This window comes from Nuphar pumila, chromosome 17 (assembly GCF_984573655.1).
Source record: "Nuphar pumila chromosome 17, dmNupPumi1.hap1.1, whole genome shotgun sequence".
In the NCBI taxonomy this organism is placed as follows: Eukaryota; Viridiplantae; Streptophyta; class Magnoliopsida; order Nymphaeales; family Nymphaeaceae; genus Nuphar; species Nuphar pumila.
The window spans coordinates 64,642,868-64,787,046 of NC_143265.1; the positions used below are offsets into that span (position 1 = coordinate 64,642,868).

General features: G+C 37.4%; 1 protein-coding gene across 1 annotated transcript; it reads right to left on the bottom strand.

Moving 5' to 3' along the window:
- Nucleotides 1-46,801: 46,801 nt before the first annotated feature.
- LOC149812061 (E3 ubiquitin protein ligase RIE1-like) lies at nt 46,802-117,743 on the bottom strand. The gene is made up of 9 exons (XM_089992967.1): nt 117,208-117,743; nt 117,045-117,048; nt 110,467-110,607; nt 110,203-110,263; nt 108,742-108,832; nt 105,978-106,097; nt 90,667-90,799; nt 90,409-90,570; nt 46,802-47,183 (listed from the first exon to the last, which is right to left on the bottom strand). The coding sequence occupies exons 1-9, from the start codon at nt 117,741-117,743 to the stop codon at nt 47,022-47,024; spliced, it is 1,410 nt and encodes a 469-aa protein (XP_089849093.1). The 3' UTR covers nt 46,802-47,021.
- Between the last annotated feature and the right edge of the window lie 26,436 nt (nt 117,744-144,179).

A 144,179-nucleotide genomic window follows, 5' to 3' on the forward strand; every position in this document is an offset into this window, starting at 1 on the left:
AGGTGAAGGAGAGAACTCATGCGACGGGCAGCAGGCGACGACTGCATGCGAGGGATGAAACAAAAAGGGAAAGAAAGGGGCTCGCATTTGGATTTTATGGGGGAAATTAGTGACAGATTAGCGATGGAAAAATTCTCTCTCAAAATCCATCACCAAGTAGCGACAAAAAAATTTTGTCGCTCATCCGTCGCGAAGTTTGAGATAGAGTTTGAGACCGAATTTTTCTGTCGCTAATTCAACAACTAATTCTAATTTTAGAGACGGCTAGTTTTCTCTAGCTAATCCGTCGCAAATTTGTGATAAATTATTTCTGTCGTAAACTTTCGTCGCTAATTAATATTTTTCTTGTAGTGGAAGAATATCATAAATCTTTTGATAGACTCAAGCAATATCTTCTAAGCCTACCAATTTTGAAACCTCCAGTCATAAGAAAACCCTTACTTCTATACCTATATGTTAATGATGTGGCCCAAGGATGCCTACTTGCCCAATATAAGGATGTTGGAAAAACAAAATATGTCATTTATTATATCAACAAGACCATTGTGAATTGCAAAAAAAAAAACTATAGCAGATTGAAGAAAACATGTCTAGCTCTTGTTTGGGTGACTAAAAAAATTAAGGCATTATATGTTAGCATGTGAGGTTAGAATCTTGTCTAGGTTTGATCCGATCAAGTATGTTTTTAAGAAACTGGCCTTGACAAGAAGAATTGCAAGATGAAAAGTTTTGTTGATGGAATTTGATCTGAAATATATTTTCCAAAAATCAATCAAAGGGTAAGCAATAGCTAATTATCTAGCACACTTACCCATAGATGAAAAAACAGAGGTAAACAATCATTTTCCCAATGAAAATATCTTGAATATATATGAGAAAGAGCAAATCTGGCAATTATATTTTGATGAATCTCGAGATGTCAATGGATCTGAGATTGGTTTTGTTGTCATTACTCTTAATGATGGAAAGATTCTTAGGCTTTTAAATTGGACTTTCTATGCACCAATAATATGGCAAAACATGAAGCTTTGATTCAAGAGTTGAAATATTTGATCGAATTGGGAGCAAAAAAGGTCCAGATTCGAGGTGATTTGATACTGGTGAGTGTGGAAAACCAAGCATAACAAATTAAACCCCCATGCTGATATGGTTTTAGAGTTGACAAAAAATTTGAATCTTATGAATTCTCTCACATTGGAAGAGATAATAACCAATTTGATGATAGTCTGACGAACCTTGCTTCCATTGCCAGAATGGAACAAGGACATGACCAAACATCATCTTTAATTAAAAGGTTAGGATAGTCAGCCTATGATTTGCGAGAAAAGTCATAAGAAATCGATTATCAAGCTCTAAGAGATGAAAAATCTTGGTTTTATGACACCGAGAATACCTATTCCAGAGACAAGATAGCCATTAGAAGATTCTGCCAGAAGTATCACCTCCTTGGTGGTGTCCTTTATAAAGGTTTACATTAGTGAGCTCCTTAGGTGCATGGATAAAGAGAAAGCCAAGAAATTTCTTGACGAGTTTTATGATAGTCTTTTCAAAGGACATATAGGTGTTCAGATGATAACTAAGAAAATTTTAAGGGCAGAATACTACTGGTTAACCATGGAACACAATTTTCACTCTCATGTTAGAAAATATAGAGAATGTCAAGAGCATGTCAATGTCATTCATGCATCTTCATCTGCATTGCATTATGTTGCATCTCCTTGGTCATTTTTCATGTGGACATTTGATGTCATAGAAACCATTCATCCACATCCATCTAATGGTCATCATTACATCTTAGCTGCCACTGAATACTTTACTAAGTCGGTTGAAGCTATATCCTTGTCCCCTAGTAGAAGGTCAACATGTTGCATCATTCATCTATAAGAACATAGTGTGTCATTTTGGTATACCCAAAGACCTTGTCAGTGACTATGATTCTCATTTCAAGAACAAGAAAGTTAGGAAGATGTATAAGAAATTTGGCATAACCCAACATTTTTTAGCCCCCTATTACCCACAAGGTAATGGTGAGGCCAAAGCTACTAACAAAATCATCATCTACATCATTGAGAGAACCATAGAAACAAGTTGGGATTGACATAAAAAAATGTATAATATAATGTTTTCATATCGCATCAACATCCACACACCCACTAATGCCACTCTCTTTGAAATGATATTTGGAATTCAGCTTGTAGGTCCAGCTACCCTCACTCAGGATAACTGATGCTTTGGAGACGCCTTTAGAAGTTCACCAGGAGCTTAGATTGGCTGAACTAGGTCTCCTGAATGAGAAGAGACTTTTGGCCACTAAACACAATGAGAAATACCAAAGAAAAATTGAAAGATACTATGATAAACATGTGATTGAGTGATCTTTCTAAGTCAACGAAAGATGGCTCTGAAGTTCATTCACCATGATAGACTACATCCCTTGGGAAAGTGGCATCCAAATTGGGAATGACCTTACGTTGTTAAACAAGTCTTACCTAAAAATTCATATCGGTTGATCAACCATGATAGAGTTGAATTATTTGATCCTATCAATGCAATGTATTTGAAAATGTTTTATTGTTAGAAAAAGAAAGAGAGTTTTGAAAGGTGTTCTCTTTGCCTTATGATAAAAAGATGAGATCATGATAAAAACTAGGAAAGCTAAAACCCAATAATCACGTTACCTTAAGAAAAGGAAAACTGACAATGAAGCAGAGTTGCCCAAATAGTTTTGCCCTAATTTAGGCTTTTTAGGGACGAATCATGAAAACTTGCAATTAGATACTCAAAAGTTTTGGATATAAGACCATATAGGACTTCCTTAGATGACCTACTCTATAAGCCTAAATCTAGAAAATGTTAACTCCTACTTGATCATGTTTCTTAACACTTTGGTCAGTCCCAAGGAATACCTAGTCACTAGCCTTAGGTGCACTCCATCTAGTAACCAAACCAATTGAAAGGTGAATAAGGTCAAAGAGAGTGTCAATGCTAAAGAGAGAAAGTCTTGTTACACCCCTAGGCTTGGCGATTCCATGTAATGTTATCACCTGGTCATAAGTTCAGGAAGCATGATTCCTAGGAAAAAAAGAGCCCAAAGTGCCACATGTGGGAAAATCTGAAAGAGCTAAAAAAGATCCACACATGAAAAAAACACCATGATGTATCTAATAAAGAAAATGGGAAGGCCAATAGTTGGGAAAAGCCATAGAAAGGTGAACTGACCTAGGGTGAATCGGGACTTATCTCCAATGTACTCTTTTTCCAAGAGAACAAATTCCTGAGATACTCTTTCTGTTTGGCAACTCATTGAGTTTGAATATCTGAAAGACCAAATATGGGAAATCCTCTACCGTGTGCATGTGATTATAAATCCCTTTGACTAGTAATCGTTTAATCTTTGATAGGAGCCAATAAGAAAGGTGATGGTAAATGCTAAGCTATCTCTTTAACTTAGGATAACTAAAAAGGGAAGAAAAGAATGAATTCTGATATCTCATCATATTGAGGATACTTTGACTAAAGCAATAAGATACCCTTTTTTTGTGTGCGTGTGTATACGTGGGTTTTCCTAGTATAAGGAGGAGTTTTTAGAAAAAGATCATCTCATTTGAGCACATAAACTGTCCTAAACCCGATTCTTACCTTTTGAGCTGCATTTTAAAAACATAATAATTTCACATTACATATCATTCCATGTCTTTTCAAAAAGTTTAAAATATATCTCAAAAATGTCTCCTTGATGCTTTTGACCCAAAAGCTTGTCTTTGCAAAAAGAAATAGTTTTCCTTTGTGAAAATCATTAGCCATCTTTCATGCAATTTGCGAGTGACAAGGCACATGTTTCATCTTTGTTTGACCAAGTTCAACATTGACTTCTCTCTCATTGCACCAATTTTAAGGAAAAACCCTCGTGTGGGACAAGGTACTGGCTTAGTTTACTGGCCAACCTTGTTTGGCCAGACATCCCTGCCTATATAACAAGCATCACAGAGAGACCCTCACATTGAGCTATGTGCACGCCTTTGGCTTTCATCTTGCTCTGTCAATATGTTTTTATTTTTGTTTTCGTCTTTGTCTTTATCAAGATCTTCTTTTAACAAACTTTGTTAGAGCCAATCTTTTTTCCTTTATAGCATAGTGTATCTACTTCTTTGTTATCACTCAAGCTTCACACACTCAATAACAAAGAGAGACATTATGTAGACACCCAATTTCAAATCAAAATATTTGTCATACAAAAAAACTTTATTTTTTATCAATATTTATTTTAATTTGTTTTTTGACATTCAAAATCTCATTTTCAAGGTTTTTGACCAAAAAAAAGTCGAAGAGGATGCGTTTAGCTTTCCAATGCACCAAAAATTAGGTTGATCTGACACAAAGATCAAAAGTTATGGCCTTAGCTGGTTTTAAGGTTTAACCACAAAGTCATTTATCGTTAGCAGACCTTGATTTGTCATTAGTAAACCCGAACTACTGACTTTGAACTCAAAATTATCGTTAAACCTTCCATGATGTGTCATCTTTGTCTTTCCTTTTTTAGTTATGTTGTTAGAGCATCTTTAATGGCACTACAATTACCATTATTGTATGGTCCGCCCACATATTGTCATTGACATGCAACTTTAATGATAAAATCATTTGTCGTTAACATCAAAATTGATGATAACATTCGTCCTTGTTGATAGACCCTGATCATTTAGAAAATGGCGCGCCCAAACTCTTCTTAAACCCTTGGACTTTCAAAAAAGTTTGAAAATATCCTCTCCCTTTAAATACCCTTACAAAATTAAAAAACTATCCTAGGAAACTCCTCCAAGATTAAATCCTAGCCCCTCATTGAAATCTCTTTGAATGAGAGTCATCCATCCTACCTTGGATATCGAATACATAAAAAATATATCCACATTCATATAACTCTATAAATAGGGGTGCTCCCCCTATTGAGGATCCACTCTCTAAATTCCTAAGCATTGTTACACTATCAAAACACTGTCAGAGATTAAACCTAGATTAGGAACCCTGATCCCTCATATCTCACACTACCTCTCAGAACCCACACCCACTCATGACGTTCGTGTTCTTGTGTTCATCGATCGTAGGAGGGCTACCCATATTCCATGGTGAGATTCATGTACTTTCTTATGTATTTTATTTATTTTTCTCATTTTTATAAGTTTGAATTTGATTAGCGTTAGTACTTTTGTCGATTTTGGTGTCCTTTTTGAGTTTCAGTTATTCCCACCACCAAAACTTATTTTTTTCTAGGTTTTCTCCTGAAGTATGCCTCCTTTTGGTGATGCAGCCCCAATAATGAAGAATTTACATCCCTGATTTGACTGTTCCCTCCTCAACAAAAGAGGAAATGTGTGAGGTCTTGAAGAACAGTTCCCATTATCTTCTCAAGTTTGGATCCAGATCTCAGATTTATTTTATAAAATATTTTTTGGTAGAAAAACTTTATTTATACTTTTAAAATCGAGGATCCACGTAGTCCACCTCTATCAACCTTCATAACTCTACCTTCAATTGAATACCTACATCCATTTTCATTAAGAGTACCTAACGAGATGTTCTTTTCTAAGTTTGGAACATGCCTGATCTATCAACGTTCTAATCATATCATCATGTATCTTAATTCGAATTGTGCCATTGCCAATGATTTTACATGCTACATATTGCCCATCAATACAAAACCAATATCAATGGCTTCATATGAAGAAAATCACTTTTGATTCGGACACGTGGAAAAAACACCCCAAATCAAGAATCCACTCATTACTAGATCTGATCCCATCGCTAGTTGCAACAAAGATATCAACATTAACTTGAGCGATACTAGTTTCTATAGTGGGTTGTTTCTTTTTCTGATCTTTGTTGTTGTCTTTTGGTAGCATATTTTTTAGTTTAAAGCACTCAGACTTGACGTGCCCTTTCTTGTGACAGTAGTTGCAAGTCAAGTTCTTAAGTGCATCCTCTAACAACAAAGCTTACTCAACGATCACCACCTTTGCCAATAGTCAATTCTTTTTCCATTTGTTCTTTAATCACAAACTTGGTTTTGACCTCATCTATGGTGAGAGATTCTCGACCATAAATCATGGCATCCTTGAGGTACTTATGCGAGAACGATAAAGAGCATAATAGCAAGAGAGCTTGATCTTCATCCTTAATCTTTATATTTTATGCTTTTTAACTCCATACTAATAGACATAAATTGACATATATGAGATTTGATAAGTGTACCTTTTGACACTGGAAAGGTGTACAAACGTTGTTTCATGACCAATCAATTTATAAGAGACTTAGTCAAATATAACTCTGTTAACTTCTCTCAGAGTTGAATAATTATCTTCTCCGCGAGGACTTCTTAGAGGATATCATTGTTCAGGCAAAGTTGAATAGCAGTCATGGCTTTTTTGTCCAACTCGTTCCAGTCATCATCAGTCAGGGTGAAAGACTTTTTCACTTTCCCAAACAAGGCCTTCTTCAATCTGTGCCATGTCAATACGGCAAGCATCCTCACTTGCCATATGTTGAAGCTCATGACACCATCACATTTCTCAATATTAAACTTCAATATTGAAGTTATCAACATTGAAAAAGGATCAGATGAAGCTCTGATATTAGTTTGTTAGGAAAGTTGAGAGCAAAACAAAATAAACCACAACAATAATAAGAATAACAAAGAAAAAAAAAACATGGTTCAGTTTATGACCTAAGTCCACGAGCAAAGAGAAGCAAAGATTCACTATGATTAACAAAATAGGAGATACACCAAAACATTCAATGCCAAAGACCCTCAAGTAAGCTTCCTCAAAAGGCTATTACACATCCCACCAAAAACCTCATTTTTATAGCCAGGTTATTCTACTTTACTTGACTCTCTCACCCCCATTCATATTACTTTAAAGAAGGCAAAAAAAGGACTGACACAATTTTTCATGGTCTGAAAAGTCAAAGTAATATTCTTAGATTAGATCTTTACATGAGATTAGGAAACTGAGCTGCCATGGATTTCCTATCTCAATTGAAACAGGCCATGGTGCAAAGCAAGTCCAAAATTCAAGGCACACATAACAAAAACATCTTCCAGTCACCATACCAAATTTTTGAAAACGGCAAGATCTAAGCTTAACAAAGTAGTTTTTCTGTTGCAATGGCTAAAGTTAATTGTAGAAGACCTGTTTTTCTACTACCTAACGATGCATGGCCCTAATAACCACATTTTAGAACTAGAGATTTAGCTATGGATTAGCTTTTGGATAATATAATTGAAGATCAATATCCTCAAGTAGCCTTATGTAAAACCGGTTCCTATTCATTTAAAAGCTCACTACCAAACCTAACGCACTTCCCTAAGCACTAAAGTAAATCAGCACCTAGCTCATTTTGGCAGCATTGAGGTATCCTACCTCGCCAAACCATGCCTTCGCAAATGAGGAAATCCGTTTAGGGTGATCAAAGTTTTATTAATGATAAGCTGATAACGTGTTTTGAGAAAGATTTTGTCTTCTACACATCTTCTCAAGCAAGAAATATAACTCTTACGTACATCATATGCAAGTAACATTTTCTGAGATATCCTTCAACACACCAAAACCCTTGATCTCCTTGGTAGCTCATTTATCTTTAGCCACATATAGAGACAAATATAGGCGATATTTTGAAATGTCGACAAAATGTGGTATTTTTGTTGCCATGATAACTGGCTAATGTATCGTCATAGTACTTTTTTCATGAAATGATTTTATCATGATAATTCACTTTTTTAACAACTATTTTGTAGGAAAAATGAGCTTCTTTGCTTTTATGTATTTTTAATTTTAATTGTCATTTTTTAATATTTTTATTTTTATTTTTATTTGGCTTATTTTTGCTGATAGTTTGGCGGTTAAAACATGGACGCAAATAAAAATCTTCAATTTCTCAAAAGATTTTCACTTCATTTATTTTCTTGTTTTAAACTTTTGTTACTATGCCTTCAGCATGTCAACATCATCACACATCCTTTTGAAGGTCATGTTCATAATCTTGTCTCGTCCAATTGAAAGCTTCCACATGGTTGGTAAAAGAATTGCTAACAAGGGGCCTTTTTCTTTATTCCATGTGGGCAAAGGGTAAGCACATGGAATTTTAGGCTGTCAGACAATGATCGTAGGTATGAGACAGGCAAAACCAGAGTGGTTACGTCTCTGATCCTGGGGGGCAATTTCTCCGTGTAAATAAAAAAAAAAAAAATGGTCCGCAATAATAATAAGTTATGCCACATCAACGAGTCCGGATCAGGTGTAAGGACATCGCATTATCCAGACGACACCTGTCCAACATATATAGCCTGGGCGCCCCCACATTTGCTGACTGGTTCATGGCCTATTCTGTGGGGCCCGCAGACATGCTGTCTGACCAGGTGCAGTAGCACATTCTTTTTTAGCATGTTTGGAAGTGAAAAAAACTCTAATAAGAAAAGAAAGTTTTGCCTATGGCAGTTTTTGATATGAAAAGTTTTTCAAAATAAAATTTTTACTTGTTTGTGTAGCATGAGAAAAACAGTAGGAAAATAGTCGGAGTACTTGACAGAGATGGTGAGATGAATGATGGTGGTCATGGCGAGATAGTGGGTGATGGTGGTGAGATGTGATGAGCTGAGTGGTGAAGAGTGTAAAAATATTTTTTTCTCTTGGTCCATCCTCCCCTCCTAGAAGAATGTTTTCTATCAAAATGTTTTCTATCCAAAAATGTACCTTTTAGAAAAAACTCTTTCAGCAAAAAGCTCTCTTGTTTAGAAGGGTCAAAACATTAGTACAAATTTTCTATTTTTCATCACTTTTCTTACATCTTTCTCTCTTCCAAAGGTTCCCTTTGCACATGATCAGGACTGTGGAGTCACTATTATAGGTTAGCCATGAATGCCATTACTGTAGCTACAAATTTATGTTTAGTTTTTTTGACAGAAAAATGATGGGGGATTGTTGTCCTGTCCACTATACTAACCAGTAGAATGTTACATCAGGGACATTGTTCATCATTCCAAGCATAGTAACAAATGTCGCTGAGATTTTGAAAATCTCATGATACAATCACTAAACCTGATCATCTTGATAATTTCACAAGATTTTCAAAATCTCGCTGTTTTTAAATATTTTGGGATAATATCGTGAGTTTATCACGTTAATATCATGAGTTTATCGTGTATTTATCGCAATTGCCACAATCCTTTAAAGAAAACAAAACATTACTTGAAGCAAAGGCATTTATGCCTCACTTGAAAATTAACTTAAAGGCTGCTGACGTGGATTCCACCCACGTGAATAGCTGCCCTTGTTTAACCGAAGCAGGTTAAAACAAAACATTACTTGGAGCCTGATTCAGAGTTTTTGCCCTTACAAGAGGGGGGTTTGGGGGCTCCTCCCGATGCGGGTCCCGCTGCGTGGTCAGCAGGCAGGGGTCTAGGGGGCAGCGCCCCCTAGAACAAATTTTTTGGGGGGCCATGTATAAATTCTTTCTTTTCTTTCTCTCTTGTAACTGTCGAAAAAGATCAATAAAGTGTTTTGTTTGATCATGACGCTCATATGTTTCCTTCAGTTGTTTCTTGCTCGAGGTTTTTGTAACACCCTTTCCCGCGATTTTCTGTTTTTTTTTTGCTACGCGATTTTCGTAAATTGAAACTCGATTTAGCGATTTGCCATTTTTTTTGCTATGAAATTTTCGTAAATCGCTACTCGATATAGCGATTTACGAAAATCGCATAGCGATTTGCCATTTTTTTTTGCTACGTGATTTTCATAAATCGCTACTCGATTTTGCGATTTGCTATTTTTTTTGTGCTACGCGATTTTCGTAAATCGCGATGCCGAACACCACACCCTTGAGCACGATCTTCGTCATGATCAGGTTGTAGTCGCCAGTCATCTAGATGGCAGTCTTGAGGTCCGTGATGGGGAAGACGAAGGGAAATATGTCATTCCTGATGCTCGTGTTGGGCAATGTCTGGGTGGCCTAGAAGGTATAGCCCTGATCGAAAGTATTGTCGACGTAAGGGGTAGACAGATTGTACTTTGAAAGACCCTGTTGTAGGTGTATTGCAGAAAGATTTTGTTGTAAGTGTCCCTCGAAGGCAGAGGAGGGGCCACCGTAGTCGGTTGCCCGCTGGACAAGGGCAGCATTCTGACCACTGCTAGCAGAAAGAGGATGATGATCACCATCGGATCGCCGACTCTTTGCCTCCCTTAATTTCTTCTCTAGAGAGAGAGAGATAGGGTTTTACAGTGTTTCATGGAGAAAGAAGAAGAAGAAGATGACAATGAAAAGTTTAAACAGAAAAGAAAGAGAGAGTGCTTCAGGTTCGTTTCACTGTTTAGACTTTAAAGAGTCAACATCATCCTCGACTTTTTGGATGGAGGACATTTTTGTCCTTTTTTTAAACCATTGTTTCCCTTTTTTTGAATGGACATTTTTGTCATTTTCTCAAACCGTCGTTTCATGGCAAGAATACCAAGAAAAGGTACTTAAGTCTTTGGCACTGGACTCCGATGCTAAGTGATGCCGACACACACAGGAATACTAGCCCCATGTGCTTACATATGTGGTGCTCATTCGGATCCCCCAAACATGCATTGTGGCATTCAGTCTTCAAGGGAGCACACACACCACCCTCTCTTGTTTAAAGCACCATAAAAAGAGGAAAAGACCCACTTAATAGAGGTGGGAGGGAAGCTTTTTCCCCTCTTCATATGGGACTATATTTTGTCGTTTTGCATTGCCCTTACTCAACGTGAGACCTAGTGCTTCTTATTTATGTGTTCATAAACCTAAAATCTTATAACCCGGACATAAATATTTATATTATCTTATATTATATATTTGTTTATAAATTTTTAATAGACCGATATTTTTCTGATAAGAACAGATCGAATTTTTTAAAATCCCCCCAAATAATTAATTGCTGAAAATTTTCCGAGAACAAAATTTGTGACTATGATTCCAAGTAGTTCTCCAATCTGGTCCTTCATCTCTACAAGGCACTACTTTACATATCAATTTAACAATGCGGCAGTACTTTACAAAGCTCAATACATGGGGTATGGATTCCATATTAGCATCTTCTTGAAAGCATGATGTCCTTGATTATCACATATGCTCCAGCAAATGTCATGATAACATTGAAGATTATCACGACACATGCAATATATCTATCAAGTTCTTCCTCTTCCTATTTACAAGTGATATGAGGATTGTATTGTAATTGATCCTTCTGTACTTGATTATCACTTACGCTCAGCAAGTTTTCTGCCAGTTTACATAAAGATCAAGGTTAGACCACCCTGTGAACTTCTTACTTGGTGCTTAATTCTTTTGTTTTGCAATAAAATTCAACATTCCTTCCAGACAAAAAAAAAAGACCACCACTTGATTCATTGCCCATGGTGATCTCCACCTACCAAACTTGTTAGCCACTAAACATGATATGAGGAGACGCTGTATGGTTTCCTCATCCTTGTTGCAGAGAGCATTCTGCTGGGAAAACACATAACCATCTATCAGGTTTAATGTCGATGCCGCTCTAGGCTGATGAAATTTAAACTAGACGAATTTTCTCCATAAATCTTTGCAGTGCTTAACTCTGAAATGATCTTTCAACTGCTAATTTTCTTGTAATTACAGTAGCTGCTTTGAACCTTCCCTTCTATTAAAAGCAAAAATTTATTCCTACATGTCCCAAAATTCCTTCTGAAGATGAAGATCTTAATGTGCTGCAACATGAAAGTAATCCATTAGCCACTATCATGCTTCTATTATTGCCCAGCATGCAGTTCGAATCAGATTTGTTAAAGGTTCACCAATCCATGGTTCAAGTAAGGACCTCACAGTCCTTCCATTATAGCCTATCTAAAAAGCTTATCCAATATATATGATGCTTGCAAGTTGTTACCATATCAAAAAACTCATAAATTATCGAAGACCACAAACTATCATGGTCTCCAGTTTGGTCCTTCAAAAGTCAACATGCTATCAAAATCCCAGAACTTTTTGGAACCCTATAATTTTTTTTTGCTAGAATAATGAATATATCATTAACAGGTTAGAGAGAATTAAACACAAGATATGGTGATGAGAAATCACGAAGGAGAATAGGAAAACAAAAAATTAATTTAAAGAAGAATACAATAAAGGTAGATGATCTGGATATGAAATTGATTCCGTGTGAAACTCTGATTATAAATTGTCATATGGAAATCATGTCAAACAGACATTGTAAGCTAGTTGGTTGTCATGTTACTGTTATAGCAGTATCTCGGACACATCATGTGGCAATTGTTCTACAGTAGGTGACAATTTAGCTGGACACCATACCATCCGCTTAAGGTAATTACTCGTGTGTTGGCCATGTGCCTCAAACAAGTGGTCCACCAAGTGGTGGGGGACTCGCAATGTGCATTCATACTAAAGAGAAGAATTCATATGATGGGTGTCTTCTTGTGCATGAAGAAGTTCACACGATGCACCACTTTAAGAATTAAGTATTTTTTTTCTTAAGCTGGACCTTCTTAAGGCTTTCGACTTTTTAAGTTGGGATTTTCTACTAAAAGTCTTGCAAAGGGTGGCGGTGAGGCCCAAGTGGGTGATATGGATTAAAAGGATATTGGACTCATCTTCCATATTTGTTTATATTAATGGCCAGCAAAGGCCTTTCTTCAAGATAAAGAGAGCTTTATAGTTTTGTGCTATTTAATGCCAAAAGGAGCTTTGTAGTTTTGAGCTAATCATGCCAAAAGTAGTTTTGTGCTATTTAATGATGACAATGAGAGCTTTCAGGCCATCGCTAGAAGATTTTTCCAATGGGTGAAGCAGGAGTTGCCCATGAAATATTTGGGGATACCGTTGCATAAAGGCGTAACGAAGGTCAATCTTTGGGCATCAGTGGAAGACAAGATCCAAATCAAAGCTGAATCATCAAAGGCTAAGGTGCTATCGAAAGCAGGTAGGGACACCTTGGTCAAGGATACCTTAGCCACTGTAACAAAACATTTTATGGGGATCTTCTCCATCCCAAAGTCTGTTTTACAAAAAATAAACAAGATTCTAAGCAACTTCCTTTGGGGGAGAAGATGGTAGTAAGAAGGTAATGACACCCATTGGTTCGGTGGTTGTTACTTGTAGTTCTCTCATGGGGACTTAGGGACTAAAGACTCAAGGTGTTTCAATAACGCACTTTATGAAGTGGTGGTGGATGGGAGGGGGGAGGTATTGAGAAGCAATTATGGGCTTGGAGGATGGCCTTGAAATTAGGTTGCGAACACGAAGTGGAAGACCAGGTCCGGGTTCTGGAAGGGTATCCTGAAGGTGTTTGATATCTTTATATCGAGTGCTAAAGTGGTGGTAGGTGATGGGGGAAAAACATCTTTTTAAAGGGATGTTTGGGCCGTGGAAGAACCACTACAGAATAGATACCCGGACCTTTTTCGAATCACCACAGGAACAGGTGGTAAGGTGAGGGACAACTGGTCGGATGTGCAAAAAATGGCAGGTTCAGTTAGCTCGTCAACATAGTATCATTACCACAAAGAAGCTACAGGATTTGTTGCACATATTGGGCTGGGGTGCAGCTTTCGCACAGTGAGGACCGAATTTGATGAGAGCATGAGAAGTACAGAGAGTTCAGTGTGGCATCCTATTACCCAGTGTAGTGTAGGGTACTTTTTCCCATGCATCATACTTATCGCAGCTTCTACCAGATTTCTTTCTTTCTATTATTCTATTGTGTTGTGGAGTACTCATCCATGTGAACTGGTGCTGAATGCTTGCCTTTATGAATTTTAAGAATTCATCTCGTGTATGCGCTTGAGATCAAATGAGGGGCTACGTGACACTAGCCAATCACATGATAGCATTGTGTAGAGCCCACAGCTATAGACTGCAAGCCCTACGTGAAATGTTGTTATGTGATTGTCTGTGTTAAATAACCATGGCACTTAGCCGCTCTACGGATCCCTGCTCCTCTACCATTGTTGGTTAATAGACATCGAATCTTTCTTCATACTTCACTTTCAACCTTGTCTTTAAATTTCTTAAACTTTTGAAAAACCTCTAATTTCTTTTCAAAATATAATTCTACGCGCATCTTGAATAATCATCAATTAAGGTGGGCATATATCTTTAACAATTAATAGATAAAGGGTTGATTGGACTAAATATGTCAAAGTGAATAAACTCTAGTGGTCTTCTTGCTCGGTACTTAGCTTTTTTATATGGAAGTTGATGAGGATTTCCATACTGACAACCTACACGTACAATGTTTTTTTGGACTTCTAACTTGGGAAGTCCCCTCAACATCAACTTTTTTCATCATTACTTGTAGCCTACTAAAACCAACATGTCCAAGTAGGGCATGCTAGAGATGGACAGTTTCATTCTTGCAGGTCTTTACGTAAGCTGGCTAAGCCGATATAACATATACTGATTGTAGCTTACGATTCATTGTCATTGGCTTATTAAGTAATTTGAGACTTTTATACACATTGATTGCATTTGGCATAAATACTATGGAATTACTAGATGAAGTTAATTGAACAACTAAAATTAAATATTTCTTCATGCCTGGCACATGGTGCACATGTTGGAACTCTGCCCCATCATCACTCAATCTGGTCATGCACATCCCCTTGTCAACATAAGCGATTTGCAACTATGCATTATGTCATTGGTCGTCACTATAACCTTTCCTTGTTCATATTTGGCCATTCTCTCATGCTTTCGTTGATCTCACATTATATGGTCGGAGCATCCTGAGTTTATGATCCAGTCACAACATTTTCCATACCGATGCTATCTAATCTTGCTTGACAACATTCTTTTCTGATTTCTCTAATATTACAACTGAGGCTTCAGTATCCTAGTCCTCTACTGTATGTTATCATTGAAGCTTCATTGCACAACTCCCCCTCTTTGGTTGCACTCTCTATACTATCTACATTCAAGATTTATTGGCTTCTTCACATTTTCAGCCACTCAAAGTCTCCTGCTTTACAAGAAGATTCTCCAACTTCACGATAGATTGCTGAATCGACCAACCTCGAACAACCATAATGAAGTTGCTATACTCTAGTCTTGGCCCTTTGATGATTATGTGTCTTATCCTCGCATCGCTGATCCTTGCTTCTGGATCTAGCTAAAATATAACGTCTTCACTTTCATAAAGTATTGGATAATCGACATCAGGGTTTGAGTGATTGTACTTGGCTCATTCTCCAGAAATTACAGCTAAGCATCATTCGTCTTAGCAATTAAAGTTGTTAAGGCATCCCATGCTATTTCGGGGGTTATGGTATTGTGGATATACCCAAACAACTCTTTTTCAATTGTCGTCTTTATGATGAATAAGGCTTTTCATGCCTTGACCTTCCACCAATGTAGTGCCTTTGCGTTTGTTGGTGCCAGTGCAGTATTGTCGCCACCGCCAACTTCTCATAAATATCGATTGACAAAATGCAATTCCATGCAGGAACATCAATAGTCATAGTTTGTAGTGGTTCAACTTTTCAATACTTGTGGTCATGCTAGTCATGTTTGTCATGGTGATTAGTATATCCCCTTCTTGACTCTCGACACCAAGAAGCTCAGTCTTTGAGCAATCAACTTCACAACTCCTACTGCAAACAATGGATTGGATTGGATGTACTCAAGGGGATCTGAGTAAACTAGATATATCCACAATCGAACTAGATATACCTATGATCCTTTCTGATTGACCCATGAACAATTTGGATGGGCCAGCGATCTGATCCAGTTGGTACCATTACTGAACCCGATAGACACACGATACCACTTGTTGAGTTGGTGGGCCCTACTCTGAGCATGCTCTAATACCACTTGCTGGATTTAGGTCATGCTCTAATTAATCTCTCATGCCACTTAATGGATGTGTGAGTCTCGCACACTGAAAAACCAGCAAAGCTTCCGTGCTCTAGTTGCTTATTTGGATCAGTTTCGACGATGATCCATTACTACACTATATAATTAATTAATAAAACAACTATTCAAAGTATATAGAACATACCCGAGGAGGACGATCAAACCAACACTCACTAAGGGAACTCAAACTTCACACTCTAAGTGTGATTAATTAACGGATAAATTGATTGAGTTACACAACAAGGGACCACACATATTGATAGATGCCTATTACCATCTTACAAAGACGGTTAACAAGACTATCAATGTTGTTTAACGAACCACATTTGACACACTAATAGAACAACACGATAATGACGTGGCATCATATTAAAAAACATTAACGTGGTCGATTAGTTGTTTAGACATGGTTATGCAAATGACCTACTGACAGCTTCATAAAAAGACAAAAAGTTGACACCATCAACATATAAAATTAATAATAGTCGGTCTTGACCAACAAGTTTAATAGTAGCATATCCATATCCAAAGGAGATTGAAGATGATTCAAAAACCAAAATGAAAATGTAATTTGTATATGCAACTTACCTAATTAGGTAAGTATTCAACATCTAATTAATAGCAATACCCTCTCCTAATTGGGAAAGTATAACCTAATTAAGAAATGAATCACCTTTAGTATAAAAAAGGGTTCTTTTATCACAATAAGAGGAGATTTTGGAGGTTAATGAAGGTAAATTAAAGGGAGTATAGATATCCTACTTTTAATTTTATCCAATTCTTTTTTGTGAATTTCTCTCCTTTTTAAATTTAGATAATAGAAGATTGGTTTGGGCAGATTGGAAGAAGATATTTCTCTTCTCCTAGTTTTGGATCACATATCGAATACGGAAATGTAATAAAGATTTAAGATGTTCACAAAGTTGAATGGAACAACTTCTAAACCTTTAGCTAGAAACAAATTTAGAAATGGCTATTTTTAAGAATTTTGTGGAGCATGCGCGGTTGAAGACTAGAAGTTCTCTAGCTAATTTTTTGCATTTGAATTCCATTTTTCATGTTTAGTTTGACGGGATACCATCTAGATCTTTCTTATTTTATTAATGATAAAATTCTGCATAATTTAGTAATTAGACTCTGATTAGTTTTAACCTTCATCTGATCTACTTAGGTTTTCAGTTTTTATTATAGCTACAAACCATTTTTTTATCTATATAAAATTTTTGCAATCCAAATAATATCCATCATCATTTCAAAGTTTGTAGATATTTCTCAGGATAGTCATTATTAGCTATTTATTAAGGTTAATCATCTTCTTATCTTCCACTATGTCCTCAATTTTGAGACATGAGTGTTAGCATAAATTGGATCACGAAGGAGCCACTTACCGGATGTGGCCTTAGACTATCTGAATAATGCTTTGGTGGATGTCGTTCTCCTCGGCCAATCCACGCATTCAATGAGCCCAGGCCAGAATGTCGAAAGGTGAGCAGAATCCTTTAACCTAGAGATAAAATACCTTTATGAATGGGTTGGTCTCTGACCCATTCTATTGGTCTTTTTTAATATTGTTATTCTGCTATTCTATCTTTACAAATGAGAGATACTTTATATAGAATCAATAATGTATAAAACCATAGATAATCAATTTAGTTTCATAAATGTGATCACATATAACTATAATGCATTATTATACATCAGAAGGAATCAAATAGACACATCCTTATTATATGTTGGAAATATAATCCTGGTGCTAACCTTTTAGTAAGAGGACTTGCAAACATTTTTTTGTACTGATTGTATCAATACATACTAAATGATTCTCAGTGATTTCTTTAATAATAATGTATTTTAACTCTATGTGTGAACATGAGGTGGAGCTCTTGTTGTTATTCGAGAAAGACACGACAACTTCATTATCACATAAGGTCTTCAGTGGCCTCTCAATAGAGTCCACAACACTAAGACCCGAAATGACACTTCTAATCCATACGACCTGAGATAAAATCTTGTTTAAATCAATAATTTTTGTCTCAATGGATTTCAAAAATTCGTTCACTGATCTGCAGTGAGAGATTATGCCTCTATTATTCTTAGTCACTCATGACTGCAACAACAAAATGCTAAGATTATTTTAGCACTACCACTTCTCATAGACAACCTTCTAAGCTTTTCCACTTCTCATAGACAACCTTCTGAGCTTTTCTAATTCTCATAGACAACCTTCTGATCGACTGTACTATAGTCTGCAGTAGTGGGTTAATCACTCTATACGAGATTCATATAAAAAAAGTAAACATGAGACCTTTCATTATTCACTTTTTCTAAGGCAAGTACACTAGAGTCATTATCATTTATCGTTCCACTTTGGTGAAAACAATAATACTCTGAGATGTTTCACCACCTCAATTCTCAAGGAACTGACTTCAATTAGTGAAACTAACAAGCAACATCTTCTTCATTCCTTTCCATATCGTACCTTTGGGTATGATCATGCTTCATGGGTTGTATACACATACTATTACACCCTTTGTGAATTTAGAACACATTGACCTATCTTTGGGTAGAATTATTGTTTCATAAAGTCACACACAATCGCAATATCGAATATCAATCTCAACATGATCGAATGAACCTGCAATCAATATAACTCAGATCACTTTTATGATTTTCAGAGTAAGTTAATTGAGATCGTTTATCGTAAGTATATATAAAACATGTCATAACACAAATAAAGTGCTTACATTCATAATGTCATACTTAAATAATCATGGATAACTAAAAAAAATATGAAACACACCTTATATCATTGACAAAGACATGCATTTATGAGTCATATCCGGAATTGAGGTCTTAAGATGCTCTAAACAGGTCCTTCAAGACCATGAACAGGTCACTAAGGGCCCTGAACTGATCCAAAAAACCTTGACTTGTTTAGGAAAACTCTCAAACCGGTCATAAGAGGCCCAAACTGGTCTCATAAACCATTGAATCATTCTTTGAAAGTATGAAGCAGTCTTAGGAACCCCTGAATCGGTCTTAGAAGGATCGTATCAATTCTTGGATCGATTCTGTTCTTAATGGGATAAAGGGTCCAATTCTGGACCTAATCTAACCCAAGGGTTTAACTCGATCCACCCTACAACAATAATAGGTTGGACTGGGTCTCAACGGGTCGGGCTTAGACCCAGTCCACTCGAAATCCAAATATCGAGTTCGAATTTCAGGATCGGGTCTGACAGAGTCAAACTCAGACCCAGTCCACCTGAAACCCCAAATGGGTTCAGGTCTTGGACCGGGTCTGACATAGATCCGGTCCATTCAGAACCCCCAATGGGTTCAAGTTCTGGATTGGGTCAAACCGGATCAGATATAGACCCGATATGAGCATATACCCAACCCACTCGGGACCCCGTAATGGGTTTGGGTTTGGATTGGGTCCCTTGGGTCAAGTACAAACCCAATCCACAAATAACCCATAATGGGTCTAGGTCTGGATCATGTTCTTGGGGTAGGTTTCAAACCCGATCCACCCAAACTCCCCATTGGGTCCAGGTCCGGGAATGGATTGGATGCCTCTAAAGCAAGCTCAAACCTGATCCACCCAGAAACCCTGAAATGGGTTCGGGTCTGACTAGGTTGGGCATGGATCTGATCCACCCATAACCCCTAATAGGTTTGGGTCATGGAGCGGATCCTATAGGGTCGAGAGAAAACCCTGTCCACTAGGAACCCCCAATAGGTTCGGGTCCTAGACCAGGTCGATCTCAGACCCAGTCAATCTAAAACCCCAACAGATCTGGGTCCTGGACTAGGTCCGATCTGATCCACCCAGAATCCCCAATAGGTACAAGTTCAGACCGGGTCAGGCATGGACCTGATCCACCTGGAACTTGCTAATGTGTTCGAAAATACTCTTCCCAAAATATAGCCTGCTAAACATCTCAAATGCTGATGAGGTTTGAACAAAAGTTTCTCAAAATTTAATTATAAACAACTTTCTTTTTTATATCATTATCGAATTTTGTGCCAATTCACCAAAAACTGTAAATCAAGGTGTTGGACTATGCTTGGACAGAGTTCTGTCAAAATTCTGTAGAGCCACTGGAAAACACGCTGGAATCCCTCCACACAACTCGAATGATGCTCAAATCACTCAAACATGATCCTCACATATCATTGAACTTAGTTCCACTAGAGGATTGTTAATCCTTTGTCGAAGATGGCCAAAATTTAAGGATGTACAGTAAAGGCTGCCTCAAGACTCATCGATGGATGACCAACTAAATAGTTGGTTGAAACACCTTTGTTTGTTCATAGTCGTAGTCGTCAGCCACAAAAGTGGTGTGGGTTGTGACTGCTATGCCCGGTTGGCCTCTCAGCGATGATGATCCATCTAAGGTAGCGGAGCAGGGGCAGCACCTTCTTGTCGATGGTGACCCACTTGCCGACGGTGATCATCGCTTTCTTCACGGGGGGCAACACCTTCTGCCAACCTGCAAGTGGTGGGTCACTTGTCAATGCTTCTTCTGTCGTCCTCCGACATCCCAAAATCAAATGGGAGTCCGACGAGGGAGAACAATACCAACAAAATTTTCGACGAGCATCGCACGGACGTCGGTACATACACACCCTGAATGCCCGCAACAGAAGTATGGTGTAGGCTCATAATACAATGCGACTTAAAATAGATCACAAAAGAGACACTTACCGGATGCGGCCTTGGACGATCTAAATGGTGCTTTGGTGGATGTGGGTGGTCGCCATTCTACTCAGCCAATCAATGCCTTCAATGAGCCCGGGTTAGAATGTCAAAAGGTAAGTAGGACCCTTTGAACCGATAAATAAAAAGCACACACGTATGTGGCACAAATGTGGCACTCGACAACCATGTATGCCCTCATGTTAGTCCCCATCAAGCTACCATGAATCTTTCCTATTTATAGGAAGATTTGGTCAAGGTTCATAATAGGTCCATAATGGGCATTAGTGGAGGTCCCTAATAGACATGAGTAGACAGTTACGAGTCTTGTCTGTAACCCCCAAATCTTAAGAGCCACACCCATGTATGTCTCTTGATGTGCCCATGTCAATATGGATTACATTCTTGTTGGATCTAATCCAATTCAAAATCCAACAATAAGAAACTTTAGGGGCTTTTGTGTTGTAAAAGAGGGCTCCACATGAAAGAGACTATCACTGTGAAGCATCCATAGCAAGCAAATTGGACCCCCATGGGTGGTCCATTTATTTTACTGGGCTCTTTCCACTAAGAAAGATGAACCTGTATTTGCATTGCTTCATTGGAAGTGCAGAACCACAAGGAACATCATGCTTTTCCACTGAAACCCCCTAATTTCTGGGTATGCAATCACACTTTTAATGTGAAATCTCAAACCGCCAGAATGAATTCTCGGGAGAAGGTGCTGACCCCTTCTCCCCATGTTTGACACCCCTCAAGTTGTGTGGATGCCTTTAACTAGTGAGCTCCGTAAGGGCTTACATGCCGGTGACCCCACCCAAAGTTTACCTGCTTCGGCAGGGGGGCAGGTTGTATGCCCCCCCCCCGAACACGTGACCCACGTGTTTGGGGGTCCAAATGAGCATCACGTTTGCACTCATTCAGCTTTCGTGTACGGAGAAATATCTTGGGACCCATGGTATTCCTCCGTACACACTCAAATAGCCGAATGAGCACCAACGCTCATTCGGACCCCGAACATGCACCCGCGTGTTTCGGGGGGAACAAACAACTTGCTCTCGCAGAGGGGGCAGGTTGTATGCCCCCCCCCCCCCCACCACCACCACCACCCCCGAACACACGACCCGTGTGTTCAGGGGTCCGAATGAGCGCCATGTTGGAACTCATTTGGCTTTAGTGTAGGGAGGAATATCTTGGGACCCACAACAATAAAGGGATGAATTCTCCTCTTTCAATAACTGGTCTACGGTTTACATCTCCAAGAATGCAACCCTAACTTCCTTCACAAGCTCACATAATAGGGCTAGTTTTACAACATTGAAAACAGCAGCCAATGCTCTAGAGGTCTTTAATGAAGTCTTCACAGGCATGACATGTTCTTTGTTATTACATCTACCAAATATAGGAGCCCACCACGGGTTGCCCAAGTGATTAGGGTTGTTCTTAAGAAGATGGTGGAACCCTATCTCCCAAGATCGATTCCTCCTAGGATCACACTGGTGGCTTGCCTACGAATTGGGATCAGGTGAAATCAGACTGATCAAATGCAATGTGATGCTCCACCTGAGCACCCTCCATCTGCTGTTGTAAACCTGTTAGACATGGGGCCCAACAACAGATGGAGGGTGATCAGGAGCCATGGCACAATGCATTTGTGAAATGTGATTGCACCTGATCAAGCCTCGTTACCTACTTGGTGTCCTTTATGGGCTAGGGCACTCACTCGGAGTATACTAACTAGGAGGGAGGGGCCCATTAAGTTACTCCCATTCCTAGGCAGGTCATGGTCATCAAGAAAAAAAAAACTACATAAGATACACATCCTCAGAAGATGCGGTCGTTTCTTTAATCAAAATGGTACTTGCGAATAACACTAATTCGTTTAATCTTCACCCGTCCAGCATCTGTCCTATTAGTGATATCTTCATCAAAAAATTTATCTTGTCCTAAATAGTTTTAAAGTGTTGAACACCTTTTCATTGTTTTATTGCAAGGTCATCTATCATGACTATAAAGTCTACCTAACTAGCCTTTTCAATCAACTTGTATGTTCTATCCTCATTTTTGTTGACACACTAACAGAATTTTGCAGAATTCTCGTGCACATCTACAGGAATAAATTTACTGCAATCATATTAACAAGGTGTCAACCAAAAGGTCCTTAATTTGCCCTAGATAGAAACTGGGGGTTCTTTTCAAACTGATGGAAAAGAGAGGGATTAGTGGAAGAGAACAAACTTTCTTGGTATTCTATTCATAAATTTTGCATCCAGCCTTGTACTAAAAGCACATTGCCATTCTATAGCCTTTTAAATAGATCCAGTCATGGTGCATTGCCTTTTTTTTTTTGAGAAATTAACGATAATTAAATATATTAAGATATGAGTAGGGGAACAGGGTGACGAGGGGTCACCACGGTTCCCATACAAATAAGGCAGTACAAATCAGAACAACAAGAAAAAATATACAATCAGACGAAGGATCAGCGGGTGTCATTATGCACCAAGCCCGCCCTTGCCAATTCGTTGTGATCCCCAGCCAAGTGCAACTCCGAATTCCATGCCACTTGAGCTGCAAACGCTCCAGCAACTGCCAACGAATAGCCTACAGCAATGTGAGGAGTAACAAAACCAATAGCTTCCAAGACTTTGGTAATTGATCCACTTTACTTTACCCCAACGTACATTAGAAGAATTTTTTTATGAGAATGGCAAGGAGGCACTAATAATTGAGAGCCTAGGTGGTAGAATTTTTTTATGGGAAGGGCTGATTACGGTACCTTTAATGGGAAGGGCTTCTCCCTTTGCCATAATTGGCATGGATGGCCGTTTGGTGTGCCCACGATGGGCCAAATGCTTCAATTATATATATGACATGAATCAAGGGATTGATACGGGTCAGATAGAAGGAAAGGTTGATTGTGGTGCCTTTCCCATATTTGTTTTTACATGCCAGAAAGTAACAAAGCCAATATCATACAAGGCTTTGGTAATTGTTCCACTTTACCTATGACCCCAACGTACATTAAAAGAAATTTTTGATGGGGAAGTTTGAGAATGGCAGGCACAAATAATTGAGAGCTTAGGTGGTAGTGCTGTCCTGCTTAGTGATTTTTTGTTTTTTTGCGGCTTTTTGTTTAGAAGCCATTCTAACTAGATAATTATTGGAGGCCTGGTCTCCTTTAATTTATTTTAGTTTAGACACCAATGATGAGATGAATCTAGTGGATACAATCTTTCCACGTATTAATGTCCAAAGACTTGTCGAACTTAGGTTTCATATCTTAGTACTCAGCCAAACACATCCCTTTCACCACATCAATCCTCGAGTGGATTCCACCTCGTTAACAAAAAAAAAAGGATATTCTTTACCTTTCATCTAGTGGGATTTCCCTGTCATGACATAAAACCAATGCTACACACACCATTGATCAAATTGAAAGTGCAGACAGTTTGATGTAATCTCTCTCTCCCATTTTTTTATTTCTTCAACACAACCAATCAGCCTTGTGTCCTTTTCTTATCTTCTAGGGTGCTTTGCCAAAAAGGACCTTTGATCTATACATGAAAGATACGAAGTGTCTTAAATCGTTTACAAAGATACGAAGGCTTTTCTTAGAAACAGTGGAAAAATAAAACACCCCCTCTCTCGCTCTCCCCTTTCTCTTTTTTCTCTTGATGAAGAAGATAACGTAACTGGATAAGCATTGGACGTGGACACCAAAGTTATCGATCTTGATAATGTATATCCCTTGATTTAGAGTTTTTAGACATGATAGACAGGCACAAAGTATGAAACTTAGGCAATCTATTTTTTATTGACTTGGCTATCTATTCCTCCATATGTTTGTGTAGGTTCGCGTTTGATATTCAGCTGCCGGTGGTTATTCTGGCTGAAGGTCTCTGGGACGTGCACATTCATATTCACATTGTGGTGCAATCAACTGGCATGAACTATCTGATCATTTTTTTCATCAAAACCATGCGATCGCTTTTATTATCATTTCTATTCTGTCATCATCATGAGATTCCCACTGTCAAGGGTATAGATTTTTTTGCAAACCCGCAATGTGCCAGACTGGGCAATGCATCAGACTACCCAGTCTGGCCACCCCAACTGCTAAAAGCAACTCAACAATACTTTTCCATTTCATTGGCTATGTACACTGCCTATTGCACAGCTGCCTAGCGGAAGCTGATTAAGTGCATCTTTAAATGTGAATTTTATCTAGTCCATGCACTACAAGAAACACACTAATTAGCAATGGACATTTGCGACTGACAAAATCCATAGCAAATTGACGACGGATTAGCGAGAGAAAGATATTTGTCGCTAAAATATCGTTTATTTTCGATTTTAGCGATGACAAATATTCTGTCGATAATTTGTCGCTACTTTGCGACAGATTAGCGATGAATTTCATTTCATCTCCATATCCGTCGCAACTTAGCGACGGATCAGTGGCAGAACTATTATGTCACTAAGTCATCGCTAAATAGCGGCTACTTAGTGACGAAATTTGGTCATCGCGAATCCATCGCTAATTTTCCCGTAAATCCTTAATTTTTTCCCTTTCTTTATCTTTTCTGTTTCATCTCCGTCACATTTTCCCGGACCGCTTCCCGTCGCCCCCGACCCGCTTCTCGACGCCCCCCGACCCGCTTCCCGTCCCCCCCCCCCCCCCCTGTCGCCCCCCAGCCTGACAACATCGTCACCGACCCTCCTACCTAACTCACTGTTACCCCCTCCCTCTCTGGCAGCCTTGCCGACCCCCTTCCACCGCGCACCCGACCTAGGCCGACACCCCGTCCAGACATCCCCTTTCCCCCTCTTTTTCGCTCATGTTTCGGACATCCCCGATGCCTTACCCCCGTCTCTGGCGACCTCGCAGGTAACTCCGCGGCCCGTCTCTCTGTATTGTACTGTATATTTATGCTTTGCAGGTACATTGCTGAGCTAATTGCACGATGCTTAGTGCTAAGCATCGTATCTGGCTAAAAATGTAATGCAAACAGAAATAAGAAAAAAATGCAAAGGCATAAACAATTTAAATCGAGTAAATACCTGTGGTGAGTAAGTGATCCAAGCGCATCACATATTATTTAATTTATTAGATGCAAAAAAAATGTGTTCACACACTCACTTAGTTGTGGATATCTAAGACTGCTTTAATGGAGTTTGAACATCATGTTGGGCAGTTGCAGGTACATGTTTGATATATGTTTTGATATGAATGTATTGCAATGTTTGATGTATCTGTATTCATGCTTGCACGAAGTTATTTTCTATTTGATTATGCCTTCCATGTAAAATTGTATCCTGAAAACATGCTTCAAATAAATATATCATTTTATGAAATATGATTTCATATTTCTAAATATCCTCATGATGTGTATAAATATGATATGATGGTGTTACACACAAAAATTACGCATTCAAAAAATTGCTCATGAACAATCACCAAACAAGAATTAATAGATAAATTAGATATTTTTTCATCATAGGATTATTAAGATTCTCTTTTAACTGGTGATGATAATATCTGTAATATTATAGGACAAAATGACTGCAAACCATGAATGAATGTATCGTAGGATAGTTGATAATGAGGTATCACATGAATATATGGATGGTGTTGACAGTTTTATTGAATTTGTAATGGAAAGTGTCAGTACAGTGGATCGCACCGGTCGTATCAGATGCCCCTACATGATGTATAAGAACAATCGATTTGCAGAACCTCGTGGCGTTAGACATCACCTATACAGGAAGGGTTTTGTTAAGGGTTATCAAAATTGGATGCTTCATGTTAAAGAATTTTGAAATAATTTTGACGCACGAGTAAATATGGTGCATGATAATCCATATGTGGATTTGATATTTGATGTCGTAGGACCAGAAATGAGTTCTGCTATAGGACATAGTGATGCACCAACTGGGGTAGAGGAAGAAGCAACATACGATATAGCTAGTATATTTTATGACTTACTTAGAAATGCTGATGAGACATTATGGAATGGTTGCGAAAGTCACACTATCTTGTCTGCAATTCTTCAACTACTAAATTTGAAGTCAGAGTATAATTTAAGTCAATCATATTTTGACCATCTATGCTCTATTCTGAAGAGTATGTTGCCCAAAGATGAGAAATTGCCACAAAATCTCTACTGTGTGAAGGTTATGGTCAATGCTTTAGGTATGGGGTATCAAAAGATAGATGTTTATCCCAATCACTGCATGTTGTATTTCAAAGATCAAGAAAATAGCAGATCATGTCCATCATGTAGGCATCCTTAGTTCAAGCCAAAGACAAAGGGAAATGGTAGCACAAGGTCAAAAGAAGTGTCATATAAGTCACTTCGCTACTTTCCTCTCACTCTTAGATTGCAACGACTTTATATGTCTTAGAGGACAGCTAAACAAATGATATGACATGCAAATAAAGTTCGACATGATGAAGACAAGATCACACATCTTGTTGACGTAGAAGCTTGGAGGCACTTTGATCGTACTCATCAGATTTTTGCTTTGGAAGTGAGAAATGTTAGGCTAAGTTTATATACAGATGGATTTAATCCATTAGGGGGTAGATCAACCCCATACTCGTGTTATCCGATATTTGTCACCCCATACAACCTTCCTCCAAGCTTGTGTATGAAGCGTCAAAATCTTTTCTTGTCTCTATTGATCCTTGGTCCGATGTCTTCGGGCCAAAATCTTGAAGTATATTTAAGGCCATTGATTGATGAACTGAAAATACTGTGGGATGACGGTGTTCTCACGTACGATGCCCATAAAAAATAAAACTTTAATATGAAGGTTGTTATTCTATGGACAATCAGTGACTTCCCTGCATATGATATGTTATCTAGTTGAAGCACACATGAGAGGTTGGCATGTTCGTACTGCATGAAGGATACAAAATCGTTTAGATTGACACATAGAAGAAAGCTATGCTGGTTTGATTGTCACCGTCGATTTCTACCTAGCGATCATCCGTTCCGACGATAAAAGACTGTGTTTCGAGCAAGCACAACTGAAACAGAAGGTCCACCTACAAGGTTGTCTTGCATAGAGATTTTAAGAAGATTGCGATACTTTTCATGTGGACTGATAGATGCCATAGGCCAATGCTCTTTATTGGATTTGGGAAGGATCACAATTGGACAAAGAAATTTATATTTTGGGAACTAACATATTGGCTGACCTTATTGATAAGACATAATTTGGATGTCATGCATGTGGAGAAAAATGTGTTTGATAATGTGTTCAATACAGTAATGAATGTTAAACGGAAAACAAAGGATAATCCAAAGCCTCATTTGGATTTAAAAGTAGTATGTAAAAGACCAGAATTGGAACTCAAAGAGTATAATCACAAAGTACTGAAACCAAAGGCAAGGTACATGCTTGGACCTGATCAAATAAAGCAGGTATGTCAATGGTTGAGGCAGTTGAGATTTCTAGATAGATATGTCTCTAACATTGCTCAGGCTGTGAAGATAGACGAGAGAGGGTTAAATGGGTTGAAGAACCATGATTTTCATGTCATTATACAATGATTGATACCTCTAGCATTCCATTATATATTAGACAAACCTATATGGGGGGTATTGTCGGAGTTGAGTAGATTTTTTAAAACATTGTGCGCATCAAAAGTCGTAGTATCTGAGGTAAAGAATCTCGAGAAATCTACCATAACTACTATTTGTCAGCTAGAGAAGATTTTTCCACCAGCATTTTTTGATGTTATAGAACATGTGATCATACATTTGCCATATGAACTTAGGGTTGGTGGACATGTGCAATATCGGTGGATGTACCCATTTGAAAGGTATATATTTTTAAAAAAAAATCTTTTTAATGCTATTGAGAAATTTATTGTAATCCGAGATGTATATTGTTGACAGAAGCATGTTTGACCTCAAAAAAAATGGTTCAGAATAAAGCAAGAGTAGAGGGCTCTATTTGTCAGGCGTACACTTTAGAAGAGATTTCAAATTTCTCATCTATGTACTTTGAACCTCATATTCCAACGCGTTACACATGACTACCTCGTAATGATGATGGAGAATAATTAACTGTAACTGACAAATTGTCTATGTTTCAACCACTTGGGCATGCATTTGGCAGTTGTCGGTCAAGACTCTTGGAAGATCGAGAGCAAGATGCAACACAAATCTATATCCTTTTTAATTGCTCAGCAATCGACCTATACATCCAGTAAGTATACTTAATATGTAACACTAAGTTCTATACGTGAGTACATGGTTTGGTAAAATAAGTTTTTGTTACGTGCAGACATTTTGATCTGGAGTTGCAATAAAAACTTTTATATCTCACTGATGCAAAAGTATAGAAAGAACGTGAAAATAAGTTTGTGGCATGGTTGAAAGAGTTGGTAAGGACGATTGTATACATTCTTTCCCTATAAACAATAATAAGATACTTAATTGGTCGTGATCACAATCATTGTTTATGCTTGTAGGTCCGCCATGGTGATATTAAAGATCAAGGAATATGTGATTTACAAAATGGTTCATCCAAAGTTGTGCAATGTTACAACAGGTACATCGTAAATGGTTATCGATTCTATACAAAAGATTACGGTGTCAACAAGTCAATGATGAATAATGGCATGTGCGTCAAGGGTATCAGATATGGTGAAAATGAATATGACTACTACGATGCTATAGAAGAAATAATGGAGTTAACTTACTTAGGCACAAATAATAGCTTAACTTTATTCACGTGTCATTGGTTTGATCCCACAACAACAAGAGTCGACAAAGCCTCAGGCATTGTGGAGGTGAATCATAAATCAAGGTTTGGAACATATGAACCATTCATATTAGCCTCGCAAGCTCTAAGTTTACTATACTTCATATTCGAGTACAAGGAAGTCAGATAGAAATGAATTGTGGGCAGTTTGTAAGGTGAATTCTAAACTATACCCTGAGTATGATCAGTTACAGGAAGACAAGATTGATGAAGAAGGTGATTACTATCAATCAGATGATATGTATGACTTCTCTTATGGTCACGATGTTGCACATGGTATGCATGTCATATCTCCATTGTCCGATGACACATGCATGAAAGAATGTGATTCAAATGATATACCAAGTGGATGGACGCTAAATGAAGAAGAATAAGATGATGATGAAGAGGAGAAGGGAGAATAAGAGTATGAAAGTCAAACAAGTGATGAGGAATCATTCTCGAGCTAGTGAAATACATCTTGTAATACATACCTGTATTTGATTTAAATGATTTGAATGATTTGAATATATTGAAATGTTTGAATGTATTGCATGAACTAATTTTCGATTTGATTATGTATCTTTGATAGGTTTCAACTACTCAATTGAGTGTATTGTAACGTGTTAGAATTATTTGAATGTATTGTAATATTTGAATGTCTTGCATGAAGTTTTTTTCGATTTGATTATGTATCCATGAAGATATAGAGTTATGTAACTTATCCAATTATATTGCAAGTTAAGGATAAGTATTGCAATATTTTATATCTTATGTTTTAATGTATTGCAATATTTGATGTGAATGATTTGAATATATTGAAATGTATTGCAATGTTTGAATGTATTACATGACGTTTTTTATTTGTTAGAATATGGTTGGTGGAGGTCAGAGTCGTTGAGCACCCAGTGGTAGCCAGTCTGATCCTTCATCTTCACGGGCTGCTTCGACAGGTATATCATTTAAATAATTATATACTTGATTAGTTTAAATATGCATTATGTGAATTTTTAACTCATTATTATGTAGGTGTTGTTTCACCTACACATGACCCACCTACACCGGATGCAGGGTCTTCTCAGTGTGACACACGATAAGTAATTCAAAGTGTATATCGATAATCGACAATAAGTATTTCATTGTCACTTGTTCAATACTTAACTTATAAAAAATGTATATCAACAATCGATTGTTAATGTGTATCAATTCATGTGCAGTGCGAGATTTGAGCAGCAAGAAGTAATACGAGAAATTATGAAGTCATTACTGCATCATCTTTCAGGATCGATAGCGCAATGAAAAGAGTACCCAAGAGAGGTGTTGGATAGATTAATGTCCTCATTCATGGTATGCAATCATTTATTATAACAAAAAGTGTTTCATATTTATATGTGGCAACTTTCTGAAAGTATTTGTAGGCTTCCCATTGCTTCGCGACTGCAAACAAGGAGAAAGACGCGAGGGCAGTGTGGCAGAAAGTGATTGTCAATCAATTTGTCGACATGCTGCACAATATGAAGACTGCAGCAAAAAAAGCAACTGGTGGGATAGATGATCCACTGCAGTGGAAGGGCCATGGGCTTTCTACTATCAGGAGAGATTATTGGGAGGGCATGTGCGACAAGTGGACGAGCAATGAATTTTGAAATCGCTCAACAAAGGTTGTACAAAACCGAGCGAAGATGCATAATATCCATCTACACACAGGTGGATGTAGGACTTTTGGGTGCCATCAGAAGAGAATGGTAACTCATCAACATATATATATATATATATATATATATATATTATCAAATTTGTAAGTATTTTAGCATACTTATTAACCGATTTTTTTATCATTTAACATTGCAGGAAGCAGAAAAAAGAGACATTGTGCCTTACAAGGATGTGTTTGTTGAAACACATAAACATAAGAGCATGGGAGATTTTGTATCAGAGAAGGCGAGAGCGACATTGGTGTGTATTTATTGTATTAATAAACATTGTAATATACAAGTTACTTTGAATTACGTTATCATAAGCATTATAATTTTAAATTATTAATTCATATTTTAATCATTACTTTGTAGAAGTCATACGAGCAACAAATGGTACAACGATATGGCGATGACTCCACTCAGCATCCGCCTTTTGAACCTGTAGCATGAGTGACTACAACTGGTGAACCTAAAAAGGGTCGGGTGTTCAGGTTTGGAAGTAACATGAACACCACACTAGTCGTTGCCTCCTGCAACCATGACTCTCAGAGTTCTCCCGCCAGCATCAACTCTCAACGTCTGATTGACCCTGCTATGTCTTAGGATGGTGTTTGTCAGCGTCTTGAGGACAAAATGCAATACTTTTTAAATGAAGTCATTCCCAACATTGTCCGTAATGAGTTGTGCAACTTTTTTCAGGACAGGAGAACTTTGTCTGCATTCAACATGAGCTTTGATGCCCGTCAGGTAGGAAGATTCATGTCATTTGTTTCATGTTGTTAGATTTCAAGCTAGTATATGCATGATTGAATATATATATGCATGATTGCCTCACTATGATTTTTTTTGACATCTTATAACACATATATTTATGATTGATTCACTATACAATTTTTTTGACACTCTTATAACACATATATGCATGATTGAATCACTATGAAAGTTTTTTTACAACCTTATAACACATATATGCATGAATTCATCACTATAAATTTTTTTTAGTGCCTTATAACATATATATGCATTATTTAATCACTATAAAATTTTTTTGACAACCTTAGAACACATACAAGCATGCTTTCATCACTATGACAACCTTAGAACACATATGAGCCTGATATTTGCATATATGAAAGTTTTTTAATGTCTTATAACACATATGAACCTGTTATTAACATATATGAAAGTTTTTTAATGCCTTATAACACATATATGCATGATTGAATAACTATAACATTTTTTGACTGCTTTAGAACATGATAGGAATGATTGAATCACATATACAGTTTTTTGACTGCCTCAGAACACATATAAGCATGATTTCATTACTATGAAAGTTTTTTTATTGTCTTTCAACACATATATACATGATTGTGATACATAACACATTTATTTGACAGCCTTATAAACTATATATACATGCGTGAATCACTGTGAAATTCTTTGACAAACTTAAAAACATATATGCATGATTGAGTCACTATACCTTTTTTTCAGTCTTAGAACACATATTTGAATTCTGTTAATGTCCTTCAGTTTATTGCTATTCTCCGTGTCATTCAGTCATTTACTTTGTTGCATTAGATTAGGTGCATTGCATATAATTTATTTCATTATATTTTGTTTATAAATACTAACATTTTTTTTCTCTTGTAGGATGCTGAAGATGATCAGTGTAGAGGAGTTGATGTAAGCATGGAGGAAGGCACAAATCGACAAAATAAAAAGGATGATGCCCAAAATCTTGACGAGGATTAGATTCATCTTTTTAATGTCTTTGACATACTTGTAACTAATTATAACTTGGCAATGACTGTATTTGGTTGTTAAAGTTCGCCTAACTTAGAACTTGTGTTACATTTGTTTCACTTGCATATGTATTTTTTATGTGTATTTGGTTTTTTATAAACAGGTTATATGATTTGTGTAACGAGAAATTTTTATCAAGTTTCAGAAAATTTCAAAAAAAAAAATAATTTTTTTTTAAAAACTTAGCAACGGATAATATTCGTCGCTACTCCGTCGCCAATTTGAAGCAGTCATTTGTTTGCGATGAAATTAAATTTGTCGCTAATGTTCATCGCCAAATTAGCTATGGACATTAACGATGGATACATATCCCTCACTAAATAGTAGTGACTGATTAGCGAAGGATTAAATTCTGTCGCATAACCAAATAGTCTCTATTTAACGACGGATTAATGACAGACATGATCCGTCGCCAATCTGTCGCTACTTAGCGACAGATTGGCAACAGATAAATTCTACCGCAATTTAGTGACTAGGGTTATGCGACAGACGCTATCCATCATAAAAGTCATCGCTAACATATTTAGTGACGGATTAGTGATGGCGTAGCGACGGATGGCGTCCATCGCTAATACGCATTTTTCTTGTAGTGATGCCGCTTAAATGTATACTTGTCCCATACCAGCTATCACTTTTGAAAGGGCACAAACTTGTCTTAGTCTTGCATGCCATGGAGCGTATTGCGACTCCATGTGCACGACATAACAAAACCTCACAACTGAAGGAACAAAACCTTGCGACACCGGGTCTGAAAACTAGTTGAAGATTGAACATCATAGTGAAGAGCACCACCCAGACTCATTAGTCGATGCCTAGGCATTAACTCATCTAGACCCGATTCACCATACTCAATTGGAACCACATAAGGTGATCCCTAGAGAATTAAACATAACCCACACACATCCCGTGCATCCAACCGCTATACGTGGAAAACTCTTGCAAGCTGAGAGGTCCTTAACCAAATCTTCAAAGGCAACATCCTTTGATCTCTTGGCACTGTTTAATCAAACAATGCTCCATGTTTGTGCTGCTACACAGTGATGCACTAACAACGATATCATTGCTTATCTCGTGTCGTGCTATCACCGCACATCATCGATCAAGTCAACACATACTGTGTATTCTTACACTCGATGCATTTTCTACTTCGTAAAGCTCTAAGCTTTGCACTTCCACTGCCCCATTTTAAAGGGTCGGTACTACACATTCTCCCCCACCCAAATCATTATCGTCATCGATAATGTCGGTATAGGTAAAAACACAGTCTTAACTGATATGTCAGTTTTCCTTTGAACTCATCTTTGATTTACTTTTTTTTTTTTACTCTACACAACTTGTTCTGGTTTCCATCTACCATCGTCACAACCTTTAATATGCTAAGTCATATTCCTTAACGTGCTTTTGATCACTTAGACACCGCTCTTTCTCTCCATCAACATTGAGTGTCATTTTCTCATGGAACCCCAGTGCACTCTCATATACAAGCAGGTCATCCTCGCCTGCACGACAAACTTATCGTCTTCAAGCTCATGACAGAGGTGCCTTCCAACCCTAGCAAAGGCGATTTCAAGCCCTTTGTGGTCCTTGCAGAGAAAGATGACCACCAACGCATGTTCCAGGGATATCAACTCCCTTAAGCACCAACTTGTAGTTTTTTAACAGTCTAAACTAGTCCTCAAGTGAGGGATGCCTACTTGTGTATCACCCTAAAGTGATCCTTCAAAGCATCTTTTTGGGCACTCGTCTACGCAAGGGGTAAAAAGGCCTAATGTTGTAACTCTCATTCAAGGCCAACAAAACACTTCTGTAGGAACCAAACCAACGAGCCATGAACAATAACTTTTTTTGCACACATAATTCATAGAGGAACTGCCAACTCAAGAGACCAAAACAATGAGTATTTTGCTCAACATGGGCATTCTGCTAACACAATATTGGGAGAGAATATAGAAGTTTAGTTGAGTCTCCCATACCCAAAAGTGATAATCCATACAGCTGAATCCAACATACATTATTTGCATACACAAGGCAAATGTCATGATCCACCTGCGACCCTAACGCACAACCGGTAGAAATTTTTTGCTTATCTATGTTCCCTTAACAAACTGAACAATAACCTTACACTTCTGCTTATCATCGACAAGATGACCCATACCAAGTTGCCAACATCTTGCTTATGTGCTTGGTCAACCACACTTCAGTTGCGCAAAATTGCGTATAAACCATCACTGTCCTTTTCAGTGTTGCATACAATGAACAACAAGGTGTTCATGAATCTTTCTACTATGATGTCAATTTATCACGAGCATAGAATTTTTTGCAAACTCGCAATGTGCCAGACTGCCCAGTTTGGCCAGCCCAACGGCCAAAGGTTGTGCACAAACATTTTTCTATATGTTGAATCATTTTCATTGGCCCTGCACACAGCCTCGTGCACAGCTGTCTAGTGAAAGCTAATCAAGCGCATTTTCAAATGCAAATTTCATCTAGTCTATGTTGCTTAGTGCATAGTTATTTCATACCAGCTATCACTTCTGAAAGGGAACAAACTTTCCTTGTGTGTCATGGAACGTATTGCGACTCCATGTGCACAACACAACAAAACCTCGTCACTGAAGGAGCAAGACCTTGCAGCCCCCAGTCTGAAGACTAGTTGATGATTGAACACCATAGTTAAGAGCACCACCCAGACTCAATCGCCGGTACCTAGGCATTCACTCGCCTAGCCTTGAGTTACCATAGTCGGTTGGAACCACCTAAGGTGATCCCTGAAGAATTAGCCCTAACCCACACGCACCCTATGCATCCAACCACTATGCGTGAAAAACTCTTGCAAGCCGAGAGGTCCTTAACCTAATCTCCAAAGGAATCATCCTCTGATCCGCTGGCACTGCTTAATCAAACAACGCTCCACATCTATGCCACCACACAACGATGTACTAACAATGATATTGTTGCTTATCGCGTGTCGTGCTATCACCTCATGTCACCGATCAAGCCAACGCATATTGCGTGTTCCTACACTCGGTGCATTTGCTACTCCGCAGAGCTCTGCACTGCCACTACCCCATTCTGAAGGTTCGATCCGGGACACCCACAATCCCTTCTTGAAAGCACTTCTCTCTCTCTCATCTAGATCAAAATTTATATTTGTCGATGCTTAGGTCGGCAAATCAATAAAAATAAAGCGGACATGTAAAGCAAACCTTTTAGTATGTGGCCAATTCAACTAAGGCTATGTTTGGGTGCTGGTATTGGGAGGGATATCGGAATAGTGATGAGAACTGTGATGGGAGTCCTCCAAAGGATGTAGTTAAAATCCAGATTTTACAGCGGACATGCCAAATTTGCTTTCATCTCCTCTCCTAATTCAACTACGCCACACTGAGCATGACTGTCACGAATTTTGAAAATCCTCAGCTCCGATCTCAACACCGTTCCCAATCAGAGTTTAAATGAGATAACATATAATTGTTCTCAAATGTGGCATTGTAGTCCATGCAGTTAGTGATGCAGTGCATCTAAAAGACACGTTCGGGAAAGATGTATCATCGGACCCTAATGTGTGAGCACGAATCATCACAAACATAAGATAGAGATTTTGGAAGTGTTGAACTTTTGGATTTTTTATATTAATTTTTATCGAGAAATGTTTCTCATTAGGACTTGGGAAATGTTTTTAATTTTAATTTAAGATTTTTTTCCTTTTGATTATATAATTGAATCTGGATCTATATCCAATAGCCCGTTAGGATCTTTTTAAGGTTATTGGACGGTTGTAAGAAAATTTGTTGTAGATTTTATTTTTTATTTGAATTAATTGGGTTTAGTGGGTGTCTCAAATCTACCCATTGAGCCCAAAATAACATCCATTGGTCTAGCAAAATAGCTGATGGACTCATCCCTGTATTTTCCCTCTGCCTGGTTTGTGAAGCTGTTAACAATTCATCCTACTGTTGTGTCCTTCACATTGAACAGTTTGACTTGCATTCACATTTTTGTGCAATCTGATTTTATTCTCTAAATCATGTGTGCGTCGCATATCTAAATTTGTGTTCGCCCAATTGTTTTACTGTGAAACTGTTTTAGAATTTACTGTGTTAAAGGATCATTCGTGTGTTCTATTTTTCTGTTTTATCTTGTTTGTTTCCTAGTGTTGGCATTATTAGTGTCTGTAATACTGAACTCATTAGGCATTTATTTTTTCTGTGATAATCGTGACTATGTGCAAACATTCTTCTTGGACGAGGACCAGTAAGCGTTCGTCTGAGTTCACGTATTTCTGAAATAACCCCTGTTAACACTGCCTCTGTATTAGCGTTAAAATGATCAAGGTCTGTTGTGGTGTTGACTGAATTGTTGTGTTGTCTTAACTCTGTTACGCCTGATAAACTGCACTGCATTGGTTAGCGTTAACTGAATATAAATTGTTGTCATCTTGGTTGTGTCCATTTTCCAGATTTTGTTTTGTTTGGAACTGATTATGCTACAGTTTGCATTAGAGTTGCTTCTATGGTTCGTATCCCTTTACTATGATTACTGATCATTTGCGTGAACCTGTTGGGGATTGTGACCTGCATCCAACTGATATACATATATAGATATTCCTTAACGTTGAGATTAAAAATTCTTGAATTCCTTACTGTTGTTCTCAGGGATTCGATGTTTATGGTTGGGCAATCCTCACAGTGTTGGTGACTCGTTCGGATCCTCTCCTCACTTGTTTCGTGAATCGTTCCAACCAAGCCAAGTGAACTGTCACCACTTTGGTTGCATACACATCACATTGCTTGATTTGAATGAGTGATTTTAAGCTTAGAAAAGACATGCTAAACTCTCATTTGAGCAGTCCTAAACTTCTAGCATCCGGTGATGCAAAATCCTTCCAAACCGGGTCCTCTTGTGACCCTTTCTGGAACCTTCATTAAAGTATTAAAACAGCCATTTAAACTTAATTATATTTAACATATTAAACTATTGTTTCATCGTAATTTTGCATGAAGAATATCTCTCTAGGAAGTCGTCTCACACTTGCCCTCTCGCAGGCCTTGGTGTCCTGGATCACTGATAGGGTGTTCCTTGGCATTACACCCTGGTAGTTCATGCCATTTAGGCTGCGGGATATACTAAAAAAAAAAAACTTATATCTAAGCCCGAGCCTAGAACCCACCAAAGCAAAGCAGGCTCCATGCTTTAAACTCATTAGGGTAAACTGCCCAATAGACTACCAAGCATACTTCGCCAGTGGCGTAGCTAGGATTCATGTGAGGGGGGGGGGGGGCAAACAGGGGTGTAGGAAAAAAAAAAACTGGTTTGATAGTCGGGGGTTCGGGGGCAGTACCCCCGAAAAAAAAATTGAGATAAAATAAAAAATGGCTACAATTATTAATAAAAATCTATTTCATACGGACAAATCAAACTATTTGCTGCAGTCAGGGCTGGGCTAGAACTGGGCTACAAAAATGGATAAAAATCTATTTCATATGGAATCAGGGCTGGGCTTTTAAAAAAAAAAATTAACTGTTTCGGGAGGCAGGACTGGGCTACAAGAAGGGGAAAATAAGTCCATAATATTTATTGGGTTGAAGCCCACATAATTAATTTAATTTGAAGAGTTGCATCGGGTAGGAAACAAGTTCTAAGCATGGAGAGAATATACACAGATTGCATTGTTAACTTTGGACGTCATTTTGAAGCAGTGAATAATTGGTGTTCATTGTGCCATGGTCTCCGGCTCGTGATAAGGAGGTCTTCTCCTACCCTGAGTTTGAATCCCCATACAGGCAACTCCTTCCACAAGCCAAAGCAGGAGGCTGCTTGGGAGTTGAGGAGAGCAGCCATGAAATTCTAATATTCTATGTTGCCGAGACAAAGATCATAGGTATGGTAGGCTAAGACCAGTGTGGCCAGATTCTAAATATGGATGCAGTTTTTTTTATGTAATAAACAAAAAAAAAATTATATGTACATGGTTGGATTGAGTGAAAAGGCTATAATTGACAATGCACCATGATTGAGGTTGCTGGGAAGGGAACGATGTGGAGGTAGCAGCTGATGAATGGAGGAGAGAGACCATTGGAAACGAGAAGTTTGTATGTAGGGAGGGAAGATATGTGTGCGCCTTTGTCCAACGAGCTCGCAAGGAAGGACAATGGTGGACGTGTTGGAAAACGGAGACTACCACCGTATACACACAAGAGATACTAAACTCAAATACCTCAATGCATTGACAAAAGAGTACAAGCAAATAATAAGAAGCAAAAGGAAAAAAAAAACTCACACAACACTCAAAAGAAGAATACACAAATGACACCCCTACAACACCACTAACTCATTAATACCACTAAGTTTTTAATTTCAACAATTACACTCTAACACACACGTTTTAACTTATATGACTTTTCAACTCACAAAAAAACCGTTCTCAAAAAGAGGACTTTACAATATCAACCACATTAATACATTAACTTTCATCACTCTCCTTTGAAGCAAAACTGTCTTTAAACTTGATGAACTCTGGATGTGAAATCACTTTGGTGAGACCATCAACTACTTGATCATTTGTAGAACAATGTTTCAACACAATTATATCCTCAACAACATTTTGAATAAATGATAGGGGAGCTCCATGTGCTTGGTTGTGCCATGAAAAACTGGATTTTTTGTCATTGCTATTATAGTCATATTGTCACTATAAATTTTTGTTGCAAAATGCTAAGTTAGCTTCTATAGCATAGGAATTTATTTTCCTAGCTTAGTAGAGTGGTCATACTATTGAGAACTCCCTTTCCCACATAGGATATCCGGTCAGAGAGGCGAAGCTCTACTGGATTATCAGCTCACGATTGGCTAAGGAAACTCTCCTGGTGCACGAGCAAAGGCTAGGGATTTCTGGAGCCTGAGTAAATATTCTCTTTCCCTTATTCTCTTGTAATTTTCTCTTGAATTATTTTTTCCACTCACTTATACTAACTTGCACATATTGTTTCTTTACTTGTTTGAGCCTTGGGTGGGTCCATAACTCTAAGCTTAATGTACAAGTTTTCAAGAAGGCTTCAGAAGCTCAACTTTATCATAAAATCTAAGCCTTGATTGGATTATCCCTCGCCACTTGGGGAGGAATGGTCTGGCCACATACCGAGTACCCACAACATTTTGAAAAAAAGTTGGTTGTAAAAAATATTTTTTAAATCTTTTCAATTTGCTATAGTGATGGATGAGCTTACGAGATCAATTCAAGAAAATGTGTCGTGGTGTATGTTGTTTGTTGATGATATTGTTTTGATTGATGAGTCTAGAGCTGGGGTTAATGCTAAGTTAGAATTATGGAGACAGACATTAGAAGCAAGAGGTTTTAAGTTGAGTAAGAGTAAGACAGAATACATGGAATGTCGATTTAGTAAGCAACGAAGTAGTGATGGGAGTGTAGTGAAGCTTGGTGAGCACGAAATACTGGTGGATGATTCTTTCAAATATTTGGGATCTATCATTCAAAAGTACGGAGAAATTGATGGAGATGTAAATCATAGGATAAAGGTTGGGTGGATGAAATGGAAGAGTGCAACTAGAGTGTTGTGTGATCGTAGAATGCCATTGCGGTTGAAGGAAAAGTTTTATAGGACGACTATTAGGCCCGCTTTACTATATAGTACGGAATGTTGGGCTGCCAAGAGACATCATATTCAAAAAATGAGTGTAGTTGAGATGTGTATGCTGAGATGGATATGTGGAAATACAATAAAAGATAAGATTCGGAACGAGGAGATACATAAGAAGGTAGGCATTGCACCCATTGAAAATTAGATGAGAGAGAATCGTTTACGGTGGTTTGGACATATTCGGCGAAGGCCTAATGATGCTCCAGTTAGAAGGATGGAGAAATGGAAAAATATATTAGTTAAAAGAGGTCAGGGTAGGCCTAAGAAGACTTGGATGGAGATGATAGGAAAGGATATGAATGCTTTGAACCTCACCGAGGACATGGCATTGGATAGAAATGAATGGAGGAGAAGGATTCATGTGGAAGACCCATAATGATTTTCTTTGTTGGTTCATATCGCCGACCCTAACTGTTTTGGGATGAAGGCGTAGTTGTTGTTGTTGTTAAATCTTTTCAAATAAAAAATCTCTTATTTTCAAAGGTAGGATTTTGGTCCTACAAACTCTTATTTTTTGCCTATTTCAACCCATGTTTTTCTATTTCATTTTTGCTTCTTTTTTAGAATAATTAAATGAAATGGGAAGAAAACGAGCAATAGTAGGTTTCTCTTATTTTTGTAATTTTGCAGATTTTTGTTTCTAACATGGATGATGACAAGGTTTGCCTAACTGACCATTTATCTTGTTACACTTTCTTTTTAATGTACTTACTCCAATATGAGGCCTTAGGCGGATCCAATCTAAAATGGGACCCTCTCTTTAGCATTTGGGTAGGGTCAAACATGAAGTAATCCTTATCCACCTATTTTCAATTATCACTAGGAGTGCAAATGAATTGGGTGGTTGAACCTTTATTGAGAATCCAACACTTTACTTCAAGATCTGGATATAATCATACATTATAGATTCTTACTGGGTCTAAACTTGGATTCAAATCTACTAACCAAATTAATATTTAATTTGGATCATCCATGACCGTACCCTCAGGTAACCTCCCTCCTATGTGCACATTTCATAGTTTCCATTTTTGTCATGTTTTATGCAAAGCAAATTTTGAACTTTCGTTAAGTACAATTATTTATTAAAAGTATTAATGTATGACTACACTCAATCACTAATTGGATCTTTTATACGCAGTGTTGAAGATGTACCTAACGGAAAAAGCAATTATCATGATGATTGTCTCAACATGGAAGGAACAAGTCATCAACAATCAATAGTGACACCAAAGCTTAATTTGTATTTTTAATTTGATTCACATGTTTAATAAAATTTTCTATTTGCATGCAGAGCTATTGTAGTGCTCGACCAGAAATGTGTGAGGAAAGACACACATATATGATACGGAACTAAGGATCAAACCTTGGATCATGTTTTTTCAATGGAAATATGACTTTGAATTGTGAAATTTTGATACATTGTGCGACATTGACTTTTGAAGCTCCTAAAAGACTTATTTATATGTTTCAATCACGACTAGAAACTTATTTTATACTAACCAAACCTTGTAGATATATACATTCATATGAGAAGGTGATTTATGCTCAATAGTTATATATGTTCGTTGAGACCAAATGTTAAACCTATATATAAATATATATAACCAGCCTTCAATGTGTGATCTTTTCCTCGGTCATAAAATCAAGATTTTTTATGAAAAAAAACACAATTCAAAAACTGGTTCCTACTATTTTGACATGCTAAGTCAATCTATGAGGTCTGATAGGATCAAAACAAGTTGTGCTATAGGGATCCAGACGTGTTTATAAATGTTTATAGTGAACTATAGAGAGAGAGAGCAATGGTAATATACCCGACCCCATCCCTGTTCGACCCATGCTCGACCCATACCTGGCTTTTTTTCAAAAATCTAACCTCACGTATGTGTTCTGCATGATCCATTCACTAAAAATCTACTCTTGGATCATGCATTTTGGATGAAAAAAAACAGTTTTTGGAGCCTCGAAAGTTTTAAAAAATTGTAGCCCGGTGATTTTAAAACCTTATAAAAACCTATTCACTCATCAGAAATGATCTAAGACCTGATTCCTATGAAAACAAGGTTGAACACATCTGTAAGGTTAGTTTCAAAAAAACACAAAAAAAAAAATTGAAAAAAACCCCATCTGGTATCGGTTCCGGTAGCTTCCCATTTTCATATATAAATTGTCTGACAAAAATCGGACAGTTTTTGTGTTACTGATCTCGCGCGCAATCATACGCACATATTGTTTTGCGGGTTTTCTGTTTTTAGCAGCGGTCTTGACCAATAAATGCCTGGACGTAAACCAAGTCTTCAGCGGATAAAAGTCATTTTTCCGAAAAAAGATTGATGTGAGGTTCTTGGCTGTGCATCCGAGCTGGTCCGATGCCCCTGGCGTCCGACGATATGCTGTTTCCTATATATATAGATAGATAATGGGATTGACTCAATCTGATTCTACAAATTTGCTCATTGTTTGGCTGGTAAGGGTCTCACATTAGATCCTTTTCTCCATGAAGATAAAATACTAGAATCAGTAAATTTTGGCCATCAAATTTTTAAATGGCTCATGATCTAAAGTTGTTTTATCCTAACAAGCCATGTAGATCACATCTGCAACACCAAGTCCACAAAAAAAAAAGAATTCAAAATTGTGCAGCATGAAAAATCTCTCTTGATTTTGTGGGAATCCACTTTTTGATCGTCTCATTCCAACACCAAGTTAGGTTTTTATAAGATTAAAAAATCAATGGTCTACAATTTCAAAAAATAATCAATGCTTAAAAAATCATTTTTTTTCTCAAAAATCATGATCATAGTATGATCTTCTAGTAAATCGATCTTGCAGATCCAAGCTCAGTAACCATGCGGTAGGCACAAAAAGGGTCAGACACCTACTCTCTCTCTCTCTCTCTCTCTCTCTCTCTATATATATATATATATATATATATATATATATATATAGAGAGAGAGAGAGAGAGAGAGAGATTGGTTTCCCCTGCATGTAAGAGGGCACAAATGGTTTTCATTTTTTGAATTTTCCATTTTCTCATTTATTTCTTTTGAATCTGGATTCTGACCCTATAAATGTGATCTACATGGTTTGTTTAATAAGAATCAACTTTCGGCTCATTTAATTACTACATATGAGTAGATTTTGATAAGGTTTCAAAAATCAATGTCCTTTGATTTGCATAAATTTCAAGACTTAAAACTCATGTTTTAGTCATAAAAATACAATTCAACAGCCGACTCCTAGCAAATGATCATGTTCGATACATCTATGGGGTTTCATTTGAGAAACAAGGCTTGGAAAACTAAAAATCTGCACTATTCTGATGGTAGCAGAAACCAACTCCTACCTCTCTCTCTTTTCTCATATATGAGTAATGCACTGGTTCTGCCTACTTTCTCATTCTGCCCTGTTCTGCTCCCTCGAGATTTTTTGTATTTTTTCTCACATCTAACACCATAGATGTGGTCTATAGGCTTTGTTTAGTAGGAACCGGCTTTTGGTTCACCGGAATTTGACCTGTATATAGTTTTTTCGGATGATCCAAAATCAATAACTATGAAGGCATCAATTTTTCCCAGCTCATAAAAATACATTTTTTCATTGAAAAAATATGATCCAAGAGTCAATTTCCACTAAATCGAGCATGCTAAACACATCTAACGGTTCATATCTATCATAAAACACTTCAAACTATAGGGCAGAATGAGAAAAGTGGGCCTAATATGTTCAGTTCTCATAATATAATATAGAATCACTAGAATATGAGAACTAATTGTGAGCCGCTATTTTCATGGATTTTTTATCCTTTTTTCTTCAATCTAACCGTACAGATGTGATCTACATGCTTGTATTTATAAGAACTCGCTCTTGAATCATCTGATTTTGATGCATAAGGGTGATTGTTTTATAGTTTTAAAATCAATAGCTCATAATCTTCATAAATATTCAAGCATTCAAAAATCATATTTTTTCATCGAAAATACATAATCCAATGGTTGATTCCTAGCAAATTCACCATGCCAAGCACATCTAGATGGTTGGATTTGCAAAAAAAGTGTTGAAAATGCCCATATTTCTAGTTCTCATATTCTAGTTTATATATATATATATATATATATATATATATATATATATATATATGTGTGTGTGTGTGTGTGTGTGTGTGTGTGTGTGTGTGGCTAAGTCGCCATGGTGTCCCAATGAGTTTTTTTCTTTTATTTCTATTATTGAAAGAAACCAGCTCTCGGGTCATCCAAATTATGAGACCATGGCAAGATTTTATTAGCCTTGAAAAGTCAATGACCAACAATGTACTATTTTTTTGGTCCTCTAAAGTCATGTTCTTTTTGTTGAGAAAACATAATCCTAGGGCCCATTCTTAGCATTTGGACCATGCTGAACCCATCTATGAGGTCCGATTGGGTTCAACAAAACTTGCGTCTATGATCTCAAGCTCACTCAAACAGTAAGGTCATCACCAAATTTTAACTGTGTGTGTGTGTGCACATGCAAAAACTCATCCATGTGAACAAAAAATATGAGAACTTTCTGTGCTCGAGCATTTTCATTTTTTCTTTTTTTTGCAAAAACCGACCTATAAATGTATTCAGCATGATTCATTAGGAAGATACTTGGATCATATTTTTACAACAAAAAAATTACTGAATGGTAAGAAATGCTACATTAATATTCTCCTTATATTCCAACTCCGCAGGGCTTCTCTAGCTATGCAACATCTTGAATCTGCCACCGCCCCAAGGGTGGTTGGCATAATGGGGTGGGAACTTGGCTGATAGATGGGCAGTCAAGGTTCAATTTTCATGGGCGTCACCCCTCTGCACAAGCCAATGCATAGCATAAGCCCTGGGGTCAGGGGTCCTAGCCTTGAAGTTTTACGCAGCCGGCACGACATAGGTATGGCAGGCTGAGCCAGTGCGACCAGATCTTTGTGCCGTGTGCAGTTTCTTTGGGTTATAAATTCAAAAGAAATTGACTTGGGGTCAAGTAACGTTTCATGCCATTAACAAGTGCTTTTTACCTTTCCCTCTTGGTATAAACCATAAAGCTTCCTTGAGATCTACCCACGTGAGCCATCTTGTTCCACATGCTTCATCACTATGTGGGCATAACCCACACCTCTCATGGTCCTCTTATTCTCGACGTTGTATGCTTAACGAGTTTTGATCCATAGCATGTTAACTCTGATCATCTGCCATCCTAGCATCTAATCGGGAAGTTGACTCATATTGCCATCTAAACCCTGGCGCTGGTCACTATTGGACCCTTTCCTGGTTGTCTTTAGCATGATTTGTGCCCGTCATGGGGCATGAAATCATACTCGAGCTGATGTTTAAGCCTCATGATGCATCAGGGTGACAAGATAATAATGAACCTACTTTGAAAATCCAGAAAAACTTTGAATATTTCAAAAACCATAACACGTTCAAATGTTCTTTTAAAGCACCCCAAAAATAACAAAATTTCTGAAAAGATGAAAAAAACGGTACCTAAGTGATTCAAACATATGAGCAGTTGGTGCATCGGACGATAACGCCCATGAATGAGATACACTGCAGATCAGGATGCTATGCGATCTTCATGAGGGAAATCATACCAGGGGATCATAGCATAACCAAGTTCCTAAACAAGTACCCTAAAACCTACAAGTAAAATCCATAAGAGCGTTTTATAGCCAGGGATCTTAGATCCTCGATCTGAGAAGGCATGGCTTGTGCTAATGTGGCATAGGCCCCATGCCGAGACCCATGGCCTGACAACTCAAAAATCCGCTAGACCAAGTATTTGAGATCCTCACTTTAGTGAGTAAAAAAGAGGTAAGATCTTAGAACCGACCTCCCCGGGCCCCCTCCTTTCTAAAATCCTTGGATTTCAGATATAGTAAATATCTGAGTATATCCCCCATCTAAAATCTGAAACTATCAAACGCCCGTAAGTTATAGAATTGGAAGAAATTTACCTCAAAACAGAACCAAGTACTTCTCCATGTATGCATGGATTTTGGTTGCGGCATCAGGGCCACAAAGCAAAGTTGTAAAGCAAGACTTTCAAACTTTTCAGCAGATACTAGTGATCTGAGACCGTTGCATCAATTACTGTATCGATAAACTGCAGTTGCTGTCACCTGTGATTTACCAAAAATCCTGCTGTTACATGTGATTTACCAAAAAATCTTTGAATAGGTCAAGATGACTTTACGCTTAATGCAATTAGTTCTTCAGCACCTCACTAAGAGAATTTTATTCTGATTGCTGGTAATGCAAAATTAAAATAATGAGCACACTACTACAAGCCTTGGCTGGATTTCTTTGTACAACAAGATAAAGTTAAGAGCTAAAAGAAAATCAACACAGAAGCAAAATGTTTCTGATTCATCAGAAGTGAGCCAAGCGATTTCAACACCAGTCATGCATTTGCTCTCCTCTATTTGACATTTTATGTAAAAGAAATACATACAAAATCAGAAAGTCAGACCTGCTCGTCGCCCTTGAGAATATTGTACTTACACAGTGGACAGGTTGCATTAATTCGAAGCCATTTAACAATGCATGCTGAGTGAAAATGATGTTTACAAGGAAGTGCATGGATCTCAACCCCATCTTCATACGCTGACAAGCAGATACAGCATTCCTGAAACAATAAAGAGCACGACCATTTAATTAATAAAACAAACATTTAACAAGAATAGAACAAATAATCCTTGCCATAAACAATAATTTGAACTGCTAATCCAATTCTCTAATCTGAAGTTCTAAAGACAATAGATAAACCCCATCATAACATTGAGAAGTGTTAAAAGAATAGATACTAGGTTTCCTATTTTGAATAGTGGCTCAAGACCCCGTGACCCAACATATCACGTTCTTTACAGTTTCAGTTGAACCTAGCCTAGCCGTATCATAGAAACCCACAAAGCATACCTACTGCCAAGATGAATCTAATATTTTTGTGAAGTATTACGTCTTTTGTACTGATCGACTGAAAAAATAAACTGTAATTAATGTGTATACTTGCTTGGTTTAATTTGCTGCAACATGTAATATTGAATATGCTTAGAATTGTATATGCATACAATGAATGCCATGAACATCTGGACTACTATTTGCTTCAATATTGTCTTAAGCATGGTTCTTAAGTCCAAGAACAAAAAATTCAATAGCTCTAAAAATAATCTTCACTTATCATGGGCTTAATCACCCTTGATCTTCCTATTATGTATTTGGCTGGTAATATGCCAGCACAATTATGACTTTCGTCTCTTCTGAGAAACCTCAAAATTTTAAAACAATAATTTGATGCGGAGTCACAAGATGACAACAGTACATCACAGCTGTAACAAACGTCCCATAATTACCAGGGTGGAATTCTACAAGATCCAATCCAAGTCCAAATCATATCCCTCCCCCCACATCCCCATGTCAACAAAACTGTTCTCCGCATACAAGCAACAAGTATTGCAAAGAGTGGTGTGAGACAGTCACTATTGTTGCTTCTCCTTCAAAAATTCCCTGGTTTCTCTCCTTATCAACCACCAGGCAAGAAATAAAACAGCATCCATATAAGCATCCACCCAGTGATGCATTTTGCAAATATATTAGAATTATTCAATCATGTAAAAAAACTATGTACGTGAAAGTTTTTCTACACAGAGAGCTCAATGAACTAGGCATAGGTGGAAGGTTTTCTACACATGGATCTTATGAAGAGATTTATACAGAACAACACAGAATTCTTCCTAGCTGAGTCTTCCAGATATGTTTGCAAACTTATAGCTTAAAACATGCCTAAAAAAGTTATTTGAAAGTTTTAGGGTAAACTTAGAAGGATGTATAAATTTATTTATCGAGGACTCTTTATTTACTAGGGAAATAAACATTGGGTGGCTATTTTGATTTATAAAATGATATTATTATTGGAAGCTCAAAAGAGTTGATTAACAAATATTAAGTTGTTCAGACATTAAAAGTTCAAAATGAAGGATCCAAAACACTTGAGAGATATTGAGACCTATACACAATGTGTATTACACTTTGTGTGCCCCCTGCCCCCCTCTCTGTATTTATGTGTGCATCGTATTGAAGAGTCAACTGTTTTTGTCCCGTAGTGGAATAGGAGGGGCATAATTCTTATATGGCTGTATTCTTTTATTTCCCACCTAATGAAGTTTCTTTTCTCATCTTCATTGTTATCTCATGGTTGAAACTCTATTGCTTTCATATAGCACCAGAACCATATAAAACCCTAGAGAGAGGTATTTGGTGATCATCTGGAAGGAAAGAGCAAGAAGAAACCCCATTTTGGTGCGTTGGGAGAGTCTCGTGTTCTGTGCCCCAAGAAGGACATCTGTACATTTTATGCTTTGGCTCGATTAAGTTGGGGCGTTGCTAGATCTTGATTTTAGATGATTTCTAAATCAAGAATCATTTCAATAGGAGGCATACTTGATTTTATACAGATTTTTTTCTGATTTTCTGAATAGTGACGTGAAGTGTTCGGATTTGAGAAATCGGCCGGTATTGTTCTCATCGGAGGGTTTTCAATGCTCTAGATTTGCATTATTTCGGTTATCTTTGAGTAAAAAGGCAGTTGATAGCATTCTTGGTGAGAGTTTTAATGTTTTGATTGGGTTTTAAAGAAACTTTTGGAGTATATCAAGAGGCAGTAGTTGAGTTTTGATATCGGAATCAAGTTTGGGTTGTGGAAATGCTTTAATAATGTTGTTCTTTGTAGTCTAAGGCTTGTTCCTTATTAATCGATATACATTGTAAAGTAATGAGGGCTATTGTGAGGCACTTGAGGTGTTTTTGTTGATGTTCTCATATCAGCTGAGCATGTGTGCTGGTCTGAGTTAGTATTGGCAGCATCTTTGTTCTTTGATTTGCTGTGTACAACTTGTTTGGTGCATATTTTGTTGATGTTCTACATATCAGCTGGGCACATACGTATGCTGGTGTGACTTGGTAGTATCGGCAAGATAGTGTGTGGTGTTCTATGGCTTCATTGCTATCAACAGCATAGTGTTTGTGGTGTTTGGTTTCATTGCAGTCAGCAACATAGTGTGTGCTATCTTCTGGTTTCATTATAGAGAGCATCTTGAAGTTGGTGATATCTGTTAAAATATATGTACTTTATATATATATATATATATATATATATATATATATATATATATATATATATATATATATATATATATATATATATATATATATATATATATATACCCGATAGGGGTATTTTAGTCTTTTTATATAGTTGTTTCTAGAAACAACTATTTTAATTAGGTAGATTCTTTTTCTTTTTTGTATTTTTCTTCTTACTTTTTACTTTTTTATATTATGCATTGGAGGGCCCAACATAGTCATTGGGGGCTCCCTGTAATGAAATGGTGGTCTTCAACAAATGCACAAATAACACACAAACAAGTGTCTATTGGAGACACTACAAGCATGACCCTTGAAAGGGTATAAAGGGAAGAACACTTGAAAAATAAATAATACTTTATTCATGAACAAAATGCTTAAGAAGCATAGTCATTTACATTGAAGGGGTTCACCCCTATATATACAAAAAAGTGGGAGAGAGAGAAGAGCTCATTTTGAGCTCTCCAAAAGACACGTTGGATTCCAACGTCTCTTAATATAGTTGTTGGACTACAGTCCAACAACATTTATTATTATAGCTGTTGGACTATAGTCCAACAACATTTATTATAGCTGTTGGACTACAGTCCAACAGTTATTTGCACAGTCAAGTTCCAACAGGAACTTGACTGGATCAAATATCTAGTTTCTATTGAACTAGATGCTAAAAAAGAAAATAAAGAAAAATAGAAAAAGAAAATAATAAAAGAAAATATAATATATATATATATATATATATATATATATATATATATATATATATATATATATATATTACAGTTTACATTTTAACACTCCCCCTCAAACTTACGGTACAATGAGCGAAAGTTTGTCTAAGAGGAAGTGAAATCTGGGAGCAGCGAGAGGCTTGGTGAAGAAGTCTGCTAATTGATATTCTGATGTAACATATGGCAGATCAATGGTTCCATGTAAGTATTCCTCTCTGACATAGTGACAGTCCATCTCAATGTGTTTAGTGCGCTCATGGAATGTCCGGTTGCTTACAATGTAGATCGCACTTTTGTTGTCACAACACATCTTTGAAGCTTGCGTTGCTTTAGCTCCCATATCCGCTAGCAATCGTCTGAGCCAAACAACCTCCATAGTGGTGGTTGCCATGGCTCTGTATTCAGTTTCGATGGAGGAAAGAGAGACTTTCTGCTGCTTCTTGCACCTCTACGAAATTAAGGTTTCACCTAGGAACACACAAAAACCAGTAGTTGAGTGTCTATTATTGGGATCACCTCCCCAGTCAGCATCAGTATATGCAATTAAATTTAATGAAGATGAAGCAGACAAGAAGAGTCCTCGTGAAAGAGAAGATTTTAAGTATCTGATAATACGCAAAATCGCTCCCATATGCACGGAGGTGGGAGCATGCTGAAACTGACTAACTGTATGAACCGCATGAGTTATATCTGGCCTAGTAATGGAAAGATAAGAAAGAGCTCCAACAAGCTGTCTATAAGGAGTAGGATCATCAAGAAGTTCTCCATCATCAATTTTCATTTTTACATTGACAACTTCTGGAGTGTCTACTTTCTTATCATCTGTAATTCCAGACCTGGAAATGATATCAAGAGCAAATTTAGATTGAGATATCAAATACCTCGGAGGGGAATAAGCAACTTCAATGCCTAAAAAATATCTTAATAAACCTAAGTCAGTCATTTCAAAGTGAGTTTTAAGAAGAGATTTGATATTTGCAACTCTCTGTTTGTCGCCTCCGGTGATGATCATATCGTCCACATAGAGAAGAAGAATAATGATGCCTGCATCAGATTTCTTAACAAACAAAGCAGTGTCAGTTAAACAAGGTTGAAAACCAATATCAAGCATAACATGACTAAATCGGTCATACCAGGCTTTTGGAGCCTGTTTAATACCATAAAGAGCTTTTTCCTAGACGAAGAGCTTTACCCTTAGGGATACTAATACCAGGTGGGGCTTCCATGTATACTTCTTCAACGAGATTCCCATTCAGAAAAGCATTTTTGACATCTAATTGAAAGATAGGCCATGTTCTAATGGAGGTCAAGGCTATTAAAGTTCTAACAGTGGTCATACGGGCCACAGGAGCAAATGTTTCTTCATAATCGATGCCATACTCTTGAGCATATCCTTTTGCTACTAAACGGGCCTTATATCTTTTCAGGGTCCCATCACTTTTGGTTTTGACTTTGTATACCCACCTACAACCTATAGGTTTCTTACCCGGAGGAATATCTTGTATCGTCCAAGTATTGGCCTTTTCTAGTGCATCCAATTCTATTTTCATGGCTTCTATCCATTCTATATGATTTTTTGCTTGAGAATAGGATGATGGTTCAACATATGATTGTATTAAGGTAATGATGGCCCTATACGTGGGTGAAAAAGATTCATAAGACACAATTTTTTCTGGAGGTTTAGAGATTCTAGACGTTCTTCTAGGTGAGACTTCAGAGTATTTTTGTAATGCACATGGAAGATTTTGCTCTCTACATCTTGAATATTGTAGACTAACATCCCTATGGATTTGCTCTTCATTAGCATCATTTTCAACAACAATAGGACTTTGATCATTGTCAAGGTCACATCCAACATCACATTCATTGGATTTTGAAGTTGGATCAATTAAAAACGAGTATTCAGTGACATCCTTGGATTTTTCAAATTCAAAGAAGCTTTCTTTTTCCAAAAAAGATACATTTCTTGACACATATAATTTGTCATTTTGAAAATCGAAACACCTGTAGCCTTTTTTTATTATCAGCATATCCTAAAAAGGCACATGGGATTGCACGATGAGAGAGTTTGTCATTTCTGTTGGTGAAAATAAAACATTTGCATCCAAAGACTCTTAATCTAGAATAATCTGGAGTTAAATTAACAAGCTTTTCTATTGGAGTTGTATTCTTTAATGAGGAAGATGGCATCCTATTAATGAGGAAGGTGGCAGTTAGGACCGCTTCAGCCCAAAAACTTTTTGGAACTTGATTTGTAATTAGCAATGTCCTAGTAGTTTCCATAATGTTCCGATGTTTGCATTCGGCTAGGTCATTTTGTTGTGGACTGTGTGGACATGATCTTTGATGTGTAATACCATGTAAATTGAGATAGTCTTTGAATTCGTTGGACATAAATTCTCCCCCTGAATCAGTGCGAAAAACAGAAATATCATTTTGAAACTTATTTTTAACCATTTTATGAAATATTTGGAAGTTAGAAAAGACATCAGATTTATGTTTAAGAAAATAAATCCAAGTATGTCTAGAAAAGTCATCAACAAAAATGATATAATATGTATAACCACCTTTGGAAATAACTGGTGCGGGGCCCCAAACATCCGAATGTATTAACTCAAGTGGTCGTGAGGAAATAAAAGTTCTAATAAGAAATGGTAACCTTTTCATTTTGCCAAGAATGCAGTCTTTACAAGAAAAATTTTCAGAATTACAAAATTTTTCCAAACTTGGAAAATATTGAATTTTAGACATATGAGGATGGCCAAGCCTTTTGTGCCATAAATCCAATTCTAATTTCTGAATATTATAACAAAATGCATTCTTGGGTAATTCCAAAAAGTCCATGTAATAAAGTCTTCCTTCTCTATGGCCTTCCCCAATCAGCTTCCCTGACTGACGATCCTGTACCCAACAACCATGAGAAGAGAAGGAGATATTACATCCATAATCAGATATTTGCGAGACAGATAAGAGATTCAAATTAAGTTTAGGGATATATCTAACTTCTGGGATAAAAAATCTTTTGGATTTTTGAAGATTTTCAAAACATCCTATTCCTTTTACTATGAGAGATGTGCCATCGGCTGTAAAAACCTTTGACACACTTGAGTTATTTTTCAGACATTCGGATAGACTATTAACATTTGGGGTCATATGAAAAGAAGCACCAGAATCTAAAAGCCAAGGAAAGTTACCTGGACCGAAGAAAGATGCAACTGCCGCTCCAGTTGAGGCTTCGGTTGAGGAGGATACCCCTTTGAGAAGAAGTTGAAGGATTTCCATCAGTTGAGCCATAGACACAGGTGCATCTTGATCTTTTGACTCAGATGCAACTCTTTTTTCTTCTCTTCTTTTTAACTTTGGACATTGAGGCCTATAGTGCCCCGGTTCATGACAATGATGACAAATAACTTTTCTTTTATAAAAGTCGTCGTTTTGCCTTCCAAAATGAGGCGGCTTGTAAGTACGAGTATGATTCTCCGGTCTAGATACAGCTAAAACAGAGTCATCATCAACTTTTGGAGTACTTTTTCTAAGTCTATTTTCCTCCATAGTGAGCTCTTCTATAGTATCAACAATAGAAGGAATTTTTCCACGATGTAAAAGGGCCGATTTGGTGGATTCAAACTCCGGCCTTAGACCATTCACAAATTGATAGAAATGTTCCATATCGAGTTGCTTTTGGCGAAGCTCGATGTCTTCGGCACAATGCCATTTGGGCTCAAGAAGAGCCAACTCTTCCCAAAGTTTGGACAACTCATTACAATATTCTTGAATAGTTTTATCTTTTTGAGTCATTGTCCGAACTTTATCTTGTAAATTGCATACATTTGCAATATCTTTAAGGGAATACATGTTTTTGAGGTATTCCCAAGCCTTATCGGCATGCTCAAACTTAGCTAGACTAGAGCATTTTTTAATGTCTATGCTATTGATGAGTCATGACATAATTTTTGCATGCCCTATCCTCCATTCTTTTCATTTCTTTTCATAAGTGGCCAACGCCTTACTCTTCTCTTCTTCCGTTAGAGGAACCTCTTTATCACCCTCTTTCTTGGTAAGAGATAGTTTAGGTTCCAAATCGGAACCATCCACTATACCTCATAAACCTTTTCCCCAAATGTGGTGCTTCATAATCGAAGCCCACATTACATAGTTAGTATTATTTAGCTTCATAGGAATGATGGTGATCTTATCATTGTCATCCATCTTTTACAAGGGTAAGAGAGGAATAAATAGGAGGAGAGAGAGAGAAAAATAAAAAGAAAAGAAAAAGAGTAGACAAAGGAATAAGAGAGGATACAAAACCAAAATTTTTTGTAGCACAAGTTCGCCTTTCTTTAAACAAATCTTCTTGAGCCAAGAACAAGGTGATGAAACACCTTTTGTAAATGTGGCACGGAAATCGAGGCGGAAGCACTTCAAGATCTAAGGATTTCGTAGTTCTGATGCCATGTAATGAAATGGTGGCCTTCAACAAATGCACAAATAACTCACAAACAAGTGTCTATTGGAGACACTACAAGCATGACCCTTGAAAGGGTATAAAGGGAGGAACACTTGAAAAATAAATAATACTTTATTCATGAACAAAATGCTTAAGAAGCATAGTCATTTACATTGAAGGGGTTCACCCCTATATATATAAAAAAGTGGGAGAGAGAGGAGAGCTCATTTTGAGCTCTCCAAAAGGGACGTTGGATTCCAACGTCTCTTAATATAGCTGTTGGACTACAGTCCAACAACATTTATTATTATAGCTGTTGGACTATAGTCCAACAACATTTATTATAGTTGTTGGACAGCTATTTGCACAGTCAAGTTCCAACAGGAACTTGACTGGATCAAATATCTAGTTTCTATTGAACTAGATGCCAAAAAAGAAAATAAAGAAAAATAGAAAAAGAAAATAATAAAAGAAAATATAATAATATTAAATAATATATATATATATTACAGTTTACATTTTAACACTCCCAACGACTCCATGTGGGAGCCCCCAATGGCCTCTCATGTCTTCACTTTTTGTATAAATAAGGGGACCTCTCCCCTTGTATTTCTTATGTCTTTCAAGGCTCTTTCTAATAAATATTTCATTGTTTTTTATACTTGTGTAGCCTTTTTAGGCTTTTGTATTGTCCCTTGTGGACTTCTTACTTGTATGCCTTAGTGCTTGTCCATTATTGGACTTGGTGATCAAGCTAAAATTATTTTTGGTGCATCGGGAAACATGCCACTCAAAGTTTGGGAAAGTAAAGTTCCTTTCAAAATCATGATAGTTGTGTGGCTTGGAATAAAGGGAAATATTGACCCGGTATGTATCTCATATTTTTTAAGTATTTCCTGTATTATTTATTTCATGCATTATGCATGAGAAAAAACTTTTTTTTATCATTACATATATATATATATATATATAATATATACTTTTGTTAGTTTTTAAATGTTTTTTTAATCATCGTTGGACTTGTTTTTTTATTAAAACTTATTTGGTTACTTTTTGAGCAAACTAGATATATGTATTTTTTTGGATTCTCTACTTTAAATATTATGGTATGCATTTGAAAATGTATTTGAAATGTAGTAGCTTCTTGCTAAATATGTTAAAAATGAATAGGTTTTCAAATTAATTATTAGAACTTGTTTGTAAGCATGTTTCCATAAAATATTTGTTTTAATTATGCATATCGTCATAAAAATTATATTTTACAAGAATATGTTTTTCCTTTAAAATCTTAAATATTATGCTTATATGTTTTTTATGTTGCTAATTCCCTTGTTATATGTATTTGGTTTTATTGTAACGATCATTGGTGATTCTAGGCATGTGTTAAAACATGATTTTTAGGTATATTATATGAATTGTATGTTTTCCTTAAAACTTTAAAATCTTGTATGATGTATACCTCAAGTCATCATGTTTTAAACTCTTTGGTAATACCGTGGATATTTTGTATATTGACATGTTCATGTCCCATATTTTATGTGATTTCAATGGTTGACTTTAAGATGTTTCTCTCATTGTGCAAAACTAATTCTTTAAAAAACATACTCGATTAATTATGCTTGAGAATGATCTTAGATATTTGTGTTCATCTCTATTTGACATTCATATAGAAAATGAATCTTGCATTGGATGCTTTGAATGCATTTTATATGACACAATGTTAACTCGTTTTCTCTAAAAAATGTGTCATAGTCATACAAAATAGATTGTATTTTGCCCCCTAGTGGGTTCTAGTGTTTGTGCCCCTTAGAAGGTTTATGTTTGATGCATTATGAATGATGTTTGGTATATTAAATTTCATAGCTTCTGTATAGCCTATGTGGCTATGAGTTATTAGATTATCTTATTTTTTTAGGTATTCATGGTTGGTAGTAATTATGTTTACTTTTGGGATTATAAAAGATTCTTCTAAAATCTCTATATGTGTTATCTCCTTAATGTTACATGTTTTGTTTGTCTCATAGTAGACTTTTGATTTAAAAGACTTCCTTTTAAGATAATATGTTCTTGTCTTCTCTTTAAGAGTTATTAGATCCTTTGTATGTAATGTGCCTTAATGCATTTATTCCTTGATTGGTGAATTTATGACTTCAATTTGAAGAATTGATTATGTCAAGCATGATTCTTGTTTAAAAAAAAAATTGTCATGAGACATATTGTTGTGCATATGATTGCACTTTATTCATCCTAAGGTTGGTCATTTATCTTTATTGTATTTGATTTGAAACTTGTTTTTACAAATCAGTTTTTTGATATAAACTCATCCATTTAGAAATTGATTTCCGTATGTATTGCCTTTTTATGGCATTTAGATTGTCCATCACAGAATTTTATATAATGCATTCTTTTCTCTTGGCCTTGTTATTGTTGAATCAGAGATGTTTGTTAGGGTGAGTTGTGTGCACCTCGTTTTATGTTATTTTATATTTTCAACTTGTAGTTTGACTCTAACTAGCAGTTATGTGATCTCTAATTGTGAGTGTGTTAAATCACTCATTTGTTAATGGCCATTGTCTTTATTATGGATACTTATAATTATGTGTATCTATAATGGCTATTTATTTTTGAAACCATGGTGTTTCAAAATATGGTTAAAATTGATATTTTTTATTGCATTAGCGTGTTTCCATTACAAGCTTTCTTACCTCGGATGTTTTCTCCTTCTTTTGCCTCTTATCTAAGTGTCATTATATGTAAACAAGAGATATTTGCTCACACTTTCTTGTATGTTTTTAGCCCTTAGTCGGATTTAAGACTATACTCTTGATCTAGTATCTGATACAATTGTTTTTTGAGTGTCATTATATGTAGACAATAGATGTTTGTTCACACCTTCGGGCGTATTTTTAGCCCATTATTGGCATTATACTCTTGTTCTAATCGTTGATACACTAGTTTTAAGTGTCATTATATGTAGACAAGAGATGTTTGTTCACACCTTCGTGTGTGTTTTTAACTCATTGTTGGCATTATATTGTTGATCTAGTCGTTGATGCACTTGATCTTTAGCGTCATTATATATATACAAGAAATGTTTATACACACATTCGTGTATGTCTTTGGCCCTTTAGTGGCATTGTGTTTATGCTTTTGTTCTTGTAAAAACCAGTTAAAAAAAAATATTAAAAAAGATCGGACCCGGGTCGGGTCTGGACCCGACCCGGATCCAACCTGTGCCAGCCCCTCGAAAAGGGTTTTCGAGGGGACTGGCAGCCCATGGCAGGGGGCCTCTCCGGCGACACAGGGGGCGGGCCCTGTGTGCGCCCCCTCCCTATTAAAAGACGAGAGGGGAGAGGGGAGGGCCTACGAGCCTCCCCCGACCCCCCCCCCCCCCCCCGACTCTCTCTCTCATCTCTCGTCTCTCTCCCCTCTGCTCTCTCTTCCCCCGACTCCATCTCCCTCTCCCTTTGCCGACGCAGGCCAACCCCCCCCCCCCCCCTTCACGGCGCCACCCTCTCCGGCGAGCTCCCTCCTTGGCAACCACCTCCCCGGCATCCTCCCTTCTCTCCGGCAGCCGCAGGTGAGCCACCTCCCTCACTGCCTCCTCTCCTGTTACGGCAGGCAGGGGCCAAAGGCCCCTACGACTGCCCCCCCCCCCCCCCTCCTTCTGTTCACCTTCCGGCAGGGGCCATCGGCCCCTGCCCCCCTTTTTTTTCAGTCCCGCAGGGGGCAATGGCCCCTGCCCCCCCCCTTTTTTTCTCCACGAACGACAGGGGCCATTGGCCCCTGCCGCCTCTTAGATAGCCGCAGGGGGTCTTTGGCCCCTGCGCTCTCTCCCTTCTCTTTTGGCAGGGGCTGATAGGCCCCTGCCCTTCTCTTTTGGTAGGGGCCGATGGCCCCTACTCTTCTCCTTAAAAGAGAAGCAGGAGCCACTTTGGCTCCTGCCTCCCTTCTTTTGGAAAAAAACCCAACAGGGGCCATTTGGCCCTTGCTCCTCTTTTAACCGACAAGGGCCAGAGGCCCTTGTCTCTTTTCTGGTGAGCAAGGGCTCGGCAGGGGCCTTTGGCCCCTGCACTCTCCCCCACCCTATTCATTTCATTGGTAGGGGCCATCGGCCCCCTTTCTTTTAAAGAAAAGCTGGCAGGAGCCGAAGGCTCTTGCCCCACCTTCTTTTAACACCCAGCAAGGGCCTCGAAGGCCCTTGCCCTTCTTTAGAAATCTGGCAGGGGCCGATGGCCCCTGCACCCATCTCCTTTAACGACATGGGTCATTGGACCCTACCCCGTTCTCTTTCGCAACGGTAGGGGCCAATGACCCCTGCATTGGATTGCGGAGAAACTGAGTTTTCTCCCTATATATATTTATTTTATGCGTGCTAAACTACGTACTTTTGCAGTGTTACGCAACGGAGCCCGTTCGCGCCCCGCGAACTAAACCGACGATCACTTACGTTCGTAGACGGCTTCATTCTCGCAATACTCCAAGGTAGGAGAAGTTGCACAAGGACTTAAATAATTAAATCAAGCTTAAATAATTGATAATCGAAAGGACTTAATGATATATTTATATACTTATATGTATATAAGTACACTTTTAAATCAAGGATGCAGTTTCGCGATCCTTGTCCTTTGCTTTCGCATTTCAGTTTGTCGTCGCGCTTTGCGCCCAGGCTTTTACTTTCATATTTACTGCTTATTGTCTTTTAATTAAAGGACGCGGTTTCGCGGTCCTTGTCCTTTGCTTACGCACTTTCTGTTTCTGTTGTCGTCGCGCTTTGCGCCCAGGCTTTTGCTCTCATAGTTACTACTTACTGTCTTTTAATTCAAGGACGCAGTTTCGCGATCCTTGTCCCTTGCTTTCGCAGTTCCTGTTTGTCGTCGCGCTTCGCGCCCAGGCACTTCCTTTTCGCATTATTATCTTTTGTTTCTTTTCATTGCCATAGACTCAGAGTATTCGAGAGGAATACCTATTCCTCTTTCCACCCGATACGTTTTGGGAAAACCCTTGATCTGGAGCAAGACCAAGTTGTTGGGTGATAGGTTCCTTTGTGAAACCCATCTACCAAAACCAGTGTCGTGACTTACATAGCACCCAGACACTGCGTCATCGGATGTCAGATTCGAGAAAATCACATGCCTTATGTTGGCAAGATTGTGTATAGTTTCGAAAGATTTGATATGTTAAAATAGTTTTTAAAAAAAACATTATATCTTTGCGAAACACACTCTCGAGGCTCCTATTAAGGACTTGTATCCCTTTTCTCGTAAGTGTACTTCTTAAACATGCGAGACATGTTAGTACTACGACGATTGGATGAGAGAGTCTTATGACCTCGATTAATGCTTAGTGCAGGTTGTTGAAAACACATATAAGAGTGGGATCGCCTTCATAGGCAAGATGCTCGTTTCGGTCTAATGGACCAGAGCATGAAGAATGAGGCAACGGCAAAGAAACCCCGTCGCGCTCAATTCAACCTTGCTTCGTCAAGAGAGAGGACGAAGGGTACCAACTCTGATAGACAGTCCATTTATGGCTTTCAAAAAGGGCAAAAGACCCATTTTTCCACAGTCATCGGAGGTTAGGGGGAGGGATAGGGGCTACATAAGTTAGCCTAACACTTCTGTAGAAGTTGGATGCATCCCTATCAGGCCTTGGGGACTTACTCTCTCGACCATCGGTCGTCTCCATAGGAATAGGATTCAGTCAGACAACCGAGGTATATTAAAATACTTAACATAATGAACACTCGGCTTGGACTCGACTGTTTCGACTCACGTGCCATGTATGTACCCGCATGGTTGGTTATCAAGTAATAACTAAATTGAGCATGCACACCCTTTTCAGTTTGTTGTACTTAGCTTATTCCTCCAGTCTATCTGCTTAGTTCGCTCGTTACTACCTGCTGCATAAATTATCTATGCCTAATTTAGTTCTTTCTGTCTTTGTACTCTCCTGCTAGTTTTTCGCAAAACTAACCCATCTCATGGGTACAGGTGACGATTAGGTGCATCAGGAGATGGCGCGACTGCGAGATGATTTAAGGATCCACTGTTTCTGCTCGTAGTGCTTCTCCTGGACATTTTTGGTTTTTGATACGGTTTTCCCTTGAGGAAACCCAAATTTTGTACAAACTTGATACTCTCTTTAAATAGAAGGAATGGGTTTCTAAGTATTATTACAGATCGTCCATGGTAAATCTTTGTTTCCTCGCTAACGTGCCCAAGGTTGTCAAACCTGTCCTTTTTCCTTTAAAAGAAATCGTTTCCGCTGATTTAGAAATAAACTCTGTAAAGAAAAGGAATTTTTCAACTATTTCAAGGAATTTATAAGGTTCGAAATTTTGGGGCGTTACAGTTCTAGTCGCTTATACATTTAATTTTTGAGGTTTGGAGGTCTAATGAGGTGATTGCTTGTGATGGTCGAACTATTGTTGAGATTTGCAAAATATCATTTCTTGATATTTATGAGATTTTTTAAATCTGTTATCTTCCACAAATTGGTTTTAATTTGCATATATCATTCTCTTTGTCACGTGGGATTTTTTAAATTTTTTCATGAATTTTTTAAACATTTACTACTTGTTTTTTCCTTGTATGGAAAAATATTTATCGATAAAAGTTTATGCATTTCATTGGTAACATATATGTTGAGATTAAGAGGTTTTATGGTTAAGTTTTTACTAAACTAGAGGTTATTTGAATTTTTAGTTTAATGAGGGACTTATGTGTAATTTCTCTTTTTGGCCTCTCTCTATTTAACATAGAGATTAGCCCTAATCAAAGTATAACAAGGTCTCTTTTGTGCAGCCGTCTCTCTCTCTCTCTCTCTCTCTCTCTCTCTCTCTCTCTCCCTAGGGTTCGGTGCATCTTATCGAATCTTCAACATGGTATCAGAGTGGGTCTCCCTTCTGGGATGACGCTGCTGCTGAGGTTGCCCAAGGATGATGTTGGTCGTGAAGGGTGAAGCAGGAGTGGTGTCGCTGGATCGTGATCAGCCTGCAACCTGTGTATCGTGATTTGTTTGTGATCGTGACTGTATTGCGTGAGTGGTGTCGCTGGATCATTGATTCAGGAGCATCCAGACACTTGTTTGGGAATTCGTGTAACTTTTTAAATTTAAAACCTGTTTCAGATCAAAAAAAGGGTAGTCCTTGCTGATGGCAGTTCTTCCCCAAATGTAGGGCAGGGAAACATGTCTATTTCCCCTACCCTTCAATTGTCAAATGTTCTTCATGCTCCTTTTCCACAGAATCTATTATCGGTCAGTCAAATGACAAAAGAGCTGAATTGTAGGGTAATTTTTGACCCTATGGGTTGCACTTTTCAGGACTTGCTTACGGGGAAGAGTATCGATGGCGGCTATGAGGAAGGTGGTGTGTATTATCTACATCAACCAGTGGGTTCTGTCTATTATGTTGTTACGTCTTTCTCGAGTCCTTTATTGTGGCATCATCGTCTGGGTCATCTTCCAGTGCCAAAACTTCGTCGAGTTATTCCTCATATACCTCCCTCAGTTTCTTTTCAATGTGAAACATGTCAATTGGGAAAACATTGCCGAAGCTCTTTTCCCTCTAGTCAAAGTCCATCGAGTCAAAGATTGTTTGACCTTCTTCATGTCGATGTATGGGGTCCGAGTAGGATTCCTAGTAGGTCTCAGTGTCCTTATTATTTGGTCATTGTTGATGACTTCTCAAGGTTATCGTGGGTGTTCTTGTTAAAAGATCAGTCTCAAGGCCCTGTCATTCTTAAATCTTTGATTGTTGAAATAAAAACTCAATTTGACGTGTGTGTTGGAATTGTTCGCACCGATAATGCTCTTGAGTTCAAATCCAAAGACTTGCTTCAATTCTATTCTGATAAAGGGATTCAACCTCAATTTACATGTCCTCGTACATCCCAACAAAATGGTGTGGCTAAGAGGAAACATAGACAAATTCTCAATGTTGCTCGGTGCCTAATGATTCAATCCAATATGCCTGCGTCATACTGGGGAGATGCAGTTTTGACTGCTGGTTTTCTTATAAACCGCATGCTTTCAAGTTCTGTAGAAGAACAGATCCCAATCCAAATTTTTCATCCTGAGGTTCCTCTTTTTTCTATCCCCCTTGAAGTTTTTGGATGTGTGCTTTGTGCATAAGCTGGGACGTGAACGAGATAAACTTGCTTCACAGTCCATTAAATGTGTGTTCCTTGGGTATCCAAAGAATAAAAAAGGATATCGTTGCTATGACCCTATATCTCATAAAGAGTATGTCAGTGCGGATGTTACCTTCTTTGAGTCTACTCCATATTTCACGAGTACTACCCCAAGGTTACAGGAGAGTCAGGGTGATGTCTTTCCTCTGCCAATTCCTCCTTTTCCTTTAGAGTCGGTCACTCCACAGCCTGTGGCTCCATCCTCTGGGGAGTCTCGATACAGAAATCCTCCTATAGTGTATACTCACAGGTTGCCACCTACCTCCATGCCCCCATTATTTCCCTCTCCTGAGGTATCTCTGAGCATACTGAAGTTTCTGCTCTTGATGAGGATCTTCCTATTGCTCTGAGAAAAGGAAAAAGACAGTGCACCCTTCATCCCATTTCTCAGTTTGTTTCTGAAGTTGATCTTGGGGCATCTATGAAGAATTTTATCTCGGCTTTGTCTGCCTCCTCTGTTCCGCTTCATCATAGTCAAGCTCTATTCGACCCCAAACGGATGCAGGCTATGCAGGATGAGATGAATGCCCTATGCTCTAGGGGCACTTGGGACTTGGTTGATCCTTCAACTGATGCAGATATTGTTGGCTACAAATGGGTACATACCATTAAATATAACTCGGATGGGTCAATTGAACGGTACAAAGCCTGGTTGGTTGCAAAAGGCTATACTCAGACTTATGGTGTTGACTTTTTTGAAACTTTTTCCCCAGTCGCTTGTCTTGGTACTATTCGTCTCGTTCTCTCTGTTGCAGTGCACTATGGATGGCCCTTGTCTCAGTTGGATGTCAAGAATGCCTTTTTGTACGGAGATTTACATGAAACAGTCTATATGCAACAACCCCTAGGCTTTGAGGTTCAGAGGGAGTGTCAGAAAGTGTGCAAGTTGAAGAAGGCTATTTATGGCCTGAAGAAGAGTCCTCGAGCATGGTTTCAAAAATTATTTGAGGTAATGTCGGACTTTGGACTTGTCAGGTTAGCCTCAGACCACTCCTTGTTTATCAAGAAAACTATTTCTAGAATTGTAGTTATGGTGGTATATGTCGATGACATCATATTAATAGGAAGCAGTGCCCAAGATATTTCCGCAACAAAGGATCATCTTCAGAAACATTTTGTTACTAAAGATCTTGGTTCCCTTCGATATTTTTTGGGTATTGAGGCTGCAAGAAACAAAGAGGGCTTAGTTTTGTCACAAAGAAAGTATGTGATGGACTTATTAAAAGGGACTGGAATGCTAGGAGCGAAGCCAGCTAACATTCCTATGGATCCCAAAACTCATATGTTCGATGAGAAATCTGAACATGTGGATAGTACTAGTTTTAGATCCTTGGTGGGTAAGTTGTTATATGTAACCGTTACTAGACCTGACATTTCATTAGCCGTGAGTAAAATTAGTCAATTCATGGATAAACCTACCAAAGCTCACTGGGATGCAGCTATGATGGTTCTCAGGTACTTAAAGTCATCTCCTGGTAAATGACTGTTGTTTAAACAAAATTCTTCCTTGGACGTTGTTGCTTACATTGACGCAGATTGTGCGGGGTCTATCGAAGATAGAAAGTCAACTGGATTCTGTGTTTTTGTGGGAGGAAATCTTGTTACCTGGAGGAGTAAGAAACAAACTGTTGTAGCCAGGTCGAGTGCTGAATCAGAATACAGAGCTATGGCTCAGACCGCAGCTGAGATCATGTGGGTAAAATCAGTTTTGACCGAACTTCAGGTGAAAGTATCCCTACCTATGGTGATGGTGTGTGACAATAAGGCTGCTACATATATTGCCAACGACCCAGTTTTTCATGAAAGGACTAAACATATTGAAGTTGATTGTCACTATGTACGTGACTTGATTCAGGCTAGTCATATTTGCACAGATCATGTATCTTCCGAAGATCAAGTTGTTGATGTCTTTACCAAGGCCCTTGCGAGGCCCAGTTTCTCCCATTGTTATGACAAGCTGAGCATGATCGATATCTATGCTCCAGCTTGAGGGGGAGTGTTGAGATTAAGAGGTTTTATGGTTAAGTTTTTACTAAACTAGAGGTTATTTGAATTTTTAGTTTAATGAGGGACTTATGTGTAATTGCTCTTTTTGGCCTCTCTCTATTTAACATAGAGATTAGCCCTAATCAAAGTATAACAAGGTCTCTTCTGTGCAGCTCTAGCTCTCTCTCTCTCTCTCTCTCTCTCTCTCTCTCTCTCTCTCTACCTAGGGTTCGGTGCATCTCATCGAATCTTCAACAATATATATATATATATATATATATATATATATATATATATATATATATATATATATATTGATATTTGGTCCTCTATACTTAAACTCACTCTAGGATGTGTGAGTGAATTTTAGTGGGATTGCTCTCATTCATTATCATGTGCATTAAATATATATATATATATATATATATATATATATATATATATATATATATATATATATATATAACTCATTATCTTGTCCATATTGTTTAACGAATAAATTTAATTACCTCATCTTTTATTGATAAAAATAGTTATCTTTTTATTGTTGTTTCATGTGCATTAAATATGCTTTAAGTGCATGATACATATATGTGTATTAGCTTGGTTCACATAATTGTACGCATGAATTTAATTAGCACTTTTTTTATTATATGTATAATTCAAATGCTTAGGATATTATTTATGCATAATTGTTTATCGCTTCTTGATGAATCATATGTCTTTTAATGATCAAAATTTTCTTATGATCAATGTTATGGTTTCTTGAAAAATAAGTTGATTATGATTCAATTTCATAAAAGAACATCCTTGAGGGATACTCTTGTCTTTCTTAATGATTATCTAATGTTTTGAAAATTATTACTATTTTGTTTAAACAATTTTATTCTTGTTTTGAAATATATTGTTTTTAAAATTTTGCAACTATTGGGCTAGAATATTTTTCTTGTGTATTTGGAGCCTTCTTTTGGTTTGTTCTTTTTCTGCAGGTTCTTAAAGATGTGATACTTTTGATACATCATGGAGATAGTCAATTAAGGTGCTTGGGGATGATCACCAATGAAAACATTTGAAGACTTATATTTGCAAAATCCTACGATATGCCATAAAGATAGAGATTTTCCTTGAAGACTTGGATTTCATCCCTTGATTCTTGGCTTTAAACTAAATGGATCCAACTATCATGTTTGAGCCGGGAACATGGAGGCTCACATAAAAGGGAAGGGGGCTATGAGGTTATGTGCAAGGCACAATTCCGGAACCGAAACCCAAAATAACCGTGGTAAACGGAAGTGAAATCAAGATTCTTGAGGGAGAAGAAAGAATCAAAGCCCTTGAAGAGTATTCTAAGAAGCACGATGAATGGAAAATGAAAATTTTCAATATTATTTTTTGTTTTTTCTCATCCGTTGAAACTAAGATTAATGCCAACATCATTAAGTTCAAGAAAGCATCGGAAGCTTGGCATTATCTTGAGAAAATGTATACGTCAAGGGACTTATCTCATAAGTATTACCTTCAAAGGAAGGCTCTCTCTTACTCAAGGTGAAATGAACATTAGGGAATATTTTTTCGATCTTTCTTCCTTTTGGGACGAGTTTGCTATGCTTGAACCAAAATGTAGTGGAGAGGCGATTGAACTCCGTCACAAGCAACTTGAAGAAGATCGATTCTTCAACTTTTTGAATGGGCTAATGCCCGAATTTGAGCAAATAAGGTCATCATCTCTATCATCGTTTACTCCTCCCTCTCTTGAGGATGTACTCACCAAATTAAGTGGTGAGGAGACTCGTATGGGTTTATGTAAACAAGGATCAAATGTGCTTGTGGTTCCTTGTAATTATGAAGAAAACGATGGGGTCAATGTCGCATCAAGACCCGGAAACAATGTAAAAGTCTATCGTCCTCCTCACTTTAAACCACAAAATCAAGGTGAAAATGGTGGGCAAAGAGGAAAAAAGGACTATAGAAAAAAAAATTGTCACCGGGGCATATCAAACCCATATGTCCCAAATAGAAGAAGCTTCTCGCAATGGCTACCACCGGTGTACCGCAAAAGGAGGAGGCATCTTCAAGTGGATCTCTTTCTCTTAAGTCAAATAGTGGAAGCCCATCAACCTCTCCTCAAGAGAGCTACCTCCGGTGCCGCCGTGTCTACTTCTTCCTCTCCAGGTAAAGTCTCTTGGCTTTTGGACTCCAGTGCATCTTTTCACATGTCCCCAAACATATTTTCGCTTTCTAATTACTCAAAAAATGTTTCTCCATCTTTTTTTTCCACTGCGGATAAAACCTTTCTTGAAATTAAAGGCATAGGTAATTTTGAAACTCAAGACTTTTTTATTCCAAATACAATGATCAAAAATCAATTCAACAGTAACAAAGATATTTAGAAGTGATTCTGGAGAATATCTCTCCAATCAATTTGAGTACCTTGAGGATAACAGAATTATTCATCAAAGGTCTTGTATTAAAACCCCTCAACAAAATGGGTTGACCGAAAGGAAACATAGGCACATCATTAAGACCACTAGGACCCTTCTTATATCCCAAAACATTCCTAAAAGCTTTGGGTTGAAGCAGCTCTTGCTTCTGTTTATCTTATAAATAGCTTACCATTTAGGATATTGGGGAAAATATCTCCTTTTAAGGTATTACATAAGCTTGAATCTGATTATAATAGGTTACAAGTCTTTGGGTGTAAGTATTTTATACTTACTGATAAGAATAACAAGCTCTCTCCCAAGGCTATTCCTTGTGCCTTTCTTGGATATTCCAAAACTCAAAAAGGGTTTCGTTGTTATGACCTTAGAGATGATAAGTTATATGTCTCAAGAAATGTAATATTCTTAGAAAATGAAAGCGGCTTTGAAAAGAATGTTTCTCAACAAGAAAATGTTGATTACTCCTTATTTGACTTATTGTCGAGTAATGATGATATATCTAGTGATGATGATGCATCATCAAACCATGATGGGGAAAATGATGGCGATGTTGGTGAATATGACTCACCCAATGAACAAGAAGGTAGAATTTCAAGTAATTCAATAACCTATTCTCGTAGAAACCAAGATACCTTTAGAAGTGCTATTGATCAATATAGTGAGTTTGTTTCTACTCTCGACCATAGAAGATCTGAAAGGAATAGGAGACCTCCAACTCATTTTGTCTCGTTTGATTCATTTTCACCCCGATATAGGGCTTATCTTAGTGCTATTCACTCTTATTTTGAACCTAGAAATTTTGAAGAAGCTAAAAAATGTATAGAATGGCAAGAAGCTATGCAAAATGAACTTAATGCTCTTAGGAAGGCTGAAACCTGAGATTTTCAGACTCTACCCATAGGAAAGAAAAGTATAGGTTGTCGATGGGTTTTTAAGGTTAAGACTAATGGATCACTGAAAATGTATAAAGTTCGCTTAGTCGCAAAAGGATATGGCCAAGAGTATGGTATTGATTATGAAGAAACCTTTGCTCCTGTAGCCCGAATGGTTACAGTTAGATGTCTTATTACTATTGCATCTATTAAAAATTTGAACATTTTTTAAATGGATGTGAAAAATGCTTTTTTGAATGGTGATCTTAACGAAAAAGTTTATATGGATGCTCCACCAGGCATGAAGATTCCTAAAGATAAAGTTTTTTGTCTTCGAAAGGCCCTCTATGGTTTGAAACAGGCCTCCAAAGCCTGGTATGATAAATTTACCAGTGTAATGCTAGAAAATGGTTTTTCCTCCTGTTATACTGACATTGTTTTGTTTACTAGAAAATCTGATGCAGGGATTGTAATACTATTACAATATGTTGATGACATGTTAATTATAGGTGATGATGTTCAAGGAGTTGAGGGTATTAAGTCCGTCTTGACTTCAAAATTTGAGATGTCAGATTTGGGTTTTTTAACATATTTTCTTGGAATTGAGGTTCCTATTCTCAACGTGGTTATTTCCTATCTCAGTCTAAACTTGTTGTGAGATTATTGACAAATCAGAGATTTCTGATGACAAAGTCTGTAAAACTCCTGAAGTCGTGAGATCAAAAATGAAGATTGATGATGGAGTTCCTCTAACTGATCCTACTCCTTACAGGCAGTTGGTAGGCTCTTTAATGTACTTTAGCATTACTCGACCTGATTTGTCACATGCTATTCACATCGCCAGTCAGTTTCAGCATGCCCCTACAACAGTTCATATGAGTGTTGTTCTTCGCATCATCAGATACTTGAAGGGAACAATGAATAAGGGAGTATTTCTATCATCTTCTGAATTAAAATTACTTGCTTATACTGACTCAGATTAGAGAGGTGACCCTAATAATCGTCACTCTACCACTGGCTTTTGTGTTTTCTAAGGTGAGTCTTTGATTTCATAGCGATGTAAAAAGCAACAAAAGGTCTCTCTGTCATCCACTGAAGCAGAATATAGAGTCATGGCATCCACTACCATGAAAATTGTATGGATTCAACGCCTTTTGGAAGATATGGGAGTGTTTATCAAAGAACCAACAAAGCTCTACTGTGACAACAAAAGTGCAATTTATATTGCCAAGAATCACACCTTTCACGAACGAACAAAGCATATAGAGATGGACTGCCATTATGTCAGAGAAGAATACTTGAAGAAGGTCATTGATCCATCGTACGTGACGTCTGAGTATCAACTTGTGGACTTCTTCACAAAAGCTCTTTGTTCGCCCAGATTTCATTTCCTTCTTGACAAACTTGCGGTTATCGCACCGTAAGTTTGAGGGGGGGTGTTAAAATGTATATCCAAAAACATTGTTGTATATATATATATACATATATATATATATATACATAGTTTATTCTTTTACCCGAAAAGGGTATTCTTGTAATTTCACATCTTGCGCATATTCCACTTGGAATTTGTTGTAATTTCTTTTTTATTTTTTCTGTATTTTTCTTTTTTCTATTTTTTATTTTTTACTTTTTTATAAAGGTACATTGGGGGTCCCCCCAATAGACTCGTTGAGGACCCCCAACGGTCACAAATGTGACTATTGGGGGCTCCCCAACGACTCCTTTGGGAGCCCCCCTCTTGTAACCCTTTGCTTTTGTATATATAGGGGTGTTCCCCCTTTACTTTCATGAGCTTGAGTGACTCAAGCATTGCTTTTTTATGAAGTGCATGTTTGCTCACTTTTGTGTATTTTACGTATTTGTGCAAGTGTTGTGTAAGTGCCTTTGTGCACATTTTGTTCTCAAGTATTTGCGCTTGTATGCTTGTGGCCTCTTAGTAGGCATTTTTACAGATTTTAGAGGTCCTACCTAGTATCGTCTTTCTACTACTGGTTTTTGCATTTTTTTTGAAGACCCTAATTTCATGAAAAGTAAAAAGCAAGAAAGAGTTGTCTTATCTACAGCCGAAGCATAACACAGAGTAATGGCTACATCTGAGATTATTTGGATAAGATGACTATTGAGAGAGTTAGGAGTTTCTATCAAGGGTCTGACCTTATATTGTGACAATATGAATGTCATTCATATTGCAAAGAATCCAAAATTTCATGAAATGGCTAAACGTATTAAGATAGATTGTCGATTTTCAAGGAGGGACTATGAAGATGGAGTCATTTTTCTTGACCAAGAGTCTTACTCCTTTGCATTTTAGTACAATCCTTTCCAAACTTGGGATGATTCCTCTTGCATCATCTCAAGTTTGAGGGGGAGTGTTGAGACTTATGTACAATGAGTATTACAATTTGTATGCCCCCCTCCTCTATATGTATTTTTTGTGTACATAACATTCTTTTTAGGGGTATTTTTATACATCTACTAGTGGAGTCAACTATTTTTGTCTTGTAGTGGAATAGGAGGGGCATCCTCCATATATGGCTGTATTCTTTCATTTCCCACCTAATGAAGTTTTTCTTCTCATCCTCTTATTTGTTATCTCTCTCATGGTTGGAACTCTACTGCTTTGATAAAAGACACTTTCTTGGCACAGAAATAGACAAGGATTAAAAAAAATCAGAATGAATCAATAGTTTGATGTATTCCAAAGATCCAACATACCTAACTGTAAGCCAATTGAGTCTCTTCTCTAAATGAGTAGAAAAGTATCCTGTAATGGTGGATTGTCTAACTAAATGCAGAGTTATCTAGGTGTATTGATGGTACTTTGTAATCTTTAATTATTACAAGGACTGGATATTACTTATGTTGTTAATTAAGTTTGCAATGCATAAACTTTTCAATATCTGTACACATGAAAGCATCGAAAAGAATAATGTGATAGGTAAAAGTAACCTAGATACCTAAATGCAGAGTTATCTAGGAAATGAAGGCCTCCAACAAAGTCCACCAATCACCAAAAAGGACACACAAAAGAGCCACATAAAGGGCTCACTCACAAAATCCACAAAAGGGCACACAAGAGGATCACAAAATATAACAAATAATATTTTATTGATATTCAAATATGCAAGAAGCACATTACATAGAGAGGGGGATCTCCCCTATTTATATACAAGAGATAGCTAAAAGGAGGGCTCAAATACAGTCATTGGAGCTAGTCCAACGGCTCTGTTTGTAGCCATTGGACTAGCTCCAACGGCTATAAAACTAGTCAACATTATGTTGACTAGGTCAAATCTAGTTCAAATGGATCTAGAATAAAAAGAGTAAAATTACAAAAGAAAGACAAATATTTACATCAAAAATAAATATATATACACATGTATATATGTATATAATACATATACATACATTGTATGTACACGCATATATATATATATATACAATTTAACAAGATCCACCATGGGATGGGTAGTTTATATAAAAAGTATCACCCAAGGCTATAAATAAGGGTTTCTTACATTGTGGAATTGGAGCTCTTTTCTTTAGAGTTTCTTTGGGAGGATCCTCACCTCTAATTGGGGAATATGGCTCTTAAACCCTGGACCTCTAAAGTTTAGGAGAATAAACTCAATCTTGACTATACATCTCCCTTCCCTAATTCATCCTTGCCTTCCAAAACCCAATACCTAACTAGATGATCCCCTTGATCCCTCTCAGATTCACCTTAATCTCTCCTTCTTTCCCTCTAAATTACATTCAAATATCCTTCATTAATCTACATAAACCCATGAACCATATAAAAAGGCATGATAAGCACTTTTTTCTTGGGGAAGTAACTCAAAATGCCTTGTGATATCACACATGCAAAAAGTGCTCATCTTTATAAGACTATTTTTCACATCATTTTCTCCAGCTGACATCATATTGCCAACTTTCTTATAAGCTTGCTTGATCCATCTCTCACTCACTACTACAAAAATTGTTGGACAACATGCTGAAAGAAATAATTCTTTCCGGATGGTGTCAAACAACCAGCCATAACATTCAACATAAATTGTACAACAAAATTGATGCTTCTTGCAACTAAAAATAAGCTCAATCATATAGTCTACATAAGGTCAGCACATTCTTGCATCCCACTTCAAACCCATGAACAAGAAAGGCTCAGATTGCTACAGTGCCCCCAACACCTTCAGTACAACCTACCAATTCATAACATGAGCTCAATTATGTTTTCATAGTGTTACAAACAATTGATTACACCACTTTCATAAGTGAAATGTGATTCTTTTTGGTCTTTAGCCTAGATATTAAAAAATAAATAAAAAAGATATCCAACTTAAGGAGATCACCAAGTATTCCCACTATATCGCCATGAAATTGGCGACAACAAAAACTTGGCATGAACAACCAAGTTGCAGGTAATTAAGACAATTTTCACAGCTCAAAACATCGATGCAAAAACATAATTATCACCATTGGGACCCCTGGGGACCTCACAAGCTCAATCCAAAGCAACTAAATAAAGCATTTCTCCCAATCATATGACAAATATCAGTTTTTTCTGGAAAAAATATGAATACAAATTATAAAATGTGACATTTGCCAGCTGTTTAGAAAAATAAATAGTGGTAGCAATTGATTCATTTTCATATATGTTTTTAGTGTTAGTCCATTGTAATTTTTTTTGTCAATATTTTATCAATACAAACATGAGAAATAACAAATTTCAAATTCTCATGAGAAATTGCAACGTGTTATTCTACCGTTCTGAACTTTTGCCACACTGCTCACAATGTTTTCAGCAATGTCTTCATAGGTGACATCTAAAGCAATACTTCATGACAAAACTGTAATGAAATGGTGGTCTTCAACAAATGCACAAATAACTCACAAACAAGTGTCTATCGGAGACACTACAAGCATGACCCTTGAAAGGGTATAAAGGGAAGAACACTTGAAAAATAAATAATACTTTATTCATGAACAAAATGCTTAAGAAGCATGGTTATTTACATTGAAGAGGTTCACCCCTATATATACAAAAAAGGGGAGAGAGAGGAGAGCTCATTTTGAGCTCTCCAAAAGAGACGTTGGATTCCAACGTCTCTTAATATAGTTGTTGGACTACAGTCCAACAGCATTTATTATTATAGTTGTTGGACTATAGTCCAACAGCATTTATTATAGCTGTTGGACTACAATCCAACAGCTATTTGCACAGTCAAGTTCCAACAGAAACTTGACTGGATCAAATATCTAGTTTCTATTGAACTAGATGCTAAAAAAGAAAATAAAGAAAAATAGAAAAAGAAAATAATAAAAGAAAATATAATAATATTAAATAATATATATATATATATTACAGTTTACATTTTAACACACCCCCTCAAACTTACGGTACAATGAGCGAAAGTTTGTCTAAGAGAAAGTGAAATCTGGGAGCAGCGAGAGGCTTGGTGAAGAAGTCTGCTAATTGATATTCTGATGTAACATATGGCAGATCAATGGTTCCATGTAAGTATTCCTCTCTGACATAGTGACAGTCCATCTCAATGTGTTTAGTGCGTTCATGGAATGTCCAGTTGCTTCCAATGTAGATCGCACTTTTGTTGTCACAACACATAAGCTTGTGTTGCTTTAGCTCCCATATCCGCTAGCAATCGTCTGAGTCAAACAACCTCCATAGTGGTGGTTGCCATGGCTCTGTATTCAGCTTCGGTGGAGGAAAGAGAGACTTTCTGCTGCTTCTTGCACCTCCACGAAATTAAGGTTTCACCTAGGAACACACAAAAACCAGTAGTTGAGTGTCTATTATTGGGATCACCTCCCCAGTCAGCATCAGTATATGCAATTAAATTTAATGAAGATGAAGCAGACAAGAAGAGTCCTCGTGAAAGAGAAGATTTTAAGTATCTGATAATACGCAAAATCGCTCCCATGTGCACGGAGGTGGGAGCATGCTAAAACTGACTGGCTGTATGAACCGCATGAGTTATATCTGGCCTAGTAATGGAAAGATAAGAAAGAGCTCCAACAAGCTGTCTATAAGGAGTAGGATCATCAAGAAGTTCTCCATCATCAATTTTCATTTTTACATTGACAACTTCTGGAGTGTCTACTTTCTTATCATTTGTAATTCCAGACCTGGAAACGATATCAAGAGCAAATTTAGATTGAGATATCAAATATCCCAGAGGGGAATAAGCAACTTCAATGCCTAAAAAATATCTTAATAAACCTAAGTCAGTCATTTCAAAATGAGTTTTAAGAAGAGATTTGATATTTGCAACTCCCTGTTTGTCGCCTCCGGTGATGATCATATCGTCCACATAGAGAAGAAGAATAATGATGCCTGCATCAGATTTCTTAACAAACAAAGCAGTGTCAGTTAAACAAGGTTGAAAACCAATATCAAGCATAACATGACTAAATCGGTCATACCAGGCTTTTGGAGCCTGTTTAATACCATAAAGAGCTTTTTCCTAGACGAAGAGCTTTACCCTTAGGGATACTAATACCAGGTGGGGCTTCCATGTATACTTCTTCAACGAGATTCCCATTCAAGAAAGCATTTTTGACATCTAATTGAAAGATAGGTCATGTTCTAATGGAGGTCAAGGCTATTAAAGTTCTAACAGTGGTCATACGGGCCACAGGAGAAAATGTTTCTTCATAATCGATGCCATACTCTTGAGCATATCCTTTTGCTACTAAACAGGCCTTATATCTTTTCAGGGTCCCATCACTTTTGGTTTTGACTTTGTATACCCACCTACAACCTATAGGTTTCTTACCCGGAGGAATATCTTGTATCGTCCAAGTATTGGCCTTTTTTAGTGCATCCAATTCTATTTTCATGGCTTCTATCCATTCTATATGATTTTTTGCTTGAGAATAGGATGATGGTTCAACATATGATTGTATTAAGGTAATGATGGCCCTATACGTGGGTGAAAAAGATTCATAAGACACAATTTTTTCTGGAGGTTTAGAGATTCTAGACGTTCTTCTAGGTGAGACTTCAGAGTATTTTTGTAATGCACATGGAAGATTTTGCTCTCTACATCTTGAATATTGTAGACTAACATCCCTATGGATTTGCTCTTCATTAGCATCATTTTCAACAACAATAGGACTTTGATCATTGTCAAGGTCACATCCAACATCACATTCATTGGATTTTGAAGTTGGATCAATTAAAAACGAGTATTCAGTGACATCCTTGGATTTTTCAAATTCAAAGAAGCTTTCTTTTTCCAAAAAAGATACATTTCTTGACACATATAATTTGTCATTTTGAAAATCGAAACACCTGTAGCCTTTTTTTATTATCAGCATATCCTAAAAAGGCACATGGGATTGCACGATGAGAGAGTTTGTCATTTCTGTTGGTGAAAATAAAACATTTGCATCCAAAGACTCTTAATCTAGAATAATCTGGAGTTAAATTAACAAGCTTTTCTATTGGAGTTGTATTCTTTAATGAGGAAGATGGCATCCTATTAATGAGGAAGGTGGCAGTTAGGACCGCTTCAGCCCAAAAACTTTTTGGAACTTGATTTGTAATTAGCAATGTCCTAGTAGTTTCCATAATGTTCCGATGTTTGCATTCGGCTAGGTCATTTTGTTGTGGACTGTGTGGACATGATCTTTGATGTGTAATACCATGTAAATTGAGATAGTCTTCGAATTCGTTGGACATAAATTCTCCCGCTGAATCAGTGCGAAAAACAGAAATATCATTTTGAAACTTATTTTTAACCATTTTATGAAATATTTGGAAGTTAGCAAAGACATCAGATTTATGTTTAAGAAAATAAATCCAAGTATGTCTAGAACAGTCTGAAATTCCACTAGAGGGGGGGTGAATAGTGAAATATGATAATGATCGATAAAATAAAATAATTAAGCAATAAGGCACAACACATAAAACACAGAAGTTATACTGGTTCGGTCAATGTCCAGACCTACATCCAGTCCCCAAGCAAACCACTTGAGATTCCACTATAACATCCGAGTTACCGGATAAATAGTACAACACCCTCTTCCCAAGAGGTCTTCTTCTCTCAACAGAGAAGGGCAACACCCTCTTTCACAGAGGTCTACTTCTTTAAACAAAGAAGGAGTACAGTGAATAAACAGAGTTACAATACTTCCTATAAAACCTTCAGAATGATATGAATGCACGAATGAAGGATTCTAAGAATGTTCTGTTTGTCATTCAGAGGATACTCTTTGTCAAAGAGCTGGACTTGACTTTTTCTCTTTTCTTTCTTTTTCAAGGCTCTCTTTTCAAATCACGAATAGAATATTTTTCTCTTTGTAAGCTCACACGTCTATTTCATTCCTCTTGTTTGAATAGTTTATGTGTGTGTGTTTATATAGCTTATAAAAAGTAGTCGTTACATTTTGGAATTGTAACTTTTTGAAATATGAAATGTTATGTCTTTTCAAAAATATCTTTTAGAGAAGATCGAGAATGCCTTTTTCCAGAAGAGTAAGATAGAGGGTACACTAGTCGTTGTAGTGTTTTAGGTAATACATATTTTATGTAAAAAGTCTATTTCTTACAATAGTACATTTGAACGTTGGGTTGTAGTTTTGTCTTTATTCTAATTAATGATTTGAGGTACATTAGTACTTCTTTACTTTAAATGAGTGTAAGTACTATGAGTGCTTTGAGATATTTATTTGTACATAGTCATGTCAAGTGTATTCTTTATGTAGTGTATTTCAAAGTCTCCAGAGAGAATGAGGACCAAAAAGAAGGTCGACATTCTTTGGGAAGGATATTTAGAAAGGATTTGTTACAGAAGGCATTTAATGCTTTGTAGAGAGAATGATGACTTCAAGTAAGTCGACATTCTATGGTTATGAGAAAAAGTAACTATAGTTCTTTTAAAACCATATTTTATTTGTTTTTCTTATGTGTAGCCGATTTATGTTTTTGTCTTCTTTTTGTATTTAAGAAACATTTCATTAGAGAAGATAACTAAGGTCTTTTCAAAAACATATTTTATTTGTTTTTCTTATGTAGTCGATATTATGTTTTTGTCTTCTTCTTATATTAAAAAATATTTCATTAAAGAAGATAACTAAGGTCTTTTCAAAAACATATTTTATTTGTTTTTCTTATGTAGTCGATATTATGTTTTTGTCTTCTTCTTATATTAAAAAATATTTCATTAAAGAAGATAACTAGAGTCTTTTCAAAAACATATTTTATTTGTTTTTCTTATGTAGTCGATATTATGTTTTTGTCTTTTTCCTACATTCTTTTTTTTTTTTTCATGTTGTCTTGTATATAGTGTAAGGTACAATGATTATATGACAAAAAGTCTTTTTCATAAAAGGTTGTAAGAAGGTACAATTATTATATGACAAAATATCTTTTTCATAAAAGGTTGTAAGAAGGTACACTTATTAGTTTTTCAAAAAAAAGCTTTTTGAAACTATCGTATACTTTTATGATATAGTATGTATGAATGAATATGTAATATGCAAAATGCAAGTTCCTGAAGGTTCTGTTACATATGACTCTAAAGAAGAAAAAAATCTTCAACTTGAGGTAGCCGATTTCTTCATTTGAACTTTAGGAAAGCATGGCTCATCAAGCTTTTTCTTCAAGGAGTATGATTGCACCATAGTTGTACTTGAACAGGAAGTCTCCATCCTTATTGGGTGAGATATCCTTGCATCAAATACTCGTTAGATTTAAGGCAAAACATATTTAGTCATAATATAACATTATTTCAAGAGAACATATTATCATATCATACAAAATTAAATAAGACAGTGTATCATATTATGTGACATCAAAACCGAGTTTCTCAACATTCTCCCCCTTTTTGATGATGACAAAATATGCTCCCCCTGTCAAAAAGACATTATGCATAGAAATAATAATATGATAAAAGGTGAAATAATGTTTAAAGAGACAGGTTTTCTCCCCCTTTGTCATGGACAAAAAGGAGGGATCAGAGTAATTACAGACCGAAAGTATTTAATAAGTTATTACAGACCAAATATAATAATAAAAAATGAGTCTATCTCGAAGGTGGAGAAGGTGAAGTTGTCCGGTTGGCACGATTCCGCTTGCGAGTCTGCTGCAACAGGGCTTGATTACGAAGGATTCGATCTTGAGTTTGCTCGATATCCATCATAGCAGAAAAGTAATTGAAGGAGGACAGTGGATCTGCTTCATCAGAGCCGGGCATGTGCAGGGACCTTAGATTGAAGGTGGTAGCATCGAGGACGTGAGAGGGTCGGAGGATGACTTCGTTGTGAAGTGGTACTTGGAAATATTTGAGAATGGGAGTTATAAAACACCCAAAAAGAAGAGGCTCAAATTTCTGATAACGAATAAAAAGGTCGAAAATAATGGATGACCAATTTATCGAAAGAGAAGAAAGGATTGCGTAGATAAGAAGAGAGATTTTTCGAGGAACTAATCCCTGGCGGGGATGCTTGGGATAGAGGTTGTGGAGAAGAATCTGGGCAAGTAGCTGAGCTTGAGGTTGGAGATTCCTCATGTGCCACGGAAGTTGGTAGCAGTTGGTGCAAAGAAGTATTTTTCGAAGTACTGATCGGTCGATTGGTACTATGGCGTTAAGGTCGGTACCGGTGGAAGGTAGATTTAGAATTCTACCTAGGTCGGAAGCATTGAAAATCATCAGCTGTCCTCGGACTTTGCTGGTGATTGAGGTTTGTTCATGATCAGAAGAGAAGTTGGTATAAAACAGTCGAACTAGTTCAGGATAATAGGCGGCTGGGGATGAAGATCCTATGAGAGGTTTGAGTTCGGGGAGATAGGTGTCTAAGTCGAAGAACATGAAGTCGTCAAAGTTGATCAATTTTCCTTCATGAATGGGGCGAGAGCAGAGTGAGGTGAAGGTGTGAAACAAATCAGGATACCTTAGATCGGCGGAGGTGATCACATTGGTAGAAGAGGAAGTCATTTTCGAGTGTCTTGAAAATAAAGCACTAGGAGAGAAAGGAGCTAGAACCGAGAGAAAATTTGTATAAGGATAGAAAAGATCGAATGGAATGGTAGGAGATGAACCAATTGATTAAATAGAAGGAAGAAAATAATTGTTGATATGAAATGAGGAAATGCATGAGTTGTAAAATAAGAGACTTGTGAATGACAAATCAAATCAATTTTGGAAGAAAGTGTATTATATTAGCATAGATATTAAGAAGGACATAGTTTCGAAATAATTTTTCTATATATGTAACAAATTTACTATGGGAAATCTTGTTGGATAGTGAGAATAGTCATGAATTGAGTATGGAGTGTCATATTAGACGTAAGAGAAAGAAAGATTCAAGAGTTTTTAAAGTTTTTCGTGAAGATCATGAAGAATAGAGAGTGAATAATGGCCTAATAAGAACAAACAACTTTTTTTTTTTAAGAATTTACTTTATGTGAAAGCATTCCAAAATCGTGAAGAGGGAGTTTGGAATAGGACAAACATGAGAGTATGAGGAAATGCAATAATTTCTTATTTAAGAAGTGTATATTTTGATATACGTGAAAGGAGTGTGAATAGATATAAAGGAGGGTGATACGGATATGTAAAAGAAATGAGAGTGGTCATAAAGGACACCAATCACTTGAAGTTGGATAGAAATTGTATGACATAAAGTGGAGTGAAGGACAAGGTTTTAATGAATCTCGATTGGAGAGAGATATAAAATATATGAGAGAGTCATGGTCACGGATGAAAAGGAACTTCGTATAATGTAGAGAGAGAGATAAAATGGTGATACAAAACGTACTAATGAGTGGGGTACAAGTTTTTGAAAAGAGAATTTTACAGTACTTTTTCGTAAAAGATGTAAACCATGAAGAGATGATAATAGATTGTTCTTAGGCTATGATATAATAGATGATATAGTAAAAATTTATGCGTAAAAACATAGCAACTAGATCTTTAGAAGAAGAAGGTAAAAAGAACAAAAAAAAAACATCATTCGATTTTGACTAAAATTTGAAAAGTAAGATTTCTCATAAAATAATATGTTATCATGTTGAAGGTGAATCAACTTATCGTAAGAGAAGTTTTCACAAAAGGACAATAAATAATAAAGGAGATATGAGATGAGTGATGTGAACAATGTCATGATAGCTTTTAATATAATTAGTTCTTATGGATATGAGTGAAAGGAGATAGGACAAGGAGTCATTATGGATGTGTACTTGAAAGATGACAAGTTGAAAGACATAAAGAATGTGTCTTATAAGAGTTTAGAGTATACGTGAATATGGACACCTAGTTTGACTAACAAAAATCGATAAGAAGAAAAAGACTTTTAAAATAAGATTTTAACAAAACTTATAAGAAGTATTATATTAAGTGTGATTAATTTATAAGTCACTTAGTTTACATATTCCTAGTTCTCTTCTAATTCGGGTGAAGTCTTCATGTCTTAATGGTTTAGTGAATATGTCTGCTAACTGTTGATTAGTGGGTATGAATTCTAGTTTAATTATGTTGTTTAAGACTTGTTCTCTTAAGAAGTGGTGTCTTATTTGAATGTGCTTAGTTCGTGAGTGTAAAATAGGATTCTTAGATAGGTTTATAGCACTTGTATTATCACAAAAAATAGTTGTATTTTCAAAATTTAAACCAAAATCTTTTAATGTTTGTTTCATCCAGATAACTTGAGTACAAGCTAGGCTAGCAGCAATGTATTCGGCTTCAGTAGTTGATAATGATACACAATTTTGTTTCTTACTGAACCATGATACTAGTGAGTGCCCTAGCATGTGACATGTTCCACTTGTGCTTTTTCTGTCAGATTTACTTCCAGCAAAGTCAGCATCACTGTATGAGATTAGATCAAATGTAGAGGATTTTGAATAGAATAATCCAAAATCAACTGTGTCTTTTAAATATCTCATTATTCTTTTTACAGCTTTAAGATGTGATTCTTTTGGGTTTGACTGGAATCTAGCACACAAGCAAACACTAAACATTATATCTGGACGGCTAGCAGTTAAATAAAGAAGTGATCCTATCATACCTCGGTATACCTTTGTATCAACAGTCTTACCATCTTCATCTTTGTCCAACACAGTAGTAGTGCTCATAGGAGTGGATTTTGAAGCAGTTGAGTTCATGTTGAACCTCTTCAGAAGTTCATGAGCATACTTAGATTGGTTGATGAAAACTCCATCCTTGGTTTGCTTAATATGCAGTCCAAGAAAGTAGGTGAGTTCTCCCATCATACTCATTTCGAATTCCTTCTGCATGGACTTAGAAAAATCTTCACAAAGAGTGCTGTTAGAAGATCCAAAGATGATGTCGTCGACATAGATTTGAACAATTAGGGTATGATTATCCACTACTTTGACAAATAGTGTAGAATCTGCTTTGCCAACAGAAAAACCAGTTTTTAATAAAAAGGTTTTAAGTCTTTCGTACCAAGCACGAGGTGCTTGTTTTAAACCATACAAAGCACGTTTGAGTTTAAAAACATGATCTGGGTATTGTTCATTTTCAAATCCTGGAGGTTGTTTTACATAGAATTCTTCATTTATAAAACCATTTAAGAAAGCACTTTTAACATCCATTTGAAATAATTTGAAATCCATATAGCTTGCATATGCTAAGAGCATTCTAATAGATTCAAGTCTAGCAACAGGAGCAAATGTTTCATCAAAGTCAATACCTTCCTCCTGGTTGTATCCTTGAGCTACTAGTCTGGCCTTGTTTCTTATAACATTACCTGTTTCGTCTAGCTTGTTTCTGAAGATCCATCTTGTCCCAATGATTGGATGATCCTTTGGTCTCGGCACAAGATCCCAAACGTCATTTCTTTGGAATTGATTCAGTTCTTCAGTCATGGCTAGCATCCAGAACTCATCAATGATGGCTTCATCAATCTTCTTTGGTTCAAGTTGAGAAATGAATCCCATGTTTGCAATCCGTTCTAGCTGAGCTCTAGTTTGAACCCCCTTTGTTAGTTCTCCCAAAATTTGCTTTTGAGGATGATCTTTGATATCGACAAAGGTTCTTTGGTGATCATCTTCATTAGACTTAGCTGTTTTATCTAAAAATAAATCTGTACTTTCAACATCATCATTAGTTTGTATATGAACAGATTGATCAATAGATTCACAAAAACTAACATGCATAGATTCTTCAATAGTATTATGACACTTATTGAAAACTCTGTATGCTTTACTATGACTTGAATATCCTAAGAATATGCCTTCAACAGATTTAGCATCAAACTTATCTAGGCTATCTTTTGTGTTTAGGATAAAGCATTTACATCCAAAGACTTTGAAGTAGTCTATTCTTGGAGTTCTGTCATAGAATAGTTCATAGGGAGTTTTATTTAATAAGGGTCTAATGAGAACTCTATTTGTTATGTAGCATGCAGTATTAACAGCTTCTGCCCAAAAAGATTTTACAAGATTATTGTGTTGGAGCATAGTCCTGGCAGATTCCTGAAGGGTTCTATTCTTTCTTTCTACTACACCATTTTGAGGTGCAGCTCTAGGGAAGGCAAAGTTATGAGAAATACCATGCAAGTTACAAAAATTTTCAAAGAGTTCATTTTCAAATTCTCCTCCATGGTCACTACGGATTTTAACAATAGAACATGATTTTTCGTTTTGTAATTTTTTACATAAGATTTCAAACTGACAAAACGTGTCACTTTTGTTTTTCAAAAATATTACCCAAGTAAATCTTGAGTAATCATCTACAATGACAAAAACATATCTATTATGATTAAGGCTAGCTACCCTAGAAGGACCAAAAAGGTCCAGGTGGAGAAGCTCTAAAGGTCTTTTACTTGAGATGACATTTTTTGATTTGAAAGGAGATTTTGACAATTTTCCTAATTGACATGCATCACAAAAATAATCCTTTTTAAAAGATATGTTGGGTAACCCACGTACTAATTTATTTTTAGCTAGTTTGGACATGTATTTTGAATTGACATGGCCCATTCTCATGTGCCATAGATGTTGAGTGTCATTATTAGCTATAAGACAATGTTCTGTGATGTTTTCTAGGTATAGTTCGTATATATTATTCTTTCTTATACCTTTTAAGATGATGTTTTCATTTGTGTCAGCTATGAGGCATGCATCATGATTAAAGCTAACATTATAACCTGTGTCACACATTTGACTGATACTTAGTAGGTTATGTTTTAATCCTTTAACAAGGAGAACGTCTTTGATAAGAGGTTTGTCTATGTTACCAATATTTCCAATACCAATTATCAAACCTTTGTTGTTATCTCCAAAGGTGACGGTTCCTCCTTCTTTATGATGAAGAACAGCAAAAAGGTCTGGATGTCCTGTCATGTGCTTTGAACATCCACTATCTAGTATTCATCTGTTCTTCTTTGGAGCCTGCAAAACATTAAGTAAATCTTCTTTTTGGTACCCAATCGGGTCCTTTTTTGTTAGACTTTGGAACCCATATCCATTTGGATTTGGGTTTGTCTATCTCTTTAGAGGAGTTAAAAAGATTATTAATATAATACCCCTTATTTGGTTCAGATGAACTTTTCACAAATGTGGTCTTTGGATTTATACAAGAAGGTTTTTTGAAATGAGAATAGCCAATCCCATTCTTGTAAAAGGAGACCTTCTGAGAGGATAAGAGTTTATCCAAGTTCTCTTTACCTTTAGTAAACTTGAAAACCGTTTTCATAAGGTTCTCAGTTTTACTTTTTAGCTCTGAAATTTCTACTTGCATATCTTTAGTTTTGGAGTTAGTAGAAGAAATTTCAGATATAAGCAAAAGATTTTTCTTTTTCAACTCAGAATTTTCACTGCTGAGTTTTTCATTCTCTTGAGAAAGCTCTAAATTTTCAGATTTTAAAGCTTTATTTTTTAAACTTAATTTTCTAGATTCTTCAAATAGTTCTTGAAAAGCATCTAGAAGTTCTTCAAAGGAAAAATCAGAGATTTCACTTACCGAACTTTCGTTTGCCATGAAGCACATATTTGCAGTTTCGGCTTCATCATCACTTGACTCTTCACTAGTGGATGGTTCTGAATCATCCCATTGAGCATGCAGAGCCTTTTTCTTGAAGAACCTCTTCTTTGGTTCCTCAGTCTTGGACTTTCTTTTGAGAAGGGGACAGTCACGTTTTAAGTGCCCTGGCTTATTACACTGAAAGCACATGGGATCTTCTTTAAGATCTTTTCTTTCCTTGTGCCTGTTTGGAAGCCGGTTCCTTCTCATAAAGCGCTGGAATTTTCTGGTAAGTAGCGCAATTTCTGATTCTTTATCTGAGTCTTCATTCTCAGATAGGGCTGAGAAAGCTAGAGTTTTCTTTACTGGTTGCTCTTCTTCCCTTCTTTCTTTCATGTGGACTTCATAGGCCATAAGATTTCCTATTAAGTCGTCCAATGTAAGCTTAGATAAATCTTGAGCTTCTTCAATAGCAGTGGTCTTTCTCTCCCAATCAGTTGTGAGAGATCTCAAGATTTTCTTCACCTTTTCAGTCTGGGAATATGTTACACCCAGAGATTTCAGATCGTTGGTGATGTTGGTGAATCTGGTAAACATCTCTGTGATGGGTTCATCTTTGTTCATTTTGAACAACTCATATTTTCTAACAAGAGATGATATTTTGGCTTCTTTAACTTTGTTGGTTCCTTCATGAATCACCTCCAAAGAATGCCAAATGTCATATGCAGATTCACATATAGATATTCTGTTGAATTCATTTTGATCAATGGCACAATATAAGGCATTCATAGCCTTTGCATTTAAGTTTGCCATTTTCTTTTCTTCATCAGACCATCAGTTATAGTCTGCGGATGGAGATGTGTATGGATGCTCAACAATTTTCCATACAGCAAAGTCTATGGATTTGAGAAAGATAGCCATTCTGCACTTCCAATATCCATAGTTGGAGCCATTGAAGAAGGGGGGACGAGATGCGTGTTGACCTTCAATATCACGAGCATAAGAGGTAGATGCCATTTGTGCTGGAAGACTTGTTACGTCGAAACCAGCAAACCTGCTCTGATACCAAATGAAATTCCACTAGAGGGGGGGTGAATAGTGAAATATGATAATGATCGATAAAATAAAATAATTAAGCAATAAGGCACAACACATAAAACACAAAAGTTATACTGGTTCGGTCAATGTCCAGACCTACATCCAGTCCCCAAGCAAACCACTTGAGATTCCACTATAACATCCGAGTTACCGGATAAATAGTACAACACCCTCTTCCCAAGAGGTCTTCTTCTCTCAACAGAGAAGGGCAACACCCTCTTCCCAAGAGGTCTTCTTCTCTCAACAGAGAAGGGCAACACCCTCTTTCACAGAGGTCTACTTCTTTAAACAAAGAAGGAGTACAGTGAATAAACAGAGTTACAATACTTCCTATAGAACCTTCAGAATGATATGAATGCACGAATGAAGGATTCTAAGAATGTTTTGTTTGTCACTCAGAGGATACTCTTTGTCAAAGAGCTGGACTTGACTTTTTCTCTTTTCTTTCTTTTTCAAGGCTCTCTTTTCAAATCACGAATAGAATATTTTTCTCTTTGTAAGCTCACACGTCTATTTCATTCCTCTTGTTTGAATAGTTTATGTGTGTGTGTTTATATAGCTTATAAAAAGTAGTCGTTACATTTTGGAATTGTAACTTTTTGAAATATGAAATGTTATGTCTTTTCAAAAATATCTTTTAGAGAAGATCGAGAATGCCTTTTTCCAGAAGAGTAAGATAGAGGGTACACTAGTCGTTGTAGTGTTTTAGGTAATACATATTTTATGTAAAAAGTCTATTTCTTACAATAGTACATTTGAACGTTGGGTTGTAGTTTTGTCTTTATTCTAATTAATGATTTGAGGTACATTAGTACTTCTTTACTTTAAATGAGTGTAAGTACTATGAGTGCTTTGAGATATTTATTTATACATAGTCATGTCAAGTGTATTCTTTATGTAGTGTATTTCAAAGTCTCCAGAGAGAATGAGGACCAAAAAGAAGGTCGACATTCTTTGGGAAGGATATTTAGAAAGGATTTGTTACAGAAGGCATTTAATGCTTTGTAGAGAGAATGATGACTTCAAGTAAGTCGACATTCTATGGTTATGAGAAAAAGTAACTATAGTTCTTTTAAAACCATATTTTATTTGTTTTTCTTATGTGTAGCCGATTTATGTTTTTGTCTTCTTTTTGTATTTAAGAAACATTTCATTAGAGAAGATAACTAAGGTCTTTTCAAAAACATATTTTATTTGTTTTTCTTATGTAGTCGATATTATGTTTTTGTCTTCTTCTTATATTAAAAAATATTTCATTAAAGAAGATAACTAAGGTCTTTTCAAAAACATATTTTATTTGTTTTTCTTATGTAGTCGATATTATGTTTTTGTCTTCTTCTTATATTAAAAAATATTTCATTAAAGAAGATAACTAGAGTCTTTTCAAAAACATATTTTATTTGTTTTTCTTATGTAGTCGATATTATGTTTTTGTCTTTTTCCTACATTCTTTTTTTTTTTTTCATGTTGTCTTGTATATAGTGTAAGGTACAATGATTATATGACAAAAAGTCTTTTTCATAAAAGGTTGTAAGAAGGTACAATTATTATTTGACAAAATATCTTTTTCATAAAAGGTTGTAAGAAGGTACACTTATTAGTTTTTCAAAAAAAAGCTTTTTGAAACTATCGTATACTTTTATGATATAGTATGTATGAATGAGTATGTAATATGCAAAATGCAAGTTCCTGAAGGTTCTGTTACATATGACTCTAAAGAAGAAAAAAATCTTCAACTTGAGGTAGCCGATTTCTTCATTTGAACTTTAGGAAAGCATGGCTCATCAAGCTTTTTCTTCAAGGAGTATGATTGCACCATAGTTGTACTTGAACAGGAAGTCTCCATCCTTATTGGGTGAGATATCCTTGCATCAAATACTCGTTAGATTTAAGGCAAAACATATTTAGTCATAATATAACATTATTTCAAGAGAACATATTATCATATCATACAAAATTAAATAAGACAGTGTATCATATTATGTGACATCAAAACCGAGTTTCTCAACACAGTCATCAACAAAAATGATATAATATGTATAACCACCTTTGGAAATAACTTTTGCGGGGCCCCAAACATCCGAATGTATTAACTCAAGTGGTCGTGAGGAAATAAAAGTTCTACTAAGAAATGATAATCTTTTCATTTTGCCAAGAATGCAGTCTTTACAAGAAAAATTTTCAGAATTACAAAATTTTTCCAAACTTGAAAAATATTGAATTTTAGACATATGAGGATGGCCAAGCCTATTGTGCCATAAATCCAATTCTAATTTCTGAATATTATAACAAAATGCATTCTTGGGTAATTCCAAAAAGTCCATGTAATAAAGTCCTCCTTCTCTATGGCCTTCCCCAATCAGCTTCCCTGACTGACGATCCTGTACCCAACAACCATGAGAAGAGAAGGAGATATTACATTCATAATCAGATATTTGCGAGACAGATAAGAGATTCAAATTAAGTTTAGGGATATATCTAACTTCTGGGATAAAAACTCTTTTGGATTTTTGAAGATTTTCAAAACATCCTATTCCTTTTACTATGAGAGATGTGCCATCGGCTGTAAAAACCTTTGACACACTTGAGTTATTTTTAAGACATTCGGATAGACTATTAACATTTGGGGTCATATGAAAAGAAGCACCAGAATCTAAAAGCCAAGGAAAGTTACTTGGACCAGAGAAAGATGCAACTGCCGCTCCAGTTGAGGCTTCGGTTGAGGAGGATATCCCTTTGAGAAGAAGTTGAAGGATTTCCATCAGTTGAGCCATAGACACAGGTGCATCTTGATCTTTTGACTCAGATTCAACAGATGCAACTCTTTTTTCTTCTCTTCTTTTTAACTTTGGACATTGAGGCCTATAGTGCCCCGGTTCATGACAATGATGACAAATAACTTTTCTTTTATCAAAGTCGTCGTTTTGCCTTCCAAAATGAGGCGGCTTGTAAGTACGAGTATGATTCCCCGGTCTAGATACAGCTAAAACAGAGTCATCATCAACTTTTGGAGTACTTTTTCTAAGTCTATTTTCCTCCATAGTGAGCTCTTCTATAGTATCAACAATAGAAGAAATTTTTCCACGATGTAAAAGGGCCGATTTGGTGGATTCAAACTCCGGCCTTAGACCATTCACAAATTGATAGAAATGTTCCATATCGAGTTGCTTTTGGCGAAGCTCGATGTCTTCGGCACAATGCCATTTGGGCTCAAGAAGAGCCAACTCTTCCCAAAGTTCGGACAACTCATTACAATATTCTTGAATAGTTTTATCTTTTTGAGTCATTGTCCGAACTTTATCTTGTAAATTGCATACATTTGCAATATCTTTAAGGGAATACATGTTTTTGAGGTATTCCCAAGCCTTATCGGCATGCTCAAACTTAGCTAGACTAGAGCATTTTTTAATGTCTATGCTATTGATGAGTCATGACATAATTTTTGCATGCCCTATCCTCCATTCTTTCCATTTCTTTTCATAAGTGGCTAACGCCTTACTCTTCTCTTCTTCCGTTAGAGGAACCTCTTCATCACCCTCTTTCTTGGTAAGAGATAGTTTAGGTTCCAAATCGGAACCATCCACTATACCCCATAAACCTTTTCCCCAAATGTGGTGCTTCATAATCGAAGCCCACATTATATAGTTAGTATCATTTAGCTTCATAGGAATGATGGTGATCTTATCATTGTCATCCATCTTTTACAAGGGTAAGAGAGGAATAAATAGGAGAAGAGAGAAAAAAATAAAAAGAAAAGAAAAAGAGTAGCACAAGTTTGCCTTTCTTCAAACAAATCTTCTTGAGCCAAGAACAAGGTGATGAAACACCTTTTGTAAATGTGGCATAGAAATCGAGGCGGAAGCACTTCAAGATCTAAGGATTTCGTAGCTCTGATACCATGTAATGAAATGGTGGTCTTCAACAAATGCACAAATAACTCACAAACAAGTGTCTATTGGAGACACTACAAGCATGACCCTTGAAAGGGTATAAAGGGAAGAACACTTGAAAAATAAATAATACTTTATTCATGAACAAAATGCTTAAGAAGCATGGTTATTTACATTGAAGGGGTTCACCCCTATATATACAAAAAAGGGGAGAGAGATGAGAGCTCATGTTGAGCTCTCCAAAAGAGACGTTGGATTCCAACGTCTCTTAATATAGTTGTTGGACTACAGTCCAACAACATTTATTATTATAGTTGTTGGACTATAGTCCAACAGCATTTATTATAGTTGTTGGACTATAGTCCAACAGCATTTATTATAGTTGTTGGACTACAGTCCAACAGCTATTTGCACAGTCAAGTTCCAACAGGAACTTGACTGCATCAAATATCTAGTTTCTATTGAACTAGATGCTAAAAAAGAAAATAAAGAAAAATAGAAAAAGAAAATAATAAAAGAAAATATAATAATATTAAATAATATATATATATATATATATTACAGTTTACATTTTAACAAAAACCACCTTCTTAGTTCTTACAAGACAAAATTTTCCAAACTATCATAAAAACAATACAATAAAATGAAAAGGCTTAAAATTTCCTTTTTAGCAAACCTGTCACTTGATGCTTCAATGTTTTCTCTGGCTTCTAGCAAAACCTATTTTAACATTTTCCAAATTCCATGATCGAAATTCCTTAGTTTCTATTTACTAAAACACCAAATTTTGAACAAGAAATTATTGTCAACAACTTAGTTTACAAAGTTCTAGTGTATGATGTTTAATTTCTGCATTAAGAGGTCATTTTTATGCAGCTCCCATACTGCTAACCATCTATCTCAATATTTGTTGATATGGACACTGCACCCATCTCGAGAAATGCGAAGATGGATGCCTCAGGCAGGTCGCTGCATGCCCACCATGAAGCAACATTGCATCTAATGTGAAGTCTCTGCATTAAAAATTAATAATCTGACACTTTTCATTCTCTCAAAAGTGGGACATATCAAAACATTATATACATATTGAAAATCTTACTGCATCATCTGGTGAAAGTGCGCGCTCATCTGCAAAGACTTCAGCGCCTGTTGCAATTGATATCGTGGATCCCTCATCCAATCTCCACTTTTCACTTTCACTACCATCTTGTCTATATCTATATCTTGGCAGCAAACTGATGTCAGCATCTGAAGCACCCTCCTGTTTTTGTATTCCAAGTGAGCACAATCATTAGATTCAAAATGATATTTCAACAGTGGTTTTCTCAAATATTGATGACCATGATGTTCCTCTAACCTGTCCTGCCACGGCATAGAGTATTGCAATGATGCAAGGCAAGCAACAGCAAAGAGCAATCCCAATTACGCAAGCCAAGGCAACACAAAAGATAGCAAAGAACACATCAAAGGCCAGAAATACAACAGCTAACCTGCAAAAAAGCTCGTGAAATTCATGTATAAAATATCGGTAGCTTACTTTAACCACACAAGAAAATAATCGAGAAGCAGATGAAATGCTATATGCAACTCAGAAAATAGACACAATCGAAAGCATGAACTAAGAAATATCTTGCCAACTCCTAAGTAATTAATATTAGCTTCATGACTTGTCCTATTTAGTTTTTGTACTTTACTTTCTTGCTGCCTCGCGCTTTATGTGCCATGGCATTTACTTGTATATGTTTGTCTTTTTCTCCAGGATGCAATCTTGGTCCTCCTTTACGTTCTCGCACTTTACTTTCTGCATTTAATTTTGTTGCCCCGCGCTTTATGCGCCATGGCCTTACTACTTACTACCTTACTTTTCTGTTGTAGTCATGCTTGCCCTTGCACTTATTTTTTTGTATGTAATGTTCGTTCATACTTTGCTGCCGCACCTCGTGCATATGCTTTGCTCGTGCACGTGTTCTTATCTCTATCGTATGCTCCTTTACTTGCTTACGCTTATCGTTTTAGCGAGGTACAACTTCATGCCTCGCAAGTCATCTTTTGCACTTGCTTAGTCAGGATAGGATCTCATACCCCGTGAGTTGCTTACGTAGTTGTCTACTCATGTGTGGCTTGTGCGTTTTACGCTTGAGGTGCAACTTTGCACATCGAGTCTTGCTCCTCATTTTGCCACGACACTATAATGCGTACGGCTTTGCCCCTTGTCAGCTTGCACTCTCTAAGTGCAGTTTTGAGTGTATAGTGTATACCGTCTTACTTGTCTTAAAAGCCACGACACATACTTATACACTTCGGTTCTCTAAAAATGATGGTCTTAGGTGCAAACCTATTTTCAAAGATGTATAGCTTTGTAAAGCAGATTTCGAAAGTCTCTTGTGAGATAGCAGATGGATCTCCCAAATCGATGTATTTAGGAGAAGTGTGTTGCAACTTCGGTTCGCGTATCTGATACGACTCAGATCACCTTGTTTAGGAGCATGTGCACGAGTAGGGTGAGAGTCCTATCGAGGTGCTTGCGCCATCGCTAAGATCAGCGCTATATCACTTCTGATGCGAGACTTAGTTTCTAGGCTTTCTGGTCAAACTAAGATAGTAGTGCCTTCCTTTCTTCGCGAAAGTATTGTTGATGGATTTCTCCTAAGAAATCCATGCTCATCTCCCTGTAGTCGTACCCTTAGTCATATACAATATGTTTGGACTACGAAGAGCAGGACGAGAGGTCTGTAGTAACCTCTAAACATGTATTGACACTTTAAGTTAAATCATGTTATGTTGATATTCGCCTAATAGGCAGAATGCTTGTGATTGTCTAAAGGACCCGAGCACGATAAGTTGAAACTTGAATGAGTTCACTGTGGACTTCTGTAAAGCAGATATGTTGGGGGTTTCCTGCGAGAGATCCTTACCCCTCTCATCGTGGTTGTACTTTTAAACAAGTACGTTGCATACTGCGGTGAGTAGGATGAGAGCTGTGTGGTTACCTTGAATGCGCAGTGGCGTGTGTAATTCACATAATGATAATTATGCGCATTCACAGGCAAGATGCTCGATTGGGTTGAAAGACCATAGCATGTAGAATGGGACGGCGGTTAAGAACCTCCCGTCGTGCCCGTTCGGGACGGTTCATCAAGAGAGAGGATGGATGGTACAAAACTCCGATGGACAGGCCATTAATGGCTATTACGGGTAAGGTCTGGCTTCCCCAGTCATCGAAGGTTAGGGAAAATGAGGCTATCATATTTAACCTAGGTGGTAGTCGCCTGGCACTTCTACAGAAGATGGATGCATCCATAGGCCCAATATTGCCTTTTAGGACTTACTCTCTTGACTATCAGTCGTCTCCTTAGGAGCGAACTTAGTCAGTCATTCGGGGTATAATAAAATACATAGCATAATGGACTCCCAAATCGATCTCGGTCGTTTCTACGTTTTGCCTTGAGCGTACCCACAATGGCCTGCTCATAATGAGAACAAGATATAACTTACGCACATGATTATGAGATATGTGTGTTGTGACGTAGATTGATTGTTTGTTAGCTCGGTAGTTCGGTACACTATTCGTTAAGCTATGCACGCTTGTCGAGGCGTTACTCTAGTTGGTTAAACTACTTATTAAGTTTCTTGCTTAGTAATAACTAGCTTCTCATACTAGTTAAATGCTTATTCATTAGTGTGTGTCTCTTATGATTGATGTGATTGCATACAGCTCATAATCTATGAACTGGTGGCAACTAGGACTGATCTAGCCGCTTGTCTTATAAGCTGCTTACATATTGTGATATAACTGCTACTGTATGATTGTTTATCATGTGTAGCTTATGAATTGTTTGTGATGTAATAGCTTGCGCCTTACGATAAATGTAGTTACTTGTCGATGGGCTAAACCATCTAATGGTAATTGTATGTATTGTGAGCATTGTTATAAATGCTTGTCTTATTCAGTTGAATTGTTGCTTGTTTAGCACTATGGTCCTCACTGTCCTTGTATTTAGTTGTTTGCTTTACTAGAGTTTTGCTTACTCCACAGTATGTTTGGTTAGATCTGCTAGTCTTGCTTTTTCCTGCTTGATCTAGCGAATATCTTGCTTATTGCAGCATTTGTTCCTCCTTATCTTTTGCACCTCTACTAGTCTGTTGTGAGACTGACCCAATTCATGGGCAGGTGGTGGACAGGTTGAGACAGCTTGCGATGGCACGATGACGTGATGCGTTCAAGGCAAGACCCTTTCCCTGATGTTACGCTCCTGAGGACACTTTTGGTAAACATGGTATAAAGTTTTTTTTAAAGCATCTCTTCTGATTAAAACTCTCGATTATTAAAATTGTATTACCAAAACTTTGTTCTTCTTTTCATTTAAATAAAATATATAATTGAGTTGCAAATCGGTTTGTAAATGGGAGTTTGTGTTGTAATGCGCCCAAGGTCTAGGGACTTGCTATTTTAAACATGATTTTTCGCTGAACTTCTGTTTCAAACTCTGATAAATGATTGATTTCAAAGCTAAACCCTTTTCATAAAAGGTTTCAAGTCCACGATTTTGGGGCATTACAATTTTGGTCTTTTCATTGTACATTTTATTTTTATGTATTTTTTAGGTTTCTCTTTTTGTAGTTTTACTTTTTCTTTTTCTTTTTTATTTTGGCCTTTTTGGGAACCATTGGGGCCCCCAACTAAATAGGCGTTGGGGTGACCATTGGGGCTCCCCAACGTCTATTAGGGGAGCCCCAATGGCCTCCCTTTTTCATCCCATATTTTTTGTATATAAAGGAGTCTTCCCCCCTCTTGTTTGTAAGGAGTTCTCTCCTCTTTTCTCTCTTGAATAGTATTATTTTGCCTCTTGGCTTTCACCCCATAGTGGATTTGTGTATATTGCACATTAAGTGCTTGTGTTGTTTGGTTCATTATTAAACCCTTTTTGTATTTTCGTATATCTCATTACATGGTATCAAAGCCAATTGAGCTGTTTGTAATCTTGGAAGTATTTCTCTAAGTTTTTTCTCATCTCTACCTCTCTTTGTCATCATGGAGCACGACACAAGAGTTGAACTCTCCTTCAAGCTCAACGGATCAAATTATTTGATGTAGGCGTCGTCTATGGAGAATCATCTTCGTGGAAAAAAGTTATGGGGCTTTGTGATAGGGACCACTCTTGAACCAACATTGAAGCTCACCAAGATCGATGGTGATGGCGAAAAAGCTCTTGATGGTGAAGATCGCATTAAAGCAATCAATGAGCATCAAACAAAGGTAGAAGATTAGGAAAGCAACCACGTCAAAATTTGGTTCATGAACAATGTTGACATAAAAATTTGTGCCAACATTGCTAAATTTGGAATAGCAAATGAAGTTTGGTTCTTCCTTAAGGGTATGTATACCCAAAAGGATCTTACTACACAATTTTTTTATTAAGAAAAAATTTGATCTACTAAACAAGGGGACATGAGTGTCCGAGACTATTTTAGTGCTTTGTCTCTCCTTTGGGATGAACTTGCTCTTTTTGAGCCCAAGCGGGTGGCTCCAGAAGATGTTGAGCTGAGAAAGAACATTTCTTTCAATTCCTTCACGGTCTTAGACCGGAATTTGAACAAGGGCATCCCTTCTTCATAGAAGCATGGCCTTACCTATTGAAGATGCCCTTGCCGAAGTATGCCAAGAGGAAACAAGTCTTGGTATGACTCATAAAAGTGATGAGATTTTGGCTGTTACTAGACCAGAATCCAATGTCAAGCCTTAAAGGCCTCCCCACTTTGCCAAAAATAATGGCTTTAGAAAGGGTGTCATTTGCTACTATTGTAATTAACCGGGTCATATCAAACTGGTTTGTCCTAAGCTCAAAGGAAAAGTGGCCACGGTTGGTGAAAATGTCCAAAATAAAGAATAAATGACCAACAATGGAGGAGACATTAAAGACACTCTAAATCAAATTTCGGAGGCACTTCAACATCTTCTAAGTGTTCCTCTACTTCAGGTACTGCCATCGCAACCTCCTCATTTCCTCCAAGTATGTGGATTTTGGACTCTAGTGATTCTTTTCACATGATACCTCATAAACACATCCTTTCTAAAGTCCGTTCCATTCACATAACATCTTATGTTTCAACGGCTGATGGGACTTCTTTGAAAATTGAAAATATTGGAACACTTTATTTAAAACATTCTCAAAATTTCTTTGTTCCAAAAGTAAGGTTGGTTCCAAAATCAATTTAAACTTATTTTTTGTTTCTCAAATTATCGATCAAGGATGCAAAGTCTATTTCTCATGTAAGGATTGCACCGTGCAAGATCTCCAGTCAGGGAAGCTGATTGGGCAAGGCCATAGGAGGGACGATCTGTATTTCATGGATTTTTTGACACTACCATCCAAGTCTTTTTGTAATTTTATAAATGTTAAAAGTATAGATGTTTGGCACAAGAGACTTGGTCATCCGAATTTTTCAAATATGTCTCTCTTCTCCTTTTTGGGAAACTCTTGTAATGAAAAAGTTATGACTTGTAAAGATTGCATCTTTGGTAAAGTAAAAGCCAACTCTTTTCTTGAAAGAAGCTTTATCTCTACACGACCTTTTGAATTAGTTTATTCCGATGTTTGGGGTCCTTCTCCTGTCATGTCTAAGGGAGGTTTTTCATATTATGTAATCTTTGTGGATGATTTCACTAGATACACATGGATTTTCTTTCTAAGTAGACGATTCCAACTCTTCGCTTTTTGTTTCTCCTTAACAAACTTTTGGTTTTCTCCCCGTAAAGTTTGAGGAGGGGTGTTAATATATATATATATATACCAAAATACTCAATACGGATATTTTGGTCTTTTCACTATACATTTTATTTTTATATATTTTTTAGGTTTCTCTTTTTGTATTTTTACTTTTCTTTTCTTTTTTTATTTTGGCCTTTTTGAGAACCATTGGGGGCCCCACCTAAATAGGCGTTGGGGTTGCCAACAGTCATATTAATGACCATTGGGGCTCCCCAACGTCTATTAGGGGATCCCCAATGGCCTCCCTTTTTCAGCCCATATTTTTTGTATATAAAGGGGTCTTCCCTCCTCTTGTTTGTAAGGAGTTCTCTCCTCTTTTCTCTCTTGAATAGTATTCTTTTGCTTCTTGGCTTTCACCCCATGGTGGGTTTGTGTATATTGCACATTAAGTGCTTGTGTTTTTGGTTCATTATTGAACCCTTTTTGTATTTTTGTATATCTCCTTATAGGCTTTTGGTTTATTAACTTTTCTTTCCAGCTGATTTAACCCACCGTAGCCAAAAATTTTGCAGTTCTGAACTTGATACAATCCATCTAGAATAATGAGTGTTTCTAATGCTTGGCCTCAAGTGTTACTAGCCAGACTAGTTCAACTACTTCACATAAATAGATTGTCTCAGGAAGTTGTCAAGCTAACTCCAATGCTTGGTTACATAGGCCACACCAGCTGGCCTGAAGCTGGCCTTAATGGCTTCTTATTGCAGGTTGTCACAGGTCAGGTTGCCCTCTTAGGAGGAGGTTAACCTGGCAAGAAAATGAGCTCATTGGGTCAGATCAAGGATCTGTAAGAAGCATGTAACGTCCCCCAAAAATCCAACCTTTTAAAACTTTCCCAAACCCCAAATTTTTAGAAAAATTTAAAACTTTTTTATTTATATAAACAATTTACATGGTTCTTAAAAGTAATATGCCAACAAGTTCATCTATGGCCACATTCCAACCGTTCCAAATACTAGACGGCTCACCTGAGCGCAAGCGTAAGTCCATATTAGCCTCTCAGTATCAGATCTATCCATAGATACAACTTGATTGGGACTATTACTCTAAGAGCTTCTCACATATGAAAAAGGAAATGCGGAAGACAAAATGTATCAAGATTTAAGATAATTGAGAAGTTACATAAAAAATTAAAGTTTTAAATCATATGCATGAACACAATACGAATGAAATGACAGAATTTAAAAATGTTCTCATTCCAAAATATTACACTTCTTTAAATGCAAGGATTCAGACAAAAAAGTAAAATTTACACAAGTTTTTAACTATCTCAAAACTTTTATCTGATCCCTCCAAGAATCGTAATAGGTAAGAGTGGAGCCTTCAGCCACGCAGCAACCCACGCTTCGCTTCAATTCTCCATGAGGTTATCTGTAAATATTGTAAGGCATCAACCATATGCCTGTAGGAAACCAAAACTAAACTTGAAGAATAGAATTCCAACGCAATCAAGTGTAATTCTCATCATTTTAGAAATAAGAGTCAAAGAAATCCATTGTTAGAAAGTATGCGAAAATGAATTACAAGAATGCATAATGCATTCATAAGGTCCAACATTGGACAAACACAACCCCACAATGAAGAATAACAAAATGGTCCACTAAGTGACACCACAATAAACATACGAAGAGGCATAAGTTACATATGCTTTATTGAATGAGGGCCTAAAAGGCCATAGACCCCCTATTTATACAAAAAATGAGGGTTGAAAAAGGGGACCCATTGGGGGCTCCCCATAGAGACGTTGGGAGCCCCAACGGCTTTATGTGGGGGCCCTTATGCATGAATCCCTTTTCAATATAAAAAAAATAAAAGAACTAAAAATAATTAATTACATAAAATAGTTGTTTCTAAAAACAACTATGTAAAATAACCAAAATACCCCTATCAGGTATTTCATATATATATATATATATATATATATATATATATATATATATATATATATATATATATATATATATATATAGATAGATAGATAGATATGTGAAAACATATATATTTTAACACCCCCCTCAAACTTTACGTGGGGATAACGAAAAGTTTGAAGATACAAAAAGGAGGGTTTTAAGTCTTCAAAGAATCTTTAATGAAAGTCATCATCTTTAGAGCACATGAAAGAGTTTTGCAAATGTCAGCCTTAAACTGTCTTTAATGATCATCCCCAAGCTCCTTTCACGATGTATCATAGATATTTCTTTCATCTCATCTTGGCGATCCTGTAGAACAAGCCAAAAGAACTCCAAGTAAAAAATATCTTTGTATCTTAATCAAATAAAAGATATCAAATAAGATTGACCATATGATTTCATCAAAACAACTATTCAAAAGATATTTCATGCTTTTCAATTGAGTATTATGCAAAAATGATTTAAACTTAAATACTCTATTGATAAAACACACTATATTCTTGAAGAAGGATATGGGCACAAAAGCCACACTAAGAAGAGAACATTACTAAATGTGAAAAAGTCTTCAAAGATGTGCACTACAAGTACCAACACTACAAAGGAAAACGTGTACAAAGACACACTTGAATAAAAGTACACAAAGGTATAAGAAAATTTTCTATAAAAAGAGACTTTGTGTAACAAAATCAAGAAAAACAAAGAGTCCATAAAGGCACAGAGGAGAACACTCATAAGTGCACAAAGACACGGATACAAATGCACAAAGGCATGACGAATATGAACTTCAATATATGAGATCCCAAGATGGGGCTTTACAAAAGCATATTTAACACACATAAGTCAATCAATAGGGTCTTTCACATCTTTAGAGAGAAGAAGTTCTATGTCAAACAAATGTCATATGAAAAACATGATTTGACTAAGTATATTAAAAACATCCACCCAAGAGTCAAGAATGAATGTTATTTGAGTAGAGGACCTTACACATTTAGGAAAATCTCACTTAAATGATTGCAAATACAAAAACTCATTATGCATATCAAATACAAAGGTGGTCGAAAAACCATAAGCACTTAATACATAGATTAAATGCCAAAATATCAAATTGATTTCCAAATATGCATATCAATGATATGATCCACTTGTATTTCTTAAAAAAAACAAAATATGAATGAAATTTTGCAAATTTCAACAATAGTTCATCCACTACAAGCAACTACCTCATTAGTCCTCCAATACCCATAAATCACGTGTATAAGCTACTAGAACAAGAACATAAATATAATGTCACTAAAGGCCAAAGACACACACAAAGGTGTGTATAAACATCTCTTGTCTATGTGTAATAATACTTGAAATGAGTGTATCAACGACAAGAACAAGAGAATACACGTCAACATGGACTAAAAGCATCTTTTGTCTACGTAAAAAGACACTCAAAATCAAGTATGTTCAGCTACTAGAACAAGAATACCAAGCCAACCATGAGCTAAAACGCACACGAATGTGTGACAATATATCTCTTGTCTACATAAAATGACACTTGAAACGAGTGAAAGAAGCCAACCATGGGCATACATCTCAGCGACTATAACAAGGACACAAATGCCAACATGGACTAAAATCACACACAATTGTGTGAATCAACGTGTCTTGTCTACATATGATGACACTCAAGACAAGTGTGTTCAGCTACTAAACCAAGAGAACAAAGCCAACAAAGGGCTACCAACACACACAAAGGTGTGAACAATATGTCTTGTCTACATATGCTGACACTTAGATAAGAGGGATAAAAGGAGAAGACACTTGAGGCAATAAGACTTGTACTGACAAACATTTAATAGATTATCAATTTCAATATATCTTAAAATACTTATGATTTAAAACTTTAGACATTCATCACATATATACATAATAAAATCAATGGCCAAAATAAACGAGTGACACACTCATAATTAGAGATCACATAACAAGTCATTTTAGAGTCAAACTACAAGTTGACAATCTAAAATGACATAACACGAGGTGCACATAACTCACCTCAACAAACATCTCTAATATAACAATAATAAGGCCAAACAAATGATGCATTAAATAACATGTGATGGACAAATATAAATGTCATAAAAAGGCAATAGACACTTAAGAAAATCATTTTCCAAATAGAAGTTTTTACAAAGAGGACCGATTAAAAAATCGAATCAAAGGTCCAATATACTCACTCACAACAATATGCCTCATAACAACAATTTTGCATAAACATGAATTATGCTTAATCATGATCAATTCTTTAATTTATATCAAAAAAGACTTATCATGAAACATTAAGCAAATAATGCATATGAAATTTCTATATCATGTAAGAAGAGGAAACTCACGAAAGCTCTCATAATACAACATGGTCAAAAAGGCATACATAAAATAGAGAAAATATCTCATTAAAGTGGGATAGAGCCCACACAAGAAGATGATTTTGAATGCAATAGGTTCAATAATGAACCAATAAACATGCACATAAAGTGCGAGTACACACACCCACTAAGGGATGAAGCCAAAAGAAGGTTATGAAATCATTTATCATAATGCAATCACATTTTAGAGAACATTGAGTTATCACGTAATGAAGCAAAAGGTGGTCTTCCACAAATGTTCTTTGAACACTCAAAAGGAGGTGTCTAAAAGACACTTTAAGCAAAACCCATAAAAAGGGTAAAAGAGGAACAACACACATGAATAAACAATTTTATTTATGTAAAAGAATGCTTAAAAAGCATTACAAAATGGTTATCAAAATGTATTCACGACAATCTAGAGATGAAAAATCTAGAACCATTCTCAAACATTGAGATAATCTTAATGCTATCAATTGTTATACAAAAATACATATTTTCAAAAGATGACACAAGAGAGTATGCATAGATAAAAGAAACAATATGAGAGACTAAGTGCATACATTCTCATAGAAAAAGCACTCATGCAATAACTAAAGCCACATGTCTCATAAAATAAACATATTTTCAATCAAGTTTAAGCATATATGCAAATGATTATATAAAATTTTACATTTTTAAGCATGTAACGAATCGAGAATTTCAAACATGAATATGCATGTCTATCAAGGATGAAATACAAATTGTATTTTGACGATTATCATATATATATATATATATATGTGTGTGTGTGTGTGTGTGTGTGTGTGTGTGAAAAACAAGTTTATATTTTATAAAATAAGACATCATTATCAAATCATTAAGATAAGACAATGATTGACGAAACATCTAGAATAAATAATTCATGGTTATATATATATATATATATATATATATATATATATACATATATATATACATGTGTATATATATATATATATATTAGAGTTATTTTCAAAAAAGGCTTCAAGATTCAAAACATACTACATATATCTAGTTTCCTTAAATAAGTTCAATGATGGTTAAAATACTATTTTAGAAAAAAACATACATTTTCATACATTTCCTTTTAAAACATACTATATATGTATATATATGTTTATATATGTTTATATATATCTATATATATATATATATTCAATGGTAGAAAAAAAACAAGTGTTTTTCTTATGTGTAATGCATGGGTTAAATACTTGAAAAGTGTAAGAATACATGCCAAGTAATCCCAAGTAGAAGGAAGAGAGATAAGAGATAACAAACGCTTCATCAAAACGTAGAAAAAGAAAAGAGGCAACAAAAACTTCACCACTTTTTTTATTTTTTGAACATCACGCTTTTCGATGCACCGAAGGACTAGCTTGATTATAACTATGCTCTGATACCATGTTAGAAAGTACGCCGAAAAGAATTACAAGAATGCATAATGCATTCATAAGTTTCAAAATTGGACAAATACAACCCCACAATGGGGAATAACAAAATGGTCCACTAAGAGACACCACAATAAGCCTACGAAGAGGCATAAGTTACATATGCTTTATTGAATGAGGGCCTAAAAGGCCATAGAATACAAGAGGGGGGAACCCCCTATTTATACAAAAAATGAGGGCTGAAAAAGGGGACCCATTGGGGGCTCCCCATAGAGACGTTGGGAGCCCCAACAGTCACATTTGTGACCGTTGGGGCCCCAACGGCTCTATGTGGGGCCCTTATGCATGAATCCCTTTTCAATATAAAAAAAATAAAAGAACTAAAAATAATTAATTACATAAAATAGTTGTTTCTAAAAACAATTGTGTAAAATGACCAAAATACCCCTATCGGGTATTTCACATATATATATAGAGAGAGAGAGAGAACATATATATTTTAACAATCCACATCATAATAAACATGATATTCAATCACATAAACCATCAATCATTTCACGACATTCATAATTACATCACTTGTATGCATGGAAACTCAAATCATTCTCATTTTAATTCATGGCAATCAACTTTATATCCATTCATACACAAAATGATCATTTGCATAAATGTATGAAACTAACAATTCATAGCATACTCCAAAGTGAAGTAAAAATACAATCTATCATACAATGTCATCATTCGCTTTCTTTATACTCAAAAGAAAACATTCTCATGTCTAACTTATGACTAAGGCATGCAGTATTTCAATTATAAATTCATATGTCATTTGTCAGAATGATTATGCATTTTGCATACAAATATAATAATGGAACAGGTCCTATCTTGACCCTTCCTGTGTGCCTCGCACACACAGGTACCTCACGTGCATCAACCAAGCCCTTAGCTTGTAACAAGGGGTCAAATCACATGATCAATCATAAACATGTCTTTTTCATTCACATGTGACAAAATTCATATGCAATAATCATACAAACTTAAAAGTCTCTACATGTTCACAATATATGATTATGCATATAGAAGGAGTCATACTAAAAATCTAATTAATTATTTCTCTTGTTATTCAAACACATCTAGTACAAAAGAGGGTATAGACATCCAGAAACAACCATAGGAGTATTCATTATTCTATATATTTTTTATTTCCCTTCTATGGCTTAACTGGTTCTTTCCCAAGCGATTAAACCCTACAATGCAGCGGTTGGGAGAACGAACCCATGGTCCCAGGTCTTGACCTGTGCCAAACCAAAATCGCCGACGAAAAATCGGTCATGCATCTATAACTCTGCAGAGTTGTGGTCCTACCGCCTAGAACTCATTGGTAGACCTGTCCCCTAACCTCCGTGGGACGAGAACAAGAGGCGCCTTCAACCCTCGAAACACCTCCCACAAGGCTTGTACAGTCCTTCTCTCTCCCGAGAAAACACGAGATCGGAACGGATCCAACCATCTCAGAAAACTCGACATTGTCGGTGCCTCAAATGGACCCATGGTTCGAGGTTGTCTTTATTATTAAGTCATAGGTCAGAGCTCAGCAATATATTCTCACAAGATAACTCTCTCATTCCCTCATGCATGAATTCAAAAGTCTATGCCACTTGCATCACTTAAGCTTACATGCTCTCATGCATGATATCAAAGTCTATACTACTTGCATAATTCAAATTTACATGCTATTATGCATGATATCAAAGTCTATACCACTTGCATTATTCAAATTTACATGCTCTCATGTATGATATCAAAGTCTATGTCATATGCATAATTCAAATTTACATGCTCCCATGCATGTTCATAACAATTTGTATTCACTTTCATGCATGACCCTATCATATCATGATTTCACTATATATGCTCACATGCATTATTCAATTCTAACATGATTTCATGCCTGATTTAATCTCAACATGCTTAACACAAGATGCACTCACATGAGTTATCATGCATGCATAGATAATTTCATTATCTCATGCACAAAACACATCACATCATACTTGCACACATTAACAAGATCTAAAGAAAAATGTAATCATCATCATAAGCATGATACATTCATTTTAGGTATGTTTTCATTATACAAATTTCACATGCATGGCAAGCTCAAAAAAATATATATAATGTCATGCAAGCATTTGATGTTAGTCAATTCAAGTACAGCAATACAGTCAACCATTTATTTCACAACAATGTCAAACATATACCTGCAACAAACACACTCTAATATCAACAACTAAGTGAGTGTGTGAGCAGGAGAGTGTTGCATTCAAGAAAGTAATTAACCTGTAGTGTGTTTGCACCACTTACTTACCACGGGTATTTACCCGATTTGCATGCTTTTGCATTTGCATTTTTCTTATTTCTTTTTGCATTTACATTTTTAGCCGTTTGCGATGCTTAGCATTAAGCATCGCGCAATTTGCTCAACTACGCACCTGCAATGCACAAATATACATACAATACAATACATTTTTAATCATTTGCTGGCAATGTGACTATGCTACGAACTCGGTGTGCATATTAACTAACTTTTAAATTCTATCATACAACATGAATAATATTCTAAAATTTTAGTTTAGGAATCCTACATTTTCGATATGATGAAAGGTAAAACGAAACTCGGGGTCCTGAAAGTCCAGAGCAACTATCGCACAACACGATCTACTCGTCCCTCTTACAAAGAGAGAGCTCTACCGCTGCACACACAAATGATAAATTCTAAATACACTTTCCCTTACGAGCAATAAAAATCAAAACGAAATTCAGTAAACCGATTTGCGAAAACCCTGAAGCGGCACACTAACAAGTCCAACCCAAAGAAACAAACCGAAAAAAGGGACCGATAACGCAAGGAATTAGCCTGTGGTGCGCTTCGGTCGGCACTCGAGCGAAAAAGAAACACAGGAGAAAGGAGGAAAAGAAGACGGGAAAGAAGAGAGGAGGGAGGAAGAAGGGAGAGATGGCGTTGGTCGGGCGGAGGTCGGTGATGGCGCGGCTCCAACCTGTCTGTGGATGGGGAAGGAAAGAGGGAAACCAGAAATGCTCGAGCGGCTGCGTGGGAGAGGAAAAGATGAAATGAAAACAGGAATGGGGTTTTTTGTTAGGGCTTCTATTACGGGGGTGTCATCGGGTCTGGATCGGACCCAGTTCGGGCTAGACCCAAGGAACCTAAATAACTAAATAAAAAAAACAATTTATACGATACAAAGGGAAAAGAAAATCTACATAACGAAATAAATAAAGTAAACAAAATAAAAAACACTAAAACTAAGACTACTTGGTGGTTCATAGTATTAACTTAGACGAAATTTGGTTTTAAAACAATAATTTATTAAATTAAAATATTTCTCGTAATCAATTTTATGACCAAAATACCCTTTTCACCAAATTGTTCTAAAAACCATTAAAATGTATTTTGTTACGTTCAAAACACCTCGAAAACACTCCAATAATTTTATGCTCTTTAAAACAATAAGTTTTCATGACAATATTATATTTTAATGATATTTTACCTTCAAAAATTATTGAAATGACCATTTTACCATCCTGTTAGAACAATATAATTAAGCGTATAAAACACCTAAAACTGACATTAAAAAGGTAAAAACACATTTTTAACTCGAAATAAGGCAATTCCTTTATTTTTTTTTCGCTTAAAAAAAATTTAAAGGTTTTACAAAGCAGCACCTGGTTGAAGACAAGAGGACACTTTATGGAAGTAAGAAAGAAGATGAAGGGAATCTGTAGAGAAAGCAAACTCATAATTTGGGTGGGTGGCCATGACCCCTAATAGATCTCTTAGTGATGGGTGGCACTACGTTGGTTCTATTCATAGGATAAAAATCCTAATCAGAGCACTACAAAATGAGTACTAAAACCTACCAGGATTTCAGCAATGCAATTCATAATTTGCAATATAAATAGAGAAAATCATAAAGGAATTTCACTGAATCATGCCACAACCAGAATGTCCTAACACTCTCTCTAAAGCTTTATGTATGAACATGTACCAGTTATGCAGCACAAAGTTTTATCTATGAAGATGTACAACTTAAGATAACCCCAAATTTATTTTTACTATGCAAATTATTATTATTACAGTAAAACATAATAGAATACTCATGGCCCTTACCAGTAGAGACGGGGAGCATTTTGCAGAAGAGTCTCACCTTCAGAAATCACCCAATAGAATCCAACTATCCACCAGAGGAAGGATGCCATTGTATTAACAGATTCACATCGTTTGGCAATGCTGCACAAGAATCACAACTGCTTCTGATCAGAGGTGCCACTATTGTAAGTAGGTCCATCTAAGTCATCAACAAGAAAAAGCCACATAAAATTGAAGGTTAAAAAGAAGAACGATACATAGAAACCAGAAAGGCAACTCATAGTTCCATACGAGCTCATGAATGAATCAAATAAAGAAACCAACCAAATGAATGTTTCAAAGTGACGTTTGCATAGACACCATTAGAAGGGAAGAAGTAAAAGCTAAGAGTGCATCTCAAGAGTATCAAGATATTTCTAAAAATTGGCTAACCAGATCAGAGTTACCGGAAGCTTCTTATGTATGTGGCGCTTCTTAGAAACTTGCTTCAAAAGTACGATACTCCTTGATTTTGAAACTTCATGGGAATCTCAATTCTTCCACGCTTCTCCTATGCTTCCCACAGGATTTGTCTATGCTTCTCTACAAGCTTCATATATGTTTCTCTCATGTTTCTTTTCATGTTTTTCATGTGCTCTCTCATGCTTCCACTCACTTCCCATGTGTTAGTTTTTATTTGCTTCTTGTTTAATTCTTATTCAGCTCCCATATTGTTTCCTTGTTTATTCACGTTTCGCTTTTAAATTGATTCTTCGCTGTTAGAAATGATATCCCACCTTCAACACAAGAGAAAGAGAAGCACAGAGGGAGAGAGATATCGATGGCTGCAGAAAACCCACTCAATTTGAGTTTGTTGTATTCTCTATTAGATATACACACGTACACTTTTATTAGGGTACAAAAACACCCTTTACACAAAGTATGGAATTTACAACATGCTCACAACATGCCATTAATGAGCATGTGTTTAAATACAACTAAAACAGATTGGGTCTGGATCCTGAGATCCAGACCCAGTCGTGATAATCTTTTCACCCCCCCTCAAGTTGTACATGGGTTTGAACCATGAACAACTTGCCTTTTAACATCCAAAATTTGTCCTTGATAAGTCCTTTTGTAAACAAGTCAGCAACTTGATCAGCAGTCCGAACGTATTCTGGTTCAATTTTCTTCTCTTCGACCTTCTGTCTTACAAAATGTTGATCAATTTCAATATGCTTGGCACGACTGTGGTAGATGGGATTGAATGACATGTTGATAGCACTTTGATTGTCACACAAGAGAATGCTTTTAGAAATCGATTCTCCTACTTCTGCCAATAGGTGTCTAATCCATGTCACTTCGGCTGTAGCAGCTGCCATTGATCTGTATTCAGCTTTTGTGCTCGACCTGGCAATGGCCTTTTGTTTTCTACTGCTCTAGGAGACAAGATTTAGGCCAATGAAAACACAATATCCTGAGACTGATCTACGCTCATCTGGATCTCCTGCCCAATCTGCATCTGTGTAAGTAAGAAATTCATGCATGTGATGGCCATGCATACTCTTTCTGTATAGAAGACCATCGTCAATAGTTCCCTTCAAATATCGAAGAATGCGTTTAATAGCTTTCATATGTCCAATATGTGGTTCATGCATGAACTGAGATACCTGATTGACCGAATAGACAATGTCAGGTCAAGTGAAGGTAAGATATTGAAGCATTCTGACTACCCTACGATATCCTGTAGGGTCCTCATACAAATCTCCATCTTGGGAACTTAGTTTCTGATGAAGTACACTGGGTGTGCTTAGAGGCTTGCAATCTGCCATACCTGCCTTGCTAAGAACATCAACAGTATACTTATGTTGAGTGTCATACCTTCAGGAGTCCTATCAACTTCTACTCCAAGAAAGTATCGCAGTTTACCAAGATCTTTCATCTTAAATCTATGGTTCAAAAGTTCTTTGACCTGTTCAATATGTTCATTAAAGTTACCTGTAATGATAATGTCATCAACATATATCAATAACAGGGTAACTATATCTTTGCATTTGAATATGAAAAGAGAATGGTCAAGAAGAGACCGACTAAAACCATATTTTTCTACTTCAAGAGAGAAACTATCAAACCAAGATCGAAATGCTTGTTTCAGACCATATATAGCTCTCTTTAATTTGCACATGTATTCTTTGGAGTTCCCTTCAGCATACCCAGTGGATTGCTCCATATATACTTCCTCCTTCAGAGTTCCATGGAGAAAAGCATTTTTTACATCCAGTTGACTAAGAGTCCATTGGTGCTCAATAGCCAATGACAATATAATGCGGATAGTACCATTTTCATGACTGGACTGAAGGATTCATCATAGTCTTGTCCTGGCTCCTGTGTGAAGCCTTTGGCAATCAGTCGAGCCTTGTATCGCTTGATAGTACCATCCGGCTTATACTTTATCTTATACACCCACTCTGAACCAACCACATTTCAATTGTGTGGTCTGGAAACTATATCCCAAGTGCCACACTTATGAAGAGCCTCCATTTCTTCGTTCATAGCTTCAATCCATCTTTTAGAATTTACTGCTTGATAAAACGTGGTGGGTTGATCTTCTTTGCCTAAGGCAGTTAAGAAAAATTGAAAATTCATTGTGAAGTTCTCATAACTAACCCACCTATCAATAGGATGCCGAGTCTGGGTAGACCTTCTATGTACAGGTGATTGAATGGAAGCAGAAGGAGAATTCAGCTCCTGATTAGGGTTGGGGAAGATCTCCTTCTCACGTCGAGAGTAAACAATGCCTTTATACCTTTCGGGAGCCAATGATGATTCAAATATCACACTTTCCTGAATTCTTTGCACATCAGTAGACACGTTTGCCTCATCTCTTTGATTATAGTCTGTAGAGCAAACACCGTCAATACTAGAAAAGAGATCTGAGTTCAGCCATGGGTGGTAAGTTTCAATTTCAGGAGGAGTGTCTAAATTATGACCAAAATTGGATTCATCAAACACAACATTTTTGGATATCTTGATACGTTTGCACACAGGATCATAGCATCTATATCCTTTGTAATCATCAGCATATCCCACAAATCTGCACTGTAAGGCTTTATCCTGAAACTTGTGTCGCATTGAACTGTCAACATGAACATAACATACACACCCAAATACACGCAAATCTTGATAATTTGGATGCACACCATGCAAAGAAAAATGAGGTGATTTGTTTTCCAAGATATTCATGGGCAATCGATTTATAACATAAACTGCTATATGAAAGGCCTTTGCCCATAAGGTAACAGAAAGATTACTATCATGCATCATACTCATTGCACTTTCAACAATATGGTGATGCTTCCGTTCAGCAATCTCATTCTGTTGAGGTGTATGAGGGCAAGACACATGCCTACTTATTTCATTTGTCTGGAGGAAATTAATAAAGTCATTTAACGAGAACTCACCCCTCCATCACATTGGAAACACGTAATATTCTCAGAGAATTTATTTTAAACAAAGGTATGAAAATTCTGAAACAATTTGAAGGTTTCAGATTTACTTTTCATGAAGAAGATCCATGTATATCAAGAATAGTTATCAACAAAAATGAGATAATATCTAGTGTCAGACATGGAAGGAACTTGAGCGGGACCCCAAACATCAGAACATATAATTTCAAATGGTCTTGAAGCTCTTTTATTAATGGAATGAAATGGGAGAACATAACTCTTACACTGAAGACAACTGGAACATTTTTTATTATCGACACTTAAATTCAAACTTGATTTGGAAATAAGACTGCTTGAAACAAGTTTATCAATAAAACGACTACTACAATGACCCAGACAACCATGCCAAAGATTCGTCTCAATACATTCAGAAAGATTAAAAACACTCTCAGGAGAAGCTGAAGATGATGATGTGAGCTTCAAGATGGAATCAACAGGTTAAACACGAGAGGAAGGATTCTCTTGAAACACGTACATATTCCCTTGATGTTTTCCTTCAGCGAACGTTTCCCTCGTGTGAAGGTCCTTAACATGAACAGAAAAAGGGGTAAACTCGACTGAAGCATTAATGTCATCGACAAGTTTAGAGACTAAAACAATATTTTTCTTGATATTAGGAGCATGAATGACATTTGAAAGAGCAAAAGAAGAGTTGGACATAGGAATTACAAAATTTTCAATGTGCGAAATATGGTGATAAGACCCATCTCCAGTGACAATACTATTTCTACCAATATAAGGAGCAAGATTTAGGAGCTTACCAGCATCACCAGTAACATGGGTGGCTGCACTAGAATCAACATACCAAGTACCGTGATCATTCTGTTTGATGTTCAATTCAGCCAATGCAGATAACAACTCCTTGACTTCCCCAGTATTCTTCAATGTATCTGGTCCCTTTCTTGTCTCCAATTGTTTCCCTCGATTTTGCGGGTTATACCAGCAATTTGCTTTGATGTGCCCCATTTTGTTGCAGAGAAAGCAGGTAGGTATCGTCCTTTGCCTTTGCAGATTAGGAGACATACTGGGAGTAGGTAAAATTCCACGGGCTCCTTGTCCATTCTTCTCTTGACCTCCCGTTTCCCGATATTCACACCTGCCACGTTCTCGACCATAAGTAACACCTGTGGCAAGGACCTCATGTGCTCCAATGGGATTGTGAATACCTTCGAAGAATCCCTTCAAGGTCATCTCATATTGTAAGAGCTTAGCACGAAGGTCTTCAAAAGTAGGTAAGTCTGGCAAACACAGCAAAGAAGTAACCATCATGTGATAATCGAGTCCCAGTCCGCTCAAAGTCTGTTGCACCATATCTTTGTCATTGACCGCACAACCCACGATGGCCAACCGATCTGTGATAGTCTTCATTTTGTTTAAGTACTCCATGACCGTCATGGAGTCCTTCCTCAGCATTTGAAACTCTTTCTTTAAAAATAAAATTCTATCCTGAGAAACTTGAGAATATGTTTGAACAAGACGATGCCATAACTACATAGTTGAGCAGTCATCTGGAATATGAAGTTTCACCCTCTCCATTTTTGCCTTCTTGTGATAAGAACTCTGGAGGGACAGGAACAGAGTCATCCAGAAGTCCAGAAAGATCCTGACTCCTTATGAATGAGATGATTTGTCTCTTCCAGGTTAAAAAGTTGAAATTGTTCACTTTCTCATATACAAGCTTATTGAGAAAGTTGGAAGATAGGCCAGAGTGAGAAGAAGGGAATGAGTCCATAGTCAATGGGTGAAAAATAAGAAGGATTAAGAGACTGGAAAGAGAAATCACTTTTAGAGCAAACAAAGTAAACTCAGAACTCGGTTGTTGTTGTTTTTTTTTGTACCTGCAGACCCAAGACAGAAAACAGAATATGCAGTGAGAAAGAAAAGAAACTGCTCTAAAGGAAATATGGATCAATCAGTAAGAAGGCACGTTAATATGAAAATAACGTGTTTTATCTAATCGTATTTTCTTTTTAAAAGGGAAAATTCCAAAGTTGAGAGGTAGACAGAATGATATTAATCAATCAAGGAAGTAAAGCGAACGTACAGGAGTAGACAGGTCAGATTCAGTTCTGACGTTAATTATGAGGAAAGATAAGGGATGGGTTTGACGTGATTTCAAACTTTGAAATCACACAAACATGAATTCAGATTTGTGGGGTTAGAAAAGAATATTTTATAGGAGAAATCAGAAAAGAATATGTTGTATGAAGAAAGGAATAGAAAAAGAGGAAACAAACAGGATAAGAAGAAATCGTTGGATTGGGAAGAAAGGAAGAGACAATGAGAATCAAGAGAAAAATACCTTTAGAGAATAGCAAGGAGGCTGGACACAATCTTCAAGGGATCTGTTGCTCTGATACCATGTTAGAAATGGTATTCCACCTTCAACACAAGAGAAAGAGAAGCACAGAGAGAGAAAGATATCGATGGCTGCAAAAAACCCACTCAATTTGGGTTTGTTGTATTCTCTATTAGATATACACACGTACACTTTTATTAGGGTACAAAAACACCCTTTACACAAAGTATGGAATTTACAACATGCCATTAATGAGCATGTGTTTAAATACAACTAAAACAGATTGGGTCTAGATCCTGAGATCCAGACCCAGTCGCGATAATCTTTTCATTCGCTTCTCGCTTCCTATACATTTTAAAAAGTCTTATTTCTCGCTTCCACTTCCTCTACCCAGTCTGGCAACCTTAAACCAGACCATTCTCATGTTATCATGAACAAACTGCTATACTATAGAACATAGTATCTGGATGAATAAAGCAGCTGGATTCAACTCCCATTAGCAGCCACCACCAAGTTGGATTATCAAAAAGTAAAGAAAAATAGTGCAAACTCTTACTTGAATGAACGATGAAACCTCCTCCCTCAAATCCCAGAGCACCTTAGATGACTACTGGTCATTAAAGACATACAGATGCACAAACTCTTACCAATATAGTTCAATCACCATCTATGTCACATGGATACGGATGCGAGAGAGGGACATGATGCGGATCCACTTGGTACGATTCGATAATTTTCAATAATTAGGACACGGAACACGGTTGTACACAACATAGATGTATGTATGTATGTGTGTGTGTATATAAAACAACAATTCTAAATTGCTACAATTAGGAACATCAAATAATGAAAGTAAATTGAAATTGAAATTGAAATGCAATGTAATTGATGACAAAATTCAAAAGAAAAAGAATTCAAATGAATATAAAATAAGTAAATAGGATCACAAAAAAAAATAGATAAAGTTAGTGACACAATGCTGACTGTGTGAAACTGGTTCACTGTGCCCATAAAGTGTTGTCATGTCCAAGTGTTAGATCGTGTTGATATAGGATTTGCATGCTAAGTGTCCTGTAGCATAGATCACTATGTATCAGGTTGGATGTTTCAAAGACCAGTAACAGCAACCCACATTGCATAAATTGTTTCCGGGTGATTTACAACATCACAAGACATCATAAAAAATACAAAACATGCAAATGTACTGTAGTAAGTAAACATGACATCCCTAGAGTATACAGACAGAAAAATCTGTCAAGCAATGCAAGATATCAGAATGAAAAATTAAACGACAAGAACAAAGTGAATCGCTATTACAAAACAGAAGAAATTTGGAAGTTTCATATATGGAGATAGAGCATTCAATTTTTAACAAATTGACTCATAAATGAACAGCCTATTTCTCACACAAGTTGTGAGCTGATTGCTCATATGAGAATTTTGTATCTAAAAAGTAAAATCTATAGCAGTTGGTAAAATAGCACTCGAACACATTTCTTATATCAGCTTTCAATTAAATGACTGCATCTAGTTGTAGTAAGTATATATCCTTGATTTGGTCAGAGACTGACATCAATCAGGTAAATCATGGTTGTAAATAGCCATAGTGGAAGCAAAAGTCTCGATGGCTCCGTGAGGGAGATAAGAACACCAAGTTCTTCATGGTATCAGTCAAGGGAAGAAGGCACTATAATAGTATCCATAAGCTCCTTATTGATGGGTCCCATACTACAGATATCTCATATTGAAGAAGAGTGCTTCAATTTTTTTCAGGATCTACTTGCAGAGGATGATGACAGGCTTGACTCCTTCCAAAGCTGTGAGAGACCGTGTCTCTCCCATGAAAAGAATCAGTCTTGCTTCAATTAGTGACGATGAGATTAAAAGAGCGGTTTTTCAAGCGAAGGGTGACAAGGCTCCAGGTCCAAATGGGTTCTCTGGCTTATTTTATCATAAATGTTGGGATATTGTGGGTAGAGATATCATTGCTGCAGTGAAAGATTTTTTATCAAAGGTAAGATTGTTAAAAACGTGAACTCTACTTTCATTTCGCTTATTCTGAAATCTCATGGTGCGGATCAGCTGAGGAATTTTAGACTAATTGCTTTGTGTAATTTTTTTTACAAGATTATTTACAAAATAATGGTCATTAGGATGATAGATATCCTTACAAGGGTGATTTTGAAGAACCAAGGAGCTTTTTTAAAGGGTAAAGGCATTCGAGAAAGTATTTTATTTGCCTATGAGTTGATTGATTCTTTTGACAAGAAAAAAATTGCTTTATGTTTGAAATTAGACTTGTCTAAGGCTTATGATCGTGTATCTTGGAAATTCTTAGAGTGTTCGCTCATTCGGTTGGGGTTCCATCCGTCATGGGTGAAAAGAATTATGCTTTGTGTCTCTATGGCTTCATTCCAAGTTGTGGTGAGTGGAAGTCCGAGTAAGAAGTTTTTGAGCTCTCATGATTTGAGGCAAGGTGACCATTTATCCCCTTGTTTGTTATTGTAATGGAGAGGCTTTCTAGGAGGCCGAAGTTATGTGAACTCAATAATCAACTCAGGTTGTCAAAGTCCCCTACCTTGATCAGAATATTTCGCATTTATTATTCGCGGATGACGTGTTGCTTTTTTGTAATCCATTGGAGGATCAGGTAAACAAGGTGAAAGATATTTTGTTGGAGTTTGTTGCTGGCATGAAAATCAACAATGAAAAAACTGCACTTAAAAGTCAGTTATAGTGCCCTTTAATGTGAATCAGGAAGTGGTTGATTGAGTCTCAAATCTGGTTGGTTCGCAATTAAGTGATCTTACGATGAAATACTTGGGGTTACCCATTCGTCTTGGTAAGCTGAATATGTCGCTATGTGAGCCTCTCATCACGAGAATTCAGCAATGCTTGGAAGTTTGGACTTTGGAGGGCTAAGCTTTTATCCCTTGTGAGGAGACTGTTGTTCATTCAAAATACATTAACTTGTATCCTAGTTTTTGGATCTTGTTATTCAAAGTCCCTAAGAAGGTGGTGGTGCAGCTGGAAACTATGTTCAGAAATTTTTTGTGGCAGGATTCAGAGTCTAGGAGGCGGCCTCACTTGGTGGCTTGGGAGGTCCTCTGGAAGCCAAAACGTGAGGGTGGTGTGGGTCTTCATGGGATTGAGGAGCTGAACATTTCTTACCTGGCCAAGCTCACGATTGATGTGTTCTTTGGGGATTCAAATTGGGCAGTCTTTAGGATATGCAAATATCTTCGCAATAGAAGGTCTTGGGGAGCAAATGCAAATGTTAGTTCAGGAGCTTGGAAGGGCATCTTATGGGGTTGGAATAGGGGTGGCAATTTCTGACACGACCCGCCAACCCGACCCGCCAACCCGCCTCTTAGGCGGGTTCGGGTTGGGCTTAAGCCAACCCGTTTAATAAACGGGTCGACCCGCGTAACCCGTTTATTAAACAGGTCGGGTTCGGGTTGGGGGTATGCCAACCCGCCAACCCGGCTGACCCGTTTAATAAACGGGTTAGGCGGGTGGGTCAACCCGCCAACCCGTCTGCCCGACCCGCCAACCTGCCAACCCGATCCGCCAACCGCCAACCCGACCTGCCAATCTGACCCGCGAACCTGAAAAGCCGTTTACCCGACCCAACCCATTTATTAAATGGGTTGGCGGGTCGTGTCGGGTTACCCGTTTATTAAACGGGTCGGGTTCGTGTTTGCCACAGCTGACCCGTTTAATAAACGGGTCGGGTTCGGGTTGAGGTATGCTGACACGCCAACCCCCCAACCCGACCCACCAACCCGACCCGATTGCCACCCCTAGGTTGGAAGCAGGTTGAACCACTTATGTCTTGCATGGTGGCAGATGAGACTATCACTAGGTTTTGGATAGACCCATGGTTGGGTCCTCCGCTGATCTCTCTTCTCCTGAAGAGGGAAAGACGCAGACTGTTCAATATGAAAAAAATATGTGACAAGGACGGGAAGGCGACGTGTGTTGAACGTCATGCCCCTTTTCCTGGCCTTGAAAGTTTGTGGCTTGATCTGGTTTCTTTTCAGCTCTCCCAGGGCCCTGATAAGCTTTGGTGGAGAGGTTCTATATGTGCAGTTGAGCTTAGCAGGAGAGACATTTGGGATGTCATTCGTAAATATGCTCCGTCTTATGATTGGTATGGGTATGTATGGCCTAAGAAAGCTCCTCCTAGGGCCTCTTGGGTTACGTATTTGGCTAGTCATGGCAAACTCCTTACTAAGGAAAGGTTGAAGGGGTTAGGGGTAGCACTGCCTAATAGATGCCCCCTTTGCTTCAAGCATGAAGAAACACAGTCTCATTTGCTCTTCACGTGTCCTACTGCTCAGTTGATTTGGAAATTTGTTTGCAACATATTTGGGAAGAAGTGAGTGTCTCACGCTGATTTTATTTCAGAGTTGTAATGGTGGATGACATCCAATCATCATCCCCCGTGGCTGAAGTCTGGATGGGACATCACATTCCATATTATTTGTTGGAACATTTGGAAACTGAGGAACATGCCTTATCATGATGGGGTGTTACCACGCAGATCTGATATTGATGATATCGTTTGGGCTTCTTATTCGGAACACTTTGCTGTGTTAGATTGACCGGTGTCTCGGGAAATATTATTTTACTGTTTGTCAAAAGTGGGTTGATAGCTGATAACTTCTGGTTGGCAGATTCCTCTATATTAGTTATCAGATTTGCTGCATTTGCATCTTGTACATTTAGAGGATATAATCTAGTCTCCTTTGTTGTTTACTCTCATGACAGATTTTTATGCTTAGGGGGTATGAAGAGTTAGCAATTCATCTTTCGTTGAAGGTGAGTGTTTGTCTATGTTTTCGGATATTCAGCAGGGTTCGCATGTGTGCTTGATCTCTAATAATCAGAACTCGCGCAGATCGGTCAGGGCTGCTGTTGCTGGACATCAGACATCCCTGTTGGTTCGTGCCTTGTCTGGTGTCTTTGTCATTTGTGATGTTTGGCATAAGGGACCTTTGTTGGCTATGGGCTATGTGCTTTTTTGGCTTCGTAATTGTCATAATCTGTTATGGAAGGACAAGCCACTGGATTGGCGGCTACCCCAAGTGGGTTATCATTTGTAATTTTCCATCAGCGTCCTTCAAAAAAATAAAAAACGTTGTTGCTTTATTCCGGGAAGCAACTGCCTTGCACTCATCATTGTACCATACCAAATGATAGATTCCTATTCTTTTGGATGTTGAAAGATTGGTTCTAATATGAACTACACATTACTAAAAAAAAATATTATTAGAACGGCAACAGCAACCTTTAACTCACAATTCTGAACAAGTTAAGAGTAAAAATTCAAAGATCGTTCTCAGCGTTCCGCATAGATTCCAATATTGTAACTTAGTCCAAAAATTCAAACAGTCGCTTCTCATGGTTGGAAGAAAAATTGCAGAAGGATCTCACATAGGAAGTGAAGAGTGAGTACATGTACCTGGATCGATTTCCAGAGGCATACCCTCTGTCTTCGTCATCGTCTTCACTTTCGTTCGCATCCGAATCCTGCTCCTCAAAGCCGCCAGCAGGAGCAGCACCGTTGCCGGGCGAGCGCCGGCTGTTCCTCATCCGGTACTCCATTGAGACAAAGAGGACGTGCAGGAGGCACTGCAAGGTGTAGCCGCATATCCAGACCCTAATTGGAGTGTTGGGCTTCTCGTTAACCGAAGAAGAAAGCACGACAATGGAGACGAAGATGAAGACGAGGTTCCACATGATGTCGAGAGCAACAACAGGCTTCGAGTAGCCCCAATCGGCCCGACGCTCTTCGAGCTGCCGGGCGGCCGTCTGGCGGACCATCACGGACGGCTCACGCAGGCCTCGCCGGCTGGCCGCGCGGGTGATCAGAACGGCCAGGTTGTTGCGGAGGCCAGCTGCCCCATCGCCGTTGCTCGCGGCCGCTGCTAGCAACGGTGTGCGGTCGACGGCGCCCTCTGACGAAGCAGCCAAGGCGGTGCTCGATGGTTCCTCCATTCTCACTGCTGGCGGACGACTTCTGGTACGCGAGAAACCGATGAATCCATGCCCACCCCCATTCCTTTAAGATATGAGAGAGAGAGAGAGAGAGGTTTGAAAGGTTGGTGAAGAAGAGAAATAAAATGAACTTCTTCAGACCTTCCTGTTGATTTCTTTCGGTTCTTTTATTGGATCATTTTCGTGTGCATTGCTCATTCGTCAAGGGTGGTAAATTTAACAATTTTTCAAGGAGTTTTCCTTTTGCTAGGCGTGTCATTTTTTTGCCCTGTATTCTAAAAACAGACCCACATAAAACCAGAACATTTTTAAAAACAGCCGAATGAGCACAGCACACCTTCGTCCATTTAACTCTGATTATTATTTTTAAATTGTTAATTAGATAAAAAAAAGCTATTGAACTATAGTTGATCAATAGAAGAACAGCGTGGTGTTTCCATTGTGTAATGTGAATTTTTCACATTTATCACAATTTTAAGCATAACTATCGGTTGTTTAGAGGAAGAAGGCGGACTTGATTAAAATGCATATTACAAAGAATTTGAATCTTATCCCCACTCTTTTTCAGTGAAAAAAAATCTTGCCGCTATTTTTGTCTATGTTAAATGATAGATAATAATAGGGATATAAATATCTCATCGCTATTACTTTACTATCGTCATGGATATTAGCTTCATAAATAACGGTGATCTAAATATTCAAGGGAATGCTTTGCTCCTACCTACGTCTCGACATTAAAGACATATGTATAACAGCGAGATTCTATAACTGCTAGAGACTTTAATAGTCAGAAGATCTAGTTGATGAGATTTGTTATAGGATTTTACTTTGCGATAGTTATGTCGACGTTATAGAGTGACGTCTAAAAAAGGGTGACCATTTTATCTCTCTTTCTATGTCTATAAACTTCTCGCAGGACGGCTCCCCTCATTTTTATTTCCTCTCGAAAACCCCAAATCCTCAAAACGAATGATGCCTTCTGCTGGATTGTTGGATTCCTGAACTCCCTATGTCGGACGCCCTCTACTACGTGCACCCATTGACAGGTCTCTCTCTCTCTCTCTTTTGCTGGTGAATGACCAACAATAGCCTCTTGAGGCTCTGTTTGGGATCACCTTCTTCCCGTATTCTGTGGTATGTTTCTTCTTCTTCTTCTTCTTCTTCTTCTTCTTTCTGTTTTTGTTTGTCGTTTTTTTTTTCTTTTACTTTTCTTTTTTTGTTTCTTTGGGTTTTCTGATTGGTCATGTTCTTGCTTCTGTGATTGAAAAATTTTGGGCTTACTATGGGCAATTTCAACCTCCTTTTTTTAATTGTCGTTTTGAGTTTACTGCCCTCATAAACAAGTCAGTTGGGTTTTTCTCTTAAAGATTCAGAGGGCTTTCTCCTCTCTCTTGGGTTTTCTCTACTCTTAGTGTCTCCTTTCCACTGGAGATGATAGACCCAACTACAAGGGGAGGTTGTTGAGGTTCATTGGAGGGGGTCTTATGGCTGCCATGTTGGTTCTAGTGTTTAACTTGGTATGGTTATGATTTGAGCATGATTATGCCGTTTGAGATTGAAGGGTTTTTGCATTGAGTCTACCTTCTTTATGGTAGATTATATTGCAAAACCTATCAAAGTTCCTTTCAGAATTCTGTATTGTTTTATTCATGACTCAGTCTATGGATATGGTGGTTTTATGTGTTGGGTGCTTTCTAATTAAGTTCAAGAACATTAAACCAAGGCTGTCATTATATTTGAATAATCTGATGTATTTTCTTATGCTCCTGCGTCAATCTCAATCGTAGAAGTCCTAGGGAGGGTCATTATCTGCACTTAAATGATTCTAAAGCCTTATCTAGACCTATCAACTATCCTCATTTGTTACCAAGAAGCCAAGTTACGAATATGCATAAATACATCCATTGCTCTTTTCTATTTTATTTATTTTGTATTTTCATGATGGTCCTCGTAATGTTTGTTCAAATGATAGAATTGCCCATGTTTTGTGCTCAGAAACAACAATAACTACAGATCATTGGTTGTCATAGAAGCATATATGGTATACAAGGATACTCAAATATGTTAAAAGAGTTGAGTTTTAGCATTTGCTCTAATCACTTAATTTGGTGGCTTGGTATTCTCAGGCATATGACAAGAGGAACTCTAGCTCTTACCTAATAATGATTTGATTTTGGAGGTACGAAATTCTCATATGACAAGAGGAACTCCGCCTGTGTATAACTGTGTTGTCGATCCCAAACCCGGATAAAGGAGGAGGGTTGCGGTAGGCCAGTGACAGCCAGCATAAAACTTAGTCACACCCTATGAATATGAACCAATATGAGAATTTCGTTGGGGCGTTCCCTACTGAGCGACGTGTTGTACTCTATAGGCCCGGAGGCCTTGATAAATGGGCAAGGGTTGCTAGGTCATCGCCCAGAAGTGACGCGTCACACCGGCGCCCGGGTGTGGTGTCAAATAGGCAAGGGTTCCCTCACTTTGTTGGACGGGTGGGGGTAAAGAAGATAGTTCAAGACAATAAAATTAGGTTAGCCACTTGGAACATAGGGTCATTAACTAGTAAGTTGCTAGAGTTAGTAGATGTTATGTGTAGGAGAAAGATGGATATTTTATATCTACAAGAGACCAAATGGGTAGGTGAGAAAGCAAAAGTGATAGAGCCTTGGGGATATAAGATTTGGTATACAGGAATAAATAGGAATAGGAATGGAGTAGGGATTGTTATTAGTTGTGAGTTTATAGATAATGTAGCTGAGGTTCATAGAAAGGGTGATAGGATTTTACTTATTAAATTAGTATTAGGTACGGATATTATTAATATTATTAGTGTTTATGCACCACAAGTAGGTTTAGATGATTTCATTAAGCGTCAATTTTGGGAAGATTTAGATGGAGTAGTACAAGGGATATCTTATGGAGAAAAGCTTTTCATCGGCGGTGACCTTAATGGACATGTAGGCATTAGTAGGGATGGATTTGAGAGTATCCATGGAGGCTATGATATAAGAGAAAAAAATGAAAGTGGAGAAAGGATTTTAGATTTTGGTTTGTCCTATGATATGATCTTAGCAAACACTTGATTTAGGAAGAGGGAGTCTCATCTAGTAACATTTAAAAGTGGGGTTAATACGAGTCAGATAGATTTTTTCCTACTTAGAAAGAGAGATAGGGGTTGTTGCATCGATTGTAAGGTTATACCGGGAGAAAGTGTAGCTACACAACATAGAGTCTTAATTTTAGATCTTAGAATTAGACAATGCCGCAAAATGGATAGACATAGGATAGATCCTAGAATTAAGTGGTGGGCACTGAAAGGAGCTAAACAAGGAATGTTTGTAGAGCAGGTAGTTAAGGATTAGAAAATGTACCAAAAGGGATAGACATAGGATAGATCCTAGAATTAAGTGGTGGGCACTGAAAAAAGCTAAACAAGGAATGTTTATAGTGCAGGTAGTTAAGGAAGTTGATTGGTGTCTCGAGGAGGATTCAGAATCAATGTGGAATAAGATAGCGGGTGGCATACGAAAGGTGGCTAAGGAGGTATTGGGTGAGTCTAAAGGTGGTGCACCGCTAGATAAGGATACGTCATGGTGGAACGAGGATGTCAAATTAGCTATTATGGTTAAAAGAGAGTGTTTGAAACTAAAAAAGTAGTTTGAAACGTGAGGGATAAGGTATATAAGGAGGTTTATGACAAGTTGGATACCAAAGAGGGCGAGAAGGATATTTATAGGCTTGCAGAGATGAGAGATAGGAAATCGAGAGATTTGGGTATGGTTAGATGTATCAAAGATGAAACGCAAAAGGTTTTAGTCAAAGATGAGGAGATTAAGGAGAGATAGAAAGATTATTTTGATAATCTATTTAATGGAAGTCATGCTCAGGATCTTGGAGACTTCTCTATTCCTTTTCATGAGATGAATCGTGACTTCATGCGCAAGATTCAAAAGAAAGAAATTCCAGAGGCTTTGAAGAAAATGAAATCAAGAAGGGCAGTTGGCCCAGATGGTATACCTATCGAGGCTTGGAAATGCTTGGGTGAAAAAGGTTTAGAATGGTTGACAAATCTTTTTAAAAAGATTTGGCAGACAAATAAGATGCCTAATGAGTGAAGAGTACTTTGGTGTCTCTATATAAGAATAAGGGTGATATACAAGATTGCACAAACTATCGTGGTATAAAACTCATGAGTCAAACTATGAAACTTTGGGAGAGGGTGATTGAGTATAGGTTGAGGAAGCTTGTCATGATATCGGAGAATCAATTTGGTTTTATGCCTGGAAGATCAACTATGGAAGCTATACATCTTCTTAGACAACTTATTGAGAGATATAGAGAGAGGAACACAGATTTGCATATGGTTTTTATTGATTTGGAGAAGGCATACGATAGAGTACCTAGGGATGTTCTCTGGTGGACAATGATGAAGAAATGTGTTTCTCTCAAGTACATTAGTGTAATTAAAGATATGTACGAAGGAGTAGTAATAAATGTCCGCACTTATGGAGGGGTGACAACCAATTTTCCTATAACGGTTGGGTTACATCAAGGATCTGCATAGCCCTTTCCTATTTGCTATAGGGATGGATGAGCTTACGAGATCAATTCAAGAAAATGTGTCGTAGTGTATGTTGTTTGCTGATGATATTGTTTTGATTGATGAGTCTAGAGTTGGGGTTAATGCTAAGTTAGAATTTTGGAGACAGACATTGGAAGCAAGAGGTTTTAAGTTGAGTAAGAGTAAGACAGAATATATGAAATGTCGGTTTAGTAAGCAATGAAGTAGTGATGGGAGTGTAGTGAAGCTTGGTGAGCAAGAAATATCGGTGGATGACTGTTTCAAATATTTGGGATCTATCATTCAAAAGTATGGAGAAATTGATGGAGATGTAAATCATAGGATAAAGGCTGGGTGAATAAAATGAAAAAGTGCAACTAGAGTGTTGTGCGATCGTAGAATGCCATTGCGGTTGAAGGGAAAGTTTTATAGGACGACAATTAGGCCCACTTTACTATATGGTACGGAATGTTGGGCTGCCAAGAGACATCATATTCAAAAAATGAGTGTAGCTGAGATGCGTATGCTGAGATGGATGTGTGGAAATACAATAAAAGATAAGATTCAAAATGAGGAGATACGTAAGAAGGTAGGCGTTACATCCATTGAAAATAAGATGAGAGAGAATCGTTTACGGTGGTTTGGACATATTTGGCGAAGGCCTAATGATGCTCCAGTTAGAAGGATGGAGAAATGGGAAAATATATTAGTTAAAAGAGGTCGGGGTAGGCCTAAGAAGACTTGGATGGAGATGATAGGAAAGGATATGAATGCTTTGAACCTCACCGAGGACATGGCATTGGATAGAAATGATTGGAGGAGAAGGATTCATGTGGAAGACCCAGAATGATTTTCTTTTTTGGTTCATATCGCCGACCCCAATTGTTTGGGGATGAAGGCGTAGTTGTTGTTGTTGTTGTTGTTGTTGTTGTTGTGATATTTGTGAAAGTAAAAGAAAATTGTAGAAACCTGACATGCCAGTTCTGTATCAACAAATAAAGAGCCAGACGAGTTTGTTGAAGATGCAATATACCATCTTACAAATATATCTAAAAGCATATAGTTTCCATCTCATCTTTTATATGTAAAAATTCTTCTCAATTTGCCCTTTGGGTATGCATGTCCGTGTGTGCCTGCGGGATCCATACATGGATATGAATGTGTTTACAAGTGTTCAAATACCAAACTTTTTAAGATTTTGTTTATGAATTTGTAGGACTTGAGTCGAATATGTTCTATGAAAATTTAATATTGACCCACAATGCTAGATAATTAAATTAGTTGGGGAGGATTGCCAGGTTGATTTTTTTTTGAGTTAGGTTGAATTAGTTTGTTTTATGTTCCACTTTTGTCGTGAGCATTGCAAATTGCATTATCTTTGGCATTGCTGAAATGATACGGCCTATATGTTGTAGAAATATCTCTATGTGCAGCCATTCTACATTTGGGCTTTTTCTTCTAATGTTACCTTATGAGATCAATACATGCCTTTATACTTGCATTCAGTTGATTTTATTCTTTTTTAAGAAATTATTTGTGGGATTAAAAAATTCTATTTGTTTTTACAGTCAATACTGAACTTTCAAAGGGAATTGGTTATTAATAACAAAAATGTCATTGTGAAGTGGAAGGTTGTTTTAAGTCATTACTTTAAGTCAGAGGATGATGAGGTTTGTGCTAGTGAAGCTCAGTACTCGCTTTTTTTTGTTGCTGTAATTTTAAGCATTACTGGTTGAATTCTTTGCCATTAACGAAATAGAACAAATAGTTAATAATGTCAAGGTGTGTTTGTCATATACTTCTTGTTAAAGTCTAATGCATGCCAGCACTTATTCATTTTCAGAACTATGATTTTTAATGCTAAAACTTCATGGACTCTTGCCGCTGTAATAGGCAATCCCTATATTGAACAAATGGAGCTGAGGACTATTGATGCATTTGCTGTTAGGTGCGGAGGATGCCATATATACATAAACAAGCAACATATTTCTTTTTATTTTTTTCTTTTCTTTTTCTTCATTGAAATTTATGCCAATAGAATACTATTGGAAGATGAGTTGTTCTTTTATGTGTAAGATCAGTGGCCTATATGGATGATGCCTGATATAGTTTAGACATGAGCTACACTAGAAATTGTGAATATAGTGGTAAATATTATTACTTTATTAGTATGCTTCCAGTCCTGACATGCTTTAATTTCTTGGCATCAGTCTATGGTTTGACGTAACTACAATTGTTGTTATTGCTCCACCAGTGAAAATACCTGCCAAAAATGTTCTTAAATCTGCATTGGCAGGTAGCCTGGCTTAAGTAAGAGTTTCAAGGATGTGGGCCCTTCTAAAGAGAAAAAGTTAAGTTGTCTCAAATCATGAGAGACTTTATCCATATTATCTCTATCTTTTACCCTACTCTCTAATTGTAGCTTTTGTTTTTACACTACGATTTACGTTCTTCATTTCTAGTCATTTACAAGGATTGTGTTTTTAGATACCCTAAAGACTATTTTGTTTCATAAGAAAGGTCTCTCTTGTCAAAATCATTCTCTTTTAACACTCAAGAATTCTTATTTTATTTTCTCCCTCTCCATGGGCATGAAGTTTGTGTTGTTGATGTTTGCTGAGAAAACCTAAGTTTATGTTCACTCTATTCTTGATGCCCATATGGTTTTGATTTGATTGTTAATTATAAATATTTATTTCTTATTTTTTGTTTGCAGGTTTATAGCCCATAACGCTGCGATCCCTTTCTCATCGTTATATGCAAGATCCTTGTCTCGTTGTTATATCCTATAACGGCGTCATAATTCTCATCGTAGTACCCTATCTCGCTGTTAAAACAACCTCATTGTTAAAGATTGTCTCACCAGTATTGGTATTCCCAATTCCAACGAGATTCTTCACTGGTATTGGTTCACACTTTAACGGCGAGCTATAAATGTCATCGTTATTACTCAACAAAGGCCATTTTTTTGGTGACTTGTCGGCAATAATTCTCATCATTATAGGTCTATAACGGCGAGAAATAAGACAATAGCGATGAGATACAACGCTGCTATTTACCTGCATTCTTGTAGTGCCAGCTCATGTGATATTTAACTTAAAAAATATGGGTTTCTTGAGGGCTGGCTTGTTTCCAATTCACATGAGAGTGTCACTCTATTCACTTCCTAACACGGGTGAGATGGTATGTCGATACCACATTCTAACAAAAGTGAGCTCCAGCATTTTCACCTCCTTTCTTGTTTCACAAGAAAGTCCCTTCACTGCTTCACACCTTCCCTTATTTGAAGGGATTTTAGTAGGAAAGTCTTGATAGCAGGACTTTTAGAATATTGTGTCATTTTTATGAATGGGGTGTTTTCTTCCATAAAAAGAAACAAAATGAGGCTTGAAAATTTTCCTTTTCTTATTGTATAAAAAATGGCCAGTGATTTAGACGGCACTAATTTTTATTACAAATACATTAACCAAGAGCAAACACGAAAATATAATAAACACGGTTTTTTTTTACAATTTTGCCCTTTTATTTGGTTGAAATCATGGCACCTGATTTCTTTTAGAAGGCAACATACTTGAGGCCTGGTTTTTACAAGTGATAACTTGACGCTTGATTTTATTACACGACACTTACATGGCGCCTAATTTTTTCAAGCGACAACTTAGACGACTGGTACTTACATGGTGTCTGACTTTTACATGTTACAACTTATATGATGCCTGATTGTTTCATGTGATACTTATACTTACATGGTGCCTAATTTTTAAAGCGATATTATTGACTAAGCTGTGTAACTTTTTAGGTGACAAAAGAGTAAACCGTCGCAAAAAAAAATTTTAAGTGGCTTGGCAAAAAAAAAATTTAAGTGGCTTGATTTGTGATATTTTGAGTAGTGAATTGGCCATGCTTGACATATTTTTCTCATCTCAATGTGAAATGGTGTCAAAAGTGAGTGACATCTACATCATTTTTAGTAAAAAATTAATGTGAAGGAGTAAGCTTTCTACTAATAAAATTTTGCATATATGCACTTTTATAGAATCCCAATTTAGCAATCTTAATTCTTTTAAAAGTATGAACTAGAAGGAGAAAATGGCTCGTTGGATTTATGTTCGGGTGAAGATACTCCCATCCTGCCCACGTCTTGAATGTGTCTTGCCAATAGTGCATGTTCGAATTCACTAATTATGTTAGATGTATAAACTCCCTTTGGCTTCTTGGTGAAAGTCAAATGTGAATGTTGTTATATAATGGTCAGTTTGATAATGTGTCAAGTATAGAGAATTGAGGTTGGTTGGAAATGAAAACTACTACCTTAACTTGGGCGTGACACAATATAACACTAACAATTTGAATAATCTTCTCAACAACAACAACAACTACGCCTTTATCCCAAAACAATTGGGGTCAGCGATATGAACCAAAAAAAGAAATTCATTTTGGGTCTTCCACATGAATCCTTTTCCTCCAATCATTTCTATCCAATGCCATGTCCTCGGTGATGTTCAAAGCATTCATATCCTTTCCTATCATCTCCATCCAAGTCTTCCTAGGCCTACCCCGACCTCTTTTAACTAATATGTTTTCCCATTTCTCCAACCTTCTAACTGGAGCATCATTAGGCCTTCGCCGAATATGTCCAAACCACCGTAAACGATTCTCTCGCATCTTATTTTCAATGGGTGCAACACCTACTTTCTTACGTATCTCCTCGTTCTGAATCTTATCTTTTATTGTATTTCCACACATCCATCTAAGCATCTGCATCTCAGCTACACTCATTTTTTGAATATGATGTCTCTTGGCAGCCCAACATTCCGTACCATATAGTAAAGCGGGCCTAATAGTCGTCCTATAAAACTTTTCCTTCAACCGCAATGGCATTCTACGATCGCACAACACTCCAGTTGCACTTTTCCATTTCATCCACCCAACATTTATCCTATGATTTACATCTCCATCAATTTCTCCATACTTTTGAATGATGGATCCCAAATATTTGAAATAATCATTCACCGGTATTTCTTGCTCACCAAGCTTCACTACACTCACATCACTACTTCATTGCTTACTAAACCGACATTCCATATATTCAGTCTTACTCTTACTCAACCTAAAATCTCTAGCTTCCAATGTCTGTCTCCATAATTCTAACTTAGCATTAACCCCAACTCTAGACTCATCAATCAAAACAATATCATCAGCAAACAACATACACCACGGTACATTTTCTTGAATTGATCTCGTAAGCTCATCCATCACTATCGCAAATAGAAAAGGGCTTAAAGCAGATCCTTGATGTAACCCAACCGTTATCGAAAAATTGGTTGTCACCCCTCCACAAGTGCGGACATTGGTTACTACTCCTTCATACATATCTTTAATTATACTAATGTACTTGAGAGAAACACCTTTCTTCATCATTGTCCATCAGAGAACTTCCCTAGGTACTCTATCGTATGCCTTCTCTAAATCAATAAAAACCATATGCAAATCTTTGTTCCTCTCTCTATATCTTTCAATAAGTTGTCTAAGAAGATGTATAGCTTCCATAGTTGATCTTCCAGGCATAAAACCAAATTGATTCTCTGATATCATGACAACCTTCCTCAACCTAGACTCAATCACCCTCTCCCAAAGTTTCATAGTATGACTCATGAGTTTTATACCACGATCGTTTGTGCAATCTTGTATATCACCCTTATTCTTATATAAAGGCACCAAAGTACTCTTCCTCCACTCATTAGGCATCTTATTTGTTCGCCAAATCAAGTTAAAAAGATTTGTCAACCATTCTAAACCTTTCTCTCCCAAGCATTTCCAAGCCTCGATAGGTATACCATCTGGGCCAACTGCCCTTCTAGATTTCATTTTCTTTAAAGCCTCTGCAATTTCTTTCTTTTGAATCTTGCGCATGAAGTCACGATTTATCTCATGAAAAGGAATGGAGAAGTCTCCAAGATCTTGAGCATGACTATCATTAAATAGCTTATCAAAATAATCTTTCCATCTCTCCTTAATCTCCTCATCTTTGACTAAAACCCTCTGTGTTTCATCTTTGATACATCTAACCATACCCAAATCCCTCGATTTCCTATCTTTCATCTTTGCAAGCCTATAAATATCCTTCTCGCCTTCTTTGGTATCCAACTTGTCATAAACCTCCGTATATACCTTAGCCATCGCGTTTCGAACTACTTTTTTAGCTTCCTTCTTTGCTATCATATACTTCTCCAAATTCTCATTATCACGACTCTTACTTAGATTTCTATAACACTCTCTTTTAACCTTAATAGCTAATTTGACATCCTTGTTCCACCATGATGTATCCTTACCTAGTGGTGCATCGCCTTTAGACTCACCCAATACCTCCTTAGCCACTTTTCTCAGGCCACCTGCTATCTTATTCCACGTTGATTCTGAATCCTCCTCGAGACACCACTCAACTTCCTTAACTACCTGCACTATAAACATTCCTTGTTTAGCTTTTTTCAGTGCCCACCACTTAATTCTAGGATTTATCCTATGTCTATCCCTTTTGGTACATTTTCTAATCCTTAACTACCTGCTCTACAAACATTCCTTGTTTAGCTCCTTTCAGTGCCCACCACTTAATTCTAGGATCTATCCTATGTCTATCCATTTTGCGGCATTGTCTAATTCTAAGATCTAAAATTAAGACTTTATGTTGTGTAGCTACACTTTCTCCCGGTATAACCTTACAATCGATGCAACAACCCCTATCTCTCTTTCTAAGTAGGAAAAAATCTATCTGACTCGTATTAACCCCACTTTTAAATGTTACTAGATGAGACTCCCTCTTCCTAAACCAAGTGTTTGCTAAGATCATATCATAAGACAAACCAAAATCTAAAATCCTTTCTCCACTTTCATTTTTTTCTCCTATATCATAGCCTCCATGGATACTCTCAAATCCATCCCTACTAATGCCTACATGTCCATTAAGGTCACCGCCGATGAAAAGCTTTTCTCCATAAGATATCCCTTGTACTACTCCATCTAAATCTTCCCAAAATTGACGCTTAATGAAATCATCTAAACCTACTTGTGGTGCATAAACACTAATAATATTAATAATATCCGTACCTAATACTAATTTAATAAGTAAAATCCTATCACCCTTTCTATGAACCTCAGCTACATTATCTATAAACTCACAACTAATAACAATCCCTACTCCATTCTTATTCCTATTTATTCATGTATACCAAATCTTATATCCCCAAGGTTCTATCACTTTTGCTTTCTCACCTACCCATTTGGTCTCTTGTAGACATAAAATATCAATCTTTCTCCTACACATAACATCTACTAACTCTAGCAACTTACCAGTTAAAGACCCTATGTTCCAAGTGGCTAACCTAATTTTATGGTCTTGGACTAACTTCTTTACCCCCACCCGTCCAACAAAGTGAGGGAACCCTTGCCTATTTGACACCACACCCGGGTGCCGGTGTGACGCGTCGCTTCTGGGCGACGACCTAGCAACCCTTGCCCATTTATCACTGCCTTCGGGTCTAGAGAGTACAGCGCGTCGCTCAGTAGGGAACGCCCCAACGAAATTCTCATGTTGGTTCATTTTCATAAGGTATGACAAAGTTTTTATGCTGGCTGTCACAGGCCTACCACAACCCTCCTCCTTTATCCGGGCTTGGGACCGACAGTGTATAACTAGACAGTTATACCAATTTGAATAATCTTCGCATTCATTCAAAATGTGAGGTGCCAACTAAGAAAATGTTTTTATTGGCATACTGGGTTTAGGCAAATCCCTACCGCTTACATTCTAATAATGATAACACTTTATGAGTCAAACAAGGATGGAAACCAATCCGCTTGTTTGTCTTTCCACGCCCTATCTCCATCGATGCAACCCAACCTAACTAGACTACAAGCCCAATAATTACATTTCTTATAAAAAATGAACAATGCTTTTGCTAAGTCTTGATTCATGGATTTTAGAGCTCCTCTTCTTCCAACAGTTGATTGTGCTAACAATTGTGTCCCTCCTAGATACCTTGATAATGATATAGTTCTATTTGAGAAACATTCTGAAAATGTCAAGCCAAGCTTTCAGGGTGCTTCATTTTTTTAAGAGAACCAAGCTTTTTGAAGCTCCATGATCAACTATGACATTTTGACTCCTTTATTGGTGTTTTGCATCATATTTGAGATTTTCTTCTCCTTGTATGGATGACTAAATAAAGGTTCAACAACTTTAATGTAAGGTGGTATCCCATGTGACAAGCTGAAGGCTCAGGTTCAGATCCCTCTACGACTTGGGTTTTAAGAGATATCTGGTAGGGGTCTGCCTAACCCAGCTTGCCTTTCAAAACAAAAGATTTGCCCATTAGTAAAATATCAACATGACCTTGCTGGTAGGTTGTAATTGGGCCGAGTTAGGTTCTGCTCTTATCATATCTGATTCCAAATTGGTTCTAAAAGTAAGATCCAAACCCAACCAAATCTAAATCATGTTTGAGTTTAACTAGAAATTATGGGTTGGATCCATAACATAGATTGGGTTAGCACTTGCCTCCTCCCCTGCCTCCCCATCTTCTCTTCCTCCTCTGATTTGGCCAGAGGACAGGCACCACCTGCGCCTGCCTCCTCCCATGCCCCCCCCCACTCTCTTAGCTTGAGCTCAACCGAGCTCAGTTCGGTTGAGCCCCAACCAAGCTCTGCTGGTGCTCGGTTCGAGCTCAATCGTGCCCAACTCGGTTGAGCTCTGATCGAGCATGCCCCTCTTGTTTTCTTGGTTTGGTTTGGCTCAATCGAGTCAAAGTCAGTTCAGCCAAATCGAGCCAGCCCAGTTTAAGCCAAACCGAGCCAAGCTGATCAATCCAACCCAGCCAGTTTTTTTTTTGGCCCAACCGAGTCAAGCTAGGTTCGGTCAGGCCCTGTCCCCAAGATGGAGGGTGATCATGTGCTTAATGCACAAATATTTGTGCAATCATATTGCACCTGATCTTTTCCCCGCACTGATCCAAACCACGCAAATCGTCTGCGCACTCTTGTTCATTCTTTCGTTTCCTTGCGTGTGTGGTGCTAGTTTAGAGCAAAACAGGTTATATGTTCCCCCCCCCCCCCCCGAACATGGCAGTTAGCTACATCTCATGTTCGGGGGTCCCAAAGAGCACCACGTATGTAAGCATGTGTCTCGTATCCCCATGTTTGTCAGCATTAATTAGCGTTGGAGTTTGATGCGCTTGCAAAGACTTAAGTACCCTCTCTTCCATTGGTGCAAAAAAAATGCCGGTTCTTGAAAAGGAGTGGTTGTAAAGACTTAAGTGCCCCGAAGATGATTATTTAAGACCCAGTCTCTGCACTGCAGGATTATCCGAGAAAAAAATCTCCCCTGGAGGAGGTCATGAACATCAACTCTCTCACTCTCCCTTTTATTTCTGCTTCTGTGCACATCCATTAGAAGACCATACATTGCTCCATCAAGCACCGACTGACCTGCACATTGACTGTTGTGGAGCCTGATTCAGAGTTTTTACCTTTACAGGATGAGGGTTTGGGGGCTCATCCCAGTGTGGGTAGCATCATTCAACTAAATGAGTTGTAAATCCTGATTCAGAGTTTTTACCCTTACAGGAGAGGGGTCTGGGGGCTACTCCCAGCGTGGGTAGCATCATTCAACTTGAAGAGTTTGTGGAGTCTGATTTAGAGTTTTTACCCTTACAGAAAAGGGGGTCTGAGAGCTCCTCCCAGTGTGGGTAGCATCATTCAAGAAGAGTTGTGGAGTCTGATTCAGAGCTTTTACCCTTACCGAAGGGGGGTCTGAGGGCTCCTACCAACGTGTTCATGGACTTTTGCCCTTACAGGAGGGGGGTTCGGGGGCTCATCAACCCTCTCACTCTCTCTCTCCCTTCTATTTTTGCTTCTGTGCACATCCATCAGAAGATCCTACATTGCTCCATCAAGCACCGACTGACCTGCACATTGACTGTTGTGGGTCCTTACTGATGAGCTGCCTCTAAAATTATTTGACTCTGGGTCCTTATTGCACTTGAAGTTGAGTCGTTGTATTTTTTGTTGTTTGGTGGGTGGTGAGGCCCTCCTCTACTCTCTCAAGACTCTTAGCTTGGGCAATCTTTCTTTTGATGATTGTGATTTTAATGTATCGTTGAAGTTAAAATGGGGAATGAAATGACAATATAAATCACTGAAAATTTACAGAAATAAACTAGACTCAATAACAAAGACACCACTTTTTACGGATTTGGAATATGACCTCCGGTTAGGGAGATATGGCCCTGACAAGTTGATCCTAATTCGAGTAGCGATTTACAGCGATTTGCTTACTGAATAACACTACAAATCGCTATAGCGATTTGCGGAAGACACTACTAATCGCTATAGCGATTTGCGATTTGCGTAAGAATCTACAAATCGCTATAGCGATTTACGGAAGACACTACAAATCGCTATAGCGATTTGCGATTTGTAGTGTCTTCCGCAAATCGCTATAGCGATTTGTAGTGTCTTCTGCAAATCACTATAGCGTTTCGTTGGAGACCCGAAAATACTACAAATTGCTGTAGGAAAGCCCGCTAATACTACAAATCATTGTTGGAAGGCCCAAAAAAAATTTGGTCCGGAGGGCGCTGCCCCCCGAGCCCCCCCTGGACCCCCGCCCGCTGACCGCGCAGCGGGATCCGCGCCGGGGGGGAGCCCCCGGACCCCCCTCCTGTAAGGGCAAAAACTCTAAATCAGGCACATAAGTAGAGAGGGAAGGGAGAGAGAGTGAGAGGGTTGGTTTTCATGGCCTTCTCCAAGAGGAACTATTTACCTCCCTTGATTTCTTCTCTAGAGAGAGAGAGAGAGAGGGTTTTACAGTGTTTTACGAAGAAGGAAGAAGAAGAAGATGGCGATGGAGCAATGTAGGATCGTCTGTTGGATGTGCACAGAAGTAGAGAGAGAAGGGAGAGAGAGTGAGAGGATTGATGTTCATGGCCTTCTCCAGGAAGAACTCTTTGCCTCCCTTGATTTCTTCTCTAGAGAGAGAGAGGGTTTTACAGTGTTTTACGGAGAAAGAAGAAGAAGAAGACTTTGAAGAGTCAACATCATCCTCCACTTTTTGGATGGAGGACATGTTTGTCCTTTTTTTGAACAGAGAAAGAAGAAGAAGACTTTGAAGAGTCAACATTATCCTCGAATTTCTGGATGGAGGACATGTTTGTCCTTTTTTTGAATTGTTTGTTTTTTCTTTTTTGAATGAAGGGCATTTTTGTCATTTTCTCAAACCGTCACTTTATGAGAAGAATAGCAAGAAAGGGTACTTAAGTCTTTGCAACAACACCAGAGTTCGATGCAAAGTTATGTCAACATACACGGGAATACGAGCCCCATGTGCTTGTATACGTGGTGCTCATTCAAAGCCCCGAACACAGGCGTGGGATTCAGTGAATCATCGGGGGCGAACATACACCACCCTCTCGTTTAGAGACATGGGGAAATTAAGTTAAAAGAAAGGGAGATAGAAACACTCTCTCTCTCTCTCTAACATGATAAAAGTTACAAAACTTGGACATGATAACACCATGCTTGACGCGAAATGTTTTTTAAAACGAGTCGATTATTATGAATATTGTGCTGTCAAATTTTGGAGTGATTATGCATCCCCCGATTATTCTACCCCCACCTCAAGTCATGGCAATTCCAACTTTATGGAAACAGGTCATGGCAAGACTAACTTTATAGAACCACTTTGTGACTGACCAACCCGAATTGAAGTGGAGATGCAACTTTATGGAAATAGATCACCTCTAGACTAACTTTATAGAACTACCTTACGACTGATCAACCCAAGTCAAGTGAAGATGCAATTCAAACCGTAGTATGAACTATCTTTCTGACTTTTCCATTAAATGTTATAGCGCGTGCACACACAGTAAATCGGTTCCACTTATCCCATAGATCATCCTTATCTTGATACCCCTCTTTGGGAGTTCATTAATGCAAGTTATTTTGGTCAGATCGAACTATAGACAGATGTGATCTACTTCATTCATTTAGTCAAGTTCGACATTTAAATCACTGAAATCCGACTTGTGTGCAGGACTTTTTGGTGATTCATAAAAAAATCAATGGTTGACAAACACAAAATTTTGAATTAAAAAATCATATTTTTTCTTAAAAAATATGATCCAAGGGTGTCAATTCTTATTAAAACAACCAAGCTGAATCCATTATAGGGTCGGATTTGATCAAAACAGAGGGGTATGAAGGTGAGGGATGACATAGGGGATGAGTGAAACCAAACTGGAGGGACCTTTATAGGGCCGAATATACTATGGTTAATCAACATAACCCATGCCATAAGTTTTGGCACAAGGATACTGATCCAACTATCATTTGGTTTTATCATAACCTCACTCACACATTGCCAAATAACCCGAACTGACTCTGCTTGAGTGTTTTACATGTATTCTAAACATTCTTTCATCCCGGATCGGGTTTAATAATATATTTGCCCAACGCAACATCACCCAAGCTTGACCACAAAATATTTAAACGAGTCTAGCTAGTGCACCCTAATGGATCAGGTGTCATGCCCGTTGATAGTCCTACAGGGTCCTAGTCGAGTCAGGTTATCTAAGGACCAGATAGACTAATCAGCTAAGACATCTGTGGTTTGAACGCTTAAGGCTTTTTTTTTTTTTAGTTTCTTGTTCTCCCATCCCTATTCTTTTCGTAACAGGGGATGGAACGGTGATTAAACAAAATTATGGATGCGGCAGACGGCAATCGTGTCGGGTTGGCGGGTGGACCCGACGGGTTGGCAGGTCAGCATACCTCAACCCGAACCCGACCCGTTTATTAAACGGGTCGGCTGTGGCAAACACAAACCCGGCCCATTTAATAAACGGGTAACCCGACACGACCTGCCAACCCATTTAATAAATGGGTTGGGTCGGGTAAACGGGTTCGCAGGTTCGCGGGTCAGGTTGGCGGGTTGACGGGTCGGGTTGGCAAACGGGTTGGCGGGTTGACCCACCCGCCTAACCCGTTTATTAAATGGGTCAGCTGGGTTGGCGGGTTGGCATACCCCTAACACGAACCCGACCCGTTTAATAAACGGGTTAGGCGGGTCGACCCGTTTAATAAACGGGTTCATTTTTTCCAAACCCGAACCCGCCTAAGAGCCCGGTTGGCGGGTCGTGTCAGGTTTTGCCACCCCTAGCATCCGCTGCATCCAATGTTTGTTAGAAACAGGGCTTTTTCGTCTCGCACAACCCGGCTGGACCTCAACCAGTTATAAGTGGAAACTGGATCTACTTGATTTCCAATTAGCTTATTCTAACTACTTCTGTTGGCCCTTAGCCAACCAGACTAGGCCAGGACACTATAACGCTATCAATGAATCTAATGCCCGAAACCACTAGGATGCACCAGAACCGTTCAAATATTTTGTAGTCTTATTCAGATCATATTGGGTCAATTAAGCAAATAAAATACCAAACGCAACCCTATAATTTAAAGAATATTCTTCAAAATACATATAAAACACTTTGGTAGGGCCGGCTGTGGATATCTATTAAAAATCGTATTTCAAATCTGACCAACGTAATGTTCGGGTTGGGTTGTAACCTGAATAATGGTTGGATCAGTTTTTTGTGCCCAAAATTGTTTTGGGTCGGGTTGGTTACCCAATACATATCCAACCCATTGGAGGGCCCTGTGTTCTTCTGCTTTCGGCCCTTTGTTTTGTTTGGGGTCTGTTGTTGTTTTTTTGTTTTCGCGGGTCAACTTTTTGTTGATCCCCTGTCTTAGTAATGTTGATGTTTCTTTCGTCTCTCTCTCGGGCAGCATTTAATGGAAAGGTAAAAAAAAAAACATATTTGTTTGTGTCACTATGGAAGTAGCATCCGCGGGTTCCAAATAAAGGCCCTTCGATTGGCACCTGGCACATGCAGATGGGCGGTCAGCAAAAGGCGGACCCCAAGAGGTCGGAGTAGCACCTCTTTTTGACAAGGTCACGAGGCTTGAGCTGCATTCTCACTGCAGCCAGGAAGGTCAGTGATAAAGTGGTATTCCCTTGATGGAATTAGATTTCGCACAGTGATCCTACAAAATTATGTAGAGGTTCAAGGGATGCAAAGACTTTCGTCCTATAAATTCAGTCCCCAGCAGTCCGCATGGCATCTTTATTCAAGCCTCATCCAGGCTTGGCGGTGTTGATGTCTTTCTTTTCTTTAAATCTCCTCAGGTTCCAATACCACTTGATTGTACCAACACCATTTTCATCAGCCATGGATGTCATTTCAATGCTTGGATGTCTTTGCATGTCTTCTAGTAGTAGCAACAGCATGCATCAAGCGCATCTCAGCAATTGCACAGATGAAGCTGCTTTACTCTCTTTCAAATTATACATAACATATGACCCCAACAATTCATTGGCCAACTGGGCCATCGACAGCAACTTCTGCACTTGGTATGGTGTCTCCTGCAGCCACCGAAGGCAAAGGGTTACCGCTTTGCGCCTCAACGGCTCTTCTTTGCGCGGTACTCTGGCTCCTCACATAGCCAACCTCTCCTTCCTTCGTGTTATAGACCTCTCGTACAACAATCTTCAAGGTGTTCTTCCTCAGGAGTTTGGATTATTGAGCCGCTTGAAGATGTTGTTCTTGGAAGAAAACCAAATAGAAGGCACCATCCCCCCAAGTTTGAGACACTGTCAACGGCTTCAAGTGTTATCCTTGGCTGCCAACAAGTTTGGTGGGGAGGTACCCAAGCAATTGGGCAGCTTGCCAGACCTACAGGTTCTCTTTCTAGAGGAGAATTATCTCACAGGCATGATCCCACCATCCATAGCAAACCTTTCAATGCTTGAATGGATCGACATGGGAAACAACAGGCTCTATGGAAGCATACCAAGTGAGCTGGGTTCTCTTATCAAATTGAAAAGATTGAGGCTGCTATCAAACTTCATGTCCAGTGACATACCTCATTCCATATTCAATATTTCTACTCTGGTACGTCTCAGTGTTGGCCTCAATAACCTAACAGGGCAACTTCCAGAAGATATAGGCCAACGTCTTCCGAATTTGGAGCAGCTCTTGCTTTCTACCAACCAACTGACAGGAAGAATACCAGCTTCACTCTCCAACGCTTCCAAGATCACAATCCTTGAGTTGTCCAAAAACAAATTTTCCGGGTCCGTACCCATAGAGCTGGGTAGATTGCCTCTCCTTCAAAAACTCAATCTCGGGAGTAACCATCTGTCTAACGACCATAAGAATTCCGGACTTGCAATCCTGACATCTTTGACAAACTGTAGCCTTTTGCAGTACTTGATTTTGGCGAATAATCCCTTGGATGGTTTTTTACCTTCTTCCATGGGGAAACTGTCATCACATCTTGAGCTCCTTCTTTTGAACAATATCCAAGCCCATGGAAGTATCCCAAGTGAGATTGGTAACCTGACCGGCTTACTCTTTTTATATTTGCAAGATAACTACTTGACAGGACCCATTCCACCAACAGTTGGAAGGCTAGCAAACCTGCAGGAGCTTTATCTTTCGGGTAACAGACTAGAAGGACCTATTCCAGAAGCGCTCTTTATGCTGCAGTCGATGGGTCAGCTTTTCCTTGCACACAACATGCTATCTGGTTCGGTAGCCAACTCTGTACAAAACCTCACCCGTTTAACCGAAATATCTTTATCCTTCAACAAAATATCCTCCACCATACCCTTCGGTTTTTGGAGCCTAAAAGGTCTGCTGGTTGTAGATATGTCAAATAACAGATTGGTTGGGCATCTTCCCCCTGAAGTTGGCAACCTTAGAGCCCTTTACCTTCTGGATATCTCGGCAAACCAGATCTCGAGCAATATATCCACTGCTTTGGGAGATCTCCAGATGCTTCGTTATTTGAATCTTTCTTTCAATTCATTCCAAGGGCATATGCCTGAATCCCTTGGCAAACTTATCAGCATAGAGATCATGGATCTTTCCTCAAATTCATTGGGTGGTGGAATCCCAGAATCATTGGCAAACTTATCACGTCTCATGTTTCTCAATTTATCTTTTAATGAGTTAGAAGGACAGATTCCTGATGGTGGTATCTTTGCAAACCTTACAAAGTATTCATTTTTGGGGAACCAAAAACTATGTGGAGCACCAAGATTTCAAATGTCAGTTTGTCGATCGACATCTGAGAGAACAAGGAAGAAAAAAAATTCTGCTGCTATAGTCGCTACAGGGGTCGCTGTGGCCCTGTTATTCTTCCTTGCATGCTTCTTCATTATCATGATGTACCGCAGAAAGAGAGAAACACACCATGTTTTGCCTGATGACGAAACAATAGGAGAACGTAGAAGGATTTCATATCTTGAGCTTGTTCGTGCAACCAACAATTTCAATGAAGCCAACTTGCTTGGAGCAGGTAGTTTCGGTTCGGTTTATAGAGGAAATATGACTGATGGAACAGTTGTAGCTGTGAAGGTTTTGAATTTTCACTCAGGAGCATCCAGGAGTTTTGACGCTGAGTGCCAAGTAATGTGCAGAATTCGGCACAGGAATCTTGTCAAGATCATCACAGCATGCTGCAACCTTGATTTCAAAGCTCTGATTCTTCAGTTCATGCCTAATGGAAGTTTGGACCAGTGGTTGTACTTTGACAACAATTTCTTAGGTCTTCCCCAAAGACTCAATATAATGATAGATGTGGCATGTGCCTTGGAGTACCTTCACCATGGCTACTCTGAGCCTATCGTTCATTGTGACTTGAAGCCTGGCAACATCCTTCTAGATGAGGACATGACTGCACATGTTGGTGACTTCGGTCTTGCCAAGTTACTCGTTGAAGATAAGTCGTGGACTCGTACTGCTACTTTAGGCACAGTCGGTTACATAGCACCAGGTAGTGTTCAAACTTTCCCTGTTTAATGTGTATTTCAGCTGGTTTATTCGCTATTTTTTAGAGAATTACTTCACCTTGATCATTGATGAAAACTAGGCTAAGTTCTTATTCATCACTTTGTTATTGTAAATGTGCACCAGAGTTTGGTTCTACCGGGAAGGTATCAACCAAAATTGATGTTTATAGCTTTGGCATTCTATTGTTGGAGGTAATCACTAGAAAGAAACCTACTGATCCTATGTTCACTGGAGATTTTAATTTGAGGAACTGGGTGAATGATGCATTCCACAAAGCAGCAATGGATGTTGTGGATGTCCGTCTTTTGAAAGAGCAAGGCATGTTTCAGTATGAAGAAAGAGAGGGAATTGTGAGCACCTGGCATGAGCTCCTATTGTCCATTATACAAGTGGGACTCCATTGTGCAAGTGAATCTCCAGAAGAAAGAATGAATATGAGAGATGTGGTGACAAAGTTGAAGAAGATAAAAAGCAATTTTCATGCAACAATTGATAGAACTTGATAGAACAAGATGTGTAGCAATAGGTGCTGGCATTCTGCCTGCCTTGATAAAAAATGTTAGTAACAAAAGCACTGCTTGTTGTATGATGATACCCAAATAGCTTTGAAAGAGAAAGTGGATGCATACCACAGTTGGAAAGGAAGATCTTCCTAAATCTTGTTTATGTGGTTAACGTAACTCAATTGTAAAGTTCCACAGCATCCTCTCTCTCTCTCTCTCTCTCTCTCATTTATTTCAAACTGACTTCCTGTTTTCAAAATTCAATTCTCAATCAATAATTATCACCAACTCATGATGCTTAATCAAAAGCATGCAATAATATCATTGCACATTGATGAATTTCAAGCCCTTTTCTTGATGCAACTCTCTACAAATATTAGAATAATGGTACATCTTGGTTGTGCCAACATTGTGGACAATGATGCATGTTAACATGCAAGATGGATGGGATAATGGTTTTACTCAGGTTCAAGCAACATCTTAATCAAGTTAACGATAAGAAGGATCCTACTGAAACAAGAAAGTTGGAAGAAGACGTTGAAGATAATGTTGGCAAAATTATTTCCAAATATAATGAAAATTTTCCAAATGTAAAGATAAGCCCAAGAAGTCTCCTAATAAAAACATTGACAAGCCCAACCCTTGTAATCTCATGATTGTAAGAGACCCTCATAGAGGCGGATTTCCTTTCTTTGTATAAATTCAACATGAGATCGTGGACATAAGCTTTGTTTCCATATCCACCAGGCTTGTATTGGGTTGTATTTGGATCTATTTAGATCGATCGATATGTAATTGGAGCTTGGATCTTGTATTTGAATTATACTTGCTTGTACAGGGTCGATGGGGGTAGTTGGGGTATGTTTTGTTAGTGCTTTGGGCATTTTAGTTATTTGTGCTTCTTCTTAGCTTCTCAAGGATGCTAGAGGTGGGATGGGTCTATAAATAGGAGTGCTTGTACTCATTTCATATTTATAAGCAACAACGTAATGCTTGATGGCTTTGAAAATCATGATATGCCGGTTCTCCATGAAGTTCATGAGATTCTAACACATCAGTCTTGCAGCTTTCCAAGATTTCATTTGGACAAGTGGAAGATGGGTGAGTGGGGCCTTGGCTGCTAGACGGATAGCCAAGGTTCGTTTCCCATGGCCATCTCCCTTTTGTGCAAGCTGACACCCAGCATAAGCCCTGAGGAAGTGGTCTTAGCGTCAGAGTTTTATGCCATCAGCCCAATGACTGTAGGTATGGCAGGCAGAGCCCAGCATGACCAGGTCTTCATGCTGGGTGCAGATTCTTTAGGTTACAAATGAAAAAAAAAAGTATAAAAAGTGGGACAGTGAGGTTCATTGAGAGTGACACGCCAGCTTTGGCATTCTATTGTTGGAGGCAATCACCAGAAAAAAACTTATTGATCCTATGTTCATTGGAGAATTTAACTTGAAGAACTAGGTGGATGATGGATCCCATAATGCAGTAATGGATGTTACGGATGACCATCTTTTTGAATGAGCAAGGCATCTCATGTTTCAGTATGAAGAAGAAAGAGAGGGAATTGTGAGCTCCTATTGTCCATTACACATGTGGGACTCCTCTGTGCAAGTGAATATCCAGAAGAAAGAATGAATATGAGAGATGTGGTGACAAAGTTGAAGAAGATAAAAAGCAATTTACATGCAATAATTGGTAGAACTTGATAGAACAAGATGAGTAACATAAGGTGTTGGCATTATGTCGTCCATAAAAAATTGGTGCGATTTTGCAAATAGTTATTTTTTAAAACAAGAAATGCACACCAGACAATAAATTTAAAATCAGTCCTTGCACTCGTGTAGAATGGCAAGTCGGATCGTCTCCTCAGGGCACAAGAAATAAGGTATACTATTTCACTTAAAAACCTCACTTTATTAATACTTCAAAATAAAATAAAAAAATTACATTATCTCTGCAATTACAATGCAATTAAAGTAAACACAATTAAAATGAAAGTAAATCATAAACTAAGTTCAGGACTTTCTCTTCAGGCTCAATTAAAGAGATAATGATAAATATTCGCCTCTCCGAAGAAGCGACCTTTAAGATAAAATACCTGCAAAACAAAATACACAATTATACCAATACTAACAAGACTATTATCAAAATAACAAAAAGCCCACAGGACTAACAATTAAAAACTCACACAAATTAAATCTAACTAAAATTGTGAACTGAAAGAAAATCAACAACTAATCAAATAATCACAATAAATCGATTTAATTTAACACTACTCAAAAACAAAAACAATAAGATTATACTAACGGCCAACATAAAAAGAATGTGCTAACGGTCACTAATAAAAAGAAAATTGAGTAAAAATGCCTCTATTTTTCTTGACAAAAATCAACGTGCACACACACGTACCAAACCTAACCAACAGTGATATATTGAATAACACGAAGCAACACCCAAAAACAATAAAAAAACTAAACTATTATGCCTGATTTGTAAATAAAAAAAAGTTTGAATTCGATAGGACCTGTCAACTTTGGACCGAGGATGGGCAAGGTCAAAATAGATCAAAATCTTCTCAAATTCAGCATAGACCTCGCCAATATCCTCTAGTTATATGTTCACTTTGTTCCTTGATGAAACTCTATAAAAAATCACATGAAATGATGCACTAAGACGCAAAATTCACTTTATCGATTTCTAATTCTAACAATAATGCAATTAAAAATTAATTAAAACAACGCAAATCAATATAATTAAATACTAATCAGAATGAAGACTATTCTAAAATCAATTCTAAACAAAAAAATAATCACTAACATGATGACGCAATGTTGAGAATTAATTAAAAATACAAGAAAAAATTAAACTGCACGCTAAATGATCTATCGCTAACTCAAACAAATACTTGGCTAAAATCAACTAATTTAATCCTAAAAACGTAGATGAAAACAGAATCTGACGCAAACAACAAGATGAAAATAAATTTAATCTAACCAGTATTGAACTAAAATTAATAAACAACCGAAATTAACTAGGACACGCTAAAACCACAGGACATGCTATACCGATTGATGTTATTCAAGTGAATCTAATTTATCTAATTTTAATTAATCTAATCTAAATAGCATTTCTAAAATATGATAAAATAATTTAATTAATAAATTAATAATAAACTATATGTTTAATCGAATTAAATCTATTCTATGCCTAACTACAAGCAGTGGGTGAAAAGACTTACCTCAAGGGTTGTCCGACAAAATTTATGAAGAAGAGAGCGGTCTACCTTTCTTGAAAACACGTACCTACATTATTTCCTTTGCTACACGTTGATATCCTCTTGCTGCACACGTCCCAGAGTTGAATCTATGAAGGGGGGGGGATCGATGGAGAAAAAAAGATGATCGGTGGTTGCTAGATGAGATTCTCGGCCGCCGATCAATAAAGGTAATTGGCGTTTTTATGCCAAATCTGATTTGAAGCTCCAAAAGAGTATACCTGCAGCGATTAGATATAAAATACAGCAAGAAGAATAGAAAGAATGCGAAGAACACGAAGATTTACAAGAGAATCACAGAGAAAAACAAAAAAGAAAAAGAAAACAAGAAGAGAAACACAGAAAGAAGAAAAAGAAGAGGAAGAAGAAAACGTGAAGAAGAAGATGGGAGAATAAAGGCATAGCTTCCAAAGCTGCTAGACGAGTTTTGGGTTGTTGTAGCTTTCTTTTTATATGAAAATTTTACCCTATTTTCTAAAACAACCCTTAGTTCAAGTTATTTTCAAGAATGACCTTCAAATTATTAAAATTTGCAATTTACCTCTAGGCGTCATCTTTGAGTGTCACCTTAGATCTTCAAATCTTAGATGGGTTTAAGTATGGATCTAATCCAAGGTCCATGGTGAAGGATTTGGATCAGATCTGGATCTAAATCTCCTCAAAACTGAACCCAAATAGCTCTATCTCTCTCCTTTTAACTCGGTTTTGAGCAAAATTCAAATTAAAGCCTCTTTGTATCTAAAATATCACAAATATGAATACTTATGCCATAAAACCACATATAAATGCATGAATGTGTGATAAAATGATATGCATTTCATGCATTATCAAATGCCCCTATGCTTGCTTGTTTGCCAATCCCTGAGCAAACCAATCCTAAACAATATCTAACTAGATATGCTAAGAAACTGAAAATAACAATGCATAAATTCAAAAACAATATAAGTACAAATCCTAATTAGCCTAACTCACTTTCGTGAAAATCACGATTGCATTTAGCGTATGCAACACGCCCTTTAAACCCCTAGGTTTTCCCAATGGGTGAGTTTGGTCTCGCAAGAGTTTACAGTGATGCTACCTACAAACATCTTTGTCATGAATATATAAATTATTTTCTAAAAAGCATTAGGCACTCGAGAAAACGAGTTTAAACATATATTTCATACAAATGCATTCTCATAACATGTTTAAAGTCTAATA

What these genes read in the sequence shown, in the direction of transcription:
- LOC149812061 (XM_089992967.1), bottom strand. Translation starts at nt 117,743, where the DNA reads ATGGAGGAACCATCGAGCACCGCCTTGGCTGCTTCGTCAGAGGGCGCC. An exon ending in TGGAATTTTACCTACTCCCA is followed by an intron (nt 110,264 to 110,466) that starts GTATGTCTCCTA and finishes AACATCAAACAG; the next exon opens with AATGATCACGGTACTTGGTA. An exon ending in AATGCTCCCCGTCTCTACTG is followed by an intron (nt 90,800 to 105,977) that starts GTAAGGGCCATG and finishes GCTTTTTTGCAG; the next exon opens with GTTAGCTGTTGTATTTCTGG.